The sequence below is a fragment of the Metopolophium dirhodum genome, chromosome 1 (assembly GCF_019925205.1).
Source record: "Metopolophium dirhodum isolate CAU chromosome 1, ASM1992520v1, whole genome shotgun sequence".
Classification (NCBI taxonomy): Eukaryota; Metazoa; Arthropoda; class Insecta; order Hemiptera; family Aphididae; genus Metopolophium; species Metopolophium dirhodum.
Window position 1 is genome coordinate 131,964,961 of NC_083560.1, and position 126,369 is coordinate 132,091,329.

The following is a 126,369-nucleotide window of genomic DNA, read 5'->3' on the forward strand; positions in this document are numbered from 1 at the left end:
TACAATAAGTACATGTTATCTTTTTTACATCTTTATTATTTGGATTTGAATGTAATTTTGATTGAACATTTTGTTGGCCAGTATCTTGACCGCGATTTCCATATCTACATTGATTTGTAAAATGATTATTACGATTGCAAACTTCGCAATATTTTTGATTGTTATTTCTGCCTTGGTTTCCTCCTTTAAGTATTCGTTGAGTCTCTTTTGATGATTGATAAATTTTTTGCTCTTCAAGACTTGCCTTCATCGCATCTTCTAGTGTTTCAAAGTTTCTTGATTTAATCACTGTTCTTAAATGAGGTAATAATCCTTCTACGTATGTCGTTAAAGTAATTTCTTTTATATATGTACGTATTGCTGTGGCATCTGTGGTTGATTTTCCCTTTGTGCTCACATTACATAATTCATTTAGTAGATTTTCAACCTTTGTAGAGTAGTCATGAACTGACTCTCCTTGAGACTGTCTTGTTGATGTAAGTTCAAGTTGTAGATACCCTGGTGTACGTTTAGCACAAAAATTTGATTCGAGTAAATGTTTAAGTCCTGCCCAATCTTCTACATCGCGATGTTGAGTTATCGCAAAAGCTTTTTGACTTAATTTTGTACGAATAGATTGTAACAAAACTGGCTTTATGATGTTATCGACATTAGACATTACAAAATCACATGCGCTAAGATAAGGATAGATATCAGTTGAATCTTCACCATTGAAAAAAGGAACCAATTTAATGGCTGTTTCTAAAGAAAGAACTGTATTGTTCATTTTGGAAATGGTACACGAATTATCCACCCCCAAAAATTTTAAACCGAGTAGTTCGGTATTTTTATTTAATTGTTTTGGTGTGTTATATTCACCTATTTGATCCGAAGGTACTGAAGTTGAAATATTACCCTTAGTATTAGAGAATAATGATTCTACACTTCTAGATTTCCTATGGTATCTTTTATTTTGGTGTGTTCGTGACCTAGTATTTGGGCCACTATATTTTAAATTATCGTCAAAGTTATTTGGTATAGGAGTATTATAATCTTTATTTACTGTAGATGTATCTGGGCTCCTATCACTGCTACTACTATTACTACTTGATTGAGTAGACTTACATTAAAAGTGTTAGTTTGTTATTATAATGTATAATAACAACAAAACAAAACGACAATAATAATAATAAAAAAAAATTACAATTATGTTAGTAGGTCAAAATAAAATACAGTAATTGTATTCTATTATTCAAGTTAGTGATAGTAATATTATTATTATATAAAAATATTTATGTTTTATATATTTTTTATTTTTTTACTCACAGTATGACGGTCTTTGTTATTACTTCGAACTGCATAATGAATAATGATTGACTTCTTTGACAGACTATCTGGATCCCTTGTTGAACTCGTCGCGTCTCACGGTGTCGTTCCCACGTAGTTTTCAAGTTATTTCGTTTGAAGTTCTACGCTCCGAAACCGGTATGCGCGGAGACCACACTGGTGGGTTTTGTTTAATTTGAACGATTAATTAATTTCTGTTTACTACAATATGCGTATTGGTATTGACAATATGCGTTGATTGTGTATTTATAATGACCGATAAAATATTATGGTGATCACGTTTTTTACGTAGGTGGTATAAAACAAGTAGCACCTCTTACGGTGTATTTGTAGATGCGTGTGACGTAAATATCGGAAACTATAGAATAGTTTCCTCACCAATATTTATGTAAAAGCGCCTCCGTGTGAATAATAATTCACTCGTGTTCACTTTTTTTTTTTACAATAATTATTTGAATATATCACTCACTAGACAGAATTTCTTTCAAAAGAAATGAAAAGAAAAAACGGCTACCGCTGCCACCAATGTTATGAACGCCACCGTATATGCCCGTGATGTTCTGTTATATTTTATATTGTGTCCTTGGTTGTATCCAAAGACGACAATTTGTTGAAACCGTTCTCTGTGTAGCGGGTGATAATCAAATGTTGGTAGTTTATTATTAAAAAGAATACACGATTTGATTTAAATAAGAATACTTTACTTTATTAATTTTAACTATGTAATTTATATATTAGAAGCACACTACTTAACTCGAATGAGTCGGGTTCTAGACTGAATTGCCGACAGGACCGATACAATAGTCTTGTCGTGCAAAAGCAAAATATCTAAGATAAGACGCCTACATACAGGCGTTATTATACTCTGATAAACAAGCGTCACTATAGTCTACATAATATATAGTGGTGGGCATATAACAAAATCAATAAGTTTCAAAATTTGGTCTTGATTCCAGTCTTTTTCGGTAGACATTTTAAACTAATAGATTATCTGATTATAACACAACACGGCGGTCACACAGTGGTGAAATACGAGTTACGACTGAATTGGTTATTAAATGCACCCAAATACAAAATTAACATTATAAACATAGAATTATTATTAAAATAATTTAAAGGATCATTCTTCAGTTTTGGATTTTCCTGTGTAAATAAAATATTTGAGAGTGGCATGGTATTGGGCTAAATTAAAATATAATGTGTAATTATACACACTACTAGTTATTCTCTACTAGTGGTAACGATTTTAGACGTGTTTTTAAAATACACGTGTACACGAAGTTCGTGTATTTTAAATACACGTATAATTGATTCGTGTATTTTAAATACACGTGTAATTGATTCGTGTATTTTAAATACACGTGTAATTGGTTCGTGTAATTAATATTCCATGAATAAAAATTATATTTATTAAAAAATATTACGCTTCATAATTTATTAGTATTTATAACTATTTATTCAGTACTAACAATAATAATAACATTTGAAACAATATTAATACTAATAATAATAATTTAACAAAAAATGAATACAGGAAAACAACAAAAAGTACCTATTTAGTACCAAAAAAAAATTTAATTATAATCCAGTTAATATTAAATAATAATAAATAAATAATTTTAATATATCATACTTTAATAGATAGTTTTAATTTTAAATCATCAGCTGTTTATTCTGATACAAAAATACAAGTAAATTTACATTTTCTGGTGATAAGGAAGCTCTTTTTCGGGTGACTATATTACCAGCAGTTGAAAAACAACGTTCAGCACTCACTGATGTTGCAGTAATTGCCATATACTTTTTAGCAATGATAGCACCTGTAAGCGTGGACTACAGGAGACTCGGGTCAGGATTAATTATAGATCAAAACACTAAGACTGCGGTCAGATAAAGTTTATATTACTGAAAAAGCTTATTGATTCGGTTGCCCGGAGGACACGGTGACGAAAACGGCGTCACTGGTCGCTTGGCAAAATAACACACTTTCGTACGGAGGTACGCGGCGGCGTGACGGCGTCGCCGGACCTTTACAAAAAACAGAGCTCGGACGACTCGACTGTACAACTCGTTACTCGTTACTCGCTAGACGGGCCGCCGTCGCGGTCCGTGCCGGTACAGTGGGCTCAAGGCGCAGTGTGACCAATCTAGGGCACACAGTGCCTCGGCCCTTACAATAAATCAATAAAAATTACTGGGTGCTAACATTCGGCCTTCCTGGCCTGTGGGATCGCCCTCGATCCCGAGCAACCGAAATAACTAATAATTTTTTTTTTTTGTTTTTTAATAGAACAGTGTTATAAAATAATTTCACAAACGGTATAAACAAATTAATTTTTTTTTACAAAACGGTGTAACAGAATTAAATAGTTTACAAAACGGTGTAACAGAATAACTTACAAAACGGTGTTACAAAATAACTTACAAACGGTATAAACAGAATTAATTTTAATTTTTTTTTATTTAAAACAGAACAGTGTAAATATACCTATACCTCATCCAGCTGATAATCCACGAAGCGGGCAGGACGCCTCCTGGACCGACTGGGCCTGGCGTTCCCCGCGACGGTTACGGCGGAGCGTGTTTCCTCGACCTCGTGTCTGGTGGGTCCTCTTCAACCTCACGAAGGATTTTCCAGGACTTTAGCTGTGATACGTGGGCTGACGTCGCATACACCTCACGACCATCAGTGGCCAGTTCTGCCACTCTGTACGTGTCACCCGGCAACACTTCCATGACCTGCAGGGGTCGTTCTCGATATTTTGCTTGCAACTTGGAGTTTTGATCGGATCGCGGTTGTCGTATCATCACAACGACCTCCCCTACATCATATTTCACACCTTGATGGTGACGCTGATCGTACGAAGCCTTCATACGCGACTGACTTTGCGCGATCGCAGAACGTGCATGATCTTGAAGCTCATGCGGATCTGTCCAATCATCGCGAGTGCGGCTGTGATCGAACATGACGCTCCCATGATACCGTGGGTTGTATCCATGTAAAAATCCGTTCGAGAGGTCCAACGTGGAAAATAGTTTCCCCTCTGCGAGGTGGCTGAGCAGCTCGTCAACTTCCGGCATCGGGTACGGTTGATCCAATCGCCGGAAATCAACACACAACCGCTTCTCACCGGTTCCCTTGCTTACCAGCAGAACAGGACTGGCGTACGGGGATGTGGAGTCAGTGATTATTCCGGTGGCCCTCCATTCATCCAGGATTTGAGAAATAATTCGACGGTCGGACGGAGAGGTTCGGTAAGGCCGCTGACGGACGGGCTCGCTCCCGGGCGTCTCCACGATGTCCATGTGGAGCACGTCGGTGCAACCCAGTTCTGCCAGAGACTTGGCAAATACATGTCGATACTCGTTTAACAATGCAAGTATAATTATTGAGTAGAGTAATTAACATAATCAGAAGTGGGATTTCGAATTGACGAACGTAGTTGTAGTGCGTGTTTGTGACCACCGTGGTAGTCGTGCGGGTAAACGTGTTTCCGCCGTAAACGTTGTTTGTAGTGCGTTACAGATACGGAATTGTTATCCTACGATTGCCGCGCGTTAAGCGTTGTCGATACGTCGTACGTATAGTGTCGCTTATAGTCGGTGGTGATTGTACCGTGTAATTAAATTGGTCGATCGTCTCCCGATTTCCGACGGAACGTGGTTATTGTTGCGACTTCGTAAGCCGAATTCGAGGTTAGGTGCGACGTTGTCGGTAGCAGCAGTTGGTACCCGTGAGTGCGCTCACCGCGGTTGATTTGCGCTATCATTGCTGTGATACTATCAGCGCCGCGTCGTTGTTGTTGTTGTTGTTATTGATTAGTGATAACGGCGATAGACACTATCGTTCGATATGCACGGCGATGACAACAATGTGCAAGGAGGACAGTCGTCGCAAGTACCAAAGGCGCCGACCTACAATGAGCTTCTCACGCTCATTGATCAATTGCAGAAGAGATTATTGTCCAACGAGTCTAGACCGACCACGGACGCGGATAGCCGCGAACAGCACAATCGGTCGATATCAGAGTCGAGTTCGCGCCAACCCACGTTGGATTTCCGTGTCTTACCGGACCTGGACAAGACGGTAGGAATTTTCAATGGACGCGAATCGACACATGCAGCCGCCGACTGGCTTACATCAGTGGAAGGTATGGCTGATCTAAATTGTTGGCCGTTCGCATACCGATTACAGTTTGTACGTGCAAACGTACAGGGCGCGGCCAGGGACTGGTTTGTAGGCCGTACGTTTCGGGATTGGCCTGATTTCAAAACGCAGTTTAATGCAACGTTTATACGCGCTGTACGCATGTCTGATCGCTGGGACGCTTTGCGTAGGCGGAATCAGAGCAAGGATGAACACTCAATGGACTACTTCCAATCGAAGGTGAGACTGTGCCGCGATCTATTGCTGACGTTAGATGAAGTACGGGACCATGTAATTCAAGGTCTGCATTCGCGTGAAATGGCTATGTATGCTCTGTGCAGAGTGCATAGGGATGAGAATGATTTATTGGCAGACATATTGGACTGGGAGCGGATGGACTCGCTGAGAAGAACGGACGCGAAGTCTGACCGACCTGTCAAGCCCAAGGACCCGAACAAAACGAATGAACAACGGAGTCGATCAGCAGGTGACTCTCTAAAGGATAAAAGGACTTGGAGGCGTGCAGTACCGGTTGGAGACAAAGCGGTTGCCGCTACGTCGAGCCAAGAGAACAAGGTGACTGATGATGTCGGGCGTGGCAGCTGCTTCAACTGTCACAAAGTAGGGCACCTTTCCCGTGAATGTCCTACGAAAAGGAAACCAATGACATGTTTCCGCTGTGGCATAGCTGGTCATATGGTGACGAATTGCCCGACCCAGCAACAAGTCAACACTATTGCTGTACGGAAGAACGTGAAAGCACATCATCCGTACCAGAAGGTCGGAGTTGTGAACGACTGTGAGTTCGTTGCGTTATTGGACACAGGCAGTCACTTCACGTTGTTCAAGGCAACACTTGCAATTAAGTGTGGAGTAAGCGTTCGACCATTTGTAAAACCGCTGTATGGTGTTGGCAGCACGGTTGTGCCTGCTCTCGAGACTGTCGGGGAGGCGGTGATCGAAATAATTATTGACGGGGTCAACGCCGGACCAGTAGTAACGCTAATCGTTCCCGACGACGTTCAAGGACCCGATGCCATTATAGGAAGGTTAGATTCGCCTGCGGTATCGTACTATAAATCAGGAGGTCAATTATTACTCGCGGAAGCAAACATTGTGAACAAACTAGTTGACACTACCGTTGTTACGTTAGGTAACGAATTGGACAACTTGCATGTAGTAAGTACGGAGAGCGAACTGGAGCGTGCACCACTTGATTTAAGCGAATTTAAATTTGTGGATGGAGATGCGAGTGCTGCAGAGAGGTCAAGTCTGTCCGACTTGGTCAATGAGTACCGAGATTGTTTTGTTGCACTCCCTTGACATCGATGGATATTTCGGAGGTGACAGGCAGCAAACCAGTTATGTGCAAACCCTATAAAACGACGGCGGCTGACAGGGCCGAAATAGAAAAAATTGTAAGCAATTGGAAACGCTGTGGGCTGGTGGTCGAAACTCGCTCACCCTACGCCAGCCCGGTATTACTTGTTAAGCAAAGCGCTGGCAAGCATAGACTTTGTGTTGATTACAGGCTTCTCAATAAGAAGACCCTCCGCCAACACTTTCCATTGCCTGATATGAACGAGCAACTACATTCGTTGGGGAACAGCAGGTTGTTTGCACAGTTGGATTTGGCCAGTGGATATCTGCAGATACCATTAACGGATGGGGCGGCCGCGAAAACTCCATTCATTACCGAAGACACCACAGGTCAGTTTACCCGTATGCCGTTTGGTTTGTCCGGGGCAGTAGCCGAGTTTACTCGACTGATGCGGCATGTGCTGGGACCATTGCACGGGAAAATTGTCAGGAACTATTTGGACGATATGGTGATCGACGCTATTGACTGGGACGATATGTTGTCCAAACTGAGGTTGGTGTTTGATCAGTTGAGGAGTGCGTGTCTGACTCTCAAACCATCGAAGTGTGCCTTCGGTGCCAAGCAGATCGAATTTTTGGGATTTATTATTGGCGGCGGTTTGATACAGTCAGGTGAACTAAAAACACGGGCGATATCGGACTTCCCTACTCCGGTCGACGTGACGTCGTTGAAACGATTTTTGGGGCTAACCAGCTTCTTCCGTAGGTTTGTGGAAGGATACGCGATTATAGCAAAACCACTTACGCGGTTGACCAAGAAGAACACGGATTTCTTGTGGAGTGATAAGCAGGATTGTGCTTTCCGTGTGCTGAAGGACCGATTGACGGAACCACCGGTTCTTACTATGTTTGATTCAAATGCGGAAGTTACCGAACTCCATACCGATGCCAGCTCGCTAGGACTTGGCGCTATGCTGTTACAGTCCAAGAACACTAGCGACTCGCTTAAGTTGGTTTATTGTATAAGTAAAAAAACTAGTGATTCTGAATCTAAGTATCATTCCAGCAAGTTGGAATTGATGTGTGTGGTGTGGGCGATGAGTAAATTACGTCAATTTCTCTTGGGGTTGAAATTCGTGGTTTATACGGACTGCCAGGCGCAGGTGTATTTGAACTCATTCAAGGCGACGAATGCGCAAGTAGCCCGCTGGCACGACGTGTTACAAGAATATGATTTTACAATCAAATACAGACCTAGAAATCGGATGTGTCATGTAGATGCTTTGTCTAGGGCCCCAGTAAGCCCTGCTGGTGGTAAGGAACTTCCTTTCGACATGGAATTGGAGGATAGATGGGACGTCTGTGTATTACTGACCATCGAGGATAAGGTACGGATGTGCCAAGTGGCTGATCAAGAGGTGTCAAGTATTGTTCGGAGACTAGATGCTGATCCAGTTGACTACAACTTGGTTGACAAAAGTTATGCGCTGGAGAACGGGCTGCTGTACAGGCGAGTTAACGGCAAGCTGTTGTTCGTAATGCCCAGAGCCATGCGCAAAGGGTTGGTGGTTGCTGCACATAATTTGAAAGGGCACCCGGCCGTGGACCGTACGGTTGCCAATATATTACGGGACTTTTGGTTCATTAAGATGCGAAGGTATGCCGCATTCCACATCAAGATGTGTTTCGAATGCCTGATGGTGAAAGGACCAAGAGGCAAACAGCCAGGCCTGTTGCATCCGATTGCTGTGGGCAAAAGACCATTTGACACCGTACACCTTGATCACGTGGGCCTGTTGGTTACCACTTCGAACGGCTTCAAGTATGTGCTAACCTTTGTGGATAACTTTACTAAATATGTAAATTTTTACCCTGTAGCTAGTACGAGCGCTGACGAGACACTACAGTGCGTCAAGAAATTTGTGAATGCTTATGGATTACCTCAAAGGTTAATTTTTGATAGAGGGACGTGCTTCACTGCTCGAGTGTTTGAAGAATATTGTGAAGGTCAAGGGATCAAATACATATTGACCTCCACGCGCCACCCACAAGCGAATGGTCAGGTTGAGCGTACACATAGTGTTCTTATGGCTGCATTAATGACGTGCTCAGAAGAAGGCAAGAATTGGGACGAGATTCTGACTGAGGTGCAGAACTCCATCAACAACAGCGAAAGTAAGGTCAGTACGAGAACACCGTTCGAGATGCTCCATGGATATCGTCCACGGTTTCATTAAGGTATTCTGAGGGAATTGTCAAAAACTGCGGACAATTGGGAGCCTCCTGAAAAGGTACGTGAAGCTGTCCGTGAACAACTGGAGAAGAAGAAGGACAAGGACAAGGCCAGATATGATAGGCACAGGCATGACAACACCCATTATACGAACGGAGAGATAGTGGTCATGAAAAGGGTTCCCACGGTTACTGGAGAGTCCACAAAGTTACAAGACCGCTACAGAGGACCGTTGGTTGTCATCGAAGTGCTACCGGGAGATGTCTACCGCGTTGCAGAATTGGACCAAACTAAAAACAGCAGATTTGCAACAACGGCACATGTGTCACAGTTAAAATCATGGCGAATATACAAAGAAGATGAGCAGATGGAGGATGATGGTGATGAAACAACCAAAGAGTCTGATGGTAGTGAGACTATTGAAGAGAAGAAAGATGAAGAGACGGCTGAAACAGTCCGAGGAAGGGTTGGTAGAGTGAGAAGGCCACCTGTGTGGCATGCTGACTATAATTGTTAAGTTGCAATTTTTCTAAGTCATAATTATTAAAATGTGTAAATTGTTGTCTAAGACTGAGACAATTGTTAAGTTGTAATTTTTTTAAGTCATAATTATTAATATGTGTAAATTGTTGTCTAAGACTGAGACATTTATTAATTGTAATATTGTTAAAAATGTTGTTAATTTATTGTAAGCTCAAGGATTGTGAATCTTGTTAAATGTTATTAATTTCACTAATGTAATGCCTCTGTATGTACTCTACTGTTGAGGACAACAGGAAGGTCAGGACGACCGGATGATAACATTTGGGTATGGTGGGGGCACCGGTGACGGTGTGTGTGACTCTTCCGTCCTGTCAGTAGTAGTTACTAGTTAGCGCTAGTGAGCGGAGGTCCACACGGTGTGTGTGAGGGCCCGAGCTGCGATTAAGTGTGATTTGGAGCTAAGTAAATAAAGTGAATCTATTGCATCGTGCGTATAATTATTGAGTAGAGTAGTTAACAGGTAGTTTTATGTCTTAAATTTAAAAAATACAATATCATTTTGCTACTTGATAGTAGCAACTTGCTACTATGGCTTGATTTTCAGAAAAATGTAGGTATACTTATATGGTCACTATATAAATCCTATATTTTTGACTTAACAAATCAATTTTGTTTTACTGGTATCATAGTTTTTACTTTTTACAATGAAAACTTAATATACATAAAAAAAATAGTCATACACTCATACATCACGATTAATATCAAAGTACCTATTATAATATGTTAATTAAATATATGATTCTAAAACAACTTTGTATAAAAATAATTAGATCTCATTTGTATTTAAATAATAATTAATGTATTAATACAATTATTGTATTACATAAAATGTATCACAATTGGAATTTACTTTTCATTATAGTTATATTAAATATATTTTTAAAATAAGTATAAAAATAATAACCAAAAAGCTATGCCTAACTGGTCTAAGTAACTTAAACAAGGCTATATTGTATACAGGTACTAATATTATTATTATTATTATTATTAAAATTATTGAAAATATTTTTTTTATTAATATTTTGCAGTTGTAATTTTATAATTTATATTTTGTTTCATAAACTATTAAAAATGTTGTATTCAATAATAAAACAATACGCTTATATTTTAGCATTCAACTATTGAACTATTTCTTACCAAACATTGATTACAATGTAATATTTACTATTTATATGTTTTTTAAATATTTAAGGTGAAGTTTATCCTTTTTTATATTGGTTTAATATGATTTACAAGTGGCTATAGCCTATAAGTGCATACAGAGGCATTTGACAATATTTATTTAGAACCAACTTTTCCTTGAGATAATACAAATAAATAATTTTTTATTTGATTAGTTTGTATTAAAATGTATAAATTATTATTAATTCATTATTGTATGCATTTGTATAACTAAGTAGGGGTAGAATTATTATAGTACCTATTAAAGAATAAAGAGTCAGCTAACTACATAATTTTGAACATTCAAACCAATACCAGTATTCCAAGTATTGGTTTAAATGTTTTGATGTTTCATTCTTATAGCTATAATATTCAAATAGTTACATTTGAAGGCTCAATCCGTTGTTATTATAAATATTATGTCAATATATTAATATATATCTAATATTACAAAAATACTAAAAAACATTAAAAATAAGTGTAAAAAAATGATATTTATCTAGATAAATGTATTGTTGTATTTATCTTTATCTAGATCAATTACATTTATGTTATCTTTATTTTTATCTATATAATATTTTGTTAAAATTATCTTATCTTATGTAGATAATTTTTTAGTTATCTATTCCCAACACTGCACATATGGACATTTTATTTCTACAATTCTATTTTCTCCAACCAAACCATCTGAACAATAAAATGTAATGTAATATATTAATGACTTTTTAAAAAAAAGTAGGTACTAAAAATTAACTAACTATTAATAATTACCAGAACTTGCAGCTAAAAAAGGAAATTCACTATCGGCAAATAATCCGCATAACTCAACAGTCTTTCCACTTAAAACTTCGAATTGAGGTCTAGCTTGAGGTTCCATTTCAATACCGTAAGAAATTTCTCTTGATGTAATATTTGACCCATAAAGAAGACTAAATACTTTTTTTCGGCAACTAGTATTCTCCCGCATTTTACATATGTCACTGAAATTTGAAGCAGTAAGCCTCTTTCGTATTTCATTGTACCAGTCTTTGCTATGACTTTGTTCTTTTGTAGTACATTCAAGTTCTTTTCGATCAACTTTTTCCAATTTTTTTAAAAATAAATTTTGATTTCTACTTAATTCTTCGCCGGTAAGAATATCATTTAAGGGTTCTGCTAAGCCATAGTGCATATCTGGTCCACTAAATCGAGTTGTAGTTAATTTAGATCGTTTTTTTCCACTTTCAAATAATCGTTTCCTAACTATAGTAGTATTTTTTCTAATTCTGTCAATGTTTTTTAAATATCGTTTAGCAAACATACCTAAATACATTAAATTAAATTATAATTAATTGTATTAATAATTAAAACAATAAATACGTTTTGAATTTATACCTGGGCTTTTAAAAACAATTTTTTTATGTACAACTCGTAAATAGTTTTTTGAATTAAATGCCACTACAGCTGCCTCGACTCTAGTAGTGTATTTATTTTTTTGTGTGAAATTAATTCTTTTACCTCCAACATGCTTATTAATCAAACTATTTAATTGTTCGCATGGGTTATTGTCTACATTTTCTTTAAGACTATCTGCGTTAACTGATAGTCTGTATACTATTTTCCGTATATGTCCCATTATTCCTGCTTTCTCAGCATCAGGAACAAGATTAATTTCACCCAATTTCGAACCAGAACAAAAATATTCATCACAGTTCTTGTGTTCACCAAGTCTGTGATAAACACTGTTTGATATAATCTCGTCTTAGTTCTAAAAATAAATAAAATCATATTTAATAATAATAATACCTATTTACCTATATCGATAGAGTTATTTGTTTTAAGGTAATCGTTACTAATAATAATTTTCATGGATTAATTATTTTATAAAGTGGTTTCTTTCTATTCATACAAAAATTTTATAAAATGTTCAAAACACATGGAAATAGGTGTACAACATATCTTTTCAATTTTTAATAATAATAGTAACTGACACTAACAGTCATACATCTATTATAATTAATTATAATACTAGTAAAAATACCTGCAATTTTTTGTTGAATAGATGAACTGTTCTTTAAATGATACTCTGTTGCTCTTGTTATGTCAGAACGAAAACGTTTAATATTTTTAATGATGCATTTTCTGACAGTCATTGGGTAATCGGATCGTGTTGTGAGTGCCATCAGTTTGGTGCCGTAATTTCTTAGTACCTAGGTGATTCCGACATTCGATTTTTTTAACTTTAAAATCGCTTCCATAAGGCAACACTTCGTTTAACCTTTTGGTTACACTACTTTCATCATCACCTAATTTAAAATCAAATGTAATTTTTTAAATATATTAATAATTAATAAATTTAATTAGTAAATTATTTACCGATAAGTTTGTTGTATTTTAGACCATGCATACTGAGGCTATGTTTAAACCCATCTAAAATAGAATCGGCTTCCATCGCAGTCGATGTTTTTTTCCAATTCAGAAAACATAAATGGCTAGGAGGTTCTTCTTTTTGAACATTAGCTCGTTGACACACACAACAGTAGCGATTTCGTACGCCAACAAACAGAACCTTTTTTTTGTTCTTAAACCAATGATTGCGGCCTATATTAAAATATAATTATTATTTCACTTTTGTATGATAAAAATTAAAAAAAATCTTACAGCTCCAGAAAATGCGTTGAACTTCGTCTTATAACTTCTTTTGGACCATTGTCCATCCGCAATAACAGTGCACATAGGGACTCCTTGCTCATCAACATTTCCACTTTCTATGGCTATTCGGCGCTCTTCTTCGCCAGCTTTTTTCAACTCCTCGATAAGAGCGTCATTAACAGCATCGCTCACAGTAGATAAATTATTTAAGTATGAGGTGGACGATAACGAAGGAATTTCTAATTCCGCAAAATTCGCTAAGTTGCGCGTGACCTATTCTTGTATAAACGTGTAACGAGCTGTGACTACGTATATAATAATAATAATGATATATTCAATAATAGACATAAATGCTGCAGGGAGCACGTAACCCCGGGCGGCATACATCGATAAAACTAATAGTAGTAATATCAATAATCCCGGAAAGCCTACATCGATAGGAGTACAGGACTAATAGTAATAACATCAACGATACCGCACAACACGTGGTAAGTATATGCACGCATTATCCATATTCTAGGAAAAACGAGTAATATAATAAGCGTAAAAGATCATGACTTTGTACAAAATATATACTCCTAAAATAACATAATTATACGAATGACGTCTAAAGGTGACCTCAGGAGTACGCAGAGATATACCGTTTTATACTAAAATGCCATAGGAGGGAGCTATTAGGAATAACCGACGAGGTATGTCGATGGACAAGTGTCCATCAGACGAGCACCAGCAGAGAAACCACCAAGTCAATTATTAAGTCACATCTCGTTTACCAAAGTTATTAGTTAATTATTTTGTACTTAGAATACTTACGTTAAATTACAAATAAATATACATAACTCATACATTAAACTTGTTAATTATTTCAAAATACTTCCATTATTGAGCTGAAGTAGTTGGTTCGTTACAAACGTAAAGAGAAATAATATAAAAAAAATTTAAAAAAAAGTATATACCTATCAGTGGCGTAATTTTTTTTTGACCTCGAAAATTAACCTCGATGTTATTTTTTATCAAGTAAATAGTTCTAAAAACTTGTTTTTGAGGTTTCCTAAAATGTTAGACACCACTCCCTTCCCCCCCCCCCCCCCCCCCGGAAAAATCATCCAAAATACGCCACTGACCTAACCTAATATTTAAACTATAAAATATACAGGTATAAAGTAAATATTTGATTTATTTTAGAATTCCAAAATACATACCGACTGCCAAAGTACCATTAATAACTGCAAGGTTGATTCCTAAGTACTTGGGTTTATTAATATTTTCCGAATAAATTGAAGATTTTATACCACACATTTTGCACTGTAATTTAAATATTGAATAGAATCCTTTACGAATTTCGTTCTGAAATTCCATGTCAATGAATGAACAGTCGAATTTATCATGTTTACTCTGTTGAATTTGTGCGAATAAATGTTGTATATCAACAATCCTACGGCCTTCGAGTGACCTAAAAAATATTTACAATCGCTAATAATATATTTAAACAAGTATGCACACTGTACAGCCGTTTAGGTAGTAACCTATAGACTATAGTAGTAATAATAATATATAAGTACTTTGTAATAATGGTATCGTTTTCTCTTCAATCTTCATACTCGATAGGTAAAGCAGTATTAGTAATAGCAGAAATATTGGGATCTGATATACCAAACAATTCCACTTCAGAACTATTTACATCAGCATTTATATCCTTCCGTGGCGTACTTACAAGTGAAAAGCCACAAGTTTGCAACTGCGATTGTATTATGCAGTCAATACCAGACGTATCAGATATACCTAAGTTCATTGGTTCTGGTGTTTATAATAGCTGATTTGTATTTATAATTCTATACAACATAATATAATGAACATTTTTTTGGGAGACATCTCAAATATTATAATAACGTTCTTGAAAAACCCTTTATTTTTTACAAATAAAAATCACAAATTCACAAAAAAATAACGTTTTATTGATAATTATATGAACTGCGAAGATGGTCACTGATCACTCAGCCTATGATATTACTAAGTATATTTGATGATATTATTGTAAATAAAGTAACTTATATGTAACCTATTTACGTGGAACATTGTTTAAAATGTACAATCCTTAGATATAAAAGTTGAAAACTTTATAAATGTAGAGTTAGAAAACGAAAATCGATTTTGTCGAAAACCGATTTTGCGTATAAATTCCCGTTTTTCCTTAATTTTTATGTTGTTTTTCCGGCAAATTTGATAACTATTGGGAATTATAATATTTTAACCTCCCCAATACACCAACAATATTCACTTTCCCATCGAACAAGATACTGAAGTTGAAAATAGAAGCTTTATTTCGACTACTTATCGTGTACAGACACAAAAAAAAATAAAAAACACATCATTGTAAAACTAATACATTCAGTAAACGCAATACTGTCAATAACCAATTGATCATTTTCATTTTCACTTAAACTGGACATTGGTATATAATTCTCCAGTACACTATAATTTCAGAATGAAATTAAAAGTTACACTTATATTTTTAATTTTGAAAATAAATTAAATGTAACTTAGGTGCCTACTTACCTTGTTTTTTTAGATCGTTGTAGTGCAAGAGTCTTAGTGATCTTTTTTTTTGGATAACCGTTTTCGTTTTAACAAATTTTTTTTATATGCCATGATTAGCAATAATAATTTGTATATAAGTTGTATATAATATATATAATAAGTAGATAATAGAAAAATAACACTATTACCATTCAAAACTGCATGACGTGTGATCACATTGAACAATCCAGGAGGAATGATTGTTTTTCGTAAATTTTACTTTTTGATAATTCGAATATTATAAATTATAATAACTTGAATATTTATTTTTGTACAAATGCTTGGAAATATAGCTGTTAGTAGTCTCATAATATTCCGTATAATGCCGTCTATGATTGCCGATTGCCAGATTATAATAATTTTATTTATTCATTATTGTCATTTCTATAATGTCAATAATCTATATTACCTATTATAATAAAAGTAAGGTTTATAATCGGCGCACAATCTATTTCTCGGAAACGTCTGACGACGCCGATAACCGACCCACATCCGCACTACAGTCATTAGCTTATAGGCGTAGTGGGGGAATTCGCGGCCGTCGTCACAACGGCAGGCAGGTGGCAGCACATGATGGTAATTAAAAGCAGTGTTGTGCATTATCTAGATAATTTTATCTAGATAAGTTATCTAGATAAAAATATTTATCTTTTTATCTTATCTAGATAAAATAAATATACACTATCTTTTTATCTTATCTAGATAAATAAAATAGTTATCTGAGAAAAATTATCTAGATAATTTTTTTTGTGAGAAATAAATTTTCTAAGTTTGTTTTGCTATTTTTATTCGATTTTATTTTCAAGTTATAATAATTGTAAATATTTACACGTCGACTATTTTGAAAAATTTAACTATTTTGTTAATTATTAACATGATAATTTTTATTCAGTTATTGTTTAGTTATCATTTTGAATTTTAATATAAGGTATTATTAACTGATTAATGATTATAAATAAAATACTTTTAAAAAGAAAAAGTTTTACTATATAGTGATTATGTTTTGTTTTTATAAATTATAGTTAGGTATTAAGTAATAAACAAAAAAAAGCAGATTTTACTTATTTTGTGTCTCCAATAGTAAAATAAATCATAATCTTATACTTTATTATTATTATTTTTTTAATTCAAAGGCTTTGATTACAGTGATTATTAGCCTAAGTTTGCATCCTAAATGTACTTAGAAAATATTAGAGAAAAGTGCAAATAATAGAAAAAAGAGAACAAACTTTATATTATTTCATTTATAACGAAATTGCCATTTTACAAATGCAAGCTTTAAATTATGTAAGTTTTTTTCAATTATCTGTTTTTTATCTAGATAAATGTGGTTATCTTTTATCTATTATCTAGATAAATATTCAATGAATTATCTGTTATCTTATCTAGATAATTTTTTAGTTATCTTTGCACAACACTGATTAAAAGTCAAATCTAACGACGTAAACATGCTGTCGAAAAACAAACGAAAAGTCATTAAAAAGTGGTTTCAGAGTAAAAAGACCTATAATAAATTTTATAGAGAACAATATTTCGGAGGGAACCTCATCAGGGTTTTGTATTAATCTAAATACACAGCAAGATACAAGATACAAGAACAAGATTGTTTGTTTTCCGTGGACGTGTTTTTACCGCTGAAAACGACCGGTGTGGCGTCCTCTTAATTAAAATAGATTTGTTGAAATTAGCACTATACTTTTATACTACATTAGATACACTAAACTATATATTGATTTTAATATTGAATATTGTACTGAAATTGAATATTATAAATCATACATACCTAATAATAATTTATTTTTATTTTTGTGTAGGTTTATACTTTATGAGATTACATTATAGGTATTTGGTTTATTATAGCTTTGTTTCCGACAAGAATTTATAGTATTAGATTGCCGATTGGAATTTTTTTCCGAGTCAGTGGTATTATTATAGGTACATTGTTTAATTTAGCTGCAGTATTGATACCCGTACCATCATGTCGATGCACTGTAGTGGCATACATTTTAAAGGTCCCACACTTTCATTAAATTGTATATTATTGTCTAATATCTAAATAACATGTTGTATCTGTATAGGTACACCGTTGTGAATCATGATATATTTTTATCGTATAGGTACACTATACGGTAAAAAAAATTATTTTATTCTCCCCTTCCCTAGTTCTCTCACTAGGGTTTTGTACGCCGCTGTCGACACTCGACACTACAGCAGGACGTGTGTTACGTAATTCCGCCGTAATATGTATATTATGCAGAGATAATATAAGAATGGATAGGACATGCCTATACCAGTTCCATATGGGGCCGTGTGCTTTTTTGGGGAAGAGAGAACGCAAAGAGAGAAAGACGATATGGGGCTTTTTAAGGTTATGTGCAAAACTATTTTATTAAATAATAATGATAACATGATAGTCAGTTATATTTAGATATTTGTCAGTTTGTATTTTGATTGTTGTGCCACTTGTGCCTAGAAAATTACTCTAAACTTTGTTAAATATTTAAAATATTTAAAATATTTATTATTATTTATCAATTATCATATCAATATTTGCCCCATATAACCTTAAAAATAGTATCACCAAATTTTCAAGTGATAAGTTCTTATGTCCTATCCATTCTTATATTATCTATGATATTATGTCATAGGTACCAAATTCTTGGTATTATCATTGATTATAAATGGTAGGTATAGTATTTTATGGCATTTGAATGCAACTCCATATATCGTTGTCTGGGAGGCTAGAATACAGACTATACCTACCTATATTATATACTAAGGGCCGTTTTATCAATCTCCAGTTAAGAGAATTTAATTTTCGGTTAAGATTAATCCTCAGTTAAAGTAGAAATGTGATTTTATTAATACTTGATTAATATTTTAACCGAAGTTTAACTGCAAATTAATGAATCCGAGATATTTCACCAGTTAAAGAGTTTAACTAGAGTTTAGCTGAAATATTATCAGTAATCTTATTTATTTTGGTATGTGTTTACATTTTGTTTGATTTTACTTTTAATTTCAAAGATTTTTTTATTCGTTGACTTGTAGGTATCTTTATAATTGTTATTGTTATCTTTATTATTTGAATGTAAGTAATTAAATTAATTTAAAAGGTACTTAAGATGACTTATTTATGTAGCAGTAGTAGTAGTGACAGTAGTACTGATGAAGAAATTGAATATTTGGGTTATATGAACCAATGTTTGAACAAATGTCAAAGACCGTATTTATTGTCAACAAGAATAGATCATTTAAATAAACGATTCAGACTTTTTTGCCAGATTCCCTCTAAGTAAAAATACATTTAAGATTGTATTAGAAATGGTTCAACAAGAAGTAACAACTGTTACACTGTTCACTGTCGATAAAATTTGTGGAGCGTTCACGTTTGGTTTTGAATAAACTCATAGTTATTTAATTGTACTCAAAACTAACAAATACAAAACGACAACATTAAACATGCAAAATAAATAGAAAACTGTTTTATATTTTTAAAAGTGAAAAGCTGAAAACGTCAAGAAAATAATAATAATTTGTCAGATAATGACATAAAGTGGCGTGAAATAAATATATCATGATAACAGATAACAATTCATTGATAGATGTTAGAAACATGGTCATATTACTGATGTGACTAACATCAATTAATGCAGTTTGATAATTAATTAATCTTCAGTTTGTTATACCCTAGAATAGTTAATCATAGTATAAATATAATTGATAAAATCATTATATTTTTAATCTGCAGTTAGTTTTTATCTGAGACTAGTTAACTAGACATTTAACAGGTGATTGATAAAACGGCCCTAAGGCTCATACAATAGGTACCTATATTACGTTATATAGGCGTCAGGTGATTAGGCGCAGATTATAAAGTTTGCGCCCAAGAACCCAACACTTATAATTTCGATTCCAAAAAGTCTATACACAAAAACCACAAGCACTTACTATATCGATTCATTGTATAGCAAAATATTGCTCACTATTTTTAGTCTACAGTGCAGACGTATATTTCATTATTATACCTACGCATATAATATAATTTTAAATATCAACAAATTCTACCAAGCTTACAAAGAAGGTTGGGTAGAACTTGGTAGAAACACTAAATTTTATTTTAGATTGTGATAATCTAACCACCCAAAATGGAAAAAAAGACGTGTTTCTTTATTTTTAACATGCAATTTTTTTATAACAATTTTTACAAACACGCATGGTAAGCACTATATTATATAAATGGATTCTGATAAAGCTTTTTTTTCTGAAAACTTTGATAGTCAAATCATCAATTTTGGTTCGCTAGTTTATTAACTATGGTCCCCTAAAGTTTAATAAAATATATGCATTAAAACTTTTAATTGAAATAATTGGTATGGATTTAATTTACAAGAGCTAAATAATGTTTTCTTATGACCAACTTTTGATACACTTAAATAGTTGAATCAGTAATCTAATGACACGCTAAAAAAAAAAACAAAAATAACATAAACAAAATTGTTGGCAAACATAGTTCGTTATTTTTATTTTAACATACGATCATAAAAATCAGTATTATTATTTTAATTTATTAACGTAATTAATTACTTTACATTTTTATCATCACAGTTACTTTTCTTACAATATCATAAATTTGGATTCTTTATTAAGTGGCTAAGGTAATAATGGTAAATTGGTAAATGGTACAACCTACGTCCTACATATTATATCATATAGACTCAGTGCTGGCTCAATGATTTTCGGGTCCTGGTGCGAAATAATTTTTCATATGAAAGGGTTCTCTTCCTAAACATTTAACAAAATACATACAATAGCTATTGGCAAATAGTTTGGTTAGCACTAGCCACTTGGCCCCCTTGATAATAATGGTTTAAATAAAATTGTATAATGGATAAGTCTCCCTGATTTCATGAATTTGTTACACTTACTGGATTACCTGTTGGTTATTAGTTATTACTTATTACTTACAAGTTATTCGTTTTCAAACCAACCGTACTTCGATGTTTATTAGGTACTTTATGAGTAGTGCGTTACACACTCACACCTAATACGTCTAGACCAGTGGTTTTCAAACTTTTTTTATACACGGCACACCGTTCACTTCAAAAAATTTTCACGGCACACTGACCTTTTTTTAGACGAACAAAATTGTTTTGAATTAATTATAATTTTATATACATTTAATTAGAAATGTGTGATTGATGGGATAACAAATATTTATTAATTATTTATTTATACGACAATTACAGTATAATTAGTTATTAAATTTATTTACAAAAAAAAGTGTAGTTTATAAATAGGTATATTTAATGAGAAATGTGTGCCTGATGGGCGTTACAAATATTTTTAATTCTTGGACGAATAGTTGACAGACATACTCTCATTTCTTCTTCCACTGAATTTAGTTTTTCTCGTTTTTATTTTTTATATTCGTAAGCGCTGAAAACCCTTGTTCACAAAGATATGAGGTTGAGAACGGCAAAAGAATAGTCAGTGCTTTTATAGATATCTCTGGATATTCGTTAGAAACATATATCCAGAATTTATTGAGAGTGATCTTTTTGAATTTCAACTGCAATGTTCGATAATTTTTAATTGAACAGAGATTTTCTTCTTCAACAAGTTTTAAATCAACCAAGTCACTAATAGACACATTAAAAGGGTCTCGTACCCAGTCATAATTTTTAATATTAATACTTGGAAAATATTTATTCATTTTTACTTCTAACAATGTGATAGACTTGACTATTAATGACAAAATGTTGTCATCCGCAACTAGTAAAAAAGTACGTGGAAACATGATTAAATTACCTTGATTAATTTTAGTTTTCCATAAATTCAATTTTTCGATGAAAGCTATAATTTTGTCCGACGATGTTAGTATATTTTCATCACGACCTTGCATACTTCAATTTAGTTTATTGAGATGCTCAAACAAATCAGTTAAGAAAGATGACTTTGTCCACCACTCTTCATCCCCAAGAAAGTTGAATTCAGTTTCTTCCATAGTTAAAAACCGCGGCACACCAGTGTGCCGCGGCACCCAGTTTGAAAACCACTGGTCTAGACTCTAGATTACCTATATTTACAAAATGACTACGTAAGGCGCCTTTGAAAGCACGGTTCCTGGTGCTGGGGCACACCTCGCCACCTCATTGAGCCAGCCCTGCGATATAGTTATTAAATATTTATTATAAATATTTTAGGTATTAAAAATAATGTTTTAAGAAAATAATTTAATTCAAGGAAAAAATATCAGATATTATTGAAAAATGTGTCAATAAACAGGTTAACAACAACTAGTTCACCGATCTATTTACAATATTTTCCGGCCCGAAATATTCAATCCGCCTTTGATCATAAAAATTTTTTTTCAAACACTTACAAAAATAAAATCTTAACTCCGTATTTTAAGTTTAAAACTACTATAAGAATAATATATTTATAAGGAATTATGTAGGTATGTATTCAATTTTCAAGTTTTCTAACTTTGCATACAAATATACAATTAATATACATATAAAAAAATCGAACATTTCAATAATGCCTATAAATAGCTTGTTTATGTATCTAAATAATTTGAAAATAATAATTACATCAAGAAAATGCTATTTTAAATAGTTGGTGAAAATTTCAAGTATCTAGGGTTTTTCATTATTGAATTAAAAAAAAAAAAAAACACAAAATCAATTTAATTTAAGTTCAAATTTTGACAAAATTTATCAAATTTAAAATGTAATAATTATTTTGTAGTTACAAATTTATAAAATTTTCAACTTTTGTAGCTAAGGATTGAAAATTTAAAATAAGGTTCCACGTAAATAAGTCAATATATAAATTACTTTATTCACAGTAATATCATCAAATATACTTGGTAATATCATAGGCTGACTGACCGTTTTCGCTCAGAATCGTTTTTCTTATACAATGATATTATATCATTGAATTCAAATTTAACACCATCCATTACAGTGACCCACTTGTAACCTACTATACAGCAGAGCGACATCCACTTACCCACCTTTTTTATTTATTTTTAAGTATTTAGAATACGTAGGTCCCTATTTGAGTCATTTTACTCTTACTTTATAAGACTGAAAATGTTAAATAATTGTACCTATGCGATGAACAACGACTCTGAGAAAAAAATGATCTGTTGACGTATACTTCTGATGATATTTTATCATGTTTACCTGTTCCGTAATGTTCTCTTTAAATTGGAAAAAATTTAAAATTAAAAAAATTTGAATTGGTTTTGGTATTAGACTTTCTAAGATAACCCGTTCGTAAAGAAATAATTTTACTTTTACATACAAATCGTGCTCAATCCCATTTCTTAATTTAACGTCCCTGGCCAGCCGTAAATAATAAATATGAGTGCAGTTGTATCATTTAGTATTACTCTAAGGGTTGTATTTGGGTGGGGGCTCAGCTGCTAGGCTATATCTACGAACGCGTAGGCACAAAATGGATGCGCGTACGTCATGTCAAATGAAAACGGTACCAATGGGCGATGACCAAAAATTAATAGTGCGATTACTAAATACTCAAAACACTTTGCAAGTTTACACATTGGACTTCGATTCTTAATTACGTATGTTATACACTAACTAATAAATCAAAACTCAAAGTATATATGTTACAGACACTTTTTATTACACGGCACTAGTTAATAACATAATATATGTACTAAGTACTATTAAGAAAAGAAACTCCTACGGTGGTGTCGATTCGGCGGAACACACTCGCAAGACTGGACTGTCTGCTACTAGTAACTCTGGAGAGGCCTGCTCCCAGACCTACCAACTATTACACATAATATTTATAGATAACATTCGGGTATCCTGACAATTAAGGGTCCTCACTTAATGTTAGCATTTTACATCAAAATTGTTTTTTTTTTTTTTTAAATAACATTTATTAAACTTTTAACATAACAATTTAAAATATTTATATACACCTTGAGAATAGTAACAATTTAAACAGTAACATAATCTTTTCAATTAGTAACTCATGGTGATTATCAAAATCAAAATGCGAACGAGAAGTTTTCGAGTTATTTAACCATGTGTACTAAAGAAAATTGGTCCATGGTAATGGGTTTGGAAGATATGGAGAATATTTGATTTTAATTTTAGTAGCCAATATTAATCTATATTCTATTAACATTTACAATTTATACAATTTGTATAGTTAAAGTAAATAATAAATACTAGATCTAATAATATTACTTCTATAACATATTTCTGTAAAAGTTTTTTTATGGACTAGTTGTCCACTCTGCTCAGAATCTAAAATTATGTATTATTATTAATTACATGAATGCAATATATTTTAATAAAAATAGTTATATTTTATTGAATGCAGGTATTTAAGATGCGAAAGAAGGAGATACGGTTAGGTAAAAGGCGGTAAAAGGCAAAATGTTTACACGTGACGGACCACAAATTGACACATCTCCAGGCGAATCATGAACCTGCACCTCGCTATGCATTAGGTGTTCGACTTTTTTTAATAGATTGAGAAAGAGAGGCATATACGAAAATATTGCACCACATATAATTGTTGATCAGGAAACTCAAATGTAAGAACAATAAAAATAACTATGTAATGTATGTAAATATTTATAAATATATAATATACATCAACTAGGGAACCAGAAGCAGCAATGGAGATTGGGTGACCCGCAGCCATCCGTGCTATAGCAAGAGCCAGGCGTCGGAATAGTCCATCAGTTCCTAAATCATTGAGCAATTATTAGCCAAATATATTGAGCTCAATCGAATGGAGTCAGAGACAATTGTACGTCAACGGCGCACTAGATCAATTTTACCAAGGACCTTCGGAAGTGCTCAGGGATGACGGTACCGTTCGTTTTGTCGCCTTTATAAACGTAGCGTTTCTACAACAGATGAATGTACATCTTCGGGCTGTTGGAACTGTATGCATGGAGAGGACGTTTCAAGTTCGACCAAGACAACCACCCGACATTGAACAACTATTTACCATTCAAATAGTTGTCAATGATGTGGTTAGTATATAGCTAAAACAATAAAACAATTATAAATTAATGTGAATATATTTTATTTATTTTTAAGGCAATACCAATCGTTCATGCACTTTTAATTGACCGTCAAACAGAATCATACTGTCGAGTTCTGCAGTATTTTAGGAATGATTTGCAACTGAATTTGAACTATGACCAGCTTCAAATTATTACAGATTTTGAACAAGGATTAAGAAATGTCATTGCCCGAGTATTTCCTGAAGCCAACATTACTGGATGTTGGTTTCATTTTGTTCAAGTAAGTATAAACAGCCAATAAATCTATATTATCATTAAATTATTATTAGAGGTCCGCACACACCGCAGCGGTAAAATCCAGCTGTACACAATTTACCGTCACCGCTGCAGTGTGTGGAAACCTTAATAATTTTATATGTTAAAAATATGAATAATTTTTTGCATTATTCGTTATGTGAGGACACACAACCTGGCTCGAATTGTTAGAGCTAATGAAAACGCAAGGAGAATCTTACGCATGGTAAATTTTTGGTAAAAATTAATTTATAGTTTGGATTAGTGGTGACATGAAGTTTATATTTTCTATAAATGAGTTTCGGTAAAATGTATGTACAATGTACCACCAATATCATGCCTTCTATTAAGTATATGAACATGATTATATGTTATTGAAAGTTTAGTGCTAATTAAATTAAGGATATCTATTAGATATGACAAAATAATCGGATAGATATGTGTAAAAGAGATTATTTTGTCACCCAAAAAATGTTGTCATAAAGTAACTGATTCATAGGATACCCTTTCACATCGCCATTGGTTCAGAAACCAAACAGAAAATAAAATATTAGTCAAAATGATAAAAATATAAACATTTTAATTAAATTAAAAACAATTTTACGTGTAAGACTTAAATATGAATAAAACATTTATTCAAATAAAAGTTAAGTAGTCATTTATTCTTTAACATTATAATGTGTTAACTTCTCGCTAACATACCTCATTTACAAATATAAGAACAAAACTACGTAATCAACTTCACTAATTCATTTATTAACAATTATTCAACACAGTTAACTAATACAGTAATACGGACGCGCACAAAAGGTTGCGCGTTAGCCTCTCGGCGGACTTGACAACTGACAACTACCGCCACTCGGCCATACTCTCTCTACGATAGTAGGCTGGCAAGCCCGACCCGCCATCTAGAGGAGTTTACAAATGTATATAATTTCTGCACGTCTAAATTAAGTTAACTATATTTCATGTTTTTACAGCAACATTACACTCTCTCACTCCCTGCACTTTTTGTATTTTATCATAGAATTCTAAAATGATACAGCCCTATAGGTCTTAAATTATACATACACAATAATATATATATCCATAGGTTGATACTTTGATAAGTATATAAGTGATTATACATTTATACTTTATTTTAATAACTTTTTAATGCATTTAAAAAAAATTTAATTCGCTTAAGTTGACTTATTAACTGAAGTTAAGTTTACAGTATTTGTTAACTGATTTAAACTTAATTGATGTATTGAAAATGTCTAACTTAACTTTTAATTTAATTGAAAATGTAATACTTAACTAAACTTTACTGAGTTAAAAAGTATCTTTAACTTGTATTTTATCCAACCTTGAATTTTATCATATTAATTAGTAAGTAATTGTTTTTCCAGCTCATGGCTTTACCTCATTTTCCGGCTAATGAAATCAGATTCAACCGTGGTCTCTTTTCCATTCAATTAGAATTTGATGTTGTCCAAGAATTGGGTTAGTCGTGTCATACAAATTCATTTATCTGTTATCTATAAATATTATATTATTGTTTAATGAAATATAATTAATTAAATAGTGAGAGATTATAACCTTGAAGAGGAGCTGCATGATTTAATTCATTATTTTCAAAGATATTGGATGGACACTGTAGGTCCACTAAGATTTACGGTGTATCGACTCCAATACAGAACCAATAACTTTATTGAGTCCTGCCATGCTTCTCTTCTGAGACTTATGGGCCGTCTCTTTATCAATTTTATGGTAACATTTGATTACTCTGAAAGAAATATAAATTTATAACAGTCATAATTTCATAAAGAGTGAAAAAATTGGTATTTATTTTTTAATTAAAATTTCAGAACACTCGAGAACAATAGAGGAACATTCAAGGAATGATTTGGCCAGTGCAGTGAATGGACAACAAGTAAGGATTTACAGTTTGTGTAAAAATATTACTTTTAGTGGATGTAAGATGTTCGTTTGTTTTCCTCTCAGACCCACAAGCAACATAGCATATTTGCATTCAGCAGAATCAATCTTGTCTAGTTTTGTTATTAGCATTAATATCAGTATGAATTGACTTATAATAAAAACTAAAGTCAATAACTATATTTTATAAACTGGATTTTTTTTGCAATATTTTAATTTTTCCAAGATATATGAGCATTTAAAAATTATTGTAATATTTTACATAGTCATAACAAAAAAGGCTAAAAGTAAAATACTGATTCTGCTAACCACAAATGTACTATGTTGCACATAATATGTTGTGTTAACTTTGATTGATTATAAAAAATCATTAGTATTTATCAAATAAAATAGGTACATAATGAATTATGATCTATAGATAAATGTATAACTAACCTATAATTTATTTGTAATTAACAGGTTAGACGAAGGAGTTATCGGATGCATCCGAGAAATAACTCAATTATAAACAACGGATGGGCTAATGTAGAAAACGGTACTTACGTACAACATCCAAGATTTCATGAGAAACGTTTCATACACCAGTGAACAAATCTTGAGAAATGAGATTGGTGAACCAGATTTTCAACCAATTAATAATTTATTATCAAAACTCAATTGTTTATTTATTATATTTACTTTATTAACTTTTTTCTTATAGTGCTTGCTATTCAGGGGTTAAATCCTGTACCATCAGGTCAATTACCACAAGGGCCCACTCAAATTTTATTGAGACCATTGCCAGTACCACAAATCTTACAACCGGCCGTACAACCACCGATGGTTGAAGTACCTGCAGTGGCTGTACAAAATGCTAGAAACCAGAGGGGTGTGCGTAGGAGAGGTAAATTTACAACTTTAAAATAACTCAAAATTAAAATCCTTATTTAATACATTATTTTATACTTTAGGAAATCGTGATCATCGTGGACCGAGAGTACAAGGCAATGGTAGAGGACGTTTGAACGTGAGAGTGGGATGGGCAGAATTTTTTGCAAATATTGAGGAAGATTAGGATGACCTGCAACAAATAAAAGTTTTTTAGAAAATGTCTTCTAGTAGTAAAATAAATATTCCTTTAGAACTAGAACCACGTCTTCCTCCACCTGTGCCTAATCAACATCCGATTCCCGACAATGAAAGTAAGATAAAACAATTATTGACATTTTAAACTTTTTATAATTATAATTAATAATGATTTATTTTTTCAGTGTTTTTAGAAGTATGCGTTTGTTACGAGGAAGTGGTGACAGTCACTATAGTCCCCACACATTTTGTAATACTTGCATCACACGACTTGAAGAGGAAGGATTTAATACATGTCTATTATGTAGAGGAAACATTGAAGTTTACGAGGGATATGTACGATAATATACTATAACTATTTGGTTTTATTTATTTTTTATAAGTTATTAGTTATTTCATTAAGTTAATTTTATTTTGACAGAATTTATAAAAAAATTGTATTGTATTTTTTAATATATAAACTTTTAATAAGAAATAGCATTCACGAATATTGAACGATCATCTACTTACTTTGTTGTTGTTGACTGTTGTTATTATAATAAATTAGTAATCACTGAACTGTGAAACAAATAAGATCATAATATGAAAAATGATTAATTATAGACTCAAGAGAATTAATTACCTACATTATAACCCAGGTTTTAGACACTTAATTAATCATTTTCATAATTATTTTAGAAAAACTAACTTTACTTGTAATTATATTTTAATCTTATTAAACCATCAGTAATCAGTATGACAAAACATTGACAGTTTATAGTTTATACCATGATAAAATAAATGTTTATTCTGTCATGATTTATACAATATTTCCACAAATACTGTGAATTAAGAATCTGATTTTTTTTCAAATGGTAATACAGTTTTAAAATTGGTTATTATTATAACTGGTGGGAATACTCAATACTGGAATCTGACGACTGACATCCGCTGCCATAGTGGTATTCGAAAAAACTATTTTTTGGAATAAATACTTTGTGGAACAAAAGTTCAGAATTTGATGCAATGTAAAAGAACTTTTATTCCGAAAAACAATTGTTAGAATGGCGGTCTTTTCCGATATAGATTTGTTACAACTGACTTTTATTCCATAAAAGATTTGTGCCAATCGACATTTGTTCCAAAAAATAATATTATCAATAGACATTTGTCCTAACAATGTTTTGGAACAAATGTCCTTTGGCACAATTATATTTAGGAACAAATATCCACAAGCATAATTATATTTGGAACAAATGTTCATTGGCACATATTTGTTTTGGAACAAAAATATGATCACTGTTAATGCCCAGCCTTGGTTATTTGTATTATTCTGTGTGTATAATATAATGCCTACTATCTTATATCGTGCTCATGTTGATATCTTAGTTCGATGGTTACATGATATGGGAGTATACCTTATACCGGGTTAAAATAAATTACATAACTATATGTTATGTACGTTAGTAAATAAACGGTTAGGTTATAAGATGATAAGTCATAACTCATAAGAACAAATTAAATCGTGACTCGTGGTCTTATTTTAATTTTTAATACCTTACAATTTTAGGTGTTTAAATTTTAATGATACATTTATAATACAATACCTATTAGTTCATGAATATATTACTGTCTTATTTAGGTACCACATATTGTATTTTACGTGTTTTATTTAATAATTATATAACTCAATATATGTACCTAAATTGGATTATCATAAGTGACTAAGTGAGTACATTTATACAATTTATTGGTAAGTTTTAATAGATGGGAGTTCTAAAAATGTTATGGTATATAGAAAATGAAAATATAAACATTCAGTCAAATTTCCATGCATCTACTACAGTAGATGAATATCAAACGCTCAAAAAAATTTAATGTGATCATCTTCTAGACATTTTTTTTTTTTGAAAAAGGTACACAAACTAATGAGAAATCTTGTATTACGTTTTCAAAATCTTAAATTTTATAAGAAAATTTTTTATGAGTTCTAAACTCAAAATAATTTGCTAATTTTCGTGTTGTTTCCGTATTTTTTCAACATTTGAACTTTAAATGCTTATAAAAAAATTGTGCCTATTTGCTACTTATCAACTGCTACTGTAAAAATATCAAGTCAAGTACATCTACATCCATGGAGTCAGATATTATTGTGGAAGGCTTTAAAGAAAGTATCACGATGCAAAACTTAGTTTATGGTAAATTAATCGGTGATGGTGATAGTAACGTCACCAAAAAACTGCATATAGCAAAACCTGGTAAATGAGCCTTAGTTGGCTCAAACCTTAAAGTTGTTAAAATTGAATGTACAAACCATTGTTGCGTGCACCCGGCTTACAGAAAAGGGTGACTGGATAGGATGATGGTAGAAGCGTCAAGTGATCAACGATTTGTAGTTCGGTGTATTATTTATGAAAAATTGTAAAAAGACGAGTTAAATCTATAGAGGTTAGCTATTCGAATTAACGACGAATACTGGTGTCTTAGAAAATAAGCGATTGCTCGAATATTCTCTTAGTCCGAAATACGCCGTTAACGAAAATAATCTAAGCCCAAAGAGAAAATAGTGATTACCAAAATCGAAGAGGTACAGGAGTGCGTACGTACGGTGGCAAGATCACGTCTGAATAATGTGCCGCTCCCAGGGCTCCTATATGTATAGTCCTCTCTTACTAGATCCCTGGCGGGCTGCGTTGTTGGTTCTCACAATCCGTGGGGCCTTCCATAATTAGATGGTTGACTATTTCGTAGTGCGAACACTGACCTATGACTCAGGGTTGCAGATGTGCCTTTGGTCGATGCGGGGTATCGTTGTATAATAAGTGCGTATACCCACGGCCGTGTTGTCACAGTGCCAATATCTAATTCATAGAATCTATTGCATGTCGTGGAGTTCCTACAGATATTCTTACCAGCTCGGGTTTTATCATCTGGCCGTTGGCGGATGCTGAGGCTGTTGCTAACAATTATAATGTTGCTCTCCCAGGGTCTCGTGTGCAACGCTGACGTCACCTCGACCATCTATGTGTTACTCTAGTATATTATTAGATATTTAGATATTATAACTATGTGTAGGGGCGGAGTACAGGGTTCCCGTACGTATCACCTCTCCCTTAGAAAAAGGATTTATGCCTCTAAAAGACAGAAATCTTTTCAAAAACACCATCGCATTTACAAGTTTATGCAATATGTTTACTTAATTTAGTTAATATGTGTTTATAATGTTGATGATATTTCATTACATCAGTTTAATTTTACAATTTAGTTGATTTCTTATTACAATAATATATGTTTTACAATTTTCATTACAATAATATTTGTTTTACAATTTTTGTTACATAAACCCTTTCAGACCCGGATTTAATCGGATAAAGATAGCCAATTTTAATAAAAATCTTTTTTCCTTAGAATTTTATCAAGATCAATTTTCTGCAATAATAATTGTTTTTGGTTTTTAACTTTTATCATAAAGAATATTAATAAAAAACAAAAATTCTATGTTCTGTAATACAAAAATACGCATTTTTGGGTGTTGGCTACACTGTTCTATGTGTAAAACTGATTACAGTAGATAAGAATAAGCAAAATTAAGTATGTCTCTGGGAAGGATTATGGTCTGAAAGGTGATAAGTGTTTTGCACATTGTGTTCGATAGATACATTGTTTTACATTTGTTAACATAATCTGGCCGTGTACAATATATTATTTAGAACATCGATACAATCGTACAATATAAATTTTTTGTTAATTATGTTGGTTAGTTGTACATTCATACATATTATTACTTAATACAAAGAAAACTTATCACATTTATATTTTTTTTGTGTTAATGGGTTGTCATAATACGACAATGTTTTAATAATTATTGTTACTAGGTATACCTACACTCATTTTAATCATAATATAGTGTGATTAATTATATAAAATAATGGTTAGTTAGTGTCGTATTATATATTGTTGACCTAGGGTCAGTTCATTATTCTAAATTACTTAATTCAATTCGTAAGTTACAAGAATTTAACGATAGAAAAATGTATGTTAATTCTATTCCCCTTTATATATATACTATATTGAATATCCCTTGATTAGTTTTATCGTATTTCGATATTGTTCGATTATCATTATATTTATCTATTTCTTACGTGCTGACTTTTATTTAATTAAACGTAGACTAAACGAGGAGACAAGTCATATGAGAATAAAGTTTTCACGTCATGTAACCTAATTTAAACGTCTTATTTAATTTTTTTTTGTATTGTGAATTTTAGTTCCATTTGAATTACCAGACACACCCTTCTTAACTTATTCAAGCTTCCAAAGTTAACAAAGGGGTCTCTCGTATTTCAGCTAGTATTAGTTTTTTGGTTGTAGATGTTCGTCTACTCAAAATACAAAAATACAATCTACAACTGAACTGCATACATCACGAGTGGTGGCCTGTATTTTTATAATTAAATCGACTATATCGTTTTGGCCACCTTATTTACTTAGTGAGCGAGTGACTGACGTTCTAGGCGTTATATATACAGTAGAACCTCGATTATCCGTGACTCGATTATCCGTGTTTGCGATTAACCGTGCTCACTCTTCCAAAAATTTAAAAATAAGTATGGACTGTAGATATATATGTAGTTATAATCGAACATTTTGTTTTACATAATACACGATATCGACAATTATATTAATGTCATTTTTGACGATAATAATATAAAGATAAGCAATATTGTACATCGATTTTGACTTCCATGACATTATTGGCTTAAGAAAAATTAGAAGTGAAGTAAGGAAAATTATTTCAAACCAAAAAAACAAAGACTGATAACTTCATATTTTAAGCCCTAATAACTTGTTGTATAAAATTATTGTATGGATATTATGTATGTATACATATTTCTAATTATAATTGAATCAAATTTTTAAAATTTCATTATTATAAAATTGTACCTATGTATTTCTAATTAAAATTAAATAAAAATTTCATTGTTATAAAAAGTCTCGATTAACCGTGATTTTCATTTATCCGTGTGACCCCCTCCCCATCATTACCCCGGATAATCGAGGTTCCACTGTACACAAAAATAATAATATTATATTAGTTCACATGCTGCGAAAAATGTTTTAATTTTTTGTTTAGAAGTGTTTTATTAATGTGCCATACCCCTGTTTTCTTACTGCGTAGTCAAAGATACATTTGGTTAATTTGACATCTGCTTTTGGGTCGTGCGCGTATGTGATCCTATGTGTTTTGAAAGTTTCTTCTAAATTTAATAACCATCCTTGTTTTGCAAAAGCACGTGCCCTATATCTGTTTCAAAGATTATTTCTTTCGAATGTAATTTTTCTAAAATTATTGTAAAGTTTTGCTTAAAGTTTTTGTCGTAGCATGTGATATTAATTATCGGATAGTTATCGATTCCTAATCTTTTTAAAATCGTTTTATCTGAGTGCTCGTTCCATAAAATAAGTACGCTCGTATTATTTACGCGCCGAATGTAACTATCGATATAAGCAGGATTCAGATTATTAATATTGGATGACAAGCTTTTATGTAACTGGTCTAAGCATGCATCCTTTAATACTTCCTTACATCAGAAAATTCTTTTAATTGCTTCCTTTCCTTCCTTTATAATTCATGGTCCCTCATTGGTCGGATTTGTTCGTCGACTGGAAGGAGTAACGGGCGGCCTTCCAGTTCCTGACCTTAAACCTGTCGAGGCTGTTCGATATGGCTCCGCTTACGATCATGCTCGTACGGTTAATCATGGAAAATTCAAAATCCATGATTATGAATCCGTGCGATTCCTTTCTGCTATAATAATTATTATTGCGTAATATCATTTGATAAATATGTATATATATGCTATTATGCTTGTTTAATATGCTATGTTTCTAACGCTTATTTTCCCCATTTTATTCATTACTATACTATCTTACGACTATATTTAATGCAATAATAAAAATAATATTACTACCTATACTATTATTTATTTCATTATTATCTATATCTACTTATTTATAATTCGCGTTTCAATTATTAATCATTGGTGGCTGGGTATTGATTGCTTTTCTGTCTGGCGTGTCACCTAATGGTTGGGTTTTAACTTTATATTTATTTACTGGTATTGGTGTTTCTACATGGAATCGATTTCTGTTTGTTTGTTCTACGCTAGGGCCTTGTAATTGTGTGACTTGACTCCAAGTATTTAATTTATATTTATACGTCATGTATATATATATAATATTATTGAAAGTACTAACAGTCCTAATATTATGTATATTAAATAAGAATGACTATCTGAGTCTGTTTCGTAACCTGATAGTTTACGTATTTCTGTATTAATTATGTCCTGTACTTCGTCTAATGAGTGAACAATTTGGTGTATATCGTCTAACTTATGCGAGTCATGTTTTATTTTTCTGTTTGGGAAATGTATATCTCCTATCGTGCTTGGAATGTGTATGGATAGCTTACCTACCCCTATTTTCGGTATGATATTAACGTAATACTTTGATTTCATATCCCTCGTTGGGTTTAATATTATGTTTTCCACGTATGCCCTGCAATCCTGATTTAACCTGATCAACTCTTGTCTTTTTAATTTTACTATATATGGTTCTTTAACTTTTTGGCATGCTATTGTCAGTGTTTCGTTGTTCGTTGTGAAAATCCATGTGTTACCGTATTTTAATTTATGAAATATATTTTTTGTTAATAGGTACTATTATTTTTGCTCCGCATGTTTGTGGTAATTTATCCGGATTTTTGAATAATGAAATTTCGCAAGGCTGATTTTTTGATTCGTATTGTATAGGTTGAAATTCTGGAAAATACAATATTCAACTGATTATTCTACACGTCAAGTAACTGTTATACCTGTTACAATCTACAAAATTGTTATACCTACTTAATATTCTATTGTAATAATTTCCTTGACTTATTCTATTCTAAATACTTTTTACTACTAAAATAATTCTTATGTTATTCTAACCTACGATAATTAAATTAATTTGAGCTCTACTCTAATGTTTTGTAATACTAATAATTCTTCTAATTATTCCTAATAATTCTCTTGTTTTTGCTCGTAATTAATACTTCAATATATTCCCAATTATTTTCACTTTATTCTTATATATCCCAATTACTCAAATTCTATCTATCATCATATTCTATATTTTCAAATTCTATTCATCATTATACATCCCAAATAATCAAATTCTATCTATCATCAAATTGTATATCATTAAACTCTATTCATTATTATATATCTCAATTAATCAAAAAAAAAACTACCTATCTATCATCATATTCTATATTTCAAATTCTATTCATCATTACATATCCCCAAAAATATTCAATTATCAATTATCTTCATTATATCTGTGCGCGCAGTATTCAAAAAAAAAATTCTCATTATATTTCAATATCAAAAACATGAAAGAACTTATTTTTTGCCTATACAACTCTCAATCAATTAATTCTATTCATCATCATATATCATATATACCAATTACTCCTGTATATACCCACATAGATATATATTTTTCCCCCTAAAAAAATGTGTTATTTAATTAATTAGTGGTTCTAGTTTTCTATTACACTCCTGTATTTGAAAATTTAAATATTATTCTTAAAAATGTCTGTTAATTTCTTAAATATAATTTTTTACGATGGACTTATTACAATTAGTTTATATTTTGAGCTTACAATTTTTCCTTACGCACTTATAGAATCATTACAGCTTACACAACGCTGAATGCACCGACCGCTTGTTCTGCCATCTTCCTATATGCTGCTCTCCTGCATTAGTCGGTCGCAACGTAAGTTATAACCCTTGGAGTCATTGGAAAGGTGATCAGTCCTCCAACCGTGGTCCTATTTGTAGATGGATTGTCTCCGTGGAAATCCGTGAAGTCGAAAAAAATTTTTAAAAATTGTTGAAAATTTTTCGAAGGTGTAAGTTTCCTCGACTTTGGACTTCTTGATGGGTCCGTTTCAGACTGCGCCAAATGCGTGCACCCAGCTTACAGGAGAGGGTGACAGGATAGGATGATGATCAACAATTTGTAGTTCGGTGTATTAATTATTAAAAATTGTAAAAAGACACGTTAAATTTATACTGGTTGTTTGCGCCATATTATAAGAAATTATATAAATCGTCTCCAAAAGGTTTAATATGTAAAATTTTTTAAAATGAATTATAATTATAATCATCATAATTGTAAACGATTACATTTATATTAAATTGTTAATTTTACAGGTTTGTTATTCCAAAAAATAACAAAAGATAATTTATTTTTTAAAAATAAAATGAAACTTTTCTGTCTGTATTTTATTATAATCATATTCTTTCGGAAATTTTAATGAATTGACAAAAAAAGAATAATTGTTCATAAATTCAACAGACATGTATAAAGAGTAATAAAATTCTAATTTGTAAGTAAATAAAGTAAACACATTTTTATATTATTATTTTTATTTTAATTAATTGTCAATTTGTAGATTGTGTTTCGATAATTTCAAAATAAAGATGTCGGTAATAATCTTTTTTGTCGGTTTCTGTTTGTCTAACCCTAACCTACAAAAGTTCGTTAGAATATTCAGTAAATAATGCCCTTATGGTATCAACATTTTTCCTTTCTTGGTATAATTGGTTTTGAAAATAAAGTATTTTTTGACTACAAAATACAATATCAAAATGTTCTGATTGAAAATATTATACGTCAATAAAAATAAGAAGATTAAGTAATATTTGTACAATAAAATATGTATTTATTTTATTGAAGGAAGTTTGCAAATCCTTTTGCTGTCATTCCAGTAACATCAAAATCACCACTTTCATAGACAAACATAAAAATATCAACAAATCATGTTCGATGATTATGAACTGTATGAACTGTATGAACTTATCTTGAAGTAAGGTTACAACGAGTAGTAGCCAATGTGGGTATTTTTTTGTCATAAATTCTGAGAGTGCTTTTAGTCTAAGGAGAATGAGAAAAAAATACCGGTAAAGAGTTAAGACCTCAAATAATTAATATTTTAAGTTCCTTGTTGCATTCTAAAGATTGTTGAAGTATTAAATTAATAACATGCGCATAACAATGAGTAAATATAGCTTTAGGATATTTCTTTATTAATTAGAATGGCACTGTTAACTCGTTGAGGTACGATGGTATGTGCTTGTCAATTCTTAGTTCGTTCCTATCTAGTTGAAATGACTCAAAGATTACATATACCTTGGCACTATTCAGTTTAATAAAACTTCATTGATACATAGTACGTATATCCCAGCGCTGTTCCTATAAAAGGTAAGAACGTAAGAATGACTAAAATAATGTTTAACTCCGGTTTTCAGGTCGGAAACACTTTTATTGTATTAAAACAAACATAAATAAAACACTTAGCAAGTTCAGATTGTCTGTTTTTTGTTTTAAGTAATATTCAGAAAAATTATTCAAGGGACTTGATAAAATTTATAAGATTTTCGAAACCTTCCCGGATTTCTTTAACTAATTACGGTGGTTGAAATGTCGATTTGTCTGTTTTAAATTTAATTTCACACGGTTCTACGTGTGCGCATCCTAAGTCTAAAGGGTCTGAGGTGAATAAATGCTTGAATTTGTTTATTGGTGTTTGTGTCTTTATACGTTGTTCATAGCTAAGTTCGTTAGGTATTTTTATTATTGTACCTTGTTTATCCGTTACTTCTGTTATTTTTGTTACTATTATTTTTTCTTTATTAATAATTTTATTGTCTGAATTAATATATTTTATTTCGTATTTATCGCGTTTAATCGTATTTAATTCAGTGGCAATAAATTGCTATAACCATGTTTCTTGGTATATTACTATAGGTATTGGAGAAATTGTATAATATGACTTCGTCATCACTATTTAATAATGTTGTTTCTAGAGTTATTTTTTTTATTATTTTGTAGGCGCTCTGTTGGTTTTATTATATATTGTATTTGCTTGTTTTGCATTTTTGTGGACACCTTTAATTTTGACCTAGTCATAGGAGCTATGGTAATATTTTCGTTAGATATAATTTTAATTTTATTTTTATTAATGTTGGTTGCACTTGTGATGCTTTCAGTTGTATAAATGTTTAAGTTGTGATTTACATTATGTTCGTACCATTTTTTATAGAATTATTATCGATTTGTATGTTTTTATTATTCAAATCGACTATTAGGTTGTATCTAATATTAAAATCGTTTCCTAATAGTAATTTACAATTTAGTCCTTTAACGACGTATACTTTGATTTGATATTGGCGTGTGTTGATTGTAATTATTAATTCTGTTGTTCCTATTTGTATCAGTTCGTTGTTGCCAGCGCCTGTTATATTTATTTGTTCTTTGGGTTTAGTGACTTGTTTATTTTTTATTAGGGAATAATCTATACATGATATATTTGAGCCTGTGTCTATAATTGCATTTTGTTCGTTGCCGTCTAATTTTATTTTTATGGAGAGCACTCTTTGTTTTCGTTCCGTATCTGAATCTACGCTTATATTTTGATTGTTGATTTTCATTTCATTTTTGTGTTGAATTAGCTGGTTTTTGGTTTCTATGGCTTTCTCGTCATCTTGTATAGGCCGGTTCCGATGTTCCCTGATGTAGTTTCCGCATATTTCACAAAACATAACGTTTCCCCCCTCGCTCCAATACTGTTCTTTGTCATCGTGGTCGTCTAGTATGTCCTTGGACGTGGACAAATATTCGCAGTCTTGACTAAATTTTGAGTACCATATTGTGGATTTGTCTGTTTTAAAATTATTGTCAGTTTTATTTTTCTCTATAGGGTTTTGTTGGGATAATTTTAAGCAATCGAAACATTCGTGTAAGAAATGGTCTACATTTTCTTCTATAGTATTAAAATCGGGAAAAACTGTGTTTATTGTTATGTTATTGAATTGACGTGGGTTATATGTTTCTGTTATGATTCCTGGTGTCCAATGGCAATTTTTATTGAATATCCCTATGTTTTTCCTATTTAATTTCCAGTAAATTATGGCATTTGTATATTTGGAATTTTGGTGTATTAAATATAAGTTGAAATTTAATTGGTCACAGATAAACGCTAGATCGTCATCTTTAAGATAGTAGCCAGATTTGCAATTAGGAATGCCGAGCATATTTAATAATAATTCTACTGTCTTTCTATATATACCATGTTGTTTAAGGCATATTCGTAGTGCGTGGGCACCACAGTCACCGTCTCCGGGTACGTTTTCCGTTTTTATGAATGAACCCGCGATTTGTGAGATTTTATTCTTTAATTTATCGTTAATTGTGTTATTGGAATTTTTTCCTAACGTGATATTACTAGTTTGTGAACCATTGTTTTTAAAATATTTATTTTGTTTATCATCGTCATTGTTTGGTAGTAGGCATATTAAAATTTTTATTGTCTTGAAAAATAAACTTAATCATAGTAGAAATAACGTTCCAATCCTTTTTGGCTCGTCCAGTGCAGATTTTGGGTAATTCTAAAGTAGTAATATTATTCTCTATACAACATTTCCTAGTGTTAGCTAGTGTTTTAAAAATGTTAGTGTACGCTGGTTTATCGTAATATTCATTTTTTGTTATGAGATATAGAACCCATTGTCTTCCGTTTTTAAAATAAGCAATTTCGGTCGTTTTTTTTCTTTGGTCTATTAAATTTATTTCTAAATTGTAATGCGATCCCTTTCGACATAGTAAGGCATTGACTTGTGCAATGGCCGATTGCGATATCATTTTGTAATGAAAAAATATTTACCGTCTGTTCACTGTAATCGCATAGGAAGTCGGTTTTATCGTTATTGCTGAGTAGGAATTTTTGAAATTCGTTTAATGGGTTCAAACTACTTATTGTTACGATGTTTTCTATAGCTTTTTCGTCATCGACGTTTACTTCATTAGTTATTAGTTTATTTGATTTTTTTGATTTGTACCAATTTTCTACAAAATGAATATAATTATTTTTTTCAATTTTTTTATCTCTGTTCAATTTAGAGGTGTCGATTTTTAAATTAATATTATTTGTTCCCCGAGGTAGATATTCCGATTTTTCTCCTAGCTCGTTTTTTGAAAAATTGCAATCGTTTGCATAATGTCCTTTTTCATTGCATTTGTAGCATATTATGTTTTCTCTTTCCATTAAATTTTTCCGGTGTTGAGTATATTTTTCTGCTGTTGTCCCTACTGTGCTGTTTTCTATTTGCGTCATCTCCACGATTTCTATTGTTATATCTATTTCTGCTTGTATCTTTGGACCTGTCGTAGGAGTTTTTCCTATCCCTTGAATAAGACCTATCTCTATTATTGCTCATTTTTCTGCTGTTATCTCTGTATTTATGGTTATTATATCTATCTTTACTACTTTCTCTGAACTTATAGTCGTTATACCTATCGGGATAAGGGCTTTTTTCCCTATAATTGTTCCTGCCTTTATAATCTGATTTGTCTGGATATGGACTTTTGTCTCTGTTGCGTGATCTATCTTCAAAATTTACTGTCTTGTCGTATTTTTTTAAATTGTTCATTTCGGTACATAGTTGATCAATTTTTTTTTTGTAATAACTGTCTATTCCTTCTAATTTTGTATTTAAACGTTTAATTTCTTGGTTGCTGTCTTTTGTTTCAGTATTTAATTGCATTACTTGTCTGTTCAAATTTTTTGTGTATTCGCTAAGTCCTGAGCTTCTTGAATTAATTCTAAATTGCATAAGTTCATATTTTTTTATATTTTCTTTTAAATTTTTTAAGTTACTGTTGTCGTGAAGTGAAATTTCGTGTAATATAGGTTCCCTTATGCCTTTTAGTATGTAAACACAAATATCTTCCTTTTTCATATCCTTGGCTACTTGACTACATAAATATCCTATTTCCGTAACAAAACTAGAAATTGACTCTAAATCGTTTTGTTTCCTATTTTCTAATTTGTCTTTCAGTATTATAGTGTTATAAACTAGCAATTGGGTTAATTGCTTAGCTTATAATTTGCAGGTAGCAAGACCGTTGGTAAAGGATTTCTTGGTAGGTTGACAAAATAATTAGACTTGTTGAAAAGTTAAGTTGTATATCTTAATATTCTTCTTTATAAAATACTCTGTCCAAATTGACAAAATTGTTATACTGTCCCTCGCGAAGGTGCTCGCGTGTACGATGGTAAATCACGTCTAATCTACAGGCCGTTTCGGGTTTGGTTTTATAGGGCCTCCTGCTCTCCTACTTCCCACTAGTCTATCGACATATCCGTGGAATTCACAGGACGTTGTTTAATTTATTATCGATACATTCCCACGCCTGATTATTCCAAGAATCGTATCCTGTTATCGTATTTTCAATATATGCTATACGCCATCCGTTAATATTTAGATACTGTGCATTATATATGTATATATATATATATGTTATAAGTAATATCTATATATCATATTCATATATTTATGATTTATGATTCAGGCCAGGTTGTTGGACCTATTGAAATGCGGGTTCAAGATCGCATTGCCCTCTCGTTATATTCCCACAGGTATTCTAATAGAATTTATGACTTTGATTTATTTAGTCGAATTACTATGTGCTAATCTTTATGTTGCCTAATATATCCTAAGGCGAAACGATCACAATAATATAGTATGCGTATTATTGGGTTTGTTACAATAGAGTATCCTATTGGTTGAAATTCGTTTATGAACTCACTTTTTAGATTTTCCCATGACGTTTCTTCCTTTGTTTTCCAAGTTTTGTAAAAATTTGTTAGCAGTATCTTTCAGAAATATTGATGAGAATTTCATTTTTTCACTGTCGTCCCAATTGTTTATTTGTGCTGCTTCTTCGTACTGTCTAATAAATGTTTTGATGTCTCCTTATCCTAAAAAACTATCTGGTTTAACTATCATTTTTTCCATTTTGTGTTTTGGATTTTTATTTTCTAAATTATTTAATTTTTCAGGTGTTTTCTATTACAAATTGTGAGTTGCTAAAGAAGGTGGTATTTAAGTTCGATTCAGTTTTAATTGGACTTTCGATATCTTCGTATATGTGTTCTTTTTTTGTTGATTCGTTAGGATTTAAGTTTATTAAATTATTATAATTATTGTCGGAGGTTTTCTCTAAATTATTTTGATATGAGGTATTACTAGTGAAAATTGTCTAAAATTTTGTCTGTCTGAATTATTAATTTATTTGCGTTAATTTCTAAATTGTTAGTTATATTTTTAATGTCGTTAGTAATTGATTTATTTTTAGTACTATTACTTGTTTCCGGACTTGAATCGCTTAAGTTACTTTGTATGAGTAAATCTTAAATGTTTTATCTTTTATTGAATTTTCTTGAAAATCGTGTTTTTGTAATTCGCTTAAGGTTTCTTCAATGTCGTCTAATTCTGTGATCCCTTTATAATATTTTGATAATCTAGCCCTTAGATTATCTACGGTTCCTACGCTTTTTAATTGTTTAGATTTGCATAGGTCAATAAGTTCTGATTTTTTATGTGAATAAATATCTGTTAATTTAGTATGTAATTTTCGAACCTAAGGCTATAGCTCTTCGTCATTTATATCATATTAAGATTTAATTGAATTAAAGAAAAAATTTGTAATGAAAGAGGTTGATTTTTATTAATATATTTATATTTAACAATAACTACTTAATTTTTGAATAATTTAAGAATTAAAATTAAAATATATTTTTTTTTTTTTTTAAATAAACTAAATACAATTTTGAAAGACGAAAGAAAATTAAATTAATAAAAAAACTATTTAAATTATTAAAAAATTAATCTACAATCCTAATATTAATATGTAAGTATATTACAAAACGTTGCTCACCTTGGCGTAATATATTATGTGTAGACGCACGGTTAGCAAAATTGTACTTATGCGGCACAAACGTTGTCTTGTCGGTAAGACAAAAGATCGAACGCGTATTTGTTAGTTAATCGGTATACACGCACACAATTATTGCGTTCAGGGTTTCTACTGCACCCAAAACTCTTATAACTGTTATTTTAACTTGTAAAGCACTAAAAATTTGCTCCCGGTTACACTGCCAGAAATGTACAATTAGTCGCACTTCACTTGTACAAAAAAAAATATATTGTTGTACTCACGAGGTACAAGCGTTACTTTTTCCGTAAGAAAAATGTATTTAACGTGTATGTGTTACTCACTCGGTATACACACTCACACAATTGCGTTCTGGGTTTCTACTGCACCCCAAAACATACACAAAAAGTATAATATTTTACTTTAACAGGTAAAAACACTAAACTTGCTCCGGGTTTTACTACCCGAAACGTACACAATTGTCGTACTTCACTTGTACAAAAAAATTTGTGTACCAAGGGAATTTTTCCCAGACCACACGTAAAAACTGTTGTACTTCTCGTACTTAAACACTTTGAAAAATTAAACGTGCCAAGGTTGAGGTACCAGGGCACACGCACAAAAAAAAAAATGTCTCCGCCCGTGAATAAGAACCCCGTTGGGCGCCACTCTGTGGTATCACCCGTATTAGACAATACGCGGTAAACCAACTATACGCCTTACCCTTTAGTATTCTCTAGTTAATGACTAGGGCCCGGAAGTTCATGCACAAAAGCTATCAAAATATGCGCTTAAAATCTATAAAATATGCGCTAAATATGCATTTAAAAAAAAAAACTCAAGTTATTTTCGTTTTTGGTAAAAAAAAATAATTATAATATGGGGAAAAAACAAGCAAAATGTATTTATTAATTAATATGGTATATTATGTTATATTTACTTTAGGAATTACAATTTACAACCAGTGACTTTGACAGGTTTTCAAATACAAATGAACGGCGATTATCAGCCAACATATTTTTGTAAAGATAAAAGCTCCGTTCTACATCAACAGAAGAAATTGGAGCATACTTGAAATGTATGCAGGGACGGATTGGCAGAATTTTTCGGCCCGGGAAAATTATTGAGACCGGCTCTCTATACTATAATATCTAATGTTATACATAATATTACTCGTGTTTTTATAGGTGGTTCAACTCCCCCCCACAAATCACAATATAAAGTTTTAAAAATTACAATTTTGTTTACTGACTTATATTTATTAAAATAAAATTTGCACATACATAATATAGCAAAATAATTTAATATGAGAGTTCAGAGTTCTTTATTGAGTAATGCACTTTTTTTTTTTAGCTTATTAATGATATTTTCTGTGTCAATATCATTTAACATTTTCTTCTCTACTGCCATTAGCATAAAATCTTCTAAATATGAATCAGATAATGTGCTTCTCAATCTGGTCTTAATACATTTAAGTATAGAGAATGATCTCTCACAAGCTACCTATAAAAAGAAAAGGATATTCTTATAATATTTTAAGTTAAACCTTCAGGAAAAATGATCTTACTTGTGTCGTTGGCAAAGTAAGTAAAAATTTGTAAGCTAAAGTCAATGTGCTATAAGCATTACTATAAAGATTAAATTTTATAAGTAGTGTATAACAACAGGTAGCACAATTCTTACAGGTTGACAGTGTTGTGCAATTATTGTATTTATTTAAATTGTCTTCATCATTATCATCATTATCTTCATCATCAATGTGATTCAAGGTATAGGACTCTGCAATATTTATTTTTAATGACTCCCAGTTATTAGAAAAGTGTATTAATTCTGTCCTTAATTTATCAGCAGTAACTTCTGAATCAAATTTTATTAATTTTGAGACTAGAACATCAAGTGCTTCAGCTGGAAGACCATTTTTAATGTCATTGACGTTGCTTGGAGATAGACAAGATAAATCAGCATATATTTTTGAATTTGACAAAAATCGTTTTTCAAAACTATTTATTACACCATCCATGACAACATTATAAACTTCAACAACAAATTTCTTATATGGATCAATTATTGGCTCATCTTCAGCTCTATCATCGAATTGCATTTTTTTTTCTTGACCTTAATGTGGGTAATTTGCTTTCAATAATAAAGTCAATATCACTATTTTCTTCTTGGTTTTTTTCGTCCAATTTGATATTTGCTGTGTTAATAAAATTATCAACACACTTTTTTAGGCCAGCTTCATCTTTCCTTAATAATTTCAATTGTTTTACAGTGTTTTCAACCATAATGTATGCTTTTTGAATATCCATACCCGATGTCTGCAAATATTTTGACAGTGGAGTTGTTATTTCAAATATTCTCATGTACAAAAATGCAGTCAATAATGTTGAGTACTTTAACAATGATTCTTTAAAACTTGTGGCTTTATATCTTACATCTGGAGTAAACTGAACTGAATCCTCAATAGCATGTAGTGAAATTAAGACTTCAACATATAAAGCATTCTGTGAATTATTCGGGGTTCCAAATATTCTTCGAAGAGACAAGTCTTTGGACCACCATCTAGTGTCACCTATAGTTTGTAGCCTTTTGTTTTTATTATCTTGATTGTTAGTCATCCAAACATTCATACGTTTATGGGACTCCTTAAAAAAAACAGCCAATTCACTGTATAATCATACATTTATACTATCGTAGTACCATAGAATAGATAAAACAGTCCGTAACGTGATAACTGATAACTCTATGAAATAAAATAATGTACGCGGGCCATAGAGTCGCGGGCACGCATTATCATATTATGAGATAAGAAGTGATAAGAAGTCAGAAATTAAAATAATTATGATAAAGACGTGATAAACTAGTAAATAAATAAATAAAAATAATAAATATTGAAAAATATGAAAAAAAAATTCATGACAATTTATAACAAAATTAAAAACTGTTTGCGTCCATAGCAGCCCTCAAGGATACCGGCCCACCGGGAAGTTTCCCGGTATCCCGATGGGCCAATCCGGCCCTGAATGTATGAAATCTGAAATTTGAAGATCCCCTGGAAGGCCATCTGTTGTTGTTTCTTCTCCTGACATGACTTTTGAAATTGTTGACAGTATCTTAAACCCCTCATTTTTCTCAATAACTTGTTCCAATTTATTGTAAATTATAACGCCTTTTGGAACTTTTTCTTTTAATTTTTTTATAACATTATCTACAATTTGAATTTCTTCAACTAAGGGTGTTCCTCGAGTTTCTAAACTGTTAATGGCTGATATTAAGAAACCATAATTTGTGTGAATAAAAATTTAATTTGATTGAACATTTTTATCACATATTATTTGTTTTACTTTTTCAATTGCCAAGGCATCATCAACATCAAGCATATTAACAACTTTTTTTATAGTTTTAAAATGCTCACAATAATACATAGCCGCTTTCAACCAGGTACCCCAGCGCGTTATAATTGGTGAAGGTGGCAATGGCGTATCAGCGGCTTCTCGTCGAAATAATTCGATGCGAGCTGGTGCTTTCAAAAATACTTTTTTCATGTTGTATATAAGTTCATTGACTTTAGGGAATTCTGCTCGAATTTTCTCACATACTCGGTGAAGACCGTGGGCCAGACAGGTTACATCTTACATGTATCATTTTGGAGTAAAAGGCTTGTATGGATTTTGCAGCTTTCACCATATACGGTGCTGCATCGCTAACAAACAAAATAACGTCGTCATGTTGTATTCCTTTCGGCCATAATGAGAAAAGTGCTTTGTCGAAAAGCTTGCTAATTGTTGTATGGTTTGCTTTTTCCAGAACTTCAGAGACAAGTAAAAAATGTTTATCAGGTTCATCTACTGGTAACGTGCCAATTATAACATTCGCAACATATCGCCCTTCTGAATCTGTCGTCTCATCAATCGACACCCAAATCTTTTTATTTTGCACCTCATTTTTTATCTCGTCCATCGTTTCTTGGTAGCAATCTTCGACGTAGGTTTTTCTTAGCGTAGATACGGAAGGAATGTCCTTATCCACATATTTTTCTAGAAACGATCGAAAATGTGTGTTGCTTAGTTTTTCAAATGGAATATTTGATTTTAACAATGCTTTGCATAAATCTTTGTTAAAATCAGATTTTCGTGATGATGGTGTCGTAATAAGCGGTTGCGTTAAACTATTTTTTTTAGCTTTGCGATTAACAGCTCGAGCATGTTTCTCAGTTTTTATATGCTGAGTTACGCAAAAACGTTTGCCACTGTTCACCTTTATTTCGCACATTTTACAAAATAAAACACCTCCATCGGATGCAAATATATTTTCACCAAACTCGGCCACATGACTACAAATCGATTCGTTCCGACTTTTGGCATTTTAAAATTAATGGAAACCGATGTAAAACAAAAACAACACTATAGGACCATCGCACACGACTAAACCTTGTGCTTGGACTCTCACTATACATTCTTGTATCGTGCTATTACGATAATCGTGACAGTCATTAAACCATTTTATTAATACTTGATATTCGAGAATATAACAATTGCCGTTTATCGTTTTAATACTATTTAGCTAGAAGTATAACTGGCTTATCGATAATCATTGATTATTCGCCTGTCATGAATTATCGCATGGACTTCCGGGCCCTGGTAATTACATAATATTAAATTATTTAAGTATTACCTGTATAATTTTAAACAGGTTTTTATACTCAAAGACCGAAATTTCTATAAAATATTAATGAAAAAAAAAAAAATCAAAGGTAAAATGCAATAAAATGCAGTAAAATGCAATTTTTTTTTTAAATATGCATATTATGTAAAAAACCTCAAAATATGCGAAAATATGCAAACAAAAATTTCATTATTGAACTCATCAGGTTGTGATTCACATTTGTAGCTCATCCAGCAACTTTTTGATGCACTCATTAAAAACATGCAAATGCATGAACTTCCGGCCCGATGGTATGCACTTGTCAATTCTTAGTTCGTTCCTATCTAGTTGAAATGACTCAAAGATTACATATACCTTGACACTATTCAGTTTAATAAAACTTCATTGATACATAGTACGTATATCCCAGCGCTGTTCCTATAAAAGGTAAGAACGTAAGAATGACTAAAATAATGTTGAACTCCGGTTTTCAGGTCGGAAACACTTTTATTGTATTAAAACAAACATAAATAAAACACTTAGCAAATTCAGATCGCCTAGCCCGTACTACGATCGGCGTTTCACACTCACGTCGTATCTACGTCCTCGCCGAATCACTCAGCGACAACGGGGGCCGTGCCTGCGCGTACGGCGGTGTTATATAGAAAATATTATCGTCGCCTCAGCACATATTGCTTCGCTGTCCTGACCTATGTCAATAATTTACAATTTAAAATATTCCCACCTATATTACATATATATTAAATAATATTATTTTGACGACTGTCTGCAATATACGACACCATACAGAAGACAACAACGGGTGGAACCAAGGGAAGATTAGTTGCCCTTAGAGAGTCACTGGATACTGAACTTTTGAATATTTCAGTTATCATTTCAATGGTGCGTTGCCAAATGACGTAGAAAATAGTTCAGTTATTCAATATTCAACTTCAATTATGTCCAATTTTAGCATTAGGGTTTCCAAAATTAATCCTTTGTTTTCCAGGTTTTGTAAAAATGTACCAGATTATGCTTAAGTGGAGATAAAGGAATTAATCGATAACATGAACAGTGTTCACGATGCATGAACCTCAGCAGCTATAAGTCATGAAGTCATAAGAAATTAAGTAAGTCAGGTAAATTTAATTATCTAAATATTTTGAATCGTAAAATAAAATTATGAAATAGTGCGCTAAATGCGAATAACATGATTTTCGACTGAATATTATAGGCATAATATACATGTGATGTTAAAACCATTTCGAAGAAAGTTAAATATGTGTTCGGGTACCGTCAATTTTTTTTGCAATTTTTTAATTTTGTATCTATTTTGTTTATTTTTTGAGACCTTATAATTACTACCATATATACTATCATAATTTATGTTTTATATTTTTATATTTATTACGAATTTTACTCTTAATATTCCTCTTAATTATTATGGACGTGTGTCATCCTTGATATAACTCAAGTTAATTAGTCTTTGGGTTTGAACGTTTGGTTCAAAGAAAAATGAAGGGGAAGGAATAATTCCGTCGAACGAGAAGAAATCGCACTTTTTTGAAATCAAAATATATTTAATGATAATAATAATTATAATAATATAATATACAATACGCAACATTTCTGTCATTTCGTGAGTGCCGTGCCGATTTATGTGAGACAAAATAACGGTGAGTTTTCTTTCTATCATAATTCAATGACTAGATGGTACATCGATAGTTACTGGCGGTTCGACAATATGACCTAAGCAACCCTTGTGTCATTGTGGGGTTTGGCGAAGGATGTGGGTAATTTTCATCTCACGACACTGTACATTTATCAACGTTTCCGTCATCATCTTCATCTATGTCGACAGCAGACGTTTCCATTTGACCGCCTGTCAGTATGTTGTTCACCACGGCTCTGGCAAAATACCCGGCAGTGATGGAGTACTTGGATGAAATGAACGCGTCCAGATTGTCACTAAGCGTCATTTGATTGTCCTGCGGCGAAATAATATGAATAAACAGTATCAGTGCCACAGTTAAAAAATGACCGGGGGGGGGGGGGGGGTCCACGGTTATCCATGGATGAAGTTTGCTGAAAACTTTATTTTCAAGAACAATAAAATTCACTGCATTTATCAAATCTTCTTAGTACCCAATTATAAGGTCTATAGTTTTAACACCCTCATAAAGTTAGCAGCACAACTATGACAGAGACATCCAACAAACTTGTTGGACATAACTGGATTACCCTCCAACTTTGTTGTACTTGAGTTCTAAGCGAAATCAGCCTGTTGTTTGATACCTATTTTGACGTTGTGTGTCTAAATGAGTGGGCTGCGTGAATTTGGCCCAACTTTTTGTTTTCTGGTTTCACGGTGAAAGTTAGGACTTTCAAAAAAATAGACTTGCAAATACTAGCAAATAACGTGTAAAATAATGGTATAGATTTAAATAAAATAGCAGCGCCTGTCCAAATAATGTCAAATAAATTGTTTGACTAAAGTGGTTGTTTTTTGTTGATGAAAATAATGTCCAATAAATGTTCAGAGCTGTCCAACAGTCTTAACAAATTAAGCTGGACATTTTTTACAAGGGTGAAATGTTGCTAACATAAAGTTGTGCTGTTGGAGTATAGTTGGCAGCAAAAAAGTTTCATAATTTCTAACGGCAAAGTCCAACAAAGTTGGGGGGTAATCCAACAATGTCCAACAAGTTTGTTGAATGTATTTCATATGTGTCGGTCAGTTGTGCTGCTAACCTTATGAGTACAGTTTTAACAGACATATATAATATATTAGATTATAACCACAAAAGAAACTATAAAGATAAACAGATATTAGGGGTGGAGGTCAAATGCACTCAGTGCGTAAACGGACATTTTGGCACAGACCAATATTTCTATACGTTTAAATAATTTATATAGAATAATATTTTTTTGTGATTGGAATATTACCCAAAACAAAAACACATCAATCAACAAGAAAGGTTGCGCGTTATCTATTCTCACGATAAAGTATACCTAACAAAAAAGAAAATCATGCTGTTCACCTGATAATTCAGTCTTCTTTGTCATTATTGACAAACATGAAAAATTCTCAGATCGTATATTGCATAGGATCTAACACATCGATCGACAAGAAAGGTCGCGCGTTATCTATGTCGTGAAGATAAACATAATATACCTAACAATAAAGATAAAACTTGTGGTTCTCGTGATAGCTCGGTATCATTATTGTATACAGTACACAAACACATTTTCTTTAGCGAAGTGCCCATAAAAATTGTACTAAAGTAAGGCACTACAAAATTAAAATTAAAATATGGAGAAAATTCGAAATGTAATCGATGATGGTTTCATGCGTTTTCGATAAATTTAACGCAGACAAAAAAAGTTTTGGAGATGTTGCCAAAAGAATAATTGTTTGGCCAGAATTCATACAAATAGGTATTGCCAGTTTAACGATTTTGAAAAAATCTGGAAAAAATGGATATCTAAGATTCTGTTTACGCCAAAATTGAAACACGAATTGCTATAAAAGCAATATAAAAAAACGGACATTGCCCACGATGAAACGATGGAAAAAGCATTCTGTGTTACTAATGAGTGCACATTAGGCTTATCACAAGCAGCGAAGTTATATATATATATCATAATATAAAACAATGTTGTTATTAATTATAATATTATTTACTATTTAATTACTAGAATTTGCTCAAAATTAAAAAAAATTAAATACGTATATTATTTTGTAATAATATAATATTACTTGTAATTAATTTAACTAAGCTAATTAGATATTATATATCAATATATCATTATTATTAATATTTATGAATTATTCCATTTTTTTTATTTTATATTTTTAAATTTATTATTATAGTAGGGTGTTTTCCGAATAATGATGCGCAGTTTCCTCAGATGCGTAGAAAACCTGATTTTGGTCGATTCACTTCGCTTACTATCATTGGACAGAGTATAAAATCTTAATATTTGGAAGACAAACGTGGTTAAATATTATGGAGCGTTCTAAGACATGGTTTGTAAATAGTACATATTTTAGTAATGGTCCATTATTTTCGGAAGTATACATTTAATGTGGCAGAATACATGGGTGATATTCACCCAAATAATCAGTATTACCAAATCAATGGTGAAACTTATTGCATATTGTTTACAATGTTTTCGATTTAAATCCAAGATCATTACCACAGTCAATTTCCATTGATTTTTACTGCTAGTTGTGCAATTAAAGAAGCGTTTTCTCACGTTAACATACATGGAGATTATTATTATTTAACATCAAATATTAGGAAAAAATGGAGGACATAGGAATGTTATAAAATTATAACAATGATGCTAATTTTTCTGTAACATTCCTATGTCCTCCATTTTTTCCTAATATTTGAGATTAAATGATAATAACCTCCATGTATGTTAAATTGAGAAAACGGTAAAACTGATAATTGTGGGTCGTTGAACACCACAATCTTTTCCATAGAATTTATATCAAAGGGTGTTAACAAACCAAAACCGTAACCATGCCGAAGCTGCTAATAGACGTTTAAATGTTCAAATGGAAGTTACTAATACAACTATAGGGTCGTTTAAAAATTGCTTTAAAAAAATTCAATCAGGAAGAAACGTTTTTTTATAAACAATTGATTACTGGTGGAAGTCCACTGAAAAAAAAGAAGAAATACATTGATATTGATAAAAATATAATAATATTATTTTTAAGAGGCATTTACAACATTGTTTCGCTAGGTTAACTATTTTGAATGTATTAACTTTTTAATTTTTACTATTTAAACTTTTTAAATATATAGCATTTTGTAATCATTTATTAATAACATTTTTATACCTAACTATGTTTTGATTTATTTTAATGTATACTTAAATGATTTAAATGTATAGAAATATTGGTTGGTAGTTTGGTACCAAAACAGCCGGTGACAAACGGGGCCAGTGCCAATGTAGTTTGAAAATGACAGTAATTATCTAAAAAAAATATATATATCTTCACCTTGCAAAACATTTTGTTAGCCTCGGTGACCAAGCTGTCCAGGTTTAACTCCTTCAGCGTGAGTTCCGGATTCCGGATGAGTATTGTGGAAACTATGCAAAGCAGCTAAAACACATAATATTATAATATAAACATGATTAATACTTTGTGGATTTAAATTGAAGGAATGAGCAGAACTAAGCAAATGAAACACGTACAAGAATTCGGAAGGTTTTGTGAGATCTCTGATGGATTATTGTATTATGTAAGACCTACATCATAGGTGTACTGCTGTTTTTTTACAATCTTGTTTTTTTCATCAAATATTATATGCATACTGCACAATGTAGCGGCCTGTTTACCTCATCTCTAACCACCACTATAGGACGCATAGCAGCGCGACCTGGTCAACTCTCCCCAGCCACAAGGCGGGACGGGGGACCCTGTCGTAAAAGGAAAGCTATAATAATCCGGAAAAATAGGTAAATAAAGTCCGGAACCCATAATAAATTACGGAACGTATTTATCCGGACCGTAACTCGACAGAATCCAAAATATATAAACCGTATTTTAACAAAACGTATAGTTCCGGAAAGTATATGTCCGGACCGTATAATTCCGAAACGTATTTATCCAGACCGTATATCGTCGGAATCAAAAATGTAAAAGCCGTATTCTTCCGGAAAGTATATGGCCGGAATCTAAAATTCGAAAACAGTATATTTACGGAAAGTATAATTCCGGGACGTATTACTCGGACTGTATATCACCAAAATCCAAAAAATATATTACCGTGTATGGCTAATAGCCATTGGCTATGGTACAAAAACTAAAAGCCGTATTTCTCCGGAATGTATTGTATATTGCCTATATTTTATTCCTTGAAAAAGCCGGTGAGTCGCCTTTAATTTTGTAGCTTTATCCTTTTCCCGTTGTCAGGCACCATATTTTGCCACACCCCCCTACTATAATATATAGGGATCCAGAACCACCACAACTTACGAGAGGAGAAAGTAAAAAAAAGGTGGATAAGTGGATGTCGCTCTGCTGTACAGTAGGTTACAAGTGGGTTACTGTAATGGATGGTGTTAAATTTGAATTCAATGATATAATATCATTGTATAAGAAAAACGATTCTGAGCGAAAACGGTCAGTCAGCCTATGATATTACCAAGTATATTTGATGATATTATTGTGAATAAAGTAATTTATATATAACCTATTTACGTGAAGCCTTGTTTTAAATTTTTAATCCTTAGCCATAAAAGTTAGACATTTTATACATTTTTAACTACAAAATAATTAATAAATTATAAATTTGATAAATGTTGTCAAAATTTGAACTTTAAATCCTTATAAAAAAAAATGTGCATATGTATTTTTAATATTTTTCAACTGCTATTAGAACAATATATCAGGAGCCTTATATTAAATATTCACGCTTTTTTAGCCAACAAATAAAATTTTATTGATATTTATAGAAAAAAAAACTAAAAAATTGAAAACTGACAATGTCCGTAAACAGCTCAAATAGAGTCAAAATATTTTCAAAATTGTATGGTGTATAGAAAATGCTAATATAAACATTCAGTGAAACTTTCAAGTATCTACAGTCATTCGTTTTTTAATTACAATAAAATAAGAAAATTGTTACATGAGAAATCGAGTAAATATCAAATGTTGTAAAAATATAAATTTCAGACACTCATAAAAATTTAATCTAAGTTTCTTGTAGACATTTTTTTTTTTGTAATGGTAGACAAACTTATGAGTAATCTTATATTACATTTTCAAATCTTAGATTTAAAAAGAAAAATTTTTATGAATTCTCAACTCAAAATAATTTGCTAATTTTCGTGATTTTTCAGTATTTTGTCAAAATTTGAACTTTAAATGCTTATAAATAAAAACTGTGACTAAGGATTTTTAATTTTTTTCATCTGGCTTTGAAACAATAACCTAGGAGCCTTCTATTAAATTTTCAAGCTTTTTTACTCAATAGATAAAATTTTATTGATATTTATAGAAAAAAAAACTAAAAAAATTGAAAACTGACAATGTCCGTAAACAGCTCAAAAAGAGTCAAAATGTTTTCAAAATGTTATGGTGTATAGAAAATGCTAATATAAACATTCAGTCAAAATGTCATGTCCCTACGGTAATTTGTTTTAGAGTTACAACAAAAACCAAAATCGATTTTCTCGAAAACAGATTTTGCGTAAAAATTCCCGTTTTTCCTTAATTTTTATTTTGTTTTTCACGTCGCTTTTGAAAACTACTGGGAAATTTTTACTTTTGACCCCCTCAAAGTACCAACTAGATTCACTTTCCTATCAGAAAAGTTACTGTTGAAGAAAATCCAAGCACTTTTACTGTCCTAAAAGGTGATGACAGACACAAAAAAAAAATCTCTTAAATAAAAAATAAAAATAAAAAAAAAAAACACACATCATTATAAAATTAATACTAGGGATGGGCCGATACCACTTTTTACCGATATCCGATACTCCGATATATGCTGCCGATAAAAAACCGATACCCGATAATATATGAAAATATAAAAACAACATTTTTGACAAAAAAGCATGAGCCGATACCACCAACCGATATATTATAATAAAACCAATACCCAATAACACAAATATTACCTAGAAAGGTGAAAACATTGATTATTATTTAATACTTATTAATGGTAATAAATTCATAATTATTATTTAATAGTTATCACATGTTTGTTCTTTATTTTTCAGTCTTTAATACTTTAATATTAATATGCTGATCTATAGGGTTTTTTTTTTTTTTGGTATCGGTTGAAGTATCGGTTTTGAAAAAAAAGCGATACCGATAAAACCGATACCACTCATATCGGCCGATATCTAGTATCGGTTCTCGTATCGGCCCATCCCTAATTAATACATTCATCGCTTCGCTTAGAATCTAAAAGAGGATTCATATATGAAAAACAGAAGTTTGTATTGTAACAACATCATAAAAAATATTCTAAAATCTTCAAGTGTATTTAAAAATTCTAAAAATCAGAATTTGAATATAATATTTTAAAACTTAAGTAAAAAAATTTTAATAGCGCTATTTTGATAGCGTTGATCTAGAACCTCAATAATAGTTATATACATGTTTTTAATTTGTCCTCCGTTGATGTCCGTATCATCACTTTCATTTAGTTGTGTTATTTGAGATAATTTTGATTTAAGCGAAGAAATACTAACTGGTAGTATAGCCGAGCCCGTGACGTATGAATCGCCATCTAAATTATCAGTTATTTCCCGGATTGGCTGTATAATACAACTTAGGTTTTTTAACACGATAATGTCTGATTCTTGAAAAACTAAATTTTTATATGTTCGTAGGAAACTTGTGAGTCCAAGTTCTTGTTCAATAATTACATTAACTAATTCCAACATTGACCACCAACGCGTTTTTGAGTAAGATGGACATTTTTTATTTGGCAAGCTAAATTTTTCCTGAACTTTTCCTAACACATTACTGATTATGTGTACCATATTGGATCCTAGGTTTAAAATCGAGTATATTAAGTATGATGATTTATCGGTTTTAAAGAAAACCATCGCTGAATTTTGTGAAACAACATACGAGAGTATCGAAAGTGATAGTTACGTCAACAATATTTCTAATCAACTGGCATCACAACGTATTTTTAGTAAAGGGGATGTGTATTAACTGATCATAGATCATTGTTAACTAACGAACATGCCAGCCAGCTTATTTTTTTAACTTTGAATAAGGACTATATAGCTAAACCGGTGTTTTAAATATTATTTTATTTTAATATAACTTCAAGATTAAGACTGACCCTTAAGGTAAACGGCAGTTCATATTTGTTGTATTAGTTTATTTTATGTTTTTATGAATAAATCGTTTAAACCCGACTATTTATTTGATTACTAAAATTAGTATAATATTATTTATTATTATTAGAACACTATAATACATTGTGTAGTAAAAGTATAATTATTCGATTAATCGATTACTCGATTATTCGAATATTCGATAAATCGTCAATAATTACTATTCGATTATTCGTCATTTTGGTTAAAAATCGTAATACTCTCAGATTATTCGATTAATCGATTATAATCGAAAATTTAACTAATATTCGATTATTGTGGGGAAAAAAATAATCGCGCAGTCCTAATGCTGTGAGCTATGCAACAACCGTATTTGTAAAGAGCATACAAGTACTATTTGCAAATCATGTCAAACAGGATTCGATGGAAAATCCGATTCAGAATAAATAACTGATATACATATTATACATGTACATTATTATTTTTATTTTTCATCTCCAAGTATTATTATTTTTAAAACTATAAATATAATTAACTATCATGACATTGTATGTATTTTACTCAAAGTATGATTTATAATTTTCAATAATTATAATGTATGTATTTTAAATTTTTATTACAGAGATTTCTATCTTAGTTTTTTAATTATTATAAGTTTTGACTAAGCATTGTAACTACTATTTATTAATAATAAATAAACAAAGTGATCCTAATTAATTATTCATAATTCTCATTTACAGTTCGATTTACAACATTAATTAATAAAAACTGAGAAAGTGAGCGCCGCCTGACTGTGTTACAAATATACACGCGCCTACTGACTGGTTAAAAATCACTCTGTATAATATTAACGCGAAGACCGATAAGGGGAATCATTCGTTTAATAATAAACTATGAAATTATTGAAAACTTTAGAAACATTAACTTTATGAAATAAAATACATAATATTTTTACAGCGTTATTTCACAATATTCTTATGAAACAACAACAATAAGCGCAATAATCACGGCAGCTAGAACAGGGGTTCATCACCCTTCACTTATGACACCGCGTGAACTTTCAAAATATTTAACTGAAATTAAATAAGTTTACCATTCAATTAAATTTTACCTATGGGAGCAAATCCAAGTAAAATTTAGGAATTAGGCAAAATTACGAAAATGGCAGTTTTGTATAGTGATGACCCAGTCGTTTTTCTAATAAGAATATCGTTGTTTACAGAAGTAGAATTGACATTATATAGAGATTTGCCAATATCCAATCCAATAAAAATATAAGTAAATGGAGAAATCGACAGAAAACAATAAACATACTACATAGTATAATTACAAAAAACATAATTCCAATAAGTATGAATAACTAGGAACCGTCTTCAGTATACCACTTTTACTGAAACACAATTGCTCCACTGTACAGAGACATAATTATTTACATTTTATCCCGAATTCCAGCCAATCCAACATGAATCGAAAGTACAACCATTCTAAATATCTTTATTTAAAAATCCAGACCTATTATCAAATACATATGAAGCGGGAATAATATTATCTAAAAATATTTTTCATAAATTAAAATACGCAAATTTATGGATGTATACAACAAATGGGGAAACATTAACAATTACCTGTCAGAGAAAGAAGGAACTATATTAAGTGAAAATTAAACAACAAGGATTAATACAATTTAATCGAGAATGTAGAGCATACGTAGAGGACATTATATTAAACCCAAGACGAGATATAAAATCAAAATATTATGTAAATTTTGTACCACTAATAGGGATAGAGAAATTATCAATAACCCTTCCGAGACAAATAAAAATATAGATAAACCAATCACAAAAGGAAAACACGATTCTCATAAGTTAGATAACGTACATGAGATAGCACACTATTTCAGTGGCGTAGCGAATCATGTTTTTCAGACGAAATTAATTCTGGTTTCTGGGGTAGGGTGGTTGGTCATAACCTCATAAAGCCCACATACACGGTCAGTTTTTGAACTTTATTTTGGGTGCTACCCCACCCCTATTTGAGCATATAAGTATCGTATACATCAGTTGGTGTAGGGTGGGGTAGGTCATAAATAATTTGTTCGCTTCCATATGATTGATCGCTACGCCACTGCACTCTTTAGATTAAGTATATAGTATGATCAATGATGGTCCGGTTACGTAGTAAACAATGACAATCATAGTATATGCAATAATAGGATTAATAATAATAAATAAGGTGCAAACAAGAATGGCGCAGGTTAAAAATAATTATTTAAAATAATAACTAATTACAGAAGAGACTAAACGTGTGGTCGTTTTATGGTAGAAAATATAGATTACAACTCATGATTATTGAAGGAGTAGTAAAATGTGTTTTTGTATGTTGAGTCGACAAAACAACTCAGTTGAGATTTTAAAATATGAATATGCAGGAACAACTCTTGTCATACACTATAAAGTTGTGACATGCGTATTTGTAGTTTACCTACTATGGGCAAGAACTACAACAGTCACAATACCAATCGTTCGTTAACTTTGGGAAAAATAAGATGTCGCTCTGCTGTACAGTAGGTTATAAGTGAGTCATGTTTAATGGATTGTATTTAACTTGAATTCAATGATATAATATCATTGTATAAGAAAAACGATTCTGAGCGGAGACGGGTTGTCAGTCTGGATATTTTAGATTCTGAGCGGAGCGAGAAAGCTAGTAGTTTTACAATGGTGTTTATTTTTGAAGTGAAACTCCCGGGCGGCTTTAGCTAGAAGGGAAATGCTTGAGTAGGGTAGTTACCTGCCGCCGCCGACGCTTCTCGCGAAACTCATGAAATACGTTAATTGATATGCTCTGGGCCACTGCTTAGCGCTCGGGCGCTCAGTGCACCCCCTTGCGCTGGATGCGGTTGCGTCATAAGGCGTGGAAGGAGCCGAGCTTGCGATATATGGCTAAATGTCTAAGAAAACACCAAGTTATGGTCTTCGCATTTCCCGTCACACAGTGGTTAATCAGATACCGGGCAGCTATTACAAGATTAAAAATTGCCTAAATGTTGCCCCTTAAATAATGACCGTAGCGAGGCCCCTTAAGCGGGCCCGGCATTGGACTAAGTTACCATCGGAAAGTGTACTATAATAAACCATTCCTGATTTCGTATGAAGAGCACGGCCATCATCCTACAAACAGTGATTTCGGCGGGCCCGTGACCCTCCTTCCCCGTGTATTTAAATAATATTTGACGATAGAAATAAACATGCATATTATGTACTGAAAAATCCAAGAAGTTTCGTCATTATTATGCGGTAATTACGGCATCACGTCCGGCACGGGTACCGTTGCAATATATTATACATACATATACATATAACTATTTATGTTCAACTTCATGAACGTAATATAATATTTACATACTTTTTAAGCACTTACATAAATACATTTGAAACATAATGGCTAACCTAAATACAAAAAAATAAAAAAATAATATGTATACTTTTATGCTAAATTGTATAGCAATTCAAATTCTGATATAGTAAAAATATCAGATAAACAATAAATTATAGATATTATTTTACGTATATATAGAAAATAAACAATGTTATACTATTTTATCGGAATAATTTGCAACACATAGTTCGAACTTGTGAGAATATTATATTATAATATAGATAGAGGATGGGATTATTAATATGATTAAAATTGTTACCTCGACAATGAGTTGTCTGTACTCAGGCTTTTCTAGTTGGTTCAACATGGTTTCGACGTACAACGCGAACTGAAGCTCAGAGTGCGTCATGTTGTTGATGGTGGGCTGCTGCGGCATTACTTGATTCCGGAAACGGATACCTCTAGGAGTACGTCTTAGTATGTCCCACACTTGGTTGTAGAATCGATTGGGCACCCTGCACAAGCAACCCTCAAGTTTTCGCTTTTGCAACATGTTGATCCTGCGATAGACGATTGGCAAGACATTTATGTGGTTGTTATTAATAGAGAAACAAATTCGTAAGGACTTACAATTATCACAGAATATTAATTATACTGGTATTTTCTAGACATGATTTAAATTTTAAAACATTTATGCTCTTTTTGTGATATTTATTAAAGACAATTGAAATTGTCAACTTTTTTTTTTTTTTTTATAAGAAAAAAGTTGGAAAATTTAACACAACGTTTATCATATTAAGTTATATTCAGTTTTTTTTATTTTCTATAAATATCGAAAATAAATAATATTATGCAGAATTGCTTATTTATTTTATTGAAATTTGATAAAAGAAATAATATTTTTAGTTATTTTGTTGTAATTCAAAAAATACGAATCGTTGGGATTCGTAACTATTTTTTCCATTTTTTTTTTTAGATTATTATATTCTATACACAATAAAATGTACAAAATATTTAGACTAATTTTAGAATATTCGTATCGTGAACCTATTGACTCTACCATCCAACGTCGGTAATGACTTAAACAGACGCTACCCATACCTACATTTGTTGTCTCCGTCTTATACATCTAGTTAAAGTTACCCGTCTACGACCTAAAACATTTTCTTTCACTAGTTTCAACAGTGTGCTGTTAGTTTTGATATTATGTTGAATTAAGCCAACTGTTATATATTATTTTTTTTAAATGTACATATCTCACTTGAAAATGAAAATATTGAATAAAAGCCGACCCTTAAGCACATACATATAATGTTTTTACTTAAAATTGTTATAAATAGGTTAATTTATTGTAATATTAATTACATTTTTAAATTTATAAAATTTTTATACTGGGGAAGTAGATTAAAAAAAGGGTATTCAAGTTAAACTATAAGTAGTCTGTAAATGTACAAAAAAAGTTGCATCTACATTCTCTATATACTATAGTTTTGCATCACAGTTCACGCTTTATAATAATGAATAGAAAAAATGAATTAGAAAAATAATTTAAAACAGTTAAAACTACTTAGTTTTTTCCAGGTGACCGTACAAAGTGTCCTACAACCTTTGACCGAGGGTTTATTCAACTAAAACTACCGATTGGGCGAGGAGTTACTCTACCAAAAATACCGTTTGGAGCTTTGTGCAAATAAGGTTTAAGAACGTTGGATGAGGTGATTCTCTGTCTTTGTCTAACACACGTGGAACATAAGAATAACGACCTAAGCAACTGACAAAAATTAAGGTACTTCTAGTTGTTCAATTCAAAATGTGTAAAGATCTTTGAATTGGTATACAAGTTTACTTTGCATCAATCGAAGCATATTTTTAATATTTTTAATATTTTTTTAATATATTTATTATTAAAAATTGACAAATTTATAAAATTTATATATTTAGGTGCTACTCGCGCGGAACCCCGAACTATCATCGTCGAGCGACAAGCCTAGGATTTGTCCGCCGTCGCCGTACCGGCGAGGGACCGATATTGGTCGTGACCAAAGATCGCCTCAGTCGCGGAGCCACACAGTCGCCGTAGCCACATAGCCGCCGAGCCATTCAGTCGCCGTAGTCAGGTCTAAGAGTTTTGTTAGCCCCACGTGTCAGTGGGTTGTTTAAATGTAATTATTGTTCGCCAGCTGTGGTACTTTAGTTTTAAGTTTAATATTAGTATTTTGGGCGCCCGCTATCGGAATTATTTCTTATTATAAATATACGTGTTTCCGACCTTAACCTGTAACGATATTATATCTATATTGAGTAACCTGTCCCGCTCCAGCTTTCAACACTCTACGCGAGTTGCTGCCGACAACCGCACAACTCGTAGGATCGGTAGCGGCGCATACAAGTATAAGCATGCAGTAAACTCTGCGTGGTGGGTTCTATATACTATTTCGACGAGTTTATATTTTTGTTGACATTAAATATTTTCAGTTTGCTGCAGTCCGCATATTGCATACTGTGTTTATTTAACTATTAAATTTTTATGATACACGTTTTTTTTTTAAATGTATATTTACAAAATGCCAAATTGTTCGTCAAGTTTTAGTATTTTATATTAATTCTAGTCTTCTAGACACCGTCCTTATTAGTACATTTCCACTAAAATATTTTAAGCATTTATATACACTTAGGTACCTAACCGTTTTAAATCTGAACAACAATAAAACCGTACATTGTTACGGAACATTTATCACACCTACACAATTAAAACGGTCCTTCTCAGGACCAACAAATAACATGGACAAATAACGACCAATCACAGGCCGTTATTAAAGAAACACTAAAAACAACAACCGAAATACAACTTACAGTGACGGGGGTGACATCAATGAATAGGGGTGGAAAATACCTATCCAGAGGTATTACCAAATTCACCGAAAGAAGAAAACACCGCGACCAACATAAGACAGAAGATACGAGACAATCTGAAGGAGAGAAAAGGAGGAAAAGGACGATGAAGACAAAAAGTAACGAGGTCAAGGGTGGCATCATCGGATAGGGGATAAAAATACCCACCCATAGACACCACCCACGACCTAATCGGAACAAGGAGAGAGAAGTTATCACCGGAAACGTAGACACAACCAGACGCCGGGTAAACCGAATACACAAACCGTTTACTAGTTGGTACGGTAATGTGTTTATATACCGGCGTTCCGCCGCCGACGAAACCACATGGAAAACCTATCAACTGACCTCTCTTCAGACCACACTCCAGTTGTACTTGAACTCCACTCAACCATGGCATCCTCGTGTCCCCCGGCACCCAAACAAGCCACCGACTGGGCCGCGTTCCAGCTTTTCATTGACTCCGTCACCCACTCACCGTCCAGCGGATCATCCACTAGCTCCATTGATTCAGCGATCAAAACTCTAACGTCAACCATGTCACATGGCATAGCCATCCACACCTCTCCATCAGCACTCCAAGAAGGTTCCAGAGCTCTACCCAAGCAGCTGCAGTTCGAAATTAATCTCAAACGTCGCCTACGATCTCGCTGGCAAAGATCCAGAGATCCGGACGCCAAAACCTCCTACAATCGCCAAACCACTAAAGTTAAACAACTCATGGCAGAACATCGAAATAATCAATGGAGCAATCTCCTCGGCTCTCTGAATGAAGGTCCCAATGCCTGGTCCCGCTTTTTCAAACTCAATCGGGCACTGCTTCGTAAACCTCCACCATCTCGCCCTCTCAAGGACACAGCAGGCAACCTCACCTTCGATCCGGAGCACAAGGCCGCTCTTCTTGCAGACTCTCTGGAAGTACAATTTCGTTCCCCTCCGGGAAACGACCAAATTGACTCATCAGTCCACAACAAACTTATTCACATGCTCTCACTTCCTCCCACTACTACTTCATACTTCACTCCCTCAGAAGTTTGGAACGTAATCAAGACGCTCCCTAGTCGGCGCGCTCCGGGGCCAGACGGCATCAGCAACAGCGCCCTTAAACACTGTGGTCGCAAAACCATCACTCACATATGTCGAATTCTCAACTGGTGCAAACGTGCTGGTTACTTCCCTCTACAGTGGAAGCATGCCATCGTCATCACCATTCCTAAGCCAGGCAAGGATGTCACCAACCCAGTCAATCATCGCCCGATATCACTGCTCAACACAATGTCCAAGGTTCTGGAGAAACTACTGCTCACCAGACTTAAGATCTTCACCACCTCCAAAATCCGTCCAGACCAACACGGCTTTAGAAGCTCTCACAGTACCATCACCCAATTACGCAGCGTAGTCGACAATATATCCTTCAACCTCAACAAAAGAAGGAAAACTGCTGCAATCCTGTTCGATGTGGAAAAAGCATTCGACAAGGTCTGGCATGACGGCCTTATTAGCAAATTCATCGACCTCGAAGTGCCCAGTGACCTCATCACCATCATTACTTCCTTTCCGACCGACAGACATTTCCAAATAAAAATTGAAGGCAAAATTCTTGCAGGAGTGCCTCAAGGTTCCTGCCTCGCCCCACACTTATTCTGTCTGTACATAAATGATCTACCATCTCACCCCAGCTGCAAAACCGCACTCTTCGCAGACGACACACTGTTCTACACAACCAGCACTTCCAACGACGTCGCCACCAAAAAGCTACAACTGCAGATCGACGCAGCTGTAAGGTGGTTCCACGACTGGAAAATCTCAATAAATCCTCTCAAAACCACTGCAGTAATGTTCTCTCACAGATCCACCTCAAACTCCATCAAGCCCATAATCAAAAACACCAACATCAAGTGGTCAACCTCCATGAAGTACCTCGGTGTTCATATTGACCATAAACTAAAATTTTTCAAACACATCAACTCCACTATTAACAAATCCAAAGCAGTCAAACATTCATTATATTCCATGCTATCCAGCTCAACTTTAAGTATCAACACTAAATGCTTCATATACAACACTTACATCCGATCCATCGCCACGTACGCATCACCTATATGGGCCTCCAACATCTCTAACAATAGCTGGACCAAGCTTGAAAGGCTCCAATCCACCTCACTCCGCCAAATTACCGGACAACCATGGTACGTGAACAACAGAGCGATCCGCCATTCCACCGGCTTTGTACTTCTCAAGGATCACATTCAGTCACTAACTAACTCCGTCAAAATTAAAATTCAGCAATCCCCTCACAACCACATCTCCGAAATCAGCAACAGAACTACAATCACAGCAAATTATGTAAATCGACCCATAAACTTTTAATCTACCAGCACCAGTCAAACTCAAAACTTCTGCAAGCTCCCGAGCTCAATTCATCTTACTCCTTCCACTACTTCACTCACACTACCAGAGGCTTAAAGCCTGAAATAGTGCACAACATACAAAGCTAAGCTAAAAGCCGATGAAACCAACTTCTTCCACTTCCACGTCAACTATCAAGACTTCAATCAAACTATACAACAGACTGAATTGAATTTTGAGAAGGAAGACTTACGAAGACACCAGCCGCCAGAGACGATTTTATAAGTGATCCTGTTCAGCCAATCAGAGGTCCAGAATCGCCACCACAGCAAAAAATCAACGCGCCGCCGCTACGGTTACAAGCACCATCCACGACGTGCAGCTGACAGCGCCCACCGGCCTACGACGAATCTACACGGCCCGCCGCCGCGATCTCACGTGACGTTAAATTGCCTATACGCCACATCGCACGGTGTTTTCTCCCGGGACACACCTCTCAGGGCTAATCGATTATTAAATAATATTATTTAGCGAACGTCCTCGAAGTGTGATCGCGGTCGACAGTGCACGGCAATACACGTACTATCTAGGCGCGACGTCAAACGGTCCTTCGATCTGCGGACGGGTCCAAACTCAACGTTCGACCGACGACGGACGAAACTAACGGACGGACTAACCTACCCGACCCGAAGCCAGACCTCGGAGTAAAGTAATCGCCGACAACCAAGGATCCGGGAAGCCCATACGCTACCTGCCCGAACCGCCACTAGCCAGTGAAGCTCCAAGGGGCCCGGAAGGACTGCCAGCCAACCGACCAGACGGACCCAGTGGAACGATTCCAACGCCCGCAGGCGAACCTACGGAGACGACGACCTGACAACCATAACTCGTTGTCACCAAAATTGCACTTTTCAGTGCTCCCAAAGTATTAAGGCAATTATTCAAGTTGACCTCCCCGGATTCGACTCGTCACCGAAGTATCGCTTAGTTAAGCTTGTACCGGCGACAGTCAATTCCCAGACCAATAACTGTACGCAATATATAATCTGCCCAATACATTGTAATTAGAGTCCGGCCTCGGCCCGACTAACTCCAAGCACCACCGACTGTTCCGACTCACTTTTTCCAAGTCTGGTCTGAACAAGCCGACGCTTTACTCACCCCTTATCTTGTATGTATATATGTATATTTTATACCAAAATAAAGGAACGTGATTACTTACAAACTACGTACGTTCTAATTACTTCACGATTCGGAACGTCGCCCCCTCCCCTACGCTCTGTTTCAACATAATAAAAACTGTTAGTATATATTATAATGAGTACTTACTGTTCTATTTGCCCCCATTCCTTGACTGTAAATATTTTTTGTAACAATTTCCTTATGGCATATGGACTCAAGTTTTCGACCATCAATTGTTTTTTCTTGCCAGAATTTAATTGCAACGTCATAGCTTCCATCACCCATCTACAAATAGGAAGCGTATTAGTAATAAACATAATAATATGGACGTACAGATTGACGCATCCTGCATTAGTAGCATTAACAATATACAGGTAAGCAGCCTATATATATATATATCTATCTTATCTCCAACCACCATTACGGGGCGCAAGCAGCGCGACCAGGTCGACTCTCCCACCGAGCCAGTCACGGCAAGGTGGGACGGAGAACTGTGTCGCGTAAGACGTACAACGGTCGGCGGAAAAGGACCATCCGACCGATACCATATTGTCCGAGGTTAAACTCATCGCCCGAGCGACACATGTAGGTATTCATATTTGGTCGTAATATAATACATATAATTTGTGACATCCATAATGCGTTTGTGTTGTGTTTTTTCATCACCTCAATCCAAACCAGACACTTTGACCGGACCACGATCAACCTTGATTCAATCATTGGGTCCGCGTCAAGATAACTTGGCACGGCGGAGGCGGCGAAATAACGCAAAACCAGGGATTTTCTGTATTTGGATATAATTACATATAACGAAAAGTGCCGTAAATTAGTATACATATATCTATATTACTCTATTCCATAAATTCCCTATTACTTTAATCTATTAGGTAATATTGTCATTGTTAGTCGTTTTTGTTTTAATGTACAGATAAAGTGATGAATTCTATTATTTTATGAAATAAATAGGAAGTTCATGAATTACCTATGAAATTATATTTGAAAATTATACTTTAACTAGTTAATTCATAGAATATCTAGTTCTTCTATAAAATTTTAGTTTTATATACGTTAAAATATAAAATAAGAACGTTAAACTTAAAATTATATTATAATATTTTATTTATTGTAAATTGAATTTATTTATTTGTACACGTAAGGCTATTGTGACATTTAGAGTTATGCTTCTTTTTTTCTGCAAAGTCACCGCATTGTATCACATTTTTTGGTACAAGTAGACTTAAAAAAACCCTGACCAGTTCCCAGTGTTATGGCAAAACATCGCCATATAAAAAGGATTTTCTCAAAGCCAACACATTGATCAACCAAACACCATATGTCAACATAATCAGATATTTCAATGAGGCAACAGTAATATAATATGTATGATTCTACATCAAAAAATTTCAATAGTATGACGATGGAAAACAACATCATTTAAACCAGACGGTCTATAAGAACCAGGCGCGGATACCTTGTCATAATATAAAACAACGGACAATCAACGGCATGATAATTGAGGCTAATAGGTATTTTTACCAGTGAGTTGGCTGATAAATGATAGTTCATTCAGTCTTCAACAACGCACCAGCCTAAGGAATGAAGGACCGAACAGTATAATTGAATCCAGCGATTCCAGAGAAGACGAATCGACGACCGACCACCACACGGTGAAGCCAACTCAACGGAACAAATCGACGACCGACTGATGCACGACGATACAGAAACTGGGTGATGCGTTAAAAGAGCAAAATCATTTGGTCACGAGAAATTTAATTGTGGTACATAAATAGCGTAAGCCGTAAGCTATTTGACCGCGATAACAATATTCAGTACCTACTTCAGTTTTATAGTGTTGGTTAATTAGTTCACTTGGGCCGTTTGGGATTTTCACGAGTGTGATAAATATATTATTAAATTAATTTAATTGAATTGTATATTAATACAAAGTAATTATATTTAATTAATATTATACGCTAGAAAACGCGCTCATCACACAAGTCGCGTCGCTTGCAACCACACAAGCTGCCAGCTTTCAACACGCAGCCACGGAACGTCCCTCACGCGAGTGACGAGCGTGTTCATACTCACAAGCACGGCCAGGCAATCTCATGTCCAGGTGGTGTTACTACCACGACCAGTACGGCGTAGACACACGGAAGTGCCGCGATCCGTGCACCCACAGAGACAATCAGAAAAATTGATGAGGCGACAGTGTACATCAACACCCCACCACACACGACACGCACCGAATTTTCGTCAACGACACTCGCACCGGACGCTGATTCCTCATCGAATACGGCGCGGAACTGTTGGTGATTCCGCGACAATACGACACGACGATTAACACAAATAGCGAAATAAGACTCATCACCGCCAACGGCACTCAAATAAAAACCTACGGGCCAAAATCAACTGCAACTCGACCTGGGCCTCAAACGTCCATCCACGTGGACTTTCAAAATGGCCAACGTTTCCCGACCGACTATGGGAGCTGATTTCCTGCATTATTACGGGTTGCTCATCGATATACATACGCCACAACCACCTCTTCGAACTTGCAGACAAATTTTCAGTAAAGGCAACTCCCGCCCACGACGTGTCACATATGGCAATTTGCTCCGTCGTATGGCCAACCAAATGGACTGCACTATTACTCGCTTATCTCAAAGTCACTCGCGAGTCACCCGTGTACACAACGTGGTACACGAATTACACAGTCGGCCCACCTTTGTTCGCGCGATCACGATGTCTATTGCCCGACCGCCTTCATATCGCAAGAAAGGAATTCGAATTTATGAGACAGGCGTGCATATACCGACCGTAATCGAGTTCGTGAGCCAGTCCATAAACATTTGTTGTATTCAGTTTCAACAGTAATTTACGAAAATGGTTTTCTTCAAATAAATATATCGTAGATATTATTGTAAAAACCTCGATTTTGGTGCTTTGTCGATTTTGAATGACTTAACTATAAGCAATACATGAACATAATACTCGTAACGACTCAATACCAACGAGGATTTGATACATATATTGCTAATTTCGTCAGACCCATACGTTTCATCCATTCGTAATAAGTCAAAAAAATAGATGCAAATGTGATATTATTAGTTTACGTTATTTTTCCCGATAAATCCGAAGATACATACTGCCGAATGTTTGTGGCATAAATTCAATTAAATCTAATCTTAATCCAAAAATTTTCAAGTTGGATTTTGAAAAGACTGCTATGAATGCAATAGTACATGATTACCATGAAAAACATTGTTTTTCGGATCGTTGAATCGTTCTATTTATAATTCGGTAATTGTTAATCACGCTGACTGACGACGTGACGGACATCGGTCGTCGTTTCATATCGTGATCGTTGTCATTCGGTATAATTCATTTTATTCTGTGAAACTATACATGAACGTCATGAACTACTGACACCGACGACAATTCATCTTTAAAAATGGTATTGGAGTAATTAAAGAAACTGTATCATTTTTTCTGCATCAGCTAAAAGAACAGTTGTTTTAAGAAAATATGTTGGGCATCAATTGATTGGCTTATGCGAAACGAGATGGGTCAAGAGACATGAAGGAGTAATGAGTTTTATGCTAGATATGCATAACATTATTGATGGATTGTTAGAAATTACATCATGGAAAGACTTTAATACTTCTGGAAAAGCTAAATCCCTAGCAACAGTATTAAATAACACTGCAATTATTGTTTCACTTTGTATTCTCTCTCATATGCTTAGCTACACTTTTTAACTAAATAAATGTTTTCAAAAAAAGTCTATCGATTTACATGAAGCAGCCAATATAATGAAATATACACTAAATATTCTGTCAGAACGCCGAGAAAATGTTTCTACTCGGTTTACTGAACTTTATAAATCGTCTGAGAGTATAGCTAAAACTCAAAAAGTTGATTTGAAAATTCCAAGGAATTGTGATTTGTCAAGACAAACGAATCGTGCAAATTATCCAAAATTTATTATTATAAATTAGCCATATTTATTCCATTATTAGATAATGTCATTAATGATTTAAAAGCACTTTTTCAGAATAAACACTAGAGTGCTTCAATCTTTCATATATACTTCCTACCAAGTTTATAAATGAAAATACAACTTCATATTCATTAAATGAATTACGTTCAGAGTTTAGATTATGGAAACAAATATGGAACCGTGAAAAACTTGAAAACATTTCGGTAAATTCCATGTGTGTTACAGAAATACTTACAAAATGTGACGAAGAAATATTTCCGTTAATCAATCGCCTTTTGACTATTTTGATAACTCTTCCTATAAGCAATGCAAGTACTGAGATAACGTTTTCAACACTACGAAGACTTAATACATGACTGAGATCAACAATGTCAGAGACCAGATTAAATGGACTTGCTCTTTTAAATATCAACCGTGATATTGACGTAGACATGAATAAAGTAGGAGCATAAGCCCTAACATATTTAAAATAGGTTAAAATAGTGGGGGACTCCGTTTCCCCTACCAACTCATCCCTCAAATAACATTTATGACTAAATTTTAATATTATTTTATTATTATACACTGTGTTTGGCATGTGTATAACAAATAATAAAAATAAGTTGGAACGACGTTGACCCGAGTACCAACTACCAGATGCAAACACAACCATTGTACTTAAAAGAACGAAGATAATATACAATCTGATTCTATTTTTAGCAAAAAGCCCCTATATACAATGGGTAGTCACAGCGATTGTCGTCCGGTCATCACGGTAAAGCACGGTTGAGCATAATACGATTGAGCATAAAACATTTTATGCGACGTTGCCACATTCACGTTTCCGAAATTTTGTAGTTTATTATTTTCAGTTTTTAATTAATAAGTATTATTACACCAATTATTATGATATCAAACTTAAACGAACCACGAGCCGTGAGCTGAGCCCAGCTTTATCGATTGATAAATTAATTTCGGATTAATAAATATTAGTTTTATCTTTAATATACTACAACGTTTAAAACATTTAGCCTTGGTGGAAAATATAAGATAGTAAAGATACAATTCTAAAATTATTATAGAAATATTAAATAATATCATTGTTCGATAAACAGATTTATGAAATGTGACTGTTATTAACTATGAAATCATGTTATTTTTTTAATTTTAATAATAAGTAATTAATAATAATACCTATTAATCAATATGATATCAGTAGGGGGGGGGCTTGAAAAATAACCTAAAATAATATTTTTATTTTTTACAGTCTAATAATTTTAGACGTTCAGGTGAGGTATTTGAAAACTTCAACTTCTCAACTTTTCTAGTAGAAAAAATGCTATGATCATAAACTTCAATGGATGTATTTAGAAGCAAATTGGATTTAGTTGGGACTTTAGGTCAGAATTTAAAATTCTCAGTATTTTTTAAAAAAAAAAATCAATAAAAATGTGATAAATGTGTATTGTGTAACCTACGGTAGACCTGGTCGACCGATCGTATTTGATAAATTTTAGTTTTTTTCTTAAAAAATTATTTTTTCTGTCAAAAAAAGTTTGCTTAAAAATGTAATACAAGTTTTTATTATTGCTATCTAAAAATATTAACGATACATAGTCGTTGCTCATTAGTAGGGCAGAGGACTTGTAGCTCTAAAAAGTCACCAAATATGCACTTAAATATAAAAATATGCATTTTAAAGTGAATATTTTTGAACAAAAAATAAGAATTTTTCTGTTGGTACTTATTATTTTGATGAATAAATTTTATTTTCAACTTTATTTAACAACTTACAATTAATTATTTGAATTATTTGGACTCATTTGAATTATTATTTTAAATGGATACTTCTTCAAAACTTTCAACTTCTTCGACTACTAAAAAACAATTAACAAAATAATTTAGTTTCAAATATTTAAGATTAACACAAATTTTTACCTTGGAAGTTGCATTGGACAATAAGGTGTTTTTTCAAATTGTTAAAATTAAAACTTTTCTTATTGTCGGATAACAGGACTTTAAACATCGAAAAAGAACTTCCACGTCAACAGAATTTATAGGAGCATATTTAAAGTATGCTAAATCACTAAGGCTCAAGTTTTCAGGTATTCTCACCATTGACAGACGACAGGCGTCCTAGTGGCCCGTATCGATAACATTTTGTGAGTTGAACAATATTATCTTATCTGACTATAAATTAATAACCCGACAAATTGCGGCATTCGATCAGCAAATCTCGAGAAATATCGTCGATAATATGAACGTTATTTTGGTTGTGTGAATAAATAAATAAAAACGTTGACGAAAAAATATTGGTTAAACTATAAATTATTTAAAATATGCATCTATAAGTATAAAATGGAAGAAATTTGCCCTAAAACCGAAAAAACGGAAAATATGCATTTATATGCATAATACAATTTCAAAACTAGCTTGTGGAAGCATGAAACGCATTTGTTTCGCACTCTGCTATTTTTTATACCTAAGCATTTAAAGTTCAAATTTTGACAAACACTCAATTGATTTGTAGTTTAAAATTTATAAAGTATTAAATTTGTATAGCTAAGTCTTCAAGGTCTTGCTTATACTATAGGTAAATGACGACGCGCGACGGTTGAAATATTATAAATATTTTTTTTAAAGTAATAATAATAATGTAGTAGGGGGGGGGAATATTATTCGAAGATAGGACCTAATCATAAATGTATATAAATGCAATGTTGCCCATTACAAAATTTAGTACTAGAACCTGATCACCCCTTCCTCTATCACCTTCGGGGATTTTGATATGCACTCTAGTACCAATGTTCGCAACCATAAATTTAGTATTTGATAAATCTTTCATTATTTTTGCCAGTTTAATTGACATACCATAGTGTTGAAAGTGAAGCTTGACGAACTAATGACTTAAGTATTTATATAATAAGTAATAATACGACAATGTGATTATGTATAATAACATAATAAGTAACGTACCACTTGGACAATTATCTGTGACTCCAGACACCGTATGACAGCGTCCGTGTAAGTGAGTATTACATACATAAAACACCGTATATATATGCACAATTGAGGTCATCCCGTATCCGTATATAATATAGAAAGCGATACTAAAAGTGTTCCACAGATATATCGTAACTGCATAAGTATCTATTAGAAAACGACAATGTACACGCACGTGTGTTTACATGGTTTGAATACTAATATTTATTGTATATTTCAACACATAGCAATATTTAAATGAACTGTATCTTTTTCTGTGTCAACTATTATACGCTCTTCGTAAATAATGTAATCTTACAAAAAATTAATTTAATTTTAACTAAGTCAGTTACATTAATACAACTTTAAAGACATGTAAGACAAAACATATTATCCAATTGGTATTCCGTTTGTCGACATACAGCTTCTTCTTCTGATTCCATTTTACCCAAGATCTGTTTAGGTAGAAGACTTGAAGATAGTCCAGTTTTTGGTGCACTACCATACAGCTTCATATGGACTACGTTTAATTCCGGAATGTAAGGCTTTGTTTTTCATAAATTGAACGAGCCGAAAGCCTTCACTCCATTTGTCAGTATTATTGCTTTGCATCCACGTAGTCAGCATATCCTGGTTTGCTCTCTCCATGCTACCCTGAGATTGGCTATGTTTTATATCGATTGAATACTTATTTTAAACAACACAATATTAAATTAAATTACGATTCTTTTATTTTGACATTATTATCTCGACTTTCACCTGAGATTTTATTTTTATAATTTACCTGATTTTTGTTCTTATGCACCTGATTTTTTCGTGAATTATTATTTTGTTTAATTTGACTCCATCCTTTTGATTTGAATTGGTGACGTTTTTCAGTTTGATCCAGAGTTGGATTTTCTTACGTAGTTCAGGTAGGTCAGCATAGAACTTGTCAAATGATTCATTTTCATTTTGTTTCCTTGTAAAGTATTTGTAATGCTCCATTACCACATTCTTTTTTGGTACAGAATATTCTTCCAGTATTCTTCCAATATTTTAACTGACGTACAGATAACAGATAATATTATGATACCGCAAGGTATACAACAGGCTATGTGATGGTTTGCCATGGACAATACTGAATTTGGGCCACATCTCTTTTAAAGAATTTACAATTTGATTACAAAATTATCGGCCGTTATATCTGATTGCAGGACTGAGGGAGCACCAAATAAACAAAAAATATCCAAAATCACGCAATCTATTCAATTCTTTTAAATTTCTAAGGTCTTAAAATACAGAATTTGGTGAGATGGTCCTGATAAACCAAAATAAACGTATACCTTTCGTCGGGCCTGAGATTGCAAATCAATTAAATCATTGAGGCAAAGGCTGTTATAATTTTCTAACAACCATTGGTTTTACAACAATGCCTTTTTTTTTACTGGAAAGGTATACACAAATCCAAGTATTGCTTAACATTAGATTGGGTAATATTTTTATAACGTTCATTAGTTTATTTATTTACATAATTATTTCATGCAACATGCGATATCTACCCCCGTGTCTAATAGAAATATGAATTTCACTTAAATAATCAAACATTTCTTCAACCATGACATATCATTTAACATTTTCATTTTCATTACTTACGGGTAGTATTAATTTTTCAATGCCGTTTATTTTTACAATATGCAAGTTTGATGATAGACATTACGGATGTCTATCATCAAACTTGCATATTTTTCTTTTGTAAAAAATACATTATTTGGTTTTAATGAACGATTTTTAACACCTATATAAAACTTATCTTTCATTAAATTTAATTCATTCAAATTCATTATGAACTATATTAATACTTAAAATAATAGGTAGCATCGAACAATATAGAAGCGAAACTCGATAAACTGATTTGGGTCTTGTTTACCTATGATCTGAAGTCCTAACCTAACTTTTAGACCCAAGGTTACCCGTATTACAAAAACGTTTACCCAAAAGTTGGCGGGGTATGTTACGCGGGGTCACCTTGTTTACCATTCCCTATTTAACGTATACTGCCCCCCCCCCCCCCCCGGATACCGTGTTCAAGGCCACAATCACCCGATTCGGCCAATTCACTATTGTATGGATACAGACGAACCAACACTGAACGCGAGAGACTATACAACTATTACTAAACTTTTAACAATAATAGATAATATATGTCCAACAATAGTCTTACCTAACAGACCATAAACGTACATGAACGTTGCGTTCACTGACAACAAGGACGTCAAACTTATCTAATTTATTACTATGGTGGACAGTAAAATAACGATATTGTACAATTTGACACACTAACGAAGTAATGCTAGGGAATGTGTGGAATAACAAGTTTAAGTATAAATTATATACATTACCTACACGTTTTAGTTATGACAAAAACTAACTGTTTCAATACTTTAACTGTAACGTAATATATTATATATTATACATTGATGATGAATAACTTGGTGGGGTGCGCCGCAACACACCGCGACTAGTTTGGGTTGCATCTACTAAATAGTGCCACCGCCGTGCCAAGTTATCTGACTGTACGACAGTAGGCATATATTATTTAGAATAAACATATAGTAATGATGAATAACTTCGACAGGTATTTATTTTAGCAAACATTGATACACTCTTAATTTATGTTCACCAAAATAAGAAACTACAACGATCGATAAAAAGATACGTTAAAAACTGAAGGTTCAATAATATTAGGTTAAATATTTATCATACACTAGAAACATTCAAAATAAAAATGTGGCACGCATACTATTTAACGAAATTGTTTTCTACTTAAAATATTACAACACACAATGTATCTGTTTTTATAAGATTATTAAGTAATTTCTGTTAGATTGTTAAATATAAAGCTATTTAAGCTCAAAGTTATGATGAAAGAATGGAAATCTTGTTGACAAATATTAGTGACTGTGACCTCTTCAGGAGTAGGATGAGTAGGTACTGTTAAAGAAGTTATCACTCTTTCAGTGAAGTTAAAACATCAAAATACATGAAGTAATAGAGCTACATTTTACAAATGCTGTTGGTGAAGCAGCAAAAATTGTGACTATGTGCGACGGTGTGTGTCATTAATTAGAAGGTATCAAAGATTCATACCTACCTATTAATTCAATTAATTTAAACGTATATAACGACGTAAAACGTAACATATTATGCTCCCACAACGCTACTGTTTTTCTTCACGTAGGGACTGAATATTGAATGACAAATGATATTATTAGTTAAATATTACGATTAAAAATTCTTCGATTAGTTTTACTATTTAGTAAGGTTCCTAAATAGTAAGTACACTAATGACCCGTTTAAATACATCATAATCGGAGTATGAGTACTTATATTGATAACTGACAATACTATAGTAGTTATAATTAAACAAGACGTCCATAAGTTACTAGCTGTCTCACCCAGCGTTATCCGGGAAAACTCACCCCAGGTGAAAACCAAGATTTTTTTTAAATTGACAATACTATTATAAGTGTAATATAAGTATGAGTTCAATGACTCAAAAACGCATATTTGTATACAATATATTATATATTTTCACGATTTTCCATTGAGTACCCGGCTTAACCCATTGTAACACAATAATAGTTATTTGTGTATCAATTTTATTTTTCTAAAAATGTGAATCGTCCTTCCTAAGTTGCTACTCTGACCGAGAAAGTTAAATCTTATATTATCGTTAAATTAGATACTACTTACCCAACTCTAATTTTCAAAATGCCTTTGAACATATCCGGGTTGGTGGCTATTAGCCGGCCACAGTATAAAATTATTTCCTGTTGTAGTACGGCTTGTATAACGTTAAACGGCTGTATAGTGGAGTACATTATTGAGTGAATGGCCGCCGGCGTCATTGGCTTATCAAACACCGTTTCCTTTTGGTCCACGACACCGACGGTGAGCTAGTATAGTGGATTTGTTTAATTAAACTATTAAGATTTACAAGCGGCGGTTCTTTTTTTCCCCGTATAATATGAGTTATAATATATTACATATTTCTAACCACTGTGTGACGGGGAGTTATAAGACCATTCCCTCGGGGGTTTTTACACCTTTAGCCATATGTCGCGAGGGCGGCTCCTTCACGCCTTTGGGTGACGCGGAAACATCCCTCCGACGGGTTACGTCAGGGCGCCCTGGCGCCAGGCTGACGATCCCCCGCCGGCTGCTCTCGTACGAGATAGATCGGTGGGTTTCGTATAACCGCGTCGGCGAGCGCTGGATTCGACCCAGTCAAGTAACTCCCCTTCTACTAAGGCGCTACTCCCGACAGCCCCCGCGAGGCCATCCACATATGTCGCGAACGCGCGGCCGGCGAGCGCGGGCACTGTTACCGTTCGGGCGTAAGCTAGGTCGGGTTTTCAGTGGGGCTGTAATATATTACATATATCTATATTATATTATTGTGTAATATTGTATAATATAATATATATATATTATGTAGGTAATTATGTCTACTTGTTTTCCGTTGACCAAAACGGTCGTAATAAATGGACTGATACTGTCGACCGCGTGCCGCAACAGACTGCTGCAGTATCGTACGGCGATCCAGTAGTGTAAACAACCAGCACTGTGGTATAAATTCGTTAGATGGTGTCCGACTGAAAACAGAAATATATAATCAAAACTGTGTGGAAATGGACGGGAAAAGAACGACTTTGATACAACTATACTATTATACGTAGCATAGCGTGGGTAACGAAATGGCAGAGTTACTTTTTAGTAGGTACGATGCGAAATTTCTCGCTTAATTAGTTACTTATATATGAAATAAAATGTTCATATAGAACAGCACTTTGTCACGAAGCCTGATACTAAATATTCAGCTAGGAAAACTGATAAATAAGAATAACATCGAGAACGAAAATTATTACATCAGTGACAAAACGTACACGAATATAATAGATACACTGCAATCGCGATCGTTATCACTTAAACTTTTTTGCTTATTCATGCACTTTTACTACCTATACCCTTCACTAGTATAATCATGTAAGTGGATAGGCGACATGGAGTGATCCATGTGTAGGTGAAAGACAATTTAAAGGAAAACATTTTAAAATTAAACCTTGAGACTAGCGATGCTATATTAGTGTTGGGCTTTGAGTAAAAATCATTTAAAAAAAAATCAGATTTGATTAGGAATGAATGAGTAGTTATATACTCAATTTATGTATTTATAAGATATTAACGCCCGTGAAAGCTTAAGCACGGAAAGCAGATGGAAAATATTACAACTTATAATTAGTGTACAATAATTTCTCTTGTTAACAATAGCAGAGTTAGATAATAAATAGGTACTTAGTTACTGGGATACTTAACAATGGAAAAATACATCTTTATATTTTATATTTTAGGTTCAGGAAGGTTAGGCCATAATCAAACCAATATTTGGGAGCAACGAAGAAGAACAAAGTCCGTCAAAGTATTTTGAACATTCATATAAAATGGGTAGAGAATTTATGAAAATAAGAGGAAGACCAAGAAGAGAACCAGTTTTCCCTCCAGAATTATAGTGTGTAGCTGAAAGGTTATCATCAGGATTGCCCAGGAAGACAAATACGGCAGAATCCTGGAATAGAATATTAAATAGATTAATATCGCCACATCCAGGTTTGTCTGAAATCGATATTATTATTTATCATTATTTAAATTTTAAATTGTATTATTGTTTATCGGAGGACTGCATAAATTAATCAAAACCTTACAATCTACTCAGAACGAAACTGAAGCAATAATAAAATTGAGATGTTACTTTATGGACGTAGTAATAAAAAAATTAAAAATTCAAGTACAATCCCACAATATACGCTTAAAAGAAGTGCAACAAATACTCTTATCTGATCTAGGTTATTTACTAGAGTATTTAAGAGGAATGGCTCAAAATTTAAAATTTAAATTACTTATTACATTATATTATTTATACTAATACTTATAAGTTATACTAGTATCTATAATAATACCTACCAATTATTTTAATATTTTATTACAACTTTTTTTTACGTTATACCTACTTAAGTTAATTTTTTTAAAACTTAAATTATTTACTTGTGGGTATGTTTTTTTTTAAAATAATTAACTCGAAATATATATTTTTCGACCATAACATATTTCGATTACATAACATTTCGATCATTTGAATTTTCGATAGTATATTTTTCAATCAATAATGTATTCGACCAGATCACTTTTCGATCACTTTTTTTCGTCACCAGACTTTCAGCCAGACAACCCCTACCCGTTACCCCTATATTATTATTAATTAGTACCTAATTAATACGAAATATTATTTTTTATTTATAAAAATATATACGAAATCTTTCGTAAATTTTTTTTTTTTCGTTATGATAATTTCTATATTTTACGAACTTATAACTTATGTATATAATATTTTTCTGGATTCAATAAAATAACTTCTGGAAATTAAAAATTAACTTGATTTGGAATATTAAAAATAAAACAAGTGGATTTTATTAAATTGATTGATAGCATAACGAATGAATCAGTACTAAATATAATAAAGGAAAAGAAAGTATTATTGTATTGGTATACCACAAAAGTTAGAAGATCTAAAATGATAGGACATCTACTATGCCATGATAGTCTATCGAAAAGCGTCATAGAAGGCGACGTTGATGGCCAATCAGAAGAGGAAGACCAAGGATGAAAATACATGAAGCAAATCATAATTGACATGGGGAAGAATAGTTATAAGGAATTAAAGGAACTAAGTAACGATATGGACGCATGAAGAACTGCAGCAAACCAATCAAACGATTGAAGACATAAAAAAGAAAAAGTTGATTTTAAGTTAACGTAGATGCAAATGAATTCAGTTAAAGCTAAGTTAATTAAATAGTGAACTGGTAATTTACCTAAGCTGATAAGTTAAAAATAACTTAATTTTTTAACTTGTTAATGCCCACCCTTTCAAAATATAACAATATATTTTAAATCTGTGGTTTAAAAAAAAAATCAATTTAAGGTGACAGTAAAATGAATAACATAACTCATCAGTTACTGCATTACATGGAAAATAATTACCTCATTAACTCGGAAGTTACTTCTAAAAAAAAAGTAACTCGTTATGTAACTTAGTTAAAAGCAACTTAACTTAACTCTTTAACTCGTTAATGCCTAGCCTACTGTTGTAACCGATACCCTCAAGACCTACATAACAGTATAATATCGCATAATCTTACTTGTGTAGCCGTTAACTTTCTTTTCAATGCCTTCTTTTTTCAACAACAATCCATACAACTGAGCTTGCGAAAATAATCCAACTCCATCATTTATCGTCTGAATAATTTCGTTGGTACTCTTGTGCTGATATGTCTATAACGACGTAAAATTAATACAGTATAATTGTACCTATAACAATACACATTCTATTGCATGCTATAATATGTAATGTAAATATGCAATATAATGATACAATTCAGCGGAATTTAATATGTACAATTCAATTAAACGGCATCTACAAATGTTTGTAATATTAGAAGGGCTGGAATTTACATGCAATAATTAATAAAAAATTATTTTATTTATAAAAATAAACAAAAAAAAATGTTTACATACAAATCAGAAACTAATTTGTAATTATTTATTATTATTATTTATAATTAGTAATTATTAATTTACTATTACATTAAAATAATATTATTACATGATGTAATGATATTATGTTGTTTCAAATTTTCAAATACGTATGACCGGAGAATGGAACGAGAATGGATTTATACTGACTAAAATTTTTTCTTCATCAAATGACATAACTGGAGCAAGTTATTTAAATGACGCGAAAGAGGGCACACTGCTGAACCAAATATGGCATAAAAACATAGTTTTCGTAGTTCAAGTAATAGACTTATTAAAGTTGTTAACAGTAAAAATAGCTTTTATAAAAATTGTAGAGAAGAATTTCTTTAACAACGTAAGAAGCGCCATTTTCAATATTTGTATTAATTAGTTAAACAATTAATCGATAAAAAGTACAAAACCATTGTATAGTTACCATGCGATATTGGACGATTGTAATACGAAATCAAAAATCAGGCTTTAATCGATTCTAGAAAAAATTCTCCTCAACAATTTTTACAATTGGCATTTATACTGTAAAATGCTTCAATAATCCGTATCACTTGAAATACGAAACCATGTTTTTCATCTTGTGTTGCGGCTGTAAACAGCGGCAGCCTTCGAAACTCGGTGTACATACCCACGCCCAGCGCGATAACAACAGTACCGCGCCATAGGTCAAAAACTGTTTTTCTATCGCAGCCAAGCATAGTTAATAAAAATAACTCTTAAAAAAATTGTGATTGTTCAACTCCTTTTGGGTGGAACTTGTTGCAGTAAGTGCAACTCAGACATCCTGGTAGGCAATCCGACTATGTCCAATAATAAATAACCAATAGCAACCATTTATAAACAAAAATGTCCATCGTAAATCAAAATTCCTGTTTGAGCACCTCTTCAGGTTGGACCTACTGGGTCCAATTGTGAATCTAAACCTTTTTATTGAATCACTCTATTAATTAAAAAAACCACATCAAAACCCGTTGTGTAGTTTTAAAGATCTAAGCATACAGACAGACAGCGGGATTTTGTTTTATACTATGTTAAGATTAAGATTAAGAAGAGGACGTCACACCCTCATAATATGTTGTCTCTGTCTTACACAATTATGAGCATTTTTAAATGTTAATATTTTACACTCATACTCGCTTAAAAATCAAAATATATCGTAAAAAACTAACAAGAGAAAACATATAATACACAAAATTATCAGTACCTATGTCCAACTTATAGAATTATAAATAGGTTATACCTACTTATAGGTTACACAAGAAACATATATCCGTGATAATATTGGAATATTACGATTTGTAAGTTTTAATTATACAATAAATAGTAAAATCTAAAGTAAACAGTAATATATAAAGTAAATTACCTGCACGTTGATAATATCTTCCGAATAAACCATAGCTTTGGGTACATCTGTCAAACTCTGATAACCGCTGTAATCGTACTCTAATTGTTTGAAAGGTTGAAATTCAAAATCTTGGGCACCAATATTATTTACGAAATCCAAATGTTCTTTAATGTAACAACATTATATAATCATCAAATATATATAAAATATATGTTACAGACAAATAGACATACCCATGCACGAAGAAGATAGTAAATTTTGTAATCTTCCAATCCTCACTTTGATGCCGTCGCAGTGGCCTTTTTTTAACATTGCGAATAAATCCAACATCTCTTCAAACTGCGGATCTCTGAATTGTGTAAACAATAATTAAAACACACAATATTCAACATTATTCTAACATTAGTGTAAGGATGTTGAATTTAATCTTTGATGAGTGCTGAATTTGATGAGGTCTATTCATTATCTAAGGTCACCAAACTTTAAAGTTAAAAAGTTTATTACAAACTTCCTCTTACTACAATATAATTTGATATTAGATTCTGAACGAGGCAAAAGAGTAAATTTTACAATGGAGTGTTATCTTTTGTCTGTCATCTCCTTTTGCCTTTTGGAGCAGTATCTATTTGATACTTTGAAAACACAAAAGTAAAAAAAGTTGTTCCAAAAGCGTTGGGAAAAAAAATATTAGGAATATAAATTATTAAAACGGAGATTTTATAGATTTTATACGCAAAACTAGTCTTTGATTTTAACAATTATTGTTACTCTAAAAAAATAACTGTGGAAACATGAAAATTTGACCAGTCGTTTACATTGGTATTTTAAATACACCATGAGGTTGTCAAAATTATTTTACTTTTTTCTAGCTATTTATAGGTACTTAAAATAAATTCTTGATTTTTAGTATTTATTTACCTATGAATTGTCAATCAACAACTTTTCGTTCGGTGAAAATACTTGTACATTTACAGGGTTCCTCATTAGCTTTTATTGGTGAAAATGACTAGATTATGCTTATGTTTGAGGGTCAATTAAATAAAAATTTATATTTATTTGATAATAAATTATTCAATTTATCAAATATTTTATCTTAACATAAATTTAAAATCAATGATAGTATAAGGTTATCATCAATAGTAAATATGACGTATAGAAAAGTGGGTTAGATACTAATAGGTCCAAGAAAATATTTACAGTTAAAAATATGTTTAAAATTTAATATATAAAAATTAAAGATATAGATAGTGGTATATAATTATTACGAAGAAGTGTTACCAATATCAGCTTTATGAGATATATATTTTTCTTCAACATTTGATGTGTAAAATCGTGTTCTAAAAAGGTATCTAAAATCGTGATTGAAAACATGCAAAATGAATGAGAATTGTATGTAATTGTATAATAAAAAAAAAGTACTATATATTGATGGAAAAATTGTGAAAATAGGGAGTTTTTAAGAAATATTGAGAGCTATTTAAAAACACAAGTGGCGTAAAACATTAGTACATTGAAACTTCTAAGCAGGGTTAGGATTTTATAGCATTTGCATTTTCCTTAGTAGATGCTTAAAAAATAGCAGAAAAAGCTAAATGTGTTTTATGGTACAGAGATCTCCAACTAAAAAATTTTATTTTTTTATTTATTTTTTGCATTTTTACCTGTTTTTGAATCAAAATCGGTCATATTTTATGAAATTATATTTTAGTAAACGTGTTTTTAGATTTTTGTCAATCCAATTATTACGATAATTTCATATTAGGTATTTGGTCCTAATTTTTGTTATCTGCTGATTTTGTTGGGTTTTTTTTTGTAGATTTCTACTGCGATTATTAATCGTCGATTATCAACGAACGAGCGTTGAATGCGTTGTATAGTCAATTCATTTGGATTCTGATCAGTGACTAAATTATTTCAAATCCTAAGTAACTACCAATAATAATTTGTAATTTCCTTTTTTTTTTTTGTTTTTATTGCATATTTAGCGATATTTAAGGTAATATTATAGCGCATATTAACCTTGGATTAAATTTTCAAGCTTTTTTACTATAATAAAATGTTTTTATCAATGTTTTGAATAATTTTAAAAAAATCTACAAATTTCTCAAGGCTGATAACTAGCTGAAAAAGAGTCAAAATATTTCAAATTTGTTACGATTCATTGAAAATGCTAGTATAAATATTTACTTTTTTCGCGACAAAATGTAGCATATCTTCTTTCCAGTGGTATTATCTATCTCTGTACAAAATTTCATCGCAATCGGAAGAACGATTTAAGAATGCATAAAGGACACATGTGCAAACATTTTTTGTCTTTTATATATATATATAGATTAAAAAATGAAATAACTATGGAAGAAGCCTCCTAAACTGGAATAATAGGTTGTTGCGAAACCTAAGAAAATAAGGAGAAAGATATTAATTACTTCATGAAATACACCAAGGAGTTCATAATATATGGTAAATTGATGATATTTAAATTAAATTGCATAAAGTGAAAAAAGTAACCAAAATTTATATTTTACCAAAATAAGTAACAAATAGTGACTTTAGTTCATCAATGGTAGCCCTATATTTTATTATATTCAACCAGTTTATTTATAATATAGTGTTCTTATAAAGAACATTGCTTGTTTACCTCATGTGCTCTTCTCGTATTAACAAGCAAATTGTAGGTCTACCAGACAGACGCCAAAATCTGCTGACAAATTTCAATTCAGTTTTAATGTCATCGATCAACAGTGACATGTCTCGATAGAGATAGAACTCGGATACTTCAAATATAAGCGGATAGCACAGAACAGTCATTCCGCAAACTCTGTACATCTAAACACATGAATAAATTATGAAATTACGACCAAAACATCGGACGGACGGTGCCACGGACCAAACATTACCTTACTAGTCCCAAGCGCTCCAATAGGCCTTAACGGTCTTCCGGTCAATTTCAATTTGTCGTTTATTCCCAAATTCGTGTACACCTATCCAGCGCAACAAATAATTACGTCTTTATCATTGGAAGAAAATAAACAAAAACAAAACAATTAAAGAAAGTACAATGCGTGTCGTACTTTCATCAGCTCAGTGGATGACCAGATTTGTACTGGTTCAACTTCGTGAGGTGTTTGCGTTTGAATGCCGTAAGTAGCCATCATCGCTTGCAATCGCATGGATTCTGCTATGAGAACTACTTGAACAACTAAATCGGTAGCAGTCCCCTGTAACGTACACAACAAAATCACGAATAAAGTCAGTTATCGAGTGAATAAAAAAGTTGATGAACAAGCAGAAGACATTTAAGGCAATAGTGAATTATATAAAAAAAACTTGAATGCCAGAATTAGCCAAAATTATATTACAGTAGTAGTTTATACAACTTGGGCATTAGTAAAATAATTTTAAGTTAATAAATAATATTCTAATTAACTTAATAACTTAACTAGGTAGGTAGTTGAAATGAAAATTGAAATAACTACGATTTATTAATTCAGTTAATTTTAAATAATAAAAACGTTTAATGAAAATCATATTTAAATATGTCTACGTTTAGCTGAGATAAGTTAAGAATGGATTAACACGTATACAAAATATTACTTAGGACGAATGTTGAACAGAAATGTTCATAATTATTTAAAAAATTAGAATTTCCACTATCATGATAGGTGACTCAATTGACAATAAAATAATTTTACTTGCCCACCTTTGAATAATTGTGTATGTGGGTGAAAGTTCTATTAATAATATAAGTGTATACTAAATTATATTCACACAATAATAGTATGTTCAAATGATATGGTCTTTTGATTGATATTTAATATATAATATAGGTACCTAGTATATCGTTATCGTATTTATGTACAGTACCTATAATTTCAAGGAAATTTAAACATAAAATACTGCAATAAGAAGGATGACTAATATCAAAAAACAAAAAAATTCTCAGGGCGTACCGCAAATACTCAAAATATTCAAATTTAATTTTAACGTGAAATTGTCAGATCTTAATGAAGCACGCTTTGTACCTAAGTGTTATAATATATTATGAGTACCTACCTATAATCTATATGACAAATATATTTTACATACCTATTTTTATTATTATTATATTTATATTTATTATACATAATATATAAACCTAGTAATAACCAACAATGATTACCGACTGTGTGACGGGGAGTATAAGGCCATTCCCTCGGGGGTTGTAACACCTTTAGCCATCTATCGCGAGGGCGGCTCCTTCACGCCTTTGTGACACGGGCACGTCCCTCCGGCGGGTTGGACCAGGGCGCCCTGGCGCCAGACTGGTTGTCCCCCGTCGGCTACTCTCTTACAGGGTAGATCGGTGGGTTTCGTATGAACAATGTCGGCGAGCGCTGGATTCGACCCAGTCAAATTCCTCCCCTTCTACTAAGGCGCTACTCCCAACAATCTCTGCGAGGCCATCCACATAAGTCGCGGGCACGTGACCGGCGAGCGCGAGAACGCGAGGTACCCACGCGCGTCGGTCGGACGCACGCCACAAAGCTCGACAGGGCACTGGTACCGTTCGGGCGTTAGTATTAACCAACAGTCAGTAATTATACTATAGGATATTGACCATATCTTAAATAATGATTTCAATAATGCTTGATATATTTTTCAAAAAATTATTTAATGATTTTCTAATTTACCTCAACAATTTTTTTTGGGCGCTTCATATGGTAAAAATGTATATATGTGCAACATTACAAAGATAATATTATGCAATATAATTAAATATAAACCTGGGTATCTACCTAATGTCTAATATAGTATAAATGAATATGTATATTGAATACACCAGAGGTTCCCAAACTTTTTTGAGCTCGAGGCACCCTATTTGAACTTACATAATAAATATAAAAATGATATAAAGAGCAGTAAAAATTGTGATGGGCAATATGAAAATATTTATTTCATTATACTTTATTTATTAATTTATACATTTTTAATTAACTAATCGTAATTGTTTCCGTCACCGCCATGGTTGGATTTTTCGAATTTATTTTTGTACTGTGTAAAATTCTTTGGCAGCGCGGCGTATCAGGGCACAATCACAAATACAAATTTAAAAGAATTTGCAGTTGATGTAATTTGGTTTTAAAGTGATTTGTTATTGTTGGTGATATTTTAAACTCAGTGTTAAAAACACAAAGTAAAACAAAATATAATTATTAAAACTGACAGTTTAACCATAAATTATGTCTGCATTTAATTTATATTTTAATAAACGAATTGTCTTCATTTTTTATACAAACACGTAGATTAAAAATATGCACAATACAAATCGAGATTTGGCGTATTTCATTTTAATTGTCAGACAATTATTAAATATTTATGACACCCGTAACATCTATATGCATTTTATTATAAGAATATAATATATTATTATTTTTTAGGTGTACAAGATTAAGTATATTTTAGAATATAATAAAGATAATTATAAAATATATCACGGTCCATTCTGTATATAAATATCATATTATAATCAAAATGTTAAATAAATAATTAGGCTATTAACTATAATAGTAAATAAATATTTACAATACTGTGCGAAATATTTTACAGCAATAGTGATTTTATAGTGCACCAGTACAGCCAGCAAAGTGAAAAATTAGAGAATATAATTCAACCAAAGCGTGTTGATAATACAACAAAATTAGGCATACGCAGACTTTATTTCAAGTTATGACACAAGCAGATAGTCTCTTGGAATAAATGAATAAACCTTTCGTCCCAAAATAATTTTAGAAAACGTTATGATTTGGTATTTTGGATAGGTAAACATTATTTGTATTTTTCAAACAGATATAGGGGAGAGATGGTTAATAACTAAGACCGGTCACAGGTAATCTCAAATAATATGATTGATAAAATTTAAAAATCCGTTCTATCATGATTTCTTATTGTATCATAATCTAAAATTGATGTTCCCGCCATATTCTGTTAACACCTTATTTTTTACACGTTTATGTTGTTATATTTGGTCTTCAAAAAATATATGGTAAGTTTTTATTTCATATTATTAATTTATTATTAACTTGTTGCTAAATGTTATATATTTATGATGTTTGCAGTTATAAAACTTGGTTAATTTATTTATCGAGATACAATTTATAGTTGGCTAATACTGTTCTAACTGATGGGGAAATACTGATCGCCTTCAGTTATTAAGTGACTTGTTTTGACTGTCAATTTAAAATAACAAGTTGAAAGGTTTATCATTTCTATTTTGTTATTTCTAAAATAAAATGACTTATTAATTTGAAAATACTTTATTTATTTATGAATTTAATAATTTGAGAAAAATGCAATTTATAAAAAGTGGACAAGTGTTTACGGCTCTGCTGTACAGTTGTTGTCGAGTATATTGTCATTGTTATGCATGTATTATATTTTTATTCAATGATAAATCATTGTAGGAACACGAAAAACGATTTTGAGCGGAGACTTTGTGTCATACTTGTATAAATAATCAAATTTAATAGTAAAAATTTTTTTTAAAAAAAATCCAAAATATCTCATGGCTATAAATAGCGTATCTTTTCCTTGAACTCATTCTTTTTGATAGAGATAGAACATCTTGTTGGGAAACTTCTATTAAAATATCTTATGTTAGCTATGAAAATAATAAAATTTATGAATTTCTAACTAAAAAATAGTATCTAGTAATTAGAATTATTCGTTTATGTATTACAACAAAATATCAAAAAAGGATAAATGAAAATTCGTTAATTTACCCACGAAAATCCAGTATCTTAAACATTTTAAATTCGAACACTCATAAAATATTAATGTAACTTTCCGGTAAACTTTTATTGTTTGTGGAAAGTCTTCTATTAACATTTCTAATGTTAGCTATGAAAAGAAAAATGTTTATGAATTTCTAACTGAAAAATAGTTTGAAAATAATTTGATGAATTTTTTTCAAAAATTGAGCTTGAAAAGCATATAACAAATTATCATGTCAATGTATTTCTGATAATTTTGAATTTACTTTTTTTATTCTATTTATTTATTCGTATGACTCTTACAATGAGCGGTAGCACTAACATATTTTCTTATTAGATACATAACAGGTTAAATTAAATTATTACTATTATTATTATTATTATAAATTTATAACTAATATAAATAAACATTTTAAGGTACAAAATACACTAATAAAGCAAAGTAGAACAAATATTACAATAAGTATCATACTAAATAGAGCTAAATTTAGTTAGTTTAGATGTCAACATCCAAGGTCTCCAACCAAGCCACTGCCTCAGGGGTCACTTTGAAGAACTCTCCAGATCACCATCGTAACTTCTCAATTGGCAATCCAGAATTAAATGCTGCATTAAATGCGCCGCTGTCACATCCCGGGCTCCGCCTGAAATTTCATTTGTTCATGAGTTCGTTGCATCTACCTTGCCATGTGCGTATTCTGTTGAGTCCAACCCAAGTTTCTCTGGGGAGGTCCATCCCGAAGACTGAAGTGCATATGTTATCTACTATCAGAGAGAGAGAGCTCTCTGCCATTCAGCCTGTCACGCATCGGGGGTATTAACCCTAGCCTTGGTGATGGTTTGAGCTCTTAGCAAAAATGGTTTTCGGGACTTGAGCATTGGGTTCAAAATTTCGTTTTTATATATTGGCAACTCCTGGTGTTTATCGATTTTGTCCTTTTCTTTTAGCACACTGTTTTGTCTCCTTATGTGAGATCCGATTTCAAGGTTCTCTCAGTATTTTCTAGCTTCTTGTCCTGCGCTACTATGCAGATTTCGTCTGCATAAAGGAACATTTATGATTCTGTACTTGGTATGTCAAGAATATATACATTATACACTAAAAATAATTGGGGCTAAGACAGAGCCTTAAGGTAAGCCATTTTTGAGTATTCGTGTATTGATTTACCGGTTGCAGAGATAAACTCAGAAAATCCTATTTCCTAGTCGGGCTCTAATGCATTGTACCAAGCATGGGCATCGTATGATGTTCGATAGTTTCCATAGTAAACCGTCTTTCCACACCGTATCGTATGCTGCCGAGAGATCAATGAAGGTAGCTTCGGACTTCATTTTATCAATGTAGCCTTTCTCGACGTGGGACGTTAAGGCCAGGACCTGGTCGCAGGAACTTCTGTTAGGTCGAAGACCTGCCTGGTAAATCAGGATATGAGGTTCTATGTTAAAGGCTATCTTTTTTAGAATGATTTTCTCGATAAGTTTTGACAAAACGCTTAGTAAGGCTATGCAACAATAATTAGTGAAGTTATCTGTTGGTTTTCCTGATTTTGGGAGTGCCATTATATTTGCTGTTTTCCAATCTCAAGGGATTTTTCCACTAACAAATATATCAAATAGGACAATTGCGAGCCAAAGACGGGTTTTTGGACCTAGGTTGTGCAAGAACTTCAGATGTATTTATCCTTCTCGGGTGCTTTACCTTTTTTTAGTTCATTGTTTGCGTTGGGGACATCATCGATGCTGAAACAATCAGTAAGAACGGAGTGCAGTTGGCAGGTTTTGATTTGGTTCTCAATGTCTTTCTTGGTCCTTTTACCATGTATTTTGTCAATAATTATTCTAGAGTTCTCACTAAGACTGAAGATACGGCTTAACTAACAGTAGGTTAGCTTCTAGTCTGTGTAATAATTTCCACGCTTCTCTACTGTTTTTCTCCATGTCAAGAGACTCCATTGTGTCGATCGACGTCCGTTTTTTGGCTTCATTCAGGGATGCTAGTAGAGATTTTCCTATTTCAATAATCAGGTTTTGTCTGTACTGTGCATAGAGTTCTTCGGATTTCTCGTCCAACCCAGCAACGTATTATTTCCTGAAGCCTCTTGGGATGTTCAGCTTTGCTGCTTTGTTTAGTAGGCCAGCAAATCTATCTATGCTGTTTTGGCTATTGAAATCCCCCAAGATCACCCATTGTTTCAAAACTGTTGGAAGGGGTCTGTACACACAGCTTGTATTGGGTGGTTTATAAATGTTGTATATTATGCTTATACAATTACTCTGATGGATGTGTAAATTATCTTTGTAAGTGGAATAATGGTAATGATGAGACGTCCCCACGTATATAAATCGCTGTTCCGTATTTCGGGTGATCGTCATGCAATAAGAGTTGAAACCTTTGTAGTATAAATCTTTCAGGATTGGCACCCTCTGAAATATGTGTCCCTAGTAGGCAGATTATCTTTGCATTGTGTTTTTTGGACAATCTTTCCAGGTAGGTACATTTGGCTCTAGATGGGCCTTCGACATTTATTTGGAGGATACTGCATCTGGGTTTGCTAAATTTTCTTATTCAAGTTGTTCACGGGGAACATTTATTCAATGAAAGCATATCAATCAATAACAATCTGGAGATTCTTTTATTGATTAAACTATCTAGAAACTTAAAAAAAAATCTTGAATAACCACTTAACTATTCTGAGGCTAATCGCTTTGCTATAACTCATAAACTCTTAGAACTACCTATTTAAATATGACTTTGTTATTTTAAAATAATTTTGCAAAAAAAAAAGTTGTTTTAATTTTAATCTAAAATAAATAGCATAAACAATGTCTTCATTGTATGCACATTTATAGTAAAGGTAAAACTCTGGTTACTTAACGAGGTACTACATAACATTAGTTATGATAGAAGCGGAACCACGGAAAAATAAGAACCGGAACTTATTATATTAATCAAACAATAAAATATGCAAGAGTTGACTTCTACAAACATTTCGAGGATAAAGCATACGTGAGGGAATCATGAAGATCCACGGATTGAAAACTAAATAGTAAAAATATTAATATATATGACTTCCAACTAAAAACCAAAGACCTATGGATTTAAATAATTTCTACAAATATTTAACCATTGAAGTTGAACGAATTAGACAAACTATGTATCTAGATAACCATAGTGCAGTCAATGAAAAGTAGGCCACGATCGTCACACGCCAATTGGCTGCTCAAATCGTGTAATGTGTAATGTCTACTATATTATTATTATTTTTATTTTTTTACACTTTTTATAATAAGAATAGTCAGAAATAATAATAAAAATATATATTTACCATATGCAACCTTCCGTATGGTTCTGGTTTACCCATGTTTCGTCCAGGTATACTACTGGCCTTGTGTCATTATTCCGTCTCAATTCGTACGTTTTTCTTAAAAATTTAACCTGGGAAGCAACGGTATAATTTCTCTCCGTCAGACATCTACGCCCATCACTACACTTCCTGTACTTGAAGTCCAAATTGTGCAAAATAGTTTTAACGGAAGTTTTTGAGCCAGGATAATTAATTTTTTCTCACATCACCGCTAATATTTATGCAGTCGTTGGAAATTCACCATTATCATAAAAATGATGTATAGTTCTTTTGATAACTTCATTGTCAAAATCGTCAAGATTAGTCATAACTTTTACACGTTTATAATTTTTCCTAGGAGACTTAAAAGCAATTTTGTTAGAAGGTTCGACTTCAAGTTCCTTTTTCGCTTCACAACAAACTTTATTTACACAAGCAAGACTTACACCACATGCTTTAGCAGTCACTTCATGGAACACAGAAAATAGCTGGTATAATATTATAACGCAAACCACGGTACGACTTTTACGACGATTAAAACATAACCACATGAAATGATTGTTAACAATGCTGAACTTGTATCACGAATATTGTCATGTTTATGATACAACAGAACTTAGTTCCAAAATAAACAAAATTATAAAAAAACGATTGTTAAGAAACGAAAATGTACCCTACAATGCGATGAAATATCGCCTGATATGTGCTATAATAAAATAATAATAATAATAATAATACCCCCAAACGTAAAACCCCTGAATCTAAGAAAAACGGCCGATAGGCACGTGACGATCGCGGCCTACTTTTCGTCAACCACACTATAGAGAAGAAAATATTATTTACCCAATTTACTCAATGAATGTTATTATTTTGAAGTAACTATTGAGTGTTTTCTTCCTAATTTGTATACTCTCCTCTTCCCTCCAACTCTAACCTCTAACTCTCTTAATTAAATATATTTTTTTGGCTTAGTATAGGCCAATTTAGGCCCTTTACCGCAACCACCACATCTAACCATGTTTCTCTATCATTAGCTGGCTCTTCACCGTTTATTAGTCCTAGCATTTGCATGTCACTCTTTGCTCTGACTCGTAATAACCACTTTCCGTTGGGAATACAATTTGTTGCCTCTTGAGTTATCTGGTCTTTTGCTCTTCATATAAGTCCTGCCTATCTAATACAATTGCTTTTCAGCGTTGTTACTATGTCTGCCTCACTGAATAATTCCCCAAGTTCTAGATTGTTCTGTCGTTCCCACAGGTCGGTTGAGCGATCTTTTTTTGGGACAAATATCTTTCTTAGCCCCTTTCTCTTGAAAATAGCTACTTTTTGCTCATCTACTTTTGTAGTAGTCCATGTTTCACTCGCATATAAAAAAATTAACGTATAAATTAACCTAACCTTCTACAGTATAGTTTTTGTTTTAAAAGAGACTAACTTAGAATTTAAAACTATATCTTGCACACGATTCATTTCCCACTGTCTTTTTTTCGGTTTGAATTACCTTTTTTAGTAATATTTGTTGGATTATTAATTGCCTTCTGTTATCTTCGTTAGGAGTTTTGGTTAGTTTCAATCTTGCAACAACTCATTTCGTTATTGCTAGTTTGCATCTGTTTTTGAACCGTTTTTTGCTATTATCTTTTGGTTTGTATCCTAGTGTTTCACTAGCTGTCTTTTTGATAGAATTTTCTATATTTTCCCATAGTTGGTCTACTTCTGAATGATTTTCTATTCTTTCACCTACCTTATCCACAGCTTCTATGTACTCAATTTTGTCCGTCTGCTCTTTCACAATATTGAATTTCTTGGTTATGGTTTTCATAGTTATCCAATTAACTGATAATCTTATATACATTTTAACTCGCACAAGGAAATGACCAGAAAATCCATTTACCCCTCTACAACTCGTTACGTCTAGTACAGATCGTTTTCTTCTTAAATCGATCATCACATGGTCTATCTGATTCTTTACAGAGCATCCTAGTGACATCCATGTGTGTTTATGGATGTTTTTATGTTGAAATTGCGTGCTTGAAATTGTCATGCCTTTGTCGTCACGAAAGATTAATCTTTCATCATTATCGTTAGAGATATTATGTAAACTTTCATTTCTAATTACCGTTTTAAACCATTGCCAACTTTTGCATTAAAATCTCCCATCACTACCTTGATTACGTTACCTTGGATAGAGTCGCAAACTGTTAATAGCTGACAATAAAAATCTTTTAGTCTTATTATCTTTATCCTCCGTTAGGACATAACAATTTATAAATTAGACCTTTTGCTACTATATAACATATTCTTTCATTTATTGGCACAAATTTTTTGATGGCAGACAGTATATTATCGCTTACTAAAAAGCCTATACCTTTCTCGTGTGAGTTACCTCCGCAGTAGAAAAAGGTCGCTTTCTGTGTCTTTAGGTTTCCTATTCCAGGCCATCTAGACCCTTGAATCGCTAATAAAGCCAATCCGTATCTGTCAAGTTCAGATACTACTGTTGTCAGTGTTCCAGTCCTGTATAATGATCGTACGATCCGAGGCTTTTATTGTGGTTGTTTCTTAATTATTGATTTTTGCGTATTGGGTTGTTGGCCCGATGACAACTCCATTCATGAAGGGCCCAACATGGTGGTAGAGGTGCTTCAGTGCTACGATCTAAGTAGGCACTTACTTACCTGAGACGATCATGACATCCTTCAGGCTATACATCCACCTGGTTGACTGAGGTCCGTGGGGATGTCACACCCGTTACCCAAATAAAGGGTTCCCCAAGCGGAGAAATAAATATTAACTCTTTTATTATTAATATTTACATAAATATTTATATTTTCGACAACCAAATATTATTAGGAACTTTCACACACTAAAATTGTGAAATCAAAAGATTCTTTTTTTTTATATAACTAGTTAGGTATTACATATTTGTATGCCACATATCCTGCTTCCTCTTACATATGACAATTTAGTACTAAAACGTAGTTTTAGAAAATACGAACAAAATATAAATCAGGCAAACTTTCTAATTATTTAGAAACAGTATTGATAAATAGGTTTTTATTTTTATGCACTGGCTTTATAGATAGTAATAATTACTGAGCCTATAAAACTGAGACTATAAATGTCTCTAGCTATAATATGTCCATCAATTATAAGGATTTTTCTTTTATTTAATTCCAATGTTAAAAAAAAGTATAAATAATATTGTATATTTTATATATATTTCAAATCAGCAATAAAAAAAGATTTGTCAGACCAAAGAAGCCATGAAATATAAAATAAACCGATGAAATTTCGAGCACTTGTAAACTCTCCCGGGTTTACCTTAGTATTACCTGACGGGTACATGTAAACTCTCCCAGGTCAACTTAAATACTACCAATTACCATAGAGTAAAGAGTACATATAAGCTCTCCCGAATCTGTAATAATGTTGTTTATACATTTGTGTCATTATAATTTTATAATATTTATAATAATATGAGCACACAGATTTTTAAAACTGAAAATACATTTGAATTTCATTTAAAAAAAAAATTATTTAAATTATAGTAAATAGGTACCTAATAAAAATAATAATAATTCAAATCAATTTGTATGATAATATGAACATACAGATTTTAAAAAACTTAAGAGGACGTTTCATTCGCATTTGTTGTCTCCGTCTTACACACGTGCGGCGCAGACAGCAAAAATTGTTTTGCGCGGGAAAGAACCGAGAAGGCTACAATCACAACTAAGAAACGAAATTTCACCACATATAAAGGAGAACATTGGCAGGGCAATACCATTTTAATTTTTTTGATATAACTTATAAGAAAAAATTTCTTATTGTTTCAAAATCCATTGTTATTTGTATTTTTTAAACTTAAATAACTTTTTTAAAGTTCCGATAACTAAAATATAAAAACGATATTTCACAACCAAAGTCCTTCTTTTTATGTGGTGAAAATATCATCCCTTATTTATGACCGTAACCTTCTCAGTTCTTTCCCATGCAAGAACAAGACAAGTTAACAGTTTTTGCTATGCCGTACGTGTGTAAGACGGAGACAACTAATGCGAGTGAAACGTCATAATGTTAATATAACTCGGGAGAGGTAACATATTTCCTAGGGATTTCATCGATTCCACCAGACCTTATTATACTAGGGAATAAAGTATAGGTATTAATTCCACCAGTACAGGTAGTCTAAAAACATTCTATCAATTATAACACACCTCGGTTATAGTTTGAGTTACACCTACTAAAAAGCGCCGCCGCCACCGTGAAAATCAATCGGGCAACGACTGTACATTTTGTTTATAATATATCTATTTTTATGTAAGTACCTAACTACTTGAGTTATTATTTCTAAAAACCTTAGTTTTTTAACCAAGTCAAATATAAATATATTATTTAAAAAATTAAGAAGGAAACAGCCAAACAGGTTGACAGTAGGTTGAGGTTAAAATTGGTAAGTGGCGGAATTGATGGGTTGTTTTTAGGACTGCCTGTACTGGTGGAGCCTATATTGGCGGAATTGATAGGTCCCAATTCCCTTCAGGTAAAAACAATGTTGATCCTGGAGAGTATACACATTTCCTTCAGGCAAACATAATGTTCATCCAGGAAAGTTTACCACCGCTCGAAATTGTACTATCTAATATGCTGGTATACGAGAGGATCATGTTAGTTTCTAATAAGTTCATTAATGAACAATAAGAGTTACACAGATTGCATCAAAACCACACCATGCTTTTGTCCAAATGTTGGTTTTACTTACAGAACTCTGCCTTGTCTGGTTCATTTATGAAAACATGTGAAACAAAATAAATATTAGATAACAACTATTGATTAGGTATCGCTTTCGTAATTGTTTTCATAAAGTTTTTATAAATATTATAACCACAGCATATAATATTATTGACTCAGTGCCGTAGCCAGGATAATGTAAGGGGGTTAAATACCTACCCCCCAGGCTACGACACTGATTATCGTACACTTTTGTCGTGAAACAAATTAACAGCGCACATACAATACATAAATTATGTAGCCTGTATTCCTCACCTGAAACGCAGAATAACGACCTGGCCGTTTGGGCCTGTTGTAGGACGGTAAGTATCGACGAATCGGGTCCAGCTCATTTATGTGCAATAGGTTAGAAGTGAGCAGCTCGGCGATGACATATAATGCTTGGTTCCACAAGAACAACGGCGAGTCCTTGCTGTCCTCGTACTTGGGACCGGCCGACCTCAGCTGACTGCCGGGGTCCGCCCTTTCGTATTCCACGTTCTCCTTCGTGACGTAATAGAACATTGGTACGTATGGATCTGAAAAATATTGCGAGAGGGCGACAATGAAGAAGTGAACAATTTACTACCGGATACATTCAAAGTGTTTGTCAATTTAAATTCCATAAATATTCAGATCTCAGAATGATTACCTTTTTTTGTTTATGTATAAGCAAAAAATGAATTTGGTTTATATTTTGTTGTGATTATTAAAACGGTATTTATTATTTAAATAACTTTCTTAAGCAAATGCAGTCTATTTTATGTAATTTCATGTTTATATTAAATTAGATTTAAAAAATCTATTTATTTATTTATTTTACCATACAATACGAGTCCTATATACATAATATTAATACAAATAATTACAATAGTGAAATATAAATAACAGTGCAATTTAATGATGCATAAATATTTGATTAGGTTTGTGAGATGGTAAAGGAAGGGTCTGAATTGGCAATAGACATACAGCGCCGAAGTGGTTCGTTTAAACCATAGTTAGTGGAGGAGGTAGGTAAATTAAAAGTGGTGTGTTGACGGGTGAAGCGATGAGGGACATTTAAAGGAATGAGAGAGAGAAGGTGTGGTGAGTCAATCTGCCCATTTAAGAATTTGGATAAAAATGTAAGGTTAGAAGCACGCCTACGATTAGCTAGTGAATCTAGTTTGAGATACTCACGTACTGGTAAATAACTATGAGGTGGACATTCAATACTGAGTACATGACTGCCATATTTTAAGAATTTATTTAGGACTCGCTCAAGCATTATAGCGTTTTGTGCAGTATTAGGATCCCAAATGACAGAGCCGTATTCAAGAATAGGCCTAACAAGTGAACAGTACAATGCCTTAAGAGGAGATGCCTATTGAAAGTAAAATTAAAAATAATATTCAATGATATATTTTTGCACCAGGTATTCATATTATTTGCTACAAATGATTAATATAAATATGAAATAAAAATGAATTACATTTACGGACCAAACACGACTTTAATAGAAATAGAGAAAAAGCTAGTTAATTTTGAAAAATAAAATGATTGATGAAATTCATTAAAATTAAATTTAGTGCTAAGGAACTAGTTCATATTAATTGTCTGTGGTGTAAATGCCTTTATGCTGTACGTTAGGTAATATAATGTATGTAATCCACCCGGGGTATAGATAATCGATAAACGAGTCATATGTAAACTCCATGTATTATATTATATTAGATTCTGAACAGAGCGATGAATGTATTGATTTTACAATGATGTGTTTTTTTTTTGTCAGTCGCCCCTGTTTGGGGCAGTAAAACTGCTTCAATTTTCATAACAGTATTTTGTTCAATAGGAAAGTGAATCCAGTTGGCGCGTTCAGGAGGTCAAAATTTAATTTTCCCAATAGTTTTCAAAAGCACCAGGAAAAACAACATATAAATTAAGAAAAAACGGGAATTTTTACGCAAAATTGGTTTTAGACAAAATAGATTTTGGTTTTTGGCGTAACTCTAAAATAAATGACATTTTCACTGGTTGTTTATATTAGCGTTTTATATAAAATACAAGATAAAATTTTAAAAATATTATGATTTGTTTTGAACTGTTTAAGGACATTTTTAGTATTCAATTTTTTTAATTGTTTTTTTCTATAATTGTCAATTCAATCTTTTTGTTGTGTAAAAATGTGTGGAAATGTAATAAAAGCCTCCTGATATCAATGGTAGAAAGGATAAACGGCATAAGCGACATTTTATAAATTTTACAGGAGAGCCAAACAACAGTTTATCTGCTTTTTTTAAATTTTAAAGCTGTTTGAAATAATTTCATTGAAATTTCACCTAAGCAATTTGCTTAGAATATTATATTCTAAATAAGTTGGTAACATAATAATTAAGAATTGTTATTTTTTTTGCCTGTAATGTTAATTTAAATACTTTTTTGGTGCTTACGCCTAACATTTTTTAGTGTATGTCGCTTAAGGTTTTTGGTGCTTACTCCTTATTTTTGTTTTTAACCTAAATTTTGGTGGTTATAACCAGCATAATAATAATAATAATATTATTATAATTTAATTTTACTCTGTTTATTTAAAAATGAACAAAACGAAATTTATAGATATTACCAATCATTATAATAACCAATAATTAATTAAAACCGATAAAAAAATATATAAAAATAATATTAAGAACTATTATGAACAGCTGTGGGGATTACGCTCACAAATATTGTTTGTCGCTTAAGCCTGTTATTTAGTGGTTACTCTTTAATATGATAGATGGTGTGTACGCCTTTGCAACTATCGATTTTTTTATTATCAAATATTACTTCGTCAATAATCAACATATCATCGGGTGAGCACAATCGATGCAGAATTATGTCGTTTACGCCCTTTTTTCTTTTTACCGTTGATATATTGTTATTTTAGTATTTAAAAAATATTAAAAATACATAAGGATATTTTTTTTATAAGAATTTAAAGTTCAAATGTTGACAAAATTTAAAAAGGATTTTATAGTTAAACATTTATAAAATGTTCAACTTGTATAGCTAAGGATTGAAAAAGGTTATATATAAATTACTTCATTCACAATTATATCATCAAATATACTTAGTAATATCATAGGCTGACTGACAGTCTTCGCGCAGAATCGTTTTTCTTATTCAATGATATTATATCATTGAATTAAAATATATCACCATCTATTACAATGACCCACTTGTAACCTAATGTACAGCAGAGCGACACCCACTTGCCCAATTTTTTTTAAATTAACTTTGGGTAAGTGGAGAAATAAAGAGGGACATGATTAAAAAGTGAAACGAAAATTAGAAAATAATTCCCAGTTATCCAATAAGATAATAATTATTGGATTCATTGTCACCATGTATGTTTATATCAGTAGACTAACTATTTATTTATTTTATTTTATTTATTGGCTTAGCCCTTTGACAAAAGTAAACATATATGAAAAATCTCATAGTAATAACAAAGAAATAGTATTCATTTTACAAACATAATATAAATTACGTATAATATACTGTTAAGAACCTCTGATAATTACATTTTTTTTTTTTAATATAATGCTAATATCCCAATATGTATATGTATAAAAGAAAAATAATGATGACGTAGATTAACATATATATCAGATATCTAAGGTAAGTTGGGAAACATCAACATTGGGAAGTAATAAGTAATAACAGTCTTGTAATAGGTTCGTTAGCTAAATAATTAGAGGTACAAGGAACGGAGTATCGAAAAGTACGTTGAGGGACTTAGAAGTTAATTCAATTAAGAAGGAATGGTGAATAAATTTTACCAGATTTAAGTTCATTCGAGAGTCACCGTTTTGCACGTTTTTCAATGTTAAGTGTATAAGAAATATGGCTGTAGTCATGAGGTGGATGTTGAATATGAAGAATAAAACCAGCAAAGCTAAGGAATTTCCGTTGGACCATTTCAATTTGTCTAGAATGGCTAGAGTTAAGAGGTAACTATGTTTATATAGTTATATATATTTATATATACCATATATTTATACCTATGTTTCGTTATCGATATACCTGGAAGAGTTTACATGGTTCGTAATAGTATAAGCCCATGGAATTTCCATGTGATAAATTCGATTATTTATGTAAGTATATCAATAGAATGTGAACACAGACCGCCGAAACTGTCGATGGTCATGACGTCCTCCAGCAGCGTTTTATACTCATTGACCTGTTGTGGTAAGTTTTTGAACACTCCGTCGATTATCATGTACAGATAAAATAACGGCCATTCGTTCTCTATATTTTCGAAATCCTAAGACAGGTAATATCATATGACCGAATGCAAACACAATGTCATTGAATACATTACACATTCCTAAATCATTCACCTTAGTTTCCCCAACGTTGTAGAACTTTCTCTTTTTGTCCTCAATGGCGCATTTGTAACCATCCCTCTTAAATCGTTTGAACCCATAGCGACCTTTGAGCTTTTTCACGATGTTGGCCTTGGTATACGACACCAGCACGTCCTCGTGAGTGGCGAAGGCGGGGTAGGACACAGTCGTTATCAATGCCGAATCGACAGCCTAAAAAGAAAATAAGGTTATGTAGTTAAATGGTAATCATGGTAGAGATGGACTTGATATATGTATATTTCAACTAATATAATACATTTAATTGCTATTTCAGCAGACTCGAGAGCTCATAAATTTAATCATTGTGTTTTGATATTTGGACTAAAGTATTACTGAGCCATTCTTTTCAAATTTTAACTCCGTTTGAACCTAGCTTTGGATTTTAGCTTTATCACGACAGATCGGTTTATCTTGAAAACCAAAATTGTATCCAATATGGTTTATCTTGAAAACCAAAATTGTATCCAATATGCTTGGGGAAAAAATAGCTTATAAAAACTACACGAGAAATTACTACAAACTAGTTACTAGATCCTAATTTTGTAGTTTGTACTATAAATGTAAATTATGTGTCGGTTTAACTCATTTTAATATTTTATCATAACATAGTAAATTTGTTTTATTAAATTGTGATAATTTTGAATTATCCGTTACATAGGTATATTTTATGACACCATGGAGTTTAGACAGGATATATCATCTGATTTAATGTTAAGCCAGTTTTTGAATAATGTCATTAAAAAACTAAAAATTGATCTATGTATTTTTAGTTTTTTCTTTAAAATATTGGTTCAGGTACCTATATTAATTTTTATGCCTGAACAAAAAAAATGGTTTATTGGATATAAGTTATCATCACTTGTATATTAACACTGCTCATAAATTATTCAATGTCAGGATTAAGTTTAAAAAAAAAATATTATATAATTATCGATAAACAATGTTTAAACAATATTTCAATAAAACAATTAGCTAAAACAATATCAATAAAAACAATAGTATAAGACTTAATGCAGTAGAGCGGTGTACCCAATGTTGTCGCGTCACGTCTGTGCGTAGAATTAACTACGAACAATAATAATAATAATAAATGCACGGTATCGTGTGGCGGGAGCCACACAATATTACACAGATTGCGTATTGTCACAATTTGTCATTAACGATATTAATACAGTACGTTACGTCATAATATCGTAGCATAAATAATATCACATCACGTTGTTTAGAGGGTGCAAAAATAGCATATACTCACTTTTGAACTAGACTCTCGAGGTAATAAGGTTTCGAATATACTTCTGTTCCTGTTGTGTGCGTCGATATCTACGTATATTACAGACCAAGAGGCTCCTTTGTCACCGAATAGATTGCATCCGTTAATAGATTCCAATGCACTTTTTGCCATACCGATAGAACTAAACATTATAATGTACACTTTATTATAATGTAAAAAAACGAGTTTTATTTCGTTTATGGTTTTTGTAATTCTATTGTGGAGGGTGTTACTTGCAGAATTAGTAACTTCTGTGTTAAGATACAATTTATTTTTAAGTATTACGAGTAGGAGGAGTATTGGAGGAAAAACGACTAAGGAACTCAGGACAGTCAATATTTCCAGCAAAAAACTTAAAAGAAAAGTGTACATTGAATCCCAATCGACGTCGTTCTTGTGTTTCAAGGTTAAAAACTAAAAAGCGGGTAAGTGGATGTCACTCTGCTGTTGGTATAGGGTCTCCTAGACTTTGCAAATAATAACTTTCGAATATCAGAATTTGCTCTTACAAATACTTACTAATGCACAAATATGCAGGGGTGGAAAAAAAATTTCAAAGAGTTGAAGTGACCGTCTGGCAAACTTTTAGTGATAATCCGAAAGTTGTTGACTTGCAAATTCTGATTTTGTGCTTACAAATACTTACTAATGACTTACTAAAGGATGACCAAATATGAATTCGGTGGGATAATGTTGGGCGGCTAACTTTACGGACATCAAAAGTGGTCAAAATATTTTTTAAATTTTATCAAATATAGGAATTGATAAAATAAACATGATATAAATCTCAAGTGTCTACGGTTATTCGTTTTTGAACTACAACAAAATAAGAAAATCGCTACATGAGAAATCGAGTGAATATCCCATGTTGTAAAAAATTGAACTTCAAACGCTCATAAAAATATAATTTGACTTTATTATAGAAATTTATTTTTTGATAAAGGTAGATAACCTTATATGAAATGTTGTATTACATTTTAAAATCTTAGATTTGAAAAGAAAAAAATTATGAATTTCTAACTCAAAATAAATTGCACAATTTGTGATGTTCACGCCTTTTATCAAAATTTGAACTTTAAAAACTTTTAAAAAAAATTGTGACTGGATTTTTAATATTTTTTAAATGTCATTGTAACAATATATTAAGAGCCTTGTATTATATTTTCAAGCTTTTTTACCGGACAAAAAGGTGATGACTGATGACAGACACAACAAAAAAATAAAAAATAAAAAATAACAAAAGACACATTATTGTAAAATCAATACATTCATCGCTCCACTCAGAATCTAAGATTAAAAAATTTAAAAATTTAAAAAAACCACAAACCATAGAAATTATTCTGGTCATTTTATAGTCCGGAATTTGGGTTCAGTCGTTATTTTACCGGAATTTTATAGGCGTCCATGTCTAACTGTCAAAATAAATTATCGATTTAAATTTCATCGTTGACTTCAATATTTACTCATAAATAAGGGATGCCCCACCACACGTTGCATGTACCTAATTACAGTACTACATACATATAGATAGTAGATGATATGGGTATAGCTGATAAATGGGATTATTGTTCAAGATTCGCGGACGAATTAATATTAAAAAAGAACGCGAAAACTATGCGATCGAGTGGCAAGTAGTCATTGGAAAAAATAAGTAGGTAGTCAGTGGAGAAAAAAGCTTCGACAACCGTACCTACAACGGTCCTCAATAATTATTTATGGGCGCCTGAAGTAAGAATTTATTTTAAGTTCAAAATTCATAAAAAATGTTCTACTTATGTAATACAAGTTCCTCGTAAGTTTTCCTACCCTTATTAAAAAAAAAGTAAGCGTAAAGTCAAAAAAATTTTACCAAGTGTTTAATCCAATATTAAATCCTATATAGTATATAGATACGCTATATAAGTTTATCTTGGTTAGAGTGTATCTCAGATTTAGTGTACCTACCGCATTTCAAGGAAAAACCAGCATCAGTGTACCTAGCTTTGTTTTTAATTCAACCTAGATGGGCAAACGCAAGTCACTGATTCGATTTAGGCATTTAGCACTTGCTATATATTTTTTAAAGTGGTTTAGCTACCGTCAAACGGGCCAACTTGGGACAAAACTATTATCATTACTTTTTAACTCCATGACGACATTTTATCAATTAACTAATGTGATACAAATATTGTGTTGTTATCTTTATGTGTCACGGCATCAAATTTCAAATGTAAGTATTAATTTATATTAATTAATTTTATGTTTAATATTGATCGTTTTGTTAACATCCGAAAACACACAAATACTCATTGAATGAGATGTTTTATATAAAAATTGTAGTAAAAAATATATTTGGATGAGTGTAAAATGTAGTAGTCTATATTATATAATAGTTTATTTCAGTAAATTACGTTTCGGCATGTGCACGTGAACGGTAAATAATTTATGCTCATATTATGTATGTAGTTTTAGTCCATCCTACCGATCGACCTAATAATGCTATAATGCTTTTGAAAACTGACTTGAATTCGGTATCGTGCATTAGGTACTCGAGAGATCGGCTCTCATTTTAAGATTTCTGATTTGAATTCTGAATAATCAACGTTTGAAAATACCTATATTTTAAAATATTCAAACCAAATTTATAGAACTTTTAAAAAGTATTATCGCGTTACTAGGTCGATCAGTATTATACTGATTATATCATTATGAACATAAGATTGGTATGTTTTAGCTAAAATAATTAATAGCCAACCAATATCCTTAATAATTTACTGTCATTATTTATAAATTTATTGTGTTTTATCTTTTCGAAAAAATGACCCCCTTAATTTTAGTTCTGGATCACCGCCTGATTACGTGCGTTGTACGTACAATGTTTAAATCAATTTGAATTTATAATTTTATAAGTATCATCTTCCAAAAGTCAAGATCTTAGTTCCTACCTATATTTTTTATATTTACGATCGATTTTTGTAAATTCAATAAAAGTACCTACGAGTCATAATGACTTTAACTAGGCGTTAATACGGAATACTAACCTTGCATGAATTTCAGGTGTGTTGTCATTGTACGAACTACCACGTTCCCACATAGCGTAATCTGGCGTTCTGTACGCACGTTCTATATAGTATACTAAATTTTGCACAAACGCAACTTCGTCCTTCGTATAAATTATTTGCAACCCTGATGTAGTCATTTGGACCAAATATATTAGATACAATGATACGGCATCAATCTGTGTAAAAATAAACAATTTAAATTAATTACATAAATTATACAATATAGGTATAGGTAGTTAGGTACATTTCAAATCTCCAATACCTGTTATAGATAATAAAATACATATATGTACATACATTGTACAATGTACAAAGTATCTACTATAAACGGTTTATGTAATGTTTTAGAATTTAGAATTATTCGCGTTTCTATACAAATGCAAATAAAATATATTTCATTAAAAATTCGTTCGACAACCTTTATTATTTCAGAAAGTTAAAATATTATGATAAATAAAATGATAACATCAAACACATTATTTTTTTAGCGATTGATATATTTTGTGTAACATAATTTATTCGTGTGTTACAGCTTCGGTTAGCATCAAATCATGAACACTGTGACAACATGAGAATGCGTTTCACAACAAATGGCCCTCGATACTAACGCACCAGGTGGCGACTTTTCACTATGGTTTCCAAAATTTGCATCTAATTACGGCGGGAAATTTCAAATTGAATACCAGCCAAAATTGTGAACCACTGGTCTGAGTAAAAACCGCTGGGCGGCGCGTTAGAATTGAGGGACATTTGTTGTGAAACGCAAGGTCCGTTTCCCCAATTAATTATTAATTTCTTAGGTATTTTTTAATTATTCGATAATAGGTAATATGTTTTCAATAGAAATTATACAATAAATACAATCAATTTAACTAATACTTTTCCATTTTGGTATTATTATTATGGTAGAAAGGTTACGATAAGTTCTAGATTAAAACGTTTTGAAATGTATGTACAATTTATTTATGAAGAATTGAGATAACACATTTGAAATACCTAGTTCAGGCGTTTAGTGCGTTTCAAGGTCCATTTCCCCAGCACCACTCTAATAGAATTTCAAAAAAAAAATTTTTTCATTCGATTCTGCTCCGTTAGTGTTGTTTGTTCTACTTGGTCCCGCGTTTGTGCTAAGCGCCTAATTCTACTAAATCAAATTTCAAGTAAGGTGGGGCTGAAGAAATGCTTTATCCTATTAAGATATTTTTTTAATTTAACTAATCTTAATTACATTTTATTTAATATCAATTTTTATTTAGCTGATTTTTTATTCTATTACATTTTTTTATCCTATTAAGATATTTTTTTAATTTAACTAGGCTTTTTTTATTCATTTTCGACCAACTTCTTTTTGGGAATAAATTAGGGAGGAATGACTTACAAATTTTAAATTCATGCTTACAAATACTTACAAATTGCGCAAGACGATTTGGAACAGTCAAAGTTCAAAAAGCTCGACAAAGCTCGGCCACCTTCTTTTTGGGATAATTAAGGAAGGGATGACTTACAAATTCTAAATTCATGCTTACAAATACTTACAAATTGCGCATGACGATTTGGAGTAGTCAAAAACTTTGAAATGCCAAAACGGCCAAGTTTCACGGAAGTTGGCCGTAATTTAAACTTTTGAAGATAATTGAAAACGGCTGTACTTACAAATTACCAAATTGTGCTTACAAATACTTACAAATTACTTACAAATTATTGACAAAATTTGGAGTCAAAATGTTGACATTGTGCGGCCAACTTCACGGACCTAAGAAAAAACTAATTTTTTTTTTTAATTTTGGAAATACTATTTACAAAATTGATTTAGCAGAGTTAAGGGCTTAGCACAAACACGGGACCAAGTAGAAAAACAGCAATAACGGTGCACAATCGAATGAAAAAAAAATTCCAAATTCCAAAATGGCAGGGCTAGCATTTCTTCAGCCCCCCCCCCCTTAATTAAAATTTGATTTAGTAGAGTTAGGGGCTTAGCACAAACGCGGGACCAAGTAAAACAAACGGCACTAACTGAGCAGAATCGAATGAAAAAAAAAATGTTTGCAATTCTATTAGAGCGGGGCTGGGGAAATGGACTTGTTACGCACTAAACGCCTGAACTAGGTATTTAAAATGTGTTATCTCAATTCTCCATAAATAAACTGTACCTAAATTTCAAAACGTTTTAATCTAGAACTTATCGTAACCTTTCTGCCATAATTATAATACCAAAATAGAAAATGTAAAGTATTAATTAAATTGTTTGTATTTATTGTATAATTTTTATTGAAAACATATTATTACCCATTATCAAATAATTAAAACATACCTAAGAAATTAATAATTACTACTCACGCACTATCTAATATAATGAAATAATAAACGTTAAAAATAAGTTTAAAATTAAGTTGGATCTATATTCTGTATGTATAAGTGTATAACTACCCATAATAATATTATGTATCAATAATATATTATTTATCTTATAAAATGCATTTCTTAACTTTATTTTGCTTTATTTATAGCTGTAATTTATACTTTTATCGAATACCTATTGTTGTATTTTTAATCAACTTTAAATGAAAATTTCATAACAAAAAAGAAAGTTTAAATCAAAATTCAATAATTCTTATTACCTTATATACTGTATTGAAACAACAAGTGGGTGGATGAATTAAAAATATCAAACAAATAATCGTATACACATTTACATACATTATTTTGAGCCACTAAACTATTAAAGAGTAACTTGTTCTCTACAAACTACAATATGAATTTAAATTAACAAGGTGCAATATTCATTACCTGTAAATGAGGATATCCGTCACCAGAGTGAACAACATCACCATTTTTTAAATTAAACTTTGAGTGTAATGCAAATTTATTGCATTGATGTTTTTTGAAGCATTCTATGAGATCCGCCTGTCTTATCCAGCATGCCAATATACCTCTCATGCATTTCACCGCAGACTGACCCAACTCATAAGATTTACCTCTGTCGTCATCTATTCGTCTGTATATATGTACAATTAAAAAAAATTTATCAATTTGACAATATATTAGCCTCATTTATTTTTACGAAAAACTTAAATCTTTTAAATATTTGACTTGATTTGATTTGTATACGTTTAATACAGCCATAAAATATAGGAGACAATATTTTACAGTATGCACTATGCTGTATGAAATATGGCCTACAGCGGTCATTAAAGATAACTAAATAACCATACATAATTAGTAGTTATTAATAAACAAAAATATTTTGCTTCATTATACGTCTTAAATAAAATATTGGATGAATATATTACCTATACGCTTGAAATAAACTCCAAATTGCAGCAGCACAATACACGCTATCTCTAACGCTGGCCACTTTTTCGTCATCCGACAACACTGGAAATAGACCAGTTATTGCACTTTGATATCTCAACAATTGCCTTTTCACTGAAAATTAAATTATTTTCTTTTATTATTATTTTTTGTATTTTTAACGCCACTGTGAACAGGTCTTAAGAGGACGCTGCACGGACAATTTCTTCTCCGTCTTATAACTGCGTAACATAGCAAATTGGATGCTCAGTAGATCACATTTAGCTCCGTTAGTTTAAAAATTAGAGTAAATTGAACTCTTATACCATTTTAAGGTGAGATTATTAATTAAGGCATTTGATAGACTTTTTTTTATATTTTAATTTTAAAGCAAGTTATGAGTATTTTAAGATGTAGAAACAAATTACAATTTTAAAACTGTATCTATAATCTTACATTTAAAGCTTTAAATTGTATAAGAGGTCAATTCACTCTAATTTTTAAACTAGCGGAGTGAAACGTGATCTGCTTGGGCATGGACCAATTGCGCCTAAAACAAAATTTGTATTTTAGGGTCAGTCTACCAATTGCGCCTCTTATATTTTAAGAGGCGTAAAATTTGCCATGTTATGCACATGTAAGACGGAGACAACAAATGTCTGTGTACCGTCCTCTTAATAAACTGAATAGTGGGTCTGAATGAATAGATACTAGGTACTTATGATAAGAAACTGAATATTTCATAAACTGTAATACACAAATATACAATTGACATAGAATAGTATACCAAACTTTTAAGTTATAGCTTTAAAAAGGCGGTGAAGTTTTTTTCAATCTATGTTGTAACAATTTATGTTTCTTTATCAAAAATATATTTATTTCAAAAATACATAAATATAACTTTTTTATTATCTTTATGTTATATATTTTTGTATTTATAATTTTGATAACGACTTATTTTATTTTGTTGTGTTTCAAAAATATCAAAATGGATACTTAAAATATTTCGATGTACCTACCTACGTGTATTATTTTTTAGTACAGAAAATTAAATTTTAAAATATTTAGACTGATTTTAAGTTATTTATACCTACTACAAACCTAATCAAACCATTCTACGTGGCACGTATTAATTTAGATTCTCAGCTGAGCGATCAAGGTATTGATTTTACAATTATTAATTATGTGTTTTTATTTTATTTTGTGAATTTATACACGATAAATTATCGAAAATTAGAAATAATGCTTTGATTTTCAACTTTATATCTTTTCTGGAGGGAACTGATGATCTAGTTAGAACTTTTAAAATGTCAAAATAGAAAATTCTGCTGAAAAAAATATACATACTAAAAATAATAAAATAAATATTATTACCTATATATCATATACATTTTGTTAAATACCTACCTATTCAGTTAGCGTGCGCCGTTAAAAGGGATTTTAATTTTTAACAATAACATTTTTTTACTGTACAATTATATATATATATATTATGCTCCCTTTGTGGTAACTACCTAAAATGATTTTATATGATTGAATTCAAATTTAACATATCTATTATAATGACTCTCTAGACATCTAATATACAGCAGAACGTTCCCCGCTTACCCACTGTTTTCAATGTTTAAGATCTGATAACCATAAATTATAATATTTTTAATAATTAAATATTGGTTAAAAGACCAGCCATATCCCACCTCTGACAGAATCATTTTAGCGCCACTGGGCACTAACCCGTAGGTACCTATAGTAAATCAAAATATGAAAAAACTATTCAATCAATTATAAATATTTTCTATTTTCATGTGCAAAAAAACGTTAAACAATATAAAACTGAATTTATAAAGGAAACAACTATTTTTTTAAAAAAAATAATCCAAATGTAGGTACCAAATTAATAATTATTAGGTATATTATTAGAAGCTTCCCAATTTTTTTTTCTCGGCATTAATAAATACGCATTATGATGTGTGTCCAAGGTATCAATTTCGCAAAAATGTATTACATTTTCAAAACGAATGACTGAATGAGTGTATTTCTTGAAAACAAGTTGTTACCAGAATAAATAAAATTATAAAATTCATGATCGCAGAAACACTTTAGAAGAGAGAGAGTGCATATTATTATTATTATTATTATTATTATAATTATTAGAGAGTATGGATTTTTAAATAATAAAAAACTAAAGAGAAGTACTAAAATAAAGCAATTAAGCTCTACAAATCCCCCCAAAAAAAATCCACGCAAGGAAAGGTTGTCACTTGTCAAGAAACGACTGAACAGGTATACTCAATTTTATCGATAAATTAAATCAAACATAACAAGACTAAATATTTTAAAGATTAGGTATACACTAATATGAGTATATGACCATCTAAGAGGGCATATTACGTCATTTAAAATTACGTGTGCATGTTAGGTATAATAGTATTGAGTTTATAACAACTATAATCTCGACTATAATATATAATATCTGTAAGTATTTTGACAAATTTTATTTCAACCTATCGTATACCTACTAAACAAAAATAAATTACTTGTATTAAATACATGGATAGATTATAAAATATCCTTAGAAATAAAAGCTGACAGTGTTTTTCCGCTCAGAATCGTTTTTTGTTCACAATGGTTTAACCTCGGGTTTAACATTAGATTTAAATTGAATTTGCTAAATTTCATGATTTTAACGAGTCGAGAGGCTTTTTAAAAAAAAATTGTGTCCGTGTAACGTTAATATTTTTTTGATTTCTATAATAACAACTTATGAAGAACCTTGAATTAAATTTTCAAGCTTTTTGACCACATGGCTAATTTTTTATTAATATATTTATCAATAATTTTAAATTTTAAATGTCTATAAATAGGTAGCTCAAAAGAGACAAAACATTTTGAATATTTTGTCATGCATATAAGATAGTAAAATATAGGTAAACATTTGGTCATAATTCCAAATAAAAATAATTTAAATACATTTTTGTAATTTTGAATACTTATATTAAACAGTAACAAGTAACAACTAAAGAATTACCTCTGTAATATTATTTATTATGAAACAGTCACAATATTTTTTTTCGAGCAAAGTAACAACATATTTTTTTCATCGTTGGTGTAAATGTTACGTTTCGGCGTAATGACGAATTGACGACGGACAAATATTATTTTGCAGCGGTTATTTTGAATATCATCATGTATTAGTATTATTTATTATAAATACTAGTACTTATAATCAATGTTATCAATTCATTGTTTTAATACGTATGTTTATGTCATGAATTTTTTTTTATAATTACCTACATAATTTTACAATAAAAATAAACTAAAATTACTAAACAAAAAATATTTTTGGCGATAGGTATAACAATATTATTTAAAATCTAAATTTATCATAAGTACCAGCTAGAGATCTAATAAAGCTAAATCGTACCAAAACTCGGAGATTATCAAACAGTTCGTCACCGACGATTTAGTTGTTCTCATCTGCGTCGTGAGTGTTTCTGATGTCCGTTACCCCAGTACTACCAAAGTATAGGTATAAATAGGTATACAAATATCTTATCGATTGTTATTCTATTTGTGCACATTTGTAACACTAATAATAAAATGTGTACACCTCCCCAAACTCAGGAAAATCAATTTTCCCGCGGCGGTACTGGTGTAACCGTTATCCCAGTACCGCAATCGCGATCGGTTTGTATTGGTCCTACCGACTCTAGACCGGTACCTACCAACGAACCGGACAACGAACGATTATTATTTCATTAGTACACTTTATAATCCTAGTATATACATTTGTACACCTCCCCATTGCTCCTAAATTAATTTTAAAAATATAAAGTTTGTACATGATGAGATAAAATAATTTCATAATATTAAACAAACAGAAGGTTAAATAATTTTAGATTCTGAGCGGAGCGATGAATGTATTGGTTTGGTATTGGTTTTACAATGTGTTTTTTTTTTTAAATATTTGTGTCTTTACACGATAAGTAGTCAAAATAATGCTTCGATTTTCAATTTCAGTATCTTCTTCGATTGGAAAGTGAATATTGTTGTTGCATTATGGAAGTCAAAATTTAAAATTCCTAGTAATTTTCAAAAGCGCCGTGAAAAACAAAATAAAATTTAAGGAAAAACAGTCATTTTTACGTTTTTAATGTAACTTTAAAACAAATGACCGTAGATACATGAAATTTTGACTGAATGTTTATATTAGCATTTTCTATACACCATAACATTTTCAAAATATTTTGACTTATTTTGAAGTGTTTAGGAACATTTTTAGTTTCCAATTATTTTAGTATTTTAGTTTCTGAGTGGATAAGTACTGAGTAAACGATAAGTAGTCGAAATAATGCTTCAATTTTCAACTTCAGTATCTTTTTCGAAGGGGGAAGTGAATATAGTTGGTGCATTGGGGAAGTCAAAATTTAAAATTCCTTATAGTTTTCAAAAGCGACGGGAAAAACCACTTAAGTATTTTATATAAAATTATGGAAAAACGGGAATTTTTACGCAAAATCGATTTTGATTTTTGGTGTAACTCTAAAACAAATGAACGTATATACATGAAATTTTCACTGGTGACCCGTTTGTTACCTACTGTACAGCAGAGCGACACCCAATTGCCCATAATTTTTTTATAGCTAACAATTGAAAATTTAAAACAAAGATTCTCTAAAAATTTCATACTTTAACCAAAAAATATAAAACACAGTTATTTTTTAAAGACATTTTAAATTCAAATTAGGACGGAATTACGGAATAAAAACCAACAATAATGAGTTTAGATAATATTTTGTTGGAATTTAAAAATTGTAAGATACATAAAAGTCTGAAATTACGTTTTGGCGATTTAAATTAGGTAGGTATTATAAAATAGTACGCAACGCAGTCTTCTGAACTTTATTCCCATTATCATTTGTATTGAGTATAAATTAATGATCCGTTAGCTGCCACTATCATTTTGTCTTCATACACTATAATCTGTATTACAAATTACAATAAATAATATAATATGACTACCGCAACCATATAAAAACCGTAACAATAAGATAAATCGAGTATAATGTTAGTAATATGTACCTACATCTTACAATATTATTTTATGCGATGAAACGTAATTATTATATTATAATGGTAAATCATAAATTATTATTTGTTATAGTTTTTAATTATGGGTATGTAAGTAACCTATATCGACTATATCCCACTATAATAATTATTATAGCATATATTATAGTATATAGGTAGTATTAATACGAGTTAATACATATTAATATTATATTGTCGGTTTAATATTTCAAATGTTTTGAATTGTAACAGCACGACGGAATATTGTTTGGACAAGATGACCTATCATAAAAATAACAAAGGTCGGCGTTTTCTTGGATTTAATATTCTTGATAAATTAAATTCGTATCATCATTGTCGGGCACCTTATAAACTATAATTATATAATATATTAATATCTAATAACGTGCGGCGAATACAATGGCCCCCTAATCAATAATCGATATATTATATAATTTAGTACAATATTACACTATTATTAAACCGTTCAACAAGCTATTCGGCCTGCGGACCTCTTTAATGCGACGTCAAAACTAAAACTTGCAACAAATTCACTTTATCAGGTATACCCTTTTTTTGAACCCTAGACAAATAACAATGGTTTTTAATGTGCAGAATACATAACAATACACATTAAAAATACAAATAAAATAATTTCTAATTGGAAAAAATGAAATCTTGTGATTAACACTTGTCGTTTTGCTCCTAAGCACCGCCTCACCACCACACAAATCAAAAACAAACATCGAATTGCAATGCAAAAATCACTCCAAGTAGGTAACAAAGTAAAAAATATTTTTAAATTTGTCGAAATTTGAACTTTAAATGCTTATAAAAAAAAATTGTGACTATGGATTTTTAATATTTTTCAAATATCATTGTAACAAAATAGTAGGAGCCTTGTATTAAATTTTCAAGATTTTTTACCCAACAAATAAAATTTTATTGACATTCATAGAAATTAAAAAATAAAATCTGAAAATGTCCGTAAACAGCTTAAAATAAGTCAAAATATTGTGAAAATGTTATCGAGTATAGAAAATGCTAATATAAACATTCGCCATTCGGTCAAAATTTCATGTACCTACGGTCATTTGTTTTAGAGTTGCACCAAAAACCAAAATCGTTTTTTTCGAAAACAGATTTTGCGTAAAAATTCCCGGTTTTCCTTAATTTGTCTTTTGTTTTTCACGGCGCTTTAGAAAACTACTGAGAAATTTTTACCCACTAAAGTACCAACTAGAATCACTTTCCTATCAGAAAATATATTGTTGAACACTAGCGGCGCCAGATATTTTTTATTGAGGGGTGATACAGGGGCAAATTTTTTTCTGGTGGGGCATTCATGTAACGCTACTCGATCACCCACTAATTCACTTATATCATATATTCAGAAATTATTGCTAAAAATGTTTTGAGTATAATATGCTATATTTCCAAATAATAAAAAAAAATAATTAAATAATTAATTAATAAAATGTCTTTATTTACTTACATATTTTTAACATAATAATGGAATCCAAAGTAAGTATAAGGTATAACCTTAAGTACTTATAATATGTTTTATATAAACTTGTAATACGGTTATATGACTTATGACATACGAATGTGTTATATGTGCATTTATATTTTATGTTCATTGCCATAGACTCAAATTGACTAAATTTTTTGGGGGGACTCAAGCCCCCTTCCCCATAGGCCATATTGCTTAGTACCACAGAATGTAAAAATTAGTACTAATTACTAGATTTTAAGCTGGGGGGTACTTGACCGAAATTTGGGTGGACTAAGTCCCCCCAAAGCCCTCCCCTATTTGCGCCAATGTTCATTGCAATTAAAAAAATAAAGAGAGGGCTTTTTATCTAAATAGCAACATATTGGTATTACCTATTAAAATAAAAACCAATAAATGTAATTTATTATACTAGCGTTATTTATTTTATTTTATTATTATGATTAAATATCAACACATTAGTTATTACTTATTACTTATTAGTGAAATAATATGATTATTATGACACACGTCAGGCGACAGGCGTCGCCGTCGTAGGCGAAACAGGAATCATTTTCAAAATTTTATCATGTATTTCAAATGTCATTGTAACAATATAGTAGGAGCCTTGTATTAAATTTTCAAGCTTTTTTACCCAACAAATAAAATTTTATTGATATTTGTAGAAAAAAAAAACTAAAAAAAATGGACACTGATAATGTTCGTAAACAGCTAAAAATATTTGGAAAATTGTATAGAAAATGCTAATATAAAAATTCAGTCAAAATGTCATGTACCTACGGTCATTTGTTTTAGAGTTACACCAAAAACCAAAATCGATTTTCTCAAAAACAGATTTTGCGTAAAAATTCCCGTTTTCCCTTAATTTTTCTTTTGTTTTTCATATCGCTTTTAAACTACTTGTGAAATTTTTACTTTTGACTCCCCCCCCCCCCCCCCCCCCAAAGTACCAACTAGATTCACTTTCCTATCAGAAAGTTACTGTTGAAGAAAATCCAAGCACTTTTACTGTCCTAAAGGTGATGACAGACACAAAAAAAAATTAAAAAAAATACACACATCATTGTAAAATCAATACATTCATCGCTTCGCTCAAAACCTAAAATATGTATCATAAATTGTTTAAAGTTAAAAATTTATATCATTCGAATCTAACTTATATGGACATACTGTATGAAGTATTAACACTATATCCTATAATTTAGTTTTGGATTGGAAAAAAATTAAGTACGCTAGCGTTGTATAAACAAATCAACCTTTTTTAACTTAATTAAAAGTTAACAAAAAGTGTGTATTTAACTTTTAACCCCGCTTTTAACTTAACTGAATTAACCTGGAGTTAAATTAACTTTAAACTTTTAACTTTTTGTTATTGGTGCATATTAACTTAACTGAACTGAGTTAAAAAAAATCATTAACTTGCCAAGCCTTGGATAATAGTGCCTAAATCCATTTGAATTTTTAGACTGTATATTTCTCGTTTTTGTTCTTACCTACTTATTTAGCCTACTTTGAAAAATGTCAATAGATGTCCACCACCATTAAGTAAAACATACAATTACCAACATTGTTTATAATATATACTTTATTTTTATTATAATAGGCAGGCTATAAACATAGAAAAGTCAAAACTGATGTTATACCTAATAAATATTTTTTTTATAACAATTCAACCTAGGTAACTATTTTAATTTTAGAAGTTGACGTCTGGCTTTTAAATAGGTAAAATAAATATTTTCTTAGTACTTAGTACTTACTTAGGGCACCTAAACCAACTTTCATGTTGATTACTAAAACACCACACACGCCAGGGCCTCTCTAACACAGACCGCACAAATGAAAAATAATATAATATTTATTACTCAACTGAAGTGTTTGATTATTGTTATCGTTACCCTTCGAACAAGACTGTTCATAATAACAGCTATTCACATAGGCGCAAATAGAGGAGGCTTTAAGGGCTAACCCCCCCCCCCCCAAATCCCAAACGCTATTTGCGCCTATGGCAATACCCGAGGCAATACCACTATAGGGCATAGGATTGTCGAATTAGTAATAATATAGTATGGCCGTGTAGGTATTTATTAATTTTTCCCCGAAATTACGTCGATCGCCAATAATAATAATATACCATTGTGGCATTGTTACTTTATATATTATGCAAAGTCGACCGTACCTACGTATTTTTAACGTGGTGACGCCGACGCGGGCTCTGCGCTACATGACATATAAACGCCAAAAGTACAAAAATGACAAATCTTTTGCGCCAAAATGTGTAGGACATAAGCGCCAATATAATATTATAATACCTGTTGTACCCAATGACATTAATATTGTATATAAGACATAGGATGTTATAACTTATAAATGTCGATCTTATTAAAAATTGTCAATAAATATAATGGAAATTAATAAATTATAATTTATTATAAAATTATTATTTTAATAAATCGGTTGATTTTTTCAATCTTATAAAAAATTGTCAATACTAAATTATTAAAATATAAAATATAGTTATAAATGTAATATCTAATAACCGTGGCACACAGGTATCTAGGATTTTGGCGCTTTCGTACGATATGATGTTGCCATTTTGGCGCATTCGTCCGATACAACTTTTTTATTCTTATTTCATTTTGACGCTTATGTCTCCACCGTCTGCGCCCACTATACCAGTTGCGGAGCAAAACGTGTTAAATTATTAGTATTATCAAAAACTGGAAATACTATGCAAATAGGTACTAGGACTCAGGGGTCACCAATTAATACTTTCCACCGGCCACATTAAGAATTAGGGAAATTCTCACGGGCCATACAAATTCAAAGTACATAATATTAATTATTATCATATGCCAAAACTATTTTATTTCTTAATAAAAAAATATATACACGTATTATATAACTATAACTATGAAAATAGAATTACATTTAATAAATAAGTGAAACAATTATGAATTAATATTTTTAATGTGAAAAATGGCAGATCTTGCTCTCAACTATAGCTACTTTCCTTATCTGCGGGCCGTTAAAAACTCATTCGCGGGCCGCTATTTGGTGACCCCTGTACTAGGTACTTGTAGATTATTCTTACGAAGTTATTATGACTATAAATTATATTGAATCAAAATAGCTGATAATATGCCAAATAGGTACAATAAAATAATATGTATACAAAAAATGTATTATCAATTTTATTTGAATAATAAATGAATTGTTTCGTTCACAATAATCGTTTATTTAAACGTTAATATTATAATATATTATTGTTATATCAAATATCAAGTACTGAATTGGCACCGTATTTTCTTACAGAATTGTAAATACTATCAAAAGAAAAAGGACACGTGCTTACACTGTTTATGAACGAGGGGGTTATAGTAGATAATAGGTGTTGTAGTTCTAGCATAACAAAAACTGGAGGAAAAACTTACGTACCTTTCCAAAACAAAAACGTTCTGGATACAGCATTGATATAGGTACATATTATAATATGATATATCGATATTATACATATAATAACATATAGGCTTATTATTAATCATTATAATATGATTCAATATTAATAAATTTAAAATAATAACTTAAATGAGCGGTCAGTGGCCAATGGTGGGGGGGGGGGGGTTATTGACTAACCTATGCCGTAGTAGATGTCCAAGTGTTTGACCGTCTCCTCGTAATTGGATATCTTCAGGTGCAAGTCGGCGTCGGTGTCGACGAAACTCGTATTTTTAGCACACATCGCGACCGTTATCTACGGTAATTGACGCACCGCACACGACTCCGCGACTTACTGATGATCCTTTGTCAAACACTACGAGATATTATGACAAGTAATTTACCACAGTAATGACTGACCACAGCACAATGTTATTACTATCACGGTATGATAATAATATTGTATTATCGCTACAAAGATTAAAATAATATTATTATAATTCGTCGTCCACTAGCTCGGAACCGAAACGAGACGGACACAAACACCGACGTCGGCGGGTCGGTTGTTACTGAACGTACGGCAGTACGGCACGTAGGCACTCGGCACAACGACGGCGGTGCGTCGTACTGCGTCGGTTTTACGCACAAACGTACATTATTATTATTATTGTTATTACTATTTTCGCGCAACGTTGCGCGTGTGCTTGCGAGCGCGCATGATGCATAGGTATAATACGGCACGCTCCAAAAATACACGCGGAATCGGCGGACGACTACAACTACTGACGGCCAGCGTGAAATGACATTCGATGATGTACAATAATTTGTATTATATTATAATAATAGTTCCCCTGTATCATACAGGTTTCCGGAAAAAAACCACAAATTTATTATGCAATTATAGTAATATACTCATCTTATTTATTCATGAAAAACACTAAAACTTAACCAAACGTATTCTTGTTGATCAGTTCCCCAACTAGGTACGATTAAAATTAATTAGACATTAAAATATTCTTTCAAATTTATTACATAGATACCTATTTACATAAAACGTAGTATAGTAACACAAATTCTCTGTAAAAATACTTTTACTCTCAATAATTAAAAATAACTCAACAATATAATTAGACGAGGTGGGTTTATACGTTCAGTTGAACTGCCCAATCAAATTTGAGGTATTTTTGAGCATTCAGTTTGTGCAAATGAACTGAGTAAATTATTTAGGTTTAGCCGTTCAGTTATTGACACAAATTTTTGTTCAGTTCTAATTTGACACTGCAGCAAAAATTTCGTCCATAACCGAAAAAGAGCTATCTGTGTGTATGAGATTAAAAAAAAAAGTCAATACTTCAAAATATAAATTTAAATAAAATAAATAAAAAGAAGTGGTTGAACCAGATGATTTCAGGAACTATCTTCGTATGGATGATGAAACATTCAGTTTATAAACTGTATACTATAGTACCTATACTATTGTCATTAGTTTCCAATACCATTCAATAACAAAATATGGTTATGAAAAAGTGCATAAGCCCTCATGAAAGACTTAATGCAACTTTAGGGTTTTTAGCAACTGGCTGAATGTACATTCGGTTTATTCGGTGATATTGAATTGAGTCCATGCTACTTTTATGTGTTTGAATTGAGTCCGCATAGATAAAATGCCATAAACTCATAACCATCTATAAGCCGGTGGTGGCCTTGCACATTATATTACACATAATTATTATTTTTAGTTAATTGACTATTTATACTTATTATTATTATGGTTAAAAAAAACAGTGTACAATCACACATAATTATTATTATTTTTTATATTTCTTAACTAATATAATCCTTATAGTTATTATTGCAATTAAAAACGGAGTAAACGATCATCTACATTTTTTGGGAGATAACTTAGACAACCTCCACGTGGTGTGTCCTGTGTTTCACTAATAGACTGAAGGGAGTAAGCAGGGACTCAACTCGAACAACCTAAAAATTTGGTCGGACTCAACTCCGATAACCCAAAAGTATTTGCTGGTCTCAATTCAATGTTATCAATTTTATTCTGCTTTTAAAGACACAAAGTAAGATAGATAATTAATAGTTAATAAGTATCTATTTAGTAGAACTATTATAAATATTATCAGTAAGAAATAATATATGATTATAATATAATATTATACCTTAAAACACTTATACAAATTTAGATGAAAACTTTTTTACTAAAAAATAAAAAGCTAGTAATAATTATTCATACTGGGAAAACTAACTAAATACAATGTATATTATATTATATGATATTAAAATTACCTACATTAAAATCAAAAACAAACTTTAATATAAAAAAAAAAAGTAAAAACAATTATTGGATACATATTATGTTTTATAAAAATAATAATAATAAAAAAGTGACTAGATTTTCAACAAAACACATTAACCAAATAACAAAAATTATTAATTAGTAAACTCTTGGGGCCTCGTTGTTACTATGTTTTGATGTACTTAATAAAAGTATAAAAAGGTTTAAAAAGGTGTGTAAGTGGATGTCACTCTGCTGTACATTAGGTTACAAGTGATTCACTGTAATGGATGGTGTGAAATTTGAATTCAATGATATAATATCATTGTATTAGAAAAACGATTCTCAGCGAAAACGGTCAGTCAGCCTATGATATTACCAAGTATATTTGATGATATTATTGTGAATAAAGTAATTTATACATAATCTATTCACGTGGAGCCTAAGAGCCTTGTTTTAAATTTTCAATCTTTGGCTATAAAAGTTGAACATTTTATAAATTTTGAACTACAAAATAATTATTAAATTTTAAATTTGATAAATTTTGTCAAAAATTTTAATCCGTTTTTCTATTATTGATAATAAAATACAATAACATTCTTCAAGCTGATTTTTTTGTGAACTTTTTGTTGTTAAATATCTTTGGGTTGATTCACCATCGGTAGGTACGTGTCAAATTCAAAATCGGTATTGTAGATTCTAATTGGAAGTATTTTGGACTGATATACCTATCAGCGATTATCAAATGAATAGTTTGATGATACTATGATAGTTCACACTATCTTCATATACAGTTAAATCCTAAACAAAGTACCTAAAGAGCAGTGGCGTCATTTGGGGGGGGGGGGGGGGCAAGGTGGGCATTTGCCTCTGTCTGATTTTAAAAGTAGCTCTATGGACCGGTGTCCAGTTGTTGCCGTTTTACCATTATTATATTTTATTAGCGCAAAAACGTGCCTATAATAATGTTATAATAATATTTTTAGTCAAACATTTGCTGTCTGGGTATTTTATAATATTTTCAGAAAATATTATAGTATGTACTAAGAAATTATTGTCACAATGATACATTTTTACTAATTGATAGTTGGAATATATTTAGACGTATGCGGGGACGTACACATTATTGTATGTATGGGTATGTATTTATGTATGTTTGTTTGTGTGAGTGTGTTTTGTGAAGGAAAATGAACAGTTACAAAAAAAAAAATAGTATCATAATCTCGTATAGTTTAATTTCTAAAATCTAAAATGATTACAAATTCTAAAAACAACAACCGATTGACGCTCTTATTATTTATCATTGATCACGGACTTCATAACTTGCGACAGTCGTGTATGATTCAACTATTCTGCGTATTGTGTTAATTTAGTTGAGTACCTAAATTAAAATTAATTTTTTTCGTGACGCATGTTTACATTAATCTTTTAATTTGGGCAAAATATGATCTAAAAAAAATAGGTGGGTGGTTAGGTGGTGCGACTAAAAATATAAAATTACCGCAAACTGCTCGAAAAGTATCGAAAATAATTTCTAACATGTTAATAAACAGACAAAACTTGAGCCGGTAAGCAAGTAATAAAAAAAAATATATTATAATTTAAGATAATATTAATTTGTAAATATATCATATACTTATATAAGATATATATATATATATAACTTATATACTTATAATGAATCAGGTAAAATTGATTTATATATAATGTAGTTAATAGATTTTCAAAAATAAAAAAAAGAAGATATTATCTTAATAAACTACTAATATTTTTGCGGTTTTTTTTACCCATTCGGACCGGTCTAAACCTTTACCCCCCTCTATTGAAAAATGAATTGACGCCACTGCTAAAGAGTGTTCACAGTTATAACTTTATAAGTATAATATGGCAGAAACTTTTAAATCTCTACAATTATAATATGTTTTGAATTACAACTAAATAACAATAGTAGGCAAAATTGTTATTTTAAGTTTAAATATAAGTAGGTAGGTATATAATTTTATTATACAAAGTCAACCGTATAATGATCAATCATTGCATACGAAAAAATATTTTGATCGGAGACGACTGTCATACTATATTACTAAGTGTATTTGATGATAATATATTGTTTATTTATGTTATTTATTTTACTATAAGCAATGTTAATAATATACGATATAAGTTGAATTAATTTTTATTAATTTTCAAATTGTCGTGATTATAATAAATAATAATTTCAAATAATCGTAAAAAAAAATTGTGCTTATGGATTCTAAATATTTTTTCAATTTCTAAATGATAAACTTATGAAAATCTTATACTAAATTTCCAAGCTTTTGAAGCGAGTAAAAATTGTTTTTAATCGATATGTACTTTAATGTAGGTATATTATCCGTATACAAGGTGATTATTGTATTCTTTTATTCTTTTATCATTATTTCAAAAAGTATTAATGTTTTTGAAAATATTTTTTTACATACTTTAAAGTTGTTAAAAAACCACGTTTGTATTAAAAAATCATATTTTTAAATATTTTTTTAAGTTTTTTTGAATGACAATACATAGTTTTAATTTCATATTCCAAAGCAGAACTTATTTTTAAGTATTTTGATACATAAAAATCGAATTTAAGTAGCGATTTAAAATCGAGTAGCTTATGAGTTATAAAATTAATTATAAATACTATATTTATAATCAATGGTTATTAAAGTATAGTCAATAATTATTTTTAATTTTATTCGTCAATCGTTTCTATTAACCATTACTCATTAGGTACTAATCATGCCACGAAAACTCGAGTGGTTCTTTGAAAAGAAAATGAAAAAACTATGATTTGTTGTGTAAAATATAAAATGAAAAATCGCAGAAAAAAACATCGTTTTCCCTCTTTACAAGATAGGTAGGTTAGAAATTTAGAATAAAGAATTCAATAATTGTTATATTGTCATGTGAGTAAAACAAGTTTCAACATTTGGATATATATATATTGTATAGGTATACCTACATATTATTATGATTTTAATGTTCACTAATATTTATGTTAAGGGGCTCCCTCCGGTCGACGAAAGAAAAGTGATTTTTACACCAAAAAGCCTGACAAAACTTTGGAATTTATGAATTTAGTTTGGCATGGATTCATTTTGTAAACAGATTATGATTGATTAACAAAATTACTAGGTTTTCGTAGAGGTGATTTTTAATATTCCAATTACTGTTACTGTCATAATGTGTATTAATGTGTTAATATAAATTCTAAAAATTTCATATTTTAGATAGTGAGGAAGCTATAGTGTTTTACAATGATGTTTTTTTTGTTATCTTGTATACATAATTTCTACCAGAAGGAGTGCTTGGATTTCAACATATAGCATCTTTATTTAATGAAATTGGATCAAGATGGAACTTTAGAGAGGTCATTTTTCGATTTTCTCAATAGTTATTTATTGCCACGGGAAAAACCACCGACAAATATTATGAAAAACCGCTAGAAACAGGATTTTAATTTCCAACTTTTTTTATCACCATTGAAACGAATAAAAATAAAAATAATGATTTTAGTTATTTTTTTGTAATTTATAATATTAATTAAGCTATAATAAATAATAAAACATCATAAGATATCCAGACTGACAAACCGTCTTTGCTCAGAATCGTTTTTCGTATACAACGATATTATATATCATTGAATTCAAATTTCATACAATCCATTATATAGTGACCCACTTGTAACTTACTGTACAGCAGAGCGACATTCACTTACCTGCTTTTTATTCATGGATATCATATCAAAGATGAAAAAATAGATATTCAGAAGTTCAAAACCACCTCAAAACTTAATAAACTTGGTAGGTATTCAATGGAAATCCGTTTTAAAAAATTGAAATCCGTCTAATCAAATTCCTTCAGTTTTGTCTAGATTTTTAGCCTGAAAGTAACTTTTTTCATTGACTGTATTCCCCTGAAGTCCCCTTAAGATTTATTTTATGATACGGAATTTAATTATATGTTTGTATTGGGCAAATCTACATAAGTTTTGAATTTTGACAAAACCGCGACTGGAGCCCCCTTAAGTATAAATAAAGACATTTGATTAAGAACTCGCACTAGCTCACATTTATAAATGATATAAGAAATTATTTTAATTACGATATAATTTAAAATTTAAATATAGTTATTCTGAATAATTAAAAGTTATTCTTAAGCAAAATTGTTTATTATTATTAAGCTAAAAGAGTTTTAGAATATAAACAAAACCTAGCTGTTGAGCCATTTTAATACAAACTAATAATTATTGAACTAGCTATGTATTTAAGATTAACATGATAATAATTTTTTTTTCATCTGGAATAATAAGGTTATAACTAATTTTAAATTCCCTATTTATAGTATTTTTTTAAATTTCTTCACAAACATAAGGAATGTGAAATTTAAAATTTACTTTCAAAAGGATCTAAAAGTCAGATGTATACATTTTGTTCACATATTTATAATTTTTCTGTATTATAATATTTTAATACATTTTTTTGAAAAAGTTAGTTAAGAAAGAATTGTTTCATAAAAATAATATATTTAAAATAATGATGCCTTTGTTTGTATATATTTTTCATAAATTATAGTATGAGGTCCTAACAAATATTTCCCGGTAGTCCAAAAATTGTCTATTAGCCCATGTGACTTAACCTAATCGAACCATAAAACATTTTGATACAATATCTGTATTATATCTATATAGGTAATATCACATCTGTATGATACAATATTTTAGAGAATACTTTCATTGCTGTAGCATTTTATTATATTGATATATTTATTAGTTACATTATAGTTAATATATTTATAATATATAATGTGTAGGCATGTAGCAAAGTTTTTAATATGAAATAGGGGTAAAGTTTGATTTTATAAACTTTCTATAGGCTATAGCCTATAATATGATTCATAATACAATAAACATAATATACAACAAAACAAAC

At 31.6% G+C, this 126,369-nt stretch overlaps 2 protein-coding genes, 1 long non-coding RNA gene and 2 pseudogenes across 4 annotated transcripts; 2 read left to right on the forward strand and 3 right to left on the reverse strand.

Annotated features, from left to right (window-relative positions):
* Positions 1-24,260: 24,260 nt before the first annotated feature.
* On the forward strand, positions 24,261-26,747 carry LOC132934841 (uncharacterized; annotated as a pseudogene).
* LOC132934843 (uncharacterized) lies at positions 24,853-26,975 on the reverse strand. The gene is made up of 4 exons (XR_009663098.1): positions 26,839-26,975; positions 26,662-26,777; positions 25,044-25,266; positions 24,853-24,981 (listed from the first exon to the last, which is right to left on the reverse strand). It is a non-coding gene; the product is annotated as an uncharacterized LOC132934843 (long non-coding RNA).
* A 639-nt stretch (positions 26,976-27,614) lies between these two features.
* LOC132934842 (uncharacterized) lies at positions 27,615-29,354 on the forward strand (annotated as a pseudogene).
* Positions 29,355-44,358: 15,004 nt separating this feature from the next.
* Positions 44,359-45,674, reverse strand: LOC132953829 (uncharacterized). The gene is made up of 3 exons (XM_061026164.1): positions 45,160-45,674; positions 44,612-44,981; positions 44,359-44,547 (listed from the first exon to the last, which is right to left on the reverse strand). Exons 1-3 carry the CDS (start codon positions 45,672-45,674, stop codon positions 44,359-44,361), a joined length of 1,074 nt encoding a protein of 357 aa, XP_060882147.1.
* A 3,573-nt stretch (positions 45,675-49,247) lies between these two features.
* Positions 49,248-119,721, reverse strand: LOC132934302 (probable phosphorylase b kinase regulatory subunit beta). Of its 2 annotated transcripts, XM_061000587.1 has the most exons (21): positions 119,323-119,721; positions 109,106-109,241; positions 108,603-108,810; positions 105,795-105,991; positions 102,757-102,916; positions 101,478-101,675; positions 101,263-101,401; positions 97,393-97,655; positions 97,109-97,123; positions 85,319-85,465; positions 85,145-85,228; positions 84,886-85,073; positions 82,481-82,596; positions 82,266-82,411; positions 80,515-80,647; positions 77,771-77,913; positions 77,012-77,214; positions 66,460-66,597; positions 60,209-60,449; positions 52,706-52,810; positions 49,248-49,676 (listed from the first exon to the last, which is right to left on the reverse strand). In XM_061000587.1, the coding sequence occupies exons 1-21, from the start codon at positions 119,426-119,428 to the stop codon at positions 49,494-49,496; spliced, it is 3,249 nt and encodes a 1,082-aa protein (XP_060856570.1). In that variant the 5' UTR covers positions 119,429-119,721; the 3' UTR covers positions 49,248-49,493. The 2 variants fall into 2 exon arrangements, with proteins under 2 accessions (XP_060856570.1, XP_060856571.1); XM_061000588.1 differs by lacking the exon at positions 97,109-97,123 and having other exon boundaries at positions 119,323-119,720.
* Between the last annotated feature and the right edge of the window lie 6,648 nt (positions 119,722-126,369).

Excerpts from the sequence above, each read along its gene's own strand:
- LOC132934302 (XM_061000587.1), bottom strand. The coding sequence starts at position 119,428 with ATGTGTGCTAAAAATACGAGTTTCGTCGACACCGACGCCGACTTGCAC. Across the intron at positions 66,598-77,011 it reads ATTTTGAAAATTAGAGTTGG|ATGGGTGATGGAAGCTATGA; the intron begins GTAAGTAGTATC and ends TCCTATTTGTAG. Across the intron at positions 60,450-66,459 it reads GAATGGGGGCAAATAGAACA|GATCAACATGTTGCAAAAGC; the intron begins GTAAGTACTCAT and ends CGTCTATCGCAG.
- LOC132953829 (XM_061026164.1), bottom strand. The coding sequence starts at position 45,674 with ATGAATGTTTGGATGACTAACAATCAAGATAATAAAAACAAAAGGCTA. Across the intron at positions 44,982-45,159 it reads AGCAAATTACCCACATTAAG|CAACGTCAATGACATTAAAA; the intron begins GTCAAGAAAAAA and ends TCTATCTCCAAG. Across the intron at positions 44,548-44,611 it reads TTACTTTGCCAACGACACAA|GTAGCTTGTGAGAGATCATT; the intron begins GTAAGATCATTT and ends TTCTTTTTATAG.